This window comes from Zeus faber, assembly GCF_960531495.2.
Source record: "Zeus faber genome assembly, chromosome: 5".
Classification (NCBI taxonomy): Eukaryota; Metazoa; Chordata; class Actinopteri; order Zeiformes; family Zeidae; genus Zeus; species Zeus faber.
The window spans coordinates 8,698,692-8,840,836 of record NC_137192.1 but is presented as its reverse complement, the minus strand read 5'-3'; the positions used below and the strand labels follow the sequence as shown (position 1 = coordinate 8,840,836).

At 42.9% G+C, this 142,145-nt stretch overlaps 11 protein-coding genes across 19 annotated transcripts in view; 1 reads left to right on the top strand and 10 right to left on the bottom strand.

The window, feature by feature from the left end:
• mst1rb (macrophage stimulating 1 receptor b) overlaps positions 1-733 on the bottom strand; it is a gene marked incomplete at both ends in the record, with an annotated part of 18,918 nt that extends 18,185 nt beyond the window's left edge. The window contains one exon of the mRNA XM_080000108.1: positions 1-733. This exon is cut by the window's left edge and continues 476 nt beyond it. Coding sequence (XP_079856234.1) covers positions 1-733 — 733 coding nt within the window.
• Positions 734-4,126: 3,393 nt separating this feature from the next.
• On the bottom strand, positions 4,127-13,161 carry mon1a (MON1 secretory trafficking family member A). Its single transcript, XM_080000125.1, has 6 exons — positions 13,037-13,161; positions 11,046-11,203; positions 7,490-7,888; positions 6,644-7,409; positions 5,945-6,092; positions 4,127-5,194 (listed from the first exon to the last, which is right to left on the bottom strand). The coding sequence occupies exons 2-6, from the start codon at positions 11,173-11,175 to the stop codon at positions 5,054-5,056; spliced, it is 1,584 nt and encodes a 527-aa protein (XP_079856251.1). The 5' UTR covers positions 11,176-11,203; positions 13,037-13,161; the 3' UTR covers positions 4,127-5,053.
• Positions 13,162-13,592: 431 nt separating this feature from the next.
• Positions 13,593-21,775, top strand: traip (TRAF-interacting protein; the record flags this gene model as incomplete). The annotated part of the gene is made up of 16 exons (XM_080000134.1): positions 13,593-13,702; positions 14,324-14,436; positions 14,529-14,586; positions 14,739-14,825; positions 14,940-14,979; positions 15,059-15,186; positions 16,096-16,190; positions 16,689-16,802; positions 16,908-16,995; positions 17,205-17,294; positions 17,380-17,468; positions 18,573-18,737; positions 20,659-20,701; positions 20,792-20,899; positions 21,000-21,050; positions 21,668-21,775. Exons 2-16 carry the CDS (start codon positions 14,339-14,341, stop codon positions 21,773-21,775), a joined length of 1,362 nt encoding a protein of 453 aa, XP_079856260.1. The 5' UTR covers positions 13,593-13,702; positions 14,324-14,338.
• Positions 21,776-23,535: 1,760 nt separating this feature from the next.
• Positions 23,536-34,497, bottom strand: grm6b (glutamate receptor, metabotropic 6b; the record flags this gene model as incomplete). Its single annotated transcript, XM_080000440.1, has 10 exons — positions 23,536-23,772; positions 25,820-26,131; positions 26,497-27,120; positions 27,897-28,036; positions 28,909-29,109; positions 29,268-29,408; positions 29,878-30,032; positions 30,145-30,280; positions 30,369-30,585; positions 33,952-34,497. 10 exons carry the CDS (start codon positions 34,495-34,497, stop codon positions 23,536-23,538), a joined length of 2,709 nt encoding a protein of 902 aa, XP_079856566.1.
• Positions 34,498-36,807: 2,310 nt separating this feature from the next.
• Positions 36,808-41,591, bottom strand: comtb (catechol-O-methyltransferase b). 2 transcript variants are annotated; one of them, XM_080000131.1, is made up of 6 exons: positions 41,498-41,591; positions 39,723-39,894; positions 38,382-38,499; positions 38,088-38,281; positions 37,589-37,720; positions 36,808-37,484 (listed from the first exon to the last, which is right to left on the bottom strand). In XM_080000131.1, exons 2-6 carry the CDS (start codon positions 39,891-39,893, stop codon positions 37,305-37,307), a joined length of 795 nt encoding a protein of 264 aa, XP_079856257.1. In that variant the 5' UTR covers position 39,894; positions 41,498-41,591; the 3' UTR covers positions 36,808-37,304. The 2 variants fall into 2 exon arrangements, with proteins under 2 accessions (XP_079856257.1, XP_079856258.1); XM_080000132.1 differs by lacking the exon at positions 41,498-41,591 and adding an exon at positions 41,323-41,460.
• A 119-nt stretch (positions 41,592-41,710) lies between these two features.
• Positions 41,711-64,258, bottom strand: LOC307229973 (SRSF protein kinase 3-like). 4 transcript variants are annotated; one of them, XM_080000117.1, is made up of 15 exons: positions 64,135-64,258; positions 62,963-63,257; positions 62,748-62,856; positions 62,574-62,661; positions 49,402-49,489; positions 49,099-49,205; positions 48,817-48,985; positions 48,349-48,374; positions 47,917-47,973; positions 47,294-47,624; positions 46,957-47,063; positions 45,112-45,219; positions 44,807-44,876; positions 44,608-44,700; positions 41,711-42,888 (listed from the first exon to the last, which is right to left on the bottom strand). In XM_080000117.1, the coding sequence occupies exons 2-15, from the start codon at positions 63,201-63,203 to the stop codon at positions 42,704-42,706; spliced, it is 1,779 nt and encodes a 592-aa protein (XP_079856243.1). In that variant the 5' UTR covers positions 63,204-63,257; positions 64,135-64,258; the 3' UTR covers positions 41,711-42,703. The 4 variants fall into 4 exon arrangements, with proteins under 4 accessions (XP_079856243.1, XP_079856246.1, XP_079856245.1 ...); XM_080000120.1 differs by having other exon boundaries at positions 46,957-47,060; XM_080000119.1 differs by lacking the exon at positions 64,135-64,258 and adding an exon at positions 63,522-63,542.
• A 3,192-nt stretch (positions 64,259-67,450) lies between these two features.
• Positions 67,451-82,486, bottom strand: ccdc120b (coiled-coil domain containing 120b). Of its 2 annotated transcripts, none has more exons than XM_080000121.1 (10): positions 82,180-82,486; positions 76,493-76,646; positions 76,307-76,407; positions 75,250-75,380; positions 74,592-74,684; positions 74,388-74,508; positions 74,195-74,254; positions 71,606-71,762; positions 68,772-69,803; positions 67,451-68,269 (listed from the first exon to the last, which is right to left on the bottom strand). In XM_080000121.1, exons 3-10 carry the CDS (start codon positions 76,353-76,355, stop codon positions 68,173-68,175), a joined length of 1,740 nt encoding a protein of 579 aa, XP_079856247.1. In that variant the 5' UTR covers positions 76,356-76,407; positions 76,493-76,646; positions 82,180-82,486; the 3' UTR covers positions 67,451-68,172. The 2 variants fall into 2 exon arrangements, with proteins under 2 accessions (XP_079856247.1, XP_079856248.1); XM_080000122.1 differs by having other exon boundaries at positions 71,606-71,759.
• Positions 82,487-83,863: 1,377 nt separating this feature from the next.
• On the bottom strand, positions 83,864-91,912 carry LOC307229972 (uncharacterized protein). Of its 4 annotated transcripts, none has more exons than XM_080000114.1 (14): positions 91,804-91,912; positions 90,629-91,115; positions 90,045-90,179; positions 89,816-89,948; positions 89,493-89,707; positions 89,187-89,269; positions 89,030-89,070; positions 87,458-87,529; positions 87,239-87,325; positions 86,627-86,788; positions 86,231-86,407; positions 86,007-86,087; positions 85,729-85,860; positions 83,864-85,043 (listed from the first exon to the last, which is right to left on the bottom strand). In XM_080000114.1, exons 2-14 carry the CDS (start codon positions 90,997-90,999, stop codon positions 84,561-84,563), a joined length of 2,172 nt encoding a protein of 723 aa, XP_079856240.1. In that variant the 5' UTR covers positions 91,000-91,115; positions 91,804-91,912; the 3' UTR covers positions 83,864-84,560. The 4 variants fall into 4 exon arrangements, with proteins under 4 accessions (XP_079856240.1, XP_079856239.1, XP_079856241.1 ...); XM_080000113.1 differs by having other exon boundaries at positions 91,553-91,902; XM_080000115.1 differs by having other exon boundaries at positions 86,231-86,386; positions 91,553-91,902.
• Positions 91,913-100,036: 8,124 nt separating this feature from the next.
• Positions 100,037-109,125, bottom strand: cxxc1b (CXXC finger protein 1b). The gene is made up of 14 exons (XM_080000124.1): positions 109,025-109,125; positions 107,989-108,095; positions 107,801-107,901; positions 107,569-107,705; positions 105,229-105,384; positions 104,860-105,006; positions 104,674-104,781; positions 102,785-102,963; positions 102,010-102,217; positions 101,118-101,228; positions 100,975-101,024; positions 100,783-100,879; positions 100,539-100,691; positions 100,037-100,423 (listed from the first exon to the last, which is right to left on the bottom strand). Exons 1-14 carry the CDS (start codon positions 109,025-109,027, stop codon positions 100,277-100,279), a joined length of 1,704 nt encoding a protein of 567 aa, XP_079856250.1. The 5' UTR covers positions 109,028-109,125; the 3' UTR covers positions 100,037-100,276.
• Positions 109,126-111,518: 2,393 nt separating this feature from the next.
• gnl3l (G protein nucleolar 3 like) lies at positions 111,519-130,277 on the bottom strand. Its single transcript, XM_080000439.1, is given in 23 exon segments — positions 111,519-112,942; positions 115,224-115,371; positions 118,729-118,804; positions 119,041-119,097; positions 119,230-119,341; positions 120,541-120,636; positions 121,800-122,024; positions 122,123-122,348; positions 124,827-124,878; positions 125,037-125,211; positions 125,391-125,557; positions 126,832-126,968; positions 127,054-127,244; positions 127,247-127,463; positions 127,549-127,636; positions 127,811-127,955; positions 128,069-128,172; positions 128,298-128,433; positions 128,943-129,026; positions 129,154-129,270; positions 129,363-129,473; positions 130,088-130,131; positions 130,248-130,277. Coding segments are annotated over 23 exon segments (3,150 nt in total). The 5' UTR covers positions 130,261-130,277; the 3' UTR covers positions 111,519-112,513.
• Positions 130,278-131,723: 1,446 nt separating this feature from the next.
• Positions 131,724-135,485, bottom strand: opn1sw2 (opsin 1 (cone pigments), short-wave-sensitive 2; the record flags this gene model as incomplete). Its single annotated transcript, XM_080000130.1, has 5 exons — positions 131,724-131,831; positions 131,921-132,160; positions 132,620-132,785; positions 134,080-134,248; positions 135,107-135,485. The coding sequence occupies 5 exons, from the start codon at positions 135,483-135,485 to the stop codon at positions 131,724-131,726; spliced, it is 1,062 nt and encodes a 353-aa protein (XP_079856256.1).
• Positions 135,486-142,145: the final 6,660 nt, after the last annotated feature.

Genomic DNA, 142,145 nt, shown 5'->3' with positions numbered 1-142,145 from the left:
AAAAGCTGTAGACATACTCAATGCTGTAGGTCCTCCGCAGGGCCGGGAGGACGGTCAGGCTGCGCACGTCGCTGTAGAAGCCGTCCTCCGTCGCCAACGGCCGGCGAACCGATATGGACTTCCTGCCGTAGCGCTGCGTCACGCTGTCGTTGACAGTGGCCGCGACGAAGAAGTAGACGGTCTGGCCTTCCTCCACCATGGTGACTTTGGTGCCCAGGGGACTGGCAAGGCAGTCTGGGCAGTAGGCGGCAGAGTTTGATTCTTTTCTGAACAAGCATTTGGATGGAGAAGGTGGTTCGCCGTTGACGTTAATTTGGTGAAAATGGCACACCCCGTACTGAGAACTTCCACAGGAGTACAAATACATGAACAGCGTATCCAACAACAACACCTCATTGTCTGTGTTCTCTAAGAAGTTTGGATCCCCGTCAATGTTACACAAGTCGCATATCTTGCATTCGGGGCTCCCCACGGGTCCGGTGTGCAGCTCCCACACCTTCTCTAAGCTTCTGTTGACGGCTTCGATCACATTCTGAGAGGCCACGTACACCTCCTGGTATAGGGAGTTGTTGACAATGTTCTGGATGGGGCCGCGGGCCTGGAAGAAGGGCATGGTGTAAACCACTGAGAAGTTGACGGGGCTGGGGGCCATGGAGGGATAGTTGCCTGCGGCAACGGCCAGTAGAGTCTGGAGCCAGACACATGTCCCCCACCAAGAGGTCCAGTGGACCATCTCCACTTCCAGGCGCAGGGGGGCAGCAGGAAAAACTATGGTAGGTTACCTCCAGCTTTGGTAATGGGACAATAGCATCATTAAGATCAGCCACTAGCACCTGCAGAGAGGGAAATAAAAGTACGTAGATATCATTAAGTAGCAGAGTGGCTTTTTCCCTTGTTAAATATGATTCATCAGCTTCCAGATCTTTCCAATGTCGCCTTGAGCCTATGAAAGAAATATCGAGATAATTATTAAGATGGCGAGCTGACCAAAGATAGTGCGGGTAAAATCAATCTCATTCTGCTTAATCATGTTTGTCAGCGACAACGTTATTGAGTCTCATGGCATAATTGTCAGCAGTCACATCAGAGCACAGGTGGACACGAAGACCAAGAAGCATTGCGGTCGTAAAGTGGTGAACGTAAAAGCTTCTGTTGACTCACCAAGAAACATTTAGTGTGAATGTTTACATAATCATAGGGAAGGGAAGGCTGCTGTGGTGTTTGGCAGCGCAGTTTATTGTGAGTGGAACCTTGAGTGCATTGGTTGCCAACGTGGGGCCCGGGGACCACCTCGGGTCCTTCAAGAGCTTCCAGCGGGTCCCCAGGAAAACTATTAATAGTTCAACATCAAAGCTTCTTAATTTATGAGACAATAGTCTCATTGGAGAATGTACAACAATGACTGTTTTTATCCTAGCTTTTCCGTTATCTCTGTGACCATATTATAGACAGGTTGGACGATTGGACTCAATCATATCCAAAAACTAAATCTTTGGGGTCGCAAAGACAAAATCTTATCAAATGGGGTGTGTGGCCTAATACATATATCAAATTGAGGGTCCTGATATGATATGATATGAAACACGTTTCACGGTTCTACACATGCCATTCATAGTTCTGTCATCATGTTTGATTTGTTTTCTGTTTCAGCTTCCTATTGAGTCATGCCATTTTAATGTACACTGAGTGAACAAGCAACCAATTGTTGGCCATTGCGAGCTTTATTTTGAGATGGAAAACTCTATGATGTTTGTAAGATTTCCCATTTTCGAATATAAACCTTACGCAGCGTGCATTTTATGATCACCAGCCCGCGCTTGTCAGTCTGGCAGCTGGAGTCCGACCGAGGAGAAGACGGTGGAACCTCGGTAGGGACTGGTACTCGCACCCAACAGAAGCTGCCAAGTGGATCATTAATTCCACACGCCACAGTTCAGGTTTCCTTCAAAGGCTCGTGCCCCTCTACTTGGCATTCCTGTCACAGCCTTAACGTGCCTTGCAGGGGAAAACATGTGCACGCACTGGTGGTCATACAATGTGCATCTTATAGTCCCAGGTGAAGAGGGGACAGTTTGGAAACGTGCTAGAGAATTTCATTAGTTGTTTAATCCAGGCGGCGAGCGGACAGAAATAACCCAAATTCAATTTCGGGCGTTAAAAACGACAGAAATTCCCACTGTTAACCTCAGTGTCGTACCACAATGTTCAGTGACAAAAAAGCTCCCGTGGCCATACTTGCTGCATTAATAATTCATAGAGTGGCGGCAGATGAAGTGTTAAATTTTAACATTTGCTGCTCCTTGTGAAGCCGTTTTGAGGTTAGAGGTAACAAGGAAAGAAGGCAACAAGGACATGGGTATACATAGTAATGGCACTGATTTACTTCTGCATGCTCATGGTTAATAAAGCAAAGGGCTGAAATTGACTTTCCATTTCCATTTATTCCATTCTATCGTTTCCATTCATTATGCTATTTTACTATGGCAGGTGAGGCATCGGCTTTGATTGGGTCACGCAGCAATTCAGCACAGTGGAGTAAAAGGTAGTAGTGGCAGTGTTATAAAGTAGTAGGAATTAGATAAGCTCTAGTAGTAGCCTAATATAGGAGGTGTGACTAAAATAAAAGGAAATCAGTAGAGATTTCGGTTGTGTCTGTGGCACTGAAATAAATTGGTCAGATCCAATCTAATCAGTGTCTTTACAGTAATTCTGAATTATATATTTTTTTGTAATGGCAGCAAATTATATTCCACTATTTCCCCATATACAGCTGAGAAAATGTATATGTCGTCTTTTTACCATTGAAATCAAGTGCATTCATGTTGTGCAGTATTGTTATAGCCTATTGGTGTTTTTTTTTTTATTGTATTTTATTTTATTTGAATTGTTTATCAGATAAACAATTGGAAAAACATGTGTTTGTTGTTTATGCCTAAATATTCACTTTATCTATTTGTGAATAAACAACAAACACATGTTTTTTCAATCCATACTGAGCAAGGCACTGGTCCCCCGCCTGAGACGCCGGTGGACCAGTGCCTTGCTCAAGGGCACTGTGATGACTGTGTGGACGCTCCAGTTATATTTGCTTATTTGGTTCCGTAACAGATTACTAGGCTACATTGTGAGGCTGCACAGTGTAGTCTATTCATCTCTTACAATAGAATGCTGTTGCAAGATAAGAGCAACAGGCGAATATCAATCACACCTTTAATTCCAAATTCACAACCCAACCCTGATTGTAATAAAGTTGATAATAATATTATCAATACTAGACCCCATAATATTGCTGAAAAACGAATGCTCTCCAGATGAATATTAAATTAAAAGGATCTTACCTGTATGGGCCAGTCAACAGCTATGGTATGAATTTAAGAATATATATATATATCAATAGCTATAGTATATATATATATATATTCCACGCGGATGTTGGTTCTCGGTTGGAAAAAAAATGAAAAAATAGAAGACTTTCTCGGGGAAAGTGTACGTTTACTCAACAAATAGCCCGCGTATTTGGTGGAGTTTTTGTTGTTGTTTTATAAGAAAAATCACATATTACCGCCGGTAAAAAAAAAAAAACCCCAAACATAACAGGCGCTCAGTCCTGACGGGAAACGACTTGGATGTAACTTCATTCTGACTCCCGTGCTTGACGCTCCTCCTCCGGAGAAACACGCACACGTCGCTGGCTTCATCAGTTAGTTATGCAATATCTTTCTCTGTGGGCTTTAATGTGTATATTTAGACACATATTTTCATAAGTGAATACATATGAATTTATACTGAGTTTTAAAGCTGATGTACTTTATATTAATCTTTGTTATATTTGTATGTTTTGGTGATTCTTCTAAATATATTTATCCTATATTTTATTTTATCCATGACCATCATTTATTATTCAAAATGTATTTTGTCAAAGAAAATATATGAAAATATGTAAGACAATAATAATAATAATAATAATAATAATAATAATAATAATAATAAACGAATAATTTAGCTTAAATTCCTTTGACGACCCCTAGGGGGCAGTGGACCCAAATTTGGGAACCCCTGTGCTCAATCCAAAGAAATTACAGATAAAGATAAAAATCCCATGTGAAATCAAACCTGCAACAGAGTGTTAGCGTCACACTAGTCATTTATTATACATAATTGTACACAGTATTATCTCAATGTGGACTGTGAGTCATAAGGAGCATCAGTTAAGGCACAAGCCGAAAGCAGACCCACAACGCTGAAATCCAAAACTGAAGAAAACCTGGTTTCCTATGAAATACACAAAACCTTTGGTGCAAGAAAGGTTTTTTGTTTTTTTTAGTTCTTCCCCATTTTCAGCTAAAACAGAACAAACATTTGAAGGCAACGGGAAGGAGGAACATTGTCACCCCCATCTTCCTGGAAAAAAACCTTGTAAAGATGCAATGGAAAGTATATCTGCAGTAGCTCAGTAGTTTCACTTTAACATTTTCAGTTGACGCGGACCACACAAGCGTACATGTGCATAATATTTTAATGGGCCACCGCAAAACCAATGCGACCGAAATGTTCAAAGGACGCCGGGGTCACAGAGTAAAACGGTAGACGCCTGGAATGGGGTGAAACAGATCGACCATATCGCACATTTTTCAACACAGACATTCCGATTTTTTTTTGATCCTTCAAAATGTCTTATTGCTTTAAGAAAACAAACACAACAAAGGGGAATGTGATATTACGATCTATGACAGTGAAAGAATCATTACTGGGAAAGGAAAAAAAACCCATCAACAGCATCTTCATTCCAGGATATGTTAAAATATATATATTTTTTCTAATTCTAACGGGGCTTAAAACGAAGCGGCCATTTGCCCTCGTCAGTCACATGTCTGTGTATTAGATCAGGGGGATTCTAAAGTGTACGATTCATGATGGATAGACTCCATCATGAATCTTACACTTTAGAATCCCATTTGTACCACAGCAGCAGCTTTCAGTAGTTCATCGGGACTGGGCTCCGGGATGATGGGGATGGGGCCGGCGAAGCTTCTTTTTGCGGTGCAGTGAGGGCTCAGTAGGTGAGCGGGGTGAGGATGAAGAGCCGCTCTTCCTCTCTCCGGATCCACTTGAGCAGCTTGTTGACGGCGGACAGAGCGAGGGCCTTGGTGCCCAGCGGCGTGAAGCAGAGGTAGAGCTCGAAGCCGCTTGTCACCTGAGGGAACAGCACAGAGAGGGGTTCAGAACCACTCAAAGGTTACCAGCTCCCACCTCAGGTTGTTTGGCTTGAAGGGGACGTCACCATGTCAAGTGGCGTTCCACCCTGTAGGGGGCGACAAGGTCAAGTCGATTTAATTTGAGGTACAGGTGGAGCACCACCTCACTGAATTAAAAAATAAAAATAAAAGACATTTACACTAATTGCACAACTTTCATCATGTGAATTTGTTAATACTGTTGTGTATGATTACTGCTTATTTTTGTGGTTCATTTCCATTCTGTTTACTGTTAAATTTTAGGTCTGTTTTTTGTCCTTTTTTTTTTACTTATATTTATTTTTTTGTCAATGGGTTTGTTGTACATGAACAATTTTTTTCTCAGCTTTCTGGTTCACTGCTAGCTTTATTTTATCAGTTTATTTTACCCTTTTTTTTCTTATATTTTTCCACTTATATTTGAATTTGTTGTACATTTTTCATTGTTTTTTTTCTGTTATTTTTTAGGTTGTATATTTTATTGTTTATCATTAGGTTTGGTATATATTGTCATATTTTCAACACGGGGAATTCTGAATAGGGGCTACAATTTACTGGGCAGTGCACTGTGCAGGGTGTAGGGACTGTGTGCATTGGAACGCACCCGTCATCCTCCACGGTAACAGAGTTTTGGGACAGAGCCAGTGAGAGGACAGGGAAGTGGGAGTGACAAAAGAGTGACGCCCCAACAGATTGACCGCCAGGCTTACCCACGCTAGCAGGTTTTCGGTTTCACCGCAGTGATAGATGGAGCGCAGGGGTCTGGTGGGATGGTGCAGGCGGCTGTGGAGGTCCTGATACAACCCCATTAGCATCTCCTGCTCCTCCTCCCCCTGGTAAACCATGGGGAGCTCGGGGCTGGGGTCACAGCGAACGGAGGGAAAAATATTAAATTATTAATGAATGTGAATGCATCCAGGTTGCAGGTTCTACACTAAAAAATAAAAGGCAGCAGCTTAATTTATTTCAAAGCTTTTTAGAGGTTGAAATGTAAAGCATGTGAGAAATGATATTTTTTATCATGAAAATAAAATATCATAAGTGTTCAAGTTCAAGTTCAAGTTCAAGTTCAAGGAATGCAGTGAAATGTCATGACACCTGGTGATTACGCACAATAAGCTCTATAAGCTCTAAAAATACTAAAACATACCAAAATGTGCGTAATCGACACAAGGTGCTCACGCAGGCAGCCGCAAGGGGAGGCGCCACAATCGTGATTCTGGGTTCTATAAGTTGTATTGCAAGTTGAGAAGTTGAACTGTGTTTCAGCAATGACAATAAGTCAACTGAGAGTTTGTGAGCGGGGACTCACAAAAAATTCAATAAGCATCTTTTTTTTAAATTTTGGCATTTCTTTGCAGTCATTGTTGATATGAGGCCTAATTTCAAAGCCAGTAGTTTTGTCATACCTGGTGTACAGCCCAGAGCTCTTGGATTTGTACAGGAAGTGCCTGAGCTCCGGGATCCCAACCTGATCCACAGAGTAGCTGGGGCTCTTCAGCGCCTCCTTCAGAGCCTGGTAGGCACTGCGCTTGCTCAGCCTCTCCAGGAAGCGCTGCTTGCAATAGGAAAGATTAAAAAAGTCTTCCCGGTCGGTGGAGACCAGGATGAGGCACAGGTTGGACGCCGGCTCCAGGTAAGAGATGTGCGCGTGAAAGAAGCCCGCCATGTTGAACTTGGGCAGACAGATGGGTGTCCAGCCCTCACCCTCGCGGAAGGACGAGGACGAGCCCACCAGGTTGAAGACCAGGTGCAGGTCCATGTGGTGCAGGTACTGGTCCTTCTTCCGTACCAGCGTGACCAGGCGGTCCCCAACCAGCAGGATGGAGAACACCAGGCTCTCGGCCTTAGCGGCCTGTAGGCTCGAGGAGACGGCGTCCCGGGTGGAGCTGGCCATGGGGAGGCAGGTGACGGCACTGAGTAACAGGCCCGGGTCGCGGTCCAGCCGGCGCAGCAGGTTGTCGGTGAGGTGCTCGGAGCCGGCCAGCAGCCGGCGCAGGTCGTAGTTCTGCTTGTGCTGAAAGATGTGGTTGAGCTGCGTGAGGGTTAGCATGCTGACGATCTGGTAGTAGATGTACTGCAGGTCCCGCAGCAGTTCCTTGTCGGACTGGGAGGTACGTGACACACCCACCAGCACCAGGGGGCTCTTGCTGAGGAAGACCACCTTGTATCCATCTGGTGGGAAAAGCAACGGCAGAGTTACCAACATCTTAAAACCTCTCTGACTCTGAATTTAAACTGCGGTGTTCACCGACCTGCGTGGATGGAGCGGATGATGTTTTTTCCGGCCTCGACGAAGGAGACCAGAGCCATCATCACTCCCATGGTGCTGGAGAGCGCCTCCTCCGTGCCGTAGCGGGTGTAGATGGGCTTGCCGGCCTCGCTCAGCACAAAGATGTGCTTCCTATGGCTACGCCATGCCTCGCTGCAGACGTCCTCGTCTTTGGTCTTGCTCTCCGAACGGGGTTTCTCCTTCTGGGACACCTTCACCTCTGCGGTCTTGTCCTCCACCGGCGCCCCGAGTTCCTCCTCCGACTTGCTCTGCTCAGAATCCCCATCGCTCTGCAGCTCTGTCGGCGCCACGTCCTCAACCTGCGCAGTCAGGTCCTCAAAGGACTGGGAGTGGACGAACATGGCGCTCTTCTGGCCCGCGCCTGCGCACATTCACATCATGAAGCTTGGACTTGCACAGAATGAATGATTCAGCATGCAGTGTCAAGTATTTTCTTGAATAAATTGATGTACTTTGCAGAGCAGAGATAAAAAGGGGAATTTGTGAACCAGGATTCACTATTACTCAGTTATACACTCCTAGACTCCTCCGCATTCATTTCCAGATTTAGCAAAGTACACAGGCACAATGGAAACAGTTTCCACTCCCGGGAATTCCATTTAAATAATCGGCCTTGGAATGTATTATATTGTACACAACATAAGTTGGGACAGTCCGACATGCTTTGATTATGAGTGGGATCATGTCATGAGATGCATGATTAGGAACACCAACCTTATTTAGGGAATCTGTTTAAACAGATTAAGCAGAATAGCAGGTTCAGAAACACACAACACAGCTAAACATAAACATTACATTTCTTATTTCTTAAGTGTTAAAACGACGCATTGAGCTGGGCGCTTTAATTCCAGTTTTCAGAACAAGCTGTGAGGTCGTCGGGAAACCAAGAGACATGCGATTTCAAAATAGTCCAAAAAATGACCCTTTTGGACAATTTTAGGTTTTCATCTCACACTTTTATCTGATTCGTCCTTTGAGCCTTGAGCCTCATGGACAAAACGTCCAAGATGTCTTGTATCTGGGTCACTTGAAAATCCAATGAAAATCCAAAAAAGTCTTTTGCCAAGTCTTTTAAGGTCCAAAAAGTTATTTTCATCATCACAGAGAAGATGGAGGGTTTTATTTTAGCTAGTGGTGGCAATATTTTGATAACCTAAATTCGGTAATCATTAGGTAACTACATGTCCTCTGCTACCAAAAACAACCAATGGAAAAAGAAAAAGAAAACAGCAATAATTAAAACTTCATATCTGTAAAAGCAGTTAGTAAACACTGAGATTTCCCACTGCTTCTTGGACACAATAATTGTGTCGAAGCAGCCTGTGCACACACACACACACACAAACGTGGGCATACAAACACACGCACACGCGCACACAGACAGAGACACAGACACAGACACACACACACACACACACACACACACACACACACACACCATTGTCTATCCCAACCAGTTACATGGACAAAGCCTGGAAAACTTGTCACATGATTAAACTTTTGGCTTTGAAATTTGCTTTGAAATAGGAAAATATTAAGCATCCAAGTCAAGATAGAGAGTGCATTTTAGTTCATCCACAACATCGGAACAAATCAACAGGAAAAAGCATGAATACACAATGACAATGAGAACGCATTCTGCTGTTCCAAACATTTCATTGTCCGAACCCAGACCTCCATAAAATAGGATTTCTCACCATCTTCATCACTGCTAAGTCTGACACTGCATAAGTGTCTCTGGGGCGGTTTGGCAGACAGGGTTTAATCTAAATCACGATAAATCCAGAATTTAAAAAATCCTGGCCAGGTTTAATTTAAGCCTTCCCTTAGACCTAGATTAGCTCTAATCTTCCTTCCAGAAATCAGATTTTTTTAAAGGGCAAGTCTGAAGCCTGCTTCACATCGAATGCGTAATCATATCCGACAGTTGGATCCTCCACCCCTAGTGGCCGTCGGACGGACTGCGTCTGGGTTACGCATTTCAAAATAATGTACGTCATGGAAAATGGGAGAGCTTGTTTTTTCTAGCACAAAAGCAAGTAGTTTCTCAGCCGCGCGTTTACCATGTTCCATGAATGAGGACTCCTTTCATATAGTGTTGAGCATAAGTGCAAAAAACAAAACTACGAACAATTTACTTTTATAAAAATAGATTTCTTGATCGTGAAAATGGTGACATCCAACATGAAATACTGGCTCATTTACTTAGTTTTAAGTCCAGTTCCAATAAAAAACTTGACCGACGTCACTTCTGGTCGTACTGTCCAATTGAAAGTTGAAAAATTTTAACTCATCCCGGAGCCTCGTTCGGACACACCGAAATTCCGCACCACAACCCATGACAGCTTTTCGCGTGCAGAACTCTGAAATTATCTGGACTTTACCCGCATGAGCTGTAGGTGTAAACGCAAATGTCCAAAGTATTTGACCTGGACATTAGCTGGACTTTACCCAGCCAGCACCCTAGTACAAAGTCTGTATAACGTCCGATTGAGCGGTATGTGTGAACGGAGCAAGTAAATGTCCAGATCATTCACAGCGGGCGTCTGGACATGTCACATGATGATGACGTCTCTATCATGCGCCAGTTATTTACCTTTGTGCGGATCTTGGTGTACGGAGCGTAGCTGCTGCGTAGGCTTAGGCAGTTTTGCGATTAAATAGTCTACCTGAGATCGACTCCATCGGTTGCGATTGACATTGATGACAGACAATTTTTCAAACATCTTTTTTATCCGACAGGAAAAATCAGAGCATTGAAACGGTGTAAGTGCATTTTACCGTGTTCTGAAACTGGAACGGAGAGAGAGGAGGCTCTCGCCCTCTCCACTAAGTACTGTTCAGAGACTACTCCAGATCCCACTTCCCCCTCTACATTTCCATACAGAAACTTTAAAAAGGGGCAGGTGCTCAAAAAAATCAAAGAAAAGGCACATGGACCCCCAGCTCTAGTTCCGGTTACATCCAAAAACTGGATGTCTTTTACTTTTCTTGTAAATAATAAATCCTGCAGTTCTGCTTTCTTTATCATTCCTTTCCACTCTCTCGTTTATATTGCGGATACGTCCAAATACATGGAGTATCAACAGAAAAAAAGTGCAACTTCTGATTAGTCTGTAGCCTTGTCTGCCATATTGGGTGTGCTGTAAAGCTCAGCAGTGTCATTGCATCACGTCCTGCCTCCTGCACGCTCTACCCAGGCTCCGCCCCTCGGCTAAACCAAACTGATTATTTCCAGGTGGTGTAAACGCATCTGACACGGACATTCTCCGTTTTTTTGCTACATGTGTGAAAGGGCAACTCCAGACAATGTCTGGATAATCAGGTCCAGACATTGTCCAGACATTGTCCAGAGTGCATGTGTAAAAGCAGTTATCGTCTAAGATTTGGCCTAATCCGTGTCCACAACCCCCCCCGGTGTCTAACTCTGGATTTGTATTTGGTAAAAAGAAACGGCGACTGACAAATAATGATCACCCACCCAAAGTATCATTCTAGAAGGAGGAAGAGAACCTCACCTGGCTCGGTCCCCTCCACCAGGCCGGGCGTGGGGCTGTCCGCCCTCTCGATGCGAAGGCGGTCCATAGATGGAAGCGCGCCGTTTTGGACCTCCCATGATGCACTCGCCCTGTTGTCCCCTCCATCCATCACTGCTGCTCCAGACACCGACGCAGACCTGAAAGAGGCAGTATTTCCATGCGACAACATTACAAGTTTAAGCAAAACAAAGCTGCTAAAGGTGAATCTACTATCAATAGCCAGTGAAATAATGACCTTGTTGTTATTGCTTTGTATAAGGGATCATTTAAAGTTTGTCAGATCCATAGTTAACACTTCGTGGTATTTTAGTCTTTTAGTACAATCACCAGATTCCACAATAATCATGTTTCTGTCTTGTTTTAAATGGAATTTAAACTCATTCCATATAGCGCAATAAATAGAAAGTGAATCTGTTGGGTTGAGGAAAATGAACTGTCAATTTTATGTTTAAATGTTCAATGTCAAAAGATAGATCTTCTCTCAGATCTTCTGTAATAGGTAGACATGTATTTATATAATAATAATAATAATAATAATAATAATAATAATAATAATAATAACAAATATAGCTGTAGACTACATACACAGGGTACATTATGGACACCAATTACAAATTTTCGAGTTCCCATAGAACATCAGCTCGTCCTTGTTACTCCTCTTTACGTTAGCATTACGTGTAAAACAAGTTAAATTTTCCAAGTTTCCAATGAACGCAGAATCAACTAATGCAATTACGCGGTGAGTCCTGAGGACACGCAGAATTATTAATACAAGGATACAATTGTTTTGGTTATGACTGAATTCTCTGTGGGAGGAAATCACTCCTGTGGACGTTCCCAGCAACACGGTTCCATTCAACTTTAAAAACTGCATGTCCCTCAGAGGCATTATCAACTTTTCCATCTTTTGGGACTAAAATGAAACAGACACGAATCAGACTTGTTGCTCTGGAGCTGCAAGTGAACTCCAGTTGTGAGAACACAAACACGGAATATGTTTTTGACTGTTTTCGACTCTTTCAGTTTGTGTGTTACGACTGGCTCGAATGCCGATAAATTAACGAGGAACACGGCACCGGGTTGCGAACAAGATGCGAACAGAATGTTTGAATAATTACAAAAAGGGCAGAAGAATAAAATATCAAACGAAACGCTCCACCAATGTCAAACAAGTAATACAATACACACACACACACACACACAGTTTGCAATCACTACAGAGCGATGGATATTCCAGTGTGTTCGTAGCCACAACCTGCACATTTATAACAAATTGGATGATGATGTCACAAAGTGTCCTACTCCACAAACTCATCTCGCTCCACAACCCGAACCCGAAGTTTTAGAACCTTGGCGTGTCAGTGACGCACGAAAGTTTGGCTACTTCCGGTCAAATTGAATTGTGTTTTCACTCATTTCTGCTCCGTACGTGGATCCATGTGGATGAAACGTGCGCCGCGAGATGTCTGCGACCTCCCGGTTGTAACGACACCTCAACCATGTCCGTAGCGGCAGCGGCTGTATCGTTCTATACACTTTAAGCCCGAAAAATGCAAAGGAGAAGGAAAAATAATAATAATCTGAACAATAACAATGGAGTAATAATAATAATAATTTTATTATTAATAATTATAATAATAATCATCATCATCATCATCATCATAATAATACATGTATTATTACAGTCGGTGTAATAATTGAGTACCACAAGAACAACACAAGTACTCTCAACAAAGACTAAACTATGAAAAGGGAATACAACTAGTGAACACATTGTTAGAATGCCAACAAGCATGGGCCATAGAACGCTATCTTACATTTCATCTTTCTCTCCCTCACTTTTACGCGTTCCGCCATCAGAACCCAGAGGAGCAGACCACAGCAGGCTCTTACGGCGGCTAATCTTATCGGACAGCTGCTTATCTGACTTCCACTTTGCTTCAGCGCTACACCAGTGATTGGAGCCTCACCTCGCGCGTCCATATGTCGACGGGTTTGCCTTTCGGACGGAGTCGCTGGATCGCCGCGGCCGCCCGGCTCGTCCGCTTGAAGGGCGGTTAGGAAAACAGTCGCGCCTCGGTCTCGTCCACTGCCCCGCTGGAAAACACGGAAGTGGGAATTGTGGGACGTGGTGTGTTTCTTTTTTTTTTTTTTTTTTTTTTTTTTTTTTTTCTGTGGCAACTGTCACTGAACATCTGCGTGTCTCCGAACGAGCGAAACGAGGCGCGGAAAATTGAAAAGAATAAACGTATCCACTATTCAATCCACTATTATTGGTGAAGTGGCCCGTTTTAATGCGTCGGTGCTGCGTTTTTTTTTTTTTGAACACCCGTAAGGCGACAACAATTAGACGCCCCGCCTGTCTGACGAAAGAACTATTTCATGCACGTTGATATGGATGCACAAATGTAGGAGTTTACAGAGAGCTCTCGAACGCAGCACGGGGGCGGGGCGCAAGATTCGAAGGCGCAGCGCGGAAACCGCCGTGTGGACGGAGCGGCAGCCGCCGTTGCTGAGAAAGTCCGTCTGATGTATAAAGACGTGTCCGTGAAAATGTTTGACGGCGCCTGTTCTCGGTGATTTCAGATGACGCCATGATAATATTACTCAGGACTTTGCAGTTATTTTAACGCTGGGTAAGTGTTCGCCAGCCTTTACGTGCCATAACGCTTGGAGCTGGCCTATGCTAGTAGGCTAAGCTAACGATGGCAGCGAAGGCTGAGTTCTTTGACACAGTTAATTATCCATCGCAGATGCCGGGATTATCTTCGTCAGTTTTGACTTGTTGGTTAGTGGAGTTTGCCCTTTGCTTAACCATTGCGTCTTTTTTGTTTATTAAAGTGCAAATCGATTAACTCGTCTCTGTTGTTGGTGGATTACACTACAAGTCCCAGAGTTCAGTTGGTTTCCCCAACATCCGCGTCACTTTGGGGGTCTTGTTTAATGGATTGATTTTTTATTTTTTTTTTGGTCACTTGAGGTGGCGGGGATATTTTTCAACTGAAGCTGCTGTTTTTGATTGTGTTTATCCATATCGACAGTTTATCGACCACAACTATTCAAAAGAATTCACTTCGGCAGCCTTGCAATTATTGCACCACAGCAATGGAAACAGCATATAGAGGAGCACATACATAACCCACACAATGGAGTGGTTCCAGCTAAACAACATACAAAATACGGGATTTCTTAAAACAAAAGAATCTTCCAGATGAACATTTTAAGTACTTTATCTGCTCTTCTATCCCCGCTTGAAGGTGGTCCATGCAAAGATGCCCGTCCGAGCCTATTGCACCATTTGCTCTGACTTTTTTGACCACTCCAGGGATGTCGCCGCCATCCACTGCGGACATACGTTCCACTATGATTGGTAACTTCAAAAGCCATTATATCTTGGTTAAATGACACCACTCATGTTTATGACCCGTTTAATTATATGTTGCCCCTGCCTTCTTTTACCAGCCTCCATCAGTGGTTTCAGGCAGCGCCGAACAAAACCTGCCCGCAATGTAGAAAGCAGGTACGATTGCAATTTATATGATTTACAGGGAATTTACTCACTCCATAAGGAAGAATGTTCACACCATGCATTTGACTGAAACCACCCACACTACCTACACAGAGCGGCTTGATTGAGGGAGGTCTAAATTCTCTTAATTCTGCCAAGAACAGGTTAGCACCAGACACATTATTGCCAAGCTGTTCTTTGACGTTGGTGGAGAAGAGGATGGGGCACGAGTGGATCCGATGAGTTTAAGGGTACCTGAGCGCCCAAGCACGAACCATGAATGACACTCCACACCATTTGCTTGTAGAGCAGGATTCCTTCAAGCCTTTTATCCCAATTATGGATTATTTATATTTCTTCCTCAGAATGAACTCGATCGCATAAAAGTCCTGCTAAGTACAAAAGGTAAGGATTTTTATGAACACAGAACTTAGTGATGCCTGTAGAAGTGATCTTTGATCTCTATCTTGTGCTTGATTTGCAGTAAAAGAATCGACAGAAAAACAGAACAAGGTGGACAACTTGAAGAACACGGTGGACAGGCAGAGGAGAGACCTGGACAATGTGAAGAAAGAATATGCAGAGAAGGACATGCTCTGTTCTGCTCTCAAGGTAAGTTGTTTTAGCTTGGACATGTAAAACCCATGGTCCATTGTGGACTAGGGCCAAGTGGAAGGAATTTATTAGCACAATGATCATATAGAATGACTCAATATCTGCCTATACGGAACAAAAAAAACTACAAAGAAAGTTCATCCCATTGAACTACATGGAAATAACAGATGTGACATCAGACCAAAACTGTAGCTTTAAAAACAAAAACAATCCCTAGAATATCTCTAACCTCACATAATACATTTCAGGTGATATGTGCTCATTATTTTAAGCTATGAAATAATCAGTTACAACATTATACAGGGTTCTTACCAGGTCCTTGAGGTGCTTGACTTTCACTCTCAGAAATTTAAGTGCTGAAAATAGCCCCTTTTGTGCTGGAGTGCTGAAAGTCCTTGAAGAAAAGCTGATGATTGAAAACCTGTGATATTCCACCTGGTCATTCCGAAATCGCTTTTAAGACATAGATTATGCCCGGGAAATGTACATTTAATCCAGCATGTTTGGAAACAGACACTTAGATAGTGTCTACACACAATAGTAGATGACAATGGGATTAATAATATAACATAGCTATAATAGATATATTAATATAAATAATAGACAATGAGATTATTATTATATTTAAATAATATAGATCACATTGAAAATGTACTTGGAACCTGAAAAAAATTGTGTTTTAAAAAAACTGCTTAAAAGTCCTTGAATTTCATCTTTTAATGCCAGAATGAACCCTAATTATATGACAATTGATAAAATTATCCTACACAATGTTTTGAAAATATTGCTATAGTGGTTCTCAGCATATACTTCTCCCAGAGTATATGGAAACGCGCTTTTTTTTGTTTGTTTGTTTGTTTGTTTTTGTTTTTTTATCGTTATTGCTCATTTATGATGTGTTCACAGAAACAGATGACGTACCTGGAGACCCAACAGAGCGATGCACAGGCTGCCAAGGAGGAGGCCCGAAGACTGAAGACAAAAATGAAAACTTACGAAAGGTACCTGGATACATGCATCATTCCTCTGCTCACATCCTCTTATTTCTATTTTGTATTCCCATTCGGTATATTACCTTTTTACTCTTATTTTATTCAATTTACTAACTGAATTATGTTTCAGGAATCAGTTAGTTCAGTTAGTTTAGTTAGTTAGTTAATTACTTAGCAATTGTGTCCTTGTAGTTATTGTGCATAATCTCCGGGTGTATTGCAATTACATTTCACTACATGTATGTATGCTCGTATGTATATGTACTGTATTTGATAAATAAACATCTAGAACCTTGATTCATTTATAAAAGCTTTGGATAAGGATACATACAACACAATAAAATTTGTTTTTTATATTTTAAGAGGCTGAATTTCTTTCATCAGAGGACAGATCTTGGAGTGTCTTACTTAACATGGAATTCTATAATTAGTTTACGTATGTTATAACCTAGCGCTGTCCTAGTCCAGAAACACTGTAATGCCCTGATGTCACTGTGTTGGTCTCAGCTTGGACCGGTTGCTCCAGGGCCAGAGGGACGAGGTGGAGTCCATGATCACAGACATGGGGGTCGGCCACTCTGCCGTAGAGCAGCTCTCCATCTACTGCATCTCCCTCAAGAAGTAAGCTCCCCTAAATGCGTGGAACTCAGCAGCATTGGCTAACAGTGCACATGTTGGCCAATCATGCAGCACTACATAGCATGTTAATCATGTCTGTCTTTATAGGGAGTATGATAACATAAAAGGCAGCCTCAGGGCTTCAAACGACATGTGTGAAAAGCTGAAGAGAGAAGTCTTTGCGTCCAGCAATAAGGTACCAGACTAGTTTATTGAGAAAGATGTGTGAAGGATAAAGGGAATCAACGTGTGTGTGTGTGTGTGTGTGTGTGTGTGTGTGTGTGTGTGTGTGTGTGTGTGTGTGTGGGTGGGTGGGTGGGTGGGTGGGTGGGTGGGTGGGTGGGTGGGTGGGTGGGTGGGTGGGTGGGTGTGGGTGGGTGGGTGGGGGTGGGTGGGTGTGTGCAGTTGCAGAAAGCCACGGTGGAGATGAGTCGGACCAAGGAGGACATGAAGGCCGTTCAGAACGATCTAGCCAACGCAGACAAAGAGATCACTGTGAGTCGTCTGTAACCCCGTGTTTTGTATCGGTTCCGATCGAAATTCGTGGTTTGCCATGCGTTACTTTGTGCTTCCCCTAAAGAGTCTGAAGAAAAAGGTGGAGTTCCTCCAGAAGAGCCTCAGCACGCCGACACGGACTAATGAAGTTCTCAATCGGCTGGTGTTTGAAAGGTTTGTTCTAAGGCCTGGGGGACTGGGGCATCTCGCTTAGAAAGAAAATCAATATAAAGTAATCTAAATATGCTGACAGCTTCTCAATACATTAAGAAATTGGTTCCTGAAGCCCATTTTTAAGTTGTTAGTATGGCTGACATCTTAATTAACGATTAATTGCCAACTAAATTATTGCAATTAGCCTTTTAATTGTTTCACCGTGACAGTAGAAGTCTATAATAGTGTAAAAATACACATCCAACCTCTGATGAAGGGAAACATAAAAAAATGGTAATTCATTTTTCTCAACCTAACTGATAGAAACCAAACTCAAATTCTATTTTTTTTTTTCTAACATTTCCTTAAAATTCCCTTGACATTTGGATGGAAACATATTTTTCCTTTTTTACTAAATGATAGCGATAAGCTCAAATAATTGCGTTCAGGTGGCTAAGTTATAATTGTGCCAACTCTAGTTTATAATCACAAATGTTTTTCGTAACTCAGATTCTGGTGGGTCTGTAGTCGATTCGATTTCTATGTCCATTGGCTGAAACGGCGTACTAAACAAATTCTAACGGCTCTTTGAAAGTCTCCTATTTGAATGGAAGACATGAATGTTTTTTTGTCCATTTTTTAGACTTATATTTAATGTTTTGTCATTTGCTTTATTGTATATCTTAGGTTCAGTTTTGTGGTTCACTGCTAGCGTTATTTCTTTAGTTATTGTATATGACCAAATTTTTTCAATTAAATCTTTATTAATTTATTTTTTGAGGTCGCTTGTATTTAGAAATTGTATTTATTATTATTATTATTATTATTATTATTATTATTATTATTATTATTTATGTATTTAGTTACTATTGTGTTTCAGTTTTTTTTAGGGTATATATTTATCATTAGATTAAGTGTATATTTCCAAATTTTCCGTATTCCATATATTGCCATTTTCTTCTTTTATTTTTTTTTATTCCATTGTTTTGTTATTATTTTTTTTCCCCACATTTTTCATATAAGATGTTGCTAACACTGGAATTTCCCTCTCAGGATCTAATCTATATGACAAAACGCCTCCGGGTGTCACTCACCAACGTCTCCTCCTCTCATCCCGACACTCAGCCCCGCACCACTGGAGCTGAAGCATCCCCGGCTCCACCAGCCCATGGACAGCGAGGACATCGACCTCAACGTCACCTACGAGATCGCCACGCCCGACGAGGCCAGCAGGAGGCCCACGCATTTCCCGTCCAAGAAGATTCGTTTGGACCCCGATGCCAGTGAAATGTAAATTAAATCTAGCATCGTTGGAAAGAGACACATATAATAGTAGATGACAATGAGATAAATAATGGATGGATAATGGATATACAAAAATCAGCCACAACATCAAAACCACCTCCCTAATATTGTGTAGCTCCCCCTTGTGCCGCCAAACTAGCGCTGACCCATGGAGGCATGGACTCCACAAGACCTCTGAAGGTGTCCTGTGGTATCTGGCACCAAGACGTTGGCAGCAGATCCTTTAAGTCCTGTAAAACCGCTTTTACACCAAAAGGGTTTTCCTGTGTTTTGTAAACCCAGGTAATCTTGCCAATTTTAGGTGATTTAATTAATTAATTTTAGGGTTCTTTGCTGTGCTCCCCACAGAGCAATCCCCAAACTTACAACATTTCATGGTCCCCCATGCGGGAAAAAAAGTCAATAACTTCAGATTTTGGATTCTAAATGGGATATGGAATGATACGAGGATATTCCTGTCTATTTACGCACTAACATCCAGAACTTCCAAGAGCGTCGCATCACGCAGGTAAAGGGGTCAAAATTAGTTGGTCGACCTGGGTCTTCTTTATACATCAGAGCTGATCGGAGGTGGAGACTTGAACTTGATGCGAGCGGTTACCTGTAGCTGCTCGCATCAAGTTCAAGTCTCTTATGCTGGCCTACAGAGTGATTGCTGGGAATGCTCCCGCCTACTTAAATGCTCTTGTAAGAGCACATGTTGCCCCCCGGATGCTGCGCTCATCAAATGAGCGTCGCCTGGCTCTGCCGGCCGTACAGCCACGGCAATCCAGGCTATTCTCATTTGTAGTTCCACGTTGGTGGAACGAGCTGCCAAAAATGACCAGAGCAGGGACCTCCCTCTCTGTCTTTAAGAAGCACTTGAAGACCCAGCTCTTCAGAGAGTACCTCCTCTCCTGACATACAATAACTAAGCACTACCTAGCACCTACCTATTGTTACACTAATGTCTCTGTTGCAATGTAGCTTGAATGTTATTCTCCCTTGTAAGTCGCTTTGGATAAAAGCGTCTGCTAAATGACTAAATGTAAATGTAATGTGAATGTGGAGCAGTTTTGAACCTGTGTCTATTGCAGGGTCATTTGACCCGGGACTGAAACCCGGGTTTTTCACTTTCCCACTAATGACTTAATGCCAGATGTTAGCAGATGCTACAGGGTTTTTGGTGCAATGGGAAAGGGGTATAGGTTGCGAGGTGGGGCCCCCATGGATCGGGCTTGTTGTTCCAGCACATCCCACAGATGCTCAATCAGATTGAGATCTGGGGAATTTGGAGGCCAAGAGAACACCATCCTGAACATTTTTTTCAGTGTGGCAGGGCGCATTATCCTGCTGAAAGAGACCACTGCCATCAGGGAATACAGTTGCCATGAAGGGATGTACTTAGTCTGAAACAATGTTTAGGTATGTGGTACGTGTTAAAGTAACATCCACATGAATGCCAGGACCCAAGGTTTCCCAGCAGAACATTGCCCAGAGCATCACACTGCCTCTGCCAGCTTCCCTTCTTCCTGTAGTGCATCCTGGTGCCATCTCTTCCCCAGATAAACGACACACACGCACCCAGCCATTAACGTTAAAAAGAAAACGTGATTCATCAGACCAGGCCACCTTCTTCCATTGCTCCATGGTCCAGTTCTGACTCTCATGTGCCCATTGTAGGAGCTTTCGGTGGTGGACGGGGGTCCACATGGCGTCTGACCGATCTGCAACTATCCAGTAGAGATGCACTGTATAGCATAGAATAAGGCAAACATTTTATTATTGTATTTGTATTAAATCAGTATGCTCACTCAGTTAATTGTATTCAAAGCACTTGGTCTTGTGTTTACTTCACAAAGTTCTGTATGAATGAATGGTGCGATCTACACAAATAAAGTTCATTGTCAACTTTCTTCTTCACCAGTTCATCCGGAAGCCGACACAGAGAGAACAGCTCAGGAAGCAAGGTAGCTATGGAATATCAACTCATCTGTCAAGCGCATATTTATTTTGTATGTTTGTTTTGTTTTTAATCATCTGCCAACGTCACCCACTAGGCTCCAGGCAGTGAAGGCTCCACCGATCCCTTCTTTAGGAACTCCCTTCTGTTCAGAAAGAAGACGTTCGGCAGCATGCTGGAGCCTCAACGGGCCAAAGCCGGAGCTGTATGTCCACTTGGAACTCTGCTCCTGTTCACCTCAGTGTGACAAATTCTTCCGAGTCTGATTTGAATGGTTTTGATTGACCAATATGTCGTCGTTCCAGGTGAGAAGTGGCTATGACGGATTAGGAGGACGCACTAAATTCTTCCAACCTGTATCCTTCTGATTGTTACCGTGGGAAAGGGGTCTTAACAGCACTGCAGACCAGTGTGGCTTTCTGGGAACTTGCTTAAGTCATATGCATGCTTTAGCATGTCAAAAATGTTTGAAGGTATCATCTGTAGATATCTTGTTTTGTTTTTTTTTCTTTTCATATGCTTCTTGTGAGAAAAATATGGGTGGGGACTGAAAGGCAGGGTTCTTCCCAGGTGCTTGAAGTGCTTGAATTTTGACCTAAAAAAGTACAGAAATACCTTGAAAATAGCCCCTTTTGTGCTGAAGTGCTAGAAAATTCCTTGGGGGAAAAAACGCGATAATTTGAACCCTGTGATATTCCCCCTGGTCGTGTTATTCAAATTGTAACGTAATACAAATTTTCCAGAATTGCTTTTACGATGTAGATTATGCCAAGGAATTGTACATTTATTCCAGCATGGTCAGAAATAGACACATAAAAGTAGATGATACTTGGAAGTCCTTCAATTAAATTTTGTAATGCCAGAATGAACCCTGGAAAGGCATATCCAGATAAACGTGCTTGCATAGTTATTAATCCTTTAATTTGCCTATAGTGTGTTGTATGCTCGTTATTCCTTGACCAACCACCTCCAGTCTCCTTTGTCGGGGATTCGCCCTCTGGTGAAGGCTAAAAGGAAGAAGGTGTCCAGGCCTCCTCTCAAGCTTCCCACCTGTCTCACTTTGGACAACTTCCTGGAGTAAACCGCCAGCTCAGTAGAAGATATGTTCTCTTTATCTTTTCCACAAAGGAACCAGTTTTCCTGCTTTTTATAGCACCGGGACAGAAGTTCATCAAACTACATGAATAACCTTTATATTTATATCTGTTATTTGAATTTGCCATAGGTCTTATTTTTGCATGTCAGAAACCTGTGGATATGTATGTGGAAATGATAGATGAACCATTGACTGAGGTAGCGTCTGTGTTTGTGTGTTTGTGTGACAGAATTTGTAGTTTGACTGATGGGACACCAGTGACCCAGATTATGCACATGAGTAATTATTATTACTGCATTAGAAAAATGAGCAATTTATCATCTCTGACTAACTCAAACAGTAATCTTTCGCACCCATACCCCCACAGGGCTGTAGTGCTGCTGTATTCATTTTTTAAGTGTGAGTGAAATAAAATATTTTTATTTTTAAGATAATTATGTGTTGGATAGAGTCTGATTTAAGTCATAGATTGACACTAAGTAGTGATGTGCTGCAGAGGGCAGTGCAGGCAATGTTTTGCATGCAGCTTCAACTTGAGAGAAAAAGCTTTTTGCTTCACCCATTTGAAGGGAGTATCCTGTGATAGCACAGAAGGTATTCCTTTGTTTTATTCGAAACAATCCTTATTTTGTAAAAACCTGAGCTGAACGTACATTGTGATCAAGTAACAGAAAGTACACCGCAAATAACTCACTGGTGAACAATGATATTTTTAATTTATCCCATTCAACCCCCCTGGTTTTTAAGAATTATAAAACAAAAACTAATGTGTACAAAAATCAAATATTTGCAGTAGAGTGGGACCTGAACATTTATGGTACGAAATGGAAATTTAAACCGATGGCGTGAACATCTTGTGAATTGGCATTTTTATATGAAGCATGATTTTTTTTTGTGATACAAACTCCAGGAAAATACAAGAAAATGCACCTCTGTTTTTTCACTAAATGTCCCCATTCAATGACAGGAAATTTCACTTTTCAGTACCAGTTTTGTTGAGCATGGATTTACTGTTCGTACAGTCTGTTATATTTGTTGTATGATAGTTACAGTACATACTTAATGCTGTTATCAAATAACTGTCCGAATGATGGTGTTTAGAAACGTGTCTTCTCACTTGGTATTGACCTTTGTATTTAAATAACTGCAGGATGAAAGTTCCCAGTTCCTTCCACCAACGTGGGTAGAAAAGTCATTGCACCAAATAGCAACAATACAGTAGAAACATTCATGTACATACAAAACAATCCATGCAGTGTTGGACATTTTTAAACCACAAAACCTTATGATTTGCTACACATTCTTCTGAAAGGGGGGAAAAAAGGTTACCATTTCAAAAGTACTTGTTGCTATAAATTGTGCATTCTATGGATGAAATAAACTAACATTGTCTCCTCATTGAGATGTAAAACCCAAAGTTTGACATTTTTCAGGATGGCTCGAAATCCTTCATGTTTTTCAACCAGGGCCATCCTTTTTAGTTGTCCATCTCGGAAACAATACGTTGAGTTAGTGCAGTAATATAAGGGCATTTTTGCTCATTTTAGTGTTCCGTTACATATGTGACAACACGTGGGCAGAGCGTTGACCCTCAAGGAATTATTTTCACATTATTCAATTATACCATCAATGATCCAGAGCTTCACGTCACGGTGTTCTTCACCGGTTCCCTCCAGGTCTCATAGAGGGAAAGTAAACAACCTGAGACCAAAGCATACGGGCAATCCAGAGCCACGCAGTCGTGCTCACTGCGACCTGTCCGGCTCAATCTTGGACTCTCCGTTCTGCTTGTCGGACTTCTGCGACAGGTGGGTGGAAACGGTGGCCGCCTGCACCACGGCCTTGAAGCTGCGCTTGCGCTTCTGGACGTTCTGCTCCGGGTGGAAGATGATGACGTAGACCTTGGGGATATAGAGCATGCCCAGGGACACCGTGGCGCCAAGGCTCATGGACACCGTCAGGGTGGTGGTCTGAATGAACATCTGCAACAGACGGGGATGGGACAGAATTTTTGATCTATCTTAGCTTTTATTTTATTTTTTTTATCAAGTTCCATTGTAGTTATGAAAGAACTTCTGTCAGCATTGAAATTGCTCCATAAAGTTAATAAATAGTGTTTTGCCAATGGCATTCACCCATTACAAACTAGGCGTGTCTGCATGAGACAGAAGTCTACGAAAATACAGCTTTATGCATGAGTGTAGTCTTGGTAGACACCAAGGAAGGTGCAAGAGGGAGAGAGTGTGCTTTTTTTTTCCGCTGAGCCTAGATAAATGATTTATGGTTTTCGGTGTATGTGCGTGACAGTGGGACTCTATTTATGGCCTGCGACAGTGTCTACCCATCTTCTGCTCTTCCTCTGTTGTAAATGAAAAAAGTGAAAAACAATAATAATAATAATAATAATAATAGCTGACTCCTCCCAAGGTCTTCCTCTAATAAATTATGAAGTCATTAGATGAGCAAACTACATATTATGAATAAGTCAGGACAGATTTGTCATGAATAAGTGAAGGCATGCTTGTGTGCCATAAATAAACTATAAAACAATGTTCACCACCAAACAAGCAGCAGCGCATCCTAATGGCCCACAAACTAATGTGCAGATATGTATTTTCTTCCTCTTCATCAGCACCGTCATCGCTTTTATTGGTCCTTCTTAATGGCCTGTCCGTCCATGAAAGGAGATGCAGCAGTGCATGGCTGACCATGTGAGCGCCTTAAAAGCCACATGAATATGCCTGAGACCCCAGGCCGCTGAGGGGCGAGCTCATGTGGTTCAGATCAACAAATAACGGACTCCGTCGGATCTAAATGCAGCACGGGCTGCAGCGTGACTGAAAATTTTTTGTTAAAAATGATGGATTCATGGCTGCCACGTGTCGCAGCAGCAAATGTTAGCCACCTGGGTTGATCAGTCAGAACAAAAAAGAAAGTAAAAAGTCCCGCCATGTTTTTTCGTCACCCGTGCACCGGCTGATTTCTCAGTAGATGCACCTCTGGCTTCTGGCAAATTGGCAAATTCTGATGGTTGACTAAAAAAAACTGGGACGGAATTGCTTTAGTTTGCACTTACAGAAAACACAAGGCACATTTTAGGCTCGTTTTCAGCAGTAAAATGTTCTACCTGAAATAAAATTACAAATACAAATAATTATAAATATAATACTTATATTTATATTATATTAATATATTATATTTAATATATTATATGATATTAATTATATTATATTTATAATAGCATAATAATTACAAATTAAAATACAAAAAGCCGTCTTTTTGTATCCTTTTCCAAAATTTGAATCTATTTTTTTTTTTTTTACTTAACTCAAAACATGCCCGGAGCAATGCAAGACGCTGCAGCTAAGTTTGCCACCGTTGGAAGTTGTGCTTAATTGAATAGGAAAGCTAAGCTAAGTCTGGTCGCTTCCTCCCTTTCTACCGCCCCCTGAAGCTCATCCGACCAGCTCGCTGTCCTCCTTTCTTTAATACACTTCATTTCCATTTGCAGGAGGTGAAAAGGATTTGAAAGCACCTCGGGGTCTTGAAATGCTTCAGCCTGACCGGTTCTGAATCCTCCACTCAATTAGCACAAAACATTTCTCTATTGTTCAAGCAGCAGTCCCAATTGCTTTGTGATGGTGTAAAAAGAAACTAGCCCAGGAGCTAATTTAAGCTCCTTTATCCAGAACAGGGGTTGTTCACTGAGTGCAGAATGAAGCAAGTGTATAAAAGATAGTGGTGATATAGTATATCTTTAACACTCCAGAAACAGTTATACGCATTAATAGTGGAGCTGCTCTGACAATCAGAATTACATACGGGTCTTCAGAGTTATCAATGATATAACGTATGGAAAATATGGCAATATCGGCAACGGAACGCCTTCAAATATCTATCTTGTATATTTATCCACCAAAGATGGGAGGATGGCATCCACCTGCATCCAAACCCCATTTACCCCGAGCACACGTGGTATTATTCATTATTAGAACAGAAAACCAGTCAGAATCCCTTTTCTTTCCCCACCTTCTCAGTTGACTGCGCCGTGCCGAAGAAGATGGGCACAAATGCCAGCCAGATGATGCAGGTGGTGTACATGGTGAAGCCGATGGGCTTGGCCTCATTGAAGGTCTCGGGCACCCCCCTGCTCTTGATGGCGTACACAGTGCACGTGATCATCAGCACGATACTGTAGCTCAGACACAGGATGAGCGACTGGTCTGACATGTCGCACTTGAGGACGCCGCGGGCGAACTCCGGATTGGGCGGCTTCTGCTCCTCGTAGTCGATGATGGTGTGGGGCGGCACCACGCCGAACCAGATGAACACAGCCAGCAGCTGCAGCGACAGGAGGGTTAGGGTTGAAAACAGGAAGAAGATTTGTCAGGACTACAGGTTGTGACCACAGGGATGCACTAATGCTGGTATCTGATATCGGTCAAAGACATTAGACCAGGCTAAAATAGGGCTTCATATTGGAATACATCCCTGAAAATCTGATACCAAGAGCCATATCAAATATGTCAGATATCACATAGAAGCATGTGAACAGCTTAGAATGGAATGAAAGGTATTCTCTATCAATCAATACATCCGAAGGACCACAAACTACCTGTCCAAGTACGTACTGTTGAGTAAAAGAGACGTGAGAGACCTTAAGAATTGATCGAAGACTCAGTATTGACGTTAGGGTTAGCACTCACCTGCACGGAGATGAGTATGAAGGTGATGATCAGCTGCGAGGTGGGGCTGATGAACTTGGGCGGGGTGACCGACTTCTTGCCCTGCTCGAAGATGCGGTAGATGCGGTTGGTCTTGGTGAGCATGGCCGAGTAGCTGATGCACATGCCCAGGCCCAGCAGCAGGCGGCGGAAGGCACACACGGGCACGCTGGGCTCGGCGATCATGAGGAAGGTGATGAGGTAGATGAGGAAGATGCCAGTCAACAGCACGTAGCTGAGCTCCCGGCCGGAGGCGCGGACGATGGGCGTGTCGTTGAAGCGGATGAAGGTGACGATGACCCCGGTGGTGGCCAGGATGCCTAGGATGGCCAGGAAGACGGGGATGATGGCCCAGGGCGAGCTCCACTCCAGCTTGATGATGGGCGTGGTCCGGCAGCCCGTACGGTTCTTCAGCGGCCTCATGTCGAAGGGGCACATGTCACAGTTGAGCTCGTCCAACTGGTACTGGTAGCCGTCGCACAGCTCGCAGTGCCAGCAGCACGGCACGCCCTTCACCATCTTCTTCCTCTCACCGGGCTCGCAGGGGAAGCTGCACACCGAATCGGGGACCTTGTGGTCGCCGCCCGACCACTGCATCTCCTCCGACTGGGACAAACGCACAGAAAAACACGGACGTAAACGAAGAGTTCAAAGAGCTCAATCTATCTCAAGGGGTCCTGCAATCGAGACTAACTCCATGTTAGATTCCATTCCATTCCATTTTATTGACCCCTCTGGGGACTAATGTGAGGGAACTCCCTCATAAAGCAGGTGGCAGCCTTGTGCTTAAGTTTATTGTCAGATCCAGTCATTTGATATATTTCTTTGCTTTATTTAGGATTTTTTTGTCGTAGTATTTTAAGCATCCACTTCACTTGTTATACTCTACTACTCTCTAGTTTCTTAATTTGCTAATTATTGTTTACTCTTAGGTGCACATCCTGGCTGAGACCGTGCTCTCATGAACGAGCGCACATGAATGCTTCACCCTCTCCCAGGTGTTCCCAGTGGGGACTCCACCCCCCGCGGTGGGGGGTTGTTTTTTCTTTGTTCTTTTATTTCATTTTCTCCATCGGCCAATTTTCAGATTAGCTCTAGCCTGTTTTCGTAGAGTTGCTGTATATTGAGACTAATGAAGTAACTTACGTGGAAAAGCTGACTTTGAATATCACTTGCTGTTTTGTAGCACCCCTGCGTGTATTAGCTAGATAGTTTGGGCCGGGGTATATTTTAGGCTGCTTTTTCCACTTCTACTCGGTGGGCTGGTTTTGGGCTAGAGTGACCATTTTTTTGTTTGGTCTTGCACTATGTAACAGCCTGCATGTCTTGCGTGGCACAAAACGGTGCTTATGTATCACTGCTTGTTGGAAAAAAATATTTACACTGAGTCGGAGGTGGTTGGTCCACTGGCCGATGATCCTGTAGCCCGGGCTGCTCACGTTGGAGAGCTGGTACTGGAAGATGTCATATCGGCCGGGGGCGTCTCCGTTCTCATTGAACATCACTCCGGTACCTGCGCTACCTGGTTTTTTAGTTGTTTTTTTTTTTTTTACAAAGATACAAAGTTTGGACAACTTTTAGAAATGCACAGTCAAAAAAAAGTGACTCATTCGAAGGGACAAGACTGCACTTTAAGTGGAAAATGGTTTGCCCTCCTCCTCCGTCTTTCTCGGCGGTTTAGAGAGACGGTGGAAAAAAAAAAAAAAAACGAAATAAAAAAATAAACACCCACTCGCCATCCGACAGCTTGTGTTTTCTTTCCTCCCGGTATTATGCAACTAATGTCAGCGCTGAGTGCGGGATGCTCTATAGCGAGGAGGCCGCTGTCTGGTCTGTTGCCCTAACGTGATTGAATGTTCCTCCCAGGTCCCTTCAGGCATTCAATCAGAAAAGCTCCCATACAAGCCAAGGTTAGGCAGCGAGAGGTGGAAAGTAAATGGGAAAGCTTTCATAGAAGGGTTCTTTTCACTCCAAACGGTTGCTTCTTCTGAAGGACGATGAAAGGGTGTTGTGTATGTGGAAGGGCGGAGAGGCAGCCCTAGGGACCAGAAGTGTATTCAAGGGATGCGGCGTGCACTGTTGCTCGGTACATTAGCGGAGAGATTTGAAAGGCTCACTTGGAGTGCCGTCTTCAGACTGACCTAGCTACCTCTTAGAAACTTGTAATGTGACTGAAAACAGCAGTATAAAAGGGTGCAGCCCCACCCCTCCATCCCCAACACCTTACTTTCTGTCAACCATTGATTACACGCTCTTTCTCAAGTCCGACACAGCAACCAAAGTCGTGTTTTACCGTCTAAAGCCTCACAGAAGCTAACGGCGGAAAGAGGGAGGAATTCCAGAGGCGGGGAGGAAGCACACTCAAAGTTCTCAGTCAGCATTTTTCTGGCTCACCGTTAAAAGAGACCGAGCGGATGTACTGGAGGAGCATCCTCCCTTCCACGGGGTCCATCTTTTCGCAGACCCCCATGTAGCCGGGACACAGGTCAATGTGCATGCTGTGCAGGGCGTGGGCCATGGCGTACACAGCGTCGATCACAAACTGCACCTTGCCCTCCTGCTCGTAGTGGGACTCCCGGCTTATTCTCTCCTCGCCTGGAGAGAAGGGGATGGCAAGGTAACAATCCTAATCTTGTAACCGAGGAGGAGGAGGCGGAGGAGGAGGAGGAGGAGGAGGAGGAGGCGGAGGAGGCGGAGGAGGAGGAGGAGGAGGAGGAGGAGGACTGAGGATTGCCCGCCGCCACTGCACCCACCTGTGCATTTCCTTCTCCCGGCGTCATACTTCACGCCCGGCCGCGTCAGCTTGCACTTGAAGTCGTCCTCCCAGAACTCGGCAAACCAGATGTTCCTCCTGTTGTTCTCCAGAGATCTTGAAGTGAAGTACTGGTCGAACCCTTTAACAATTCAACCCACGCAATAATTCATGACACGTGGGCAAAATTTGTCTAGAAATCCTAGACTAAGGTAATTAAGGACTAGTCAGCTCCTGTCTATAACCACCATTCTGTCTGGTCTTGGTGCTGGTCCATATAATCCATTTTCTCTATTGTCAAGGTCGACCGGGAGGTCACATCCATTAATCCAAAAATAAACCTGCCTCTGGCCAGGTTTAATTTAAGCCTTCGATTAGCTCTAATCTTCCTCCCCGAATTCCGCAAGTCTGAGACTATTTTAAATGATGACTGAGAAGGTCCATTCCAATTAGTCCAGATTAAAAGTGTGATTCAGACTAAAATTAGACCTAATCTGTGTCAGGGAAACCGCCTCATAATGTATTATTCATTTGATTGCAGTCAAACATCGTCTATCCTGCTTTTCTCTCATTGCCTTCTTATTTGCTGTAATACCGCCGTCTTGTCATACCGTCAATGGAGGCTCTTTTGGGCAGGATGGTGACGGCGCCCTCAGCCACCTCCTCTTGGTCCAGAATGGGGGAGCTTTTAGCCCCCCAGCTGTCCGAGCCCACAAACAGGAAGTGGCCTGTTAAGTTGGCCTTTTTGGCTGCCTCCAGCACCCGCCTGGAAGGAGAGAAGTAAAAATGGTTCAATATCTTTCATAATTCAACAATACAAGCATTCAATATGGCCCGTCTAAAAGATATCATGTAATTTGGCTTTCATTTCCACTCACTTAATGTCATCCTCGTTTGCAAAGATGATCACCCCACGAGCATTGGAGGTCTCCATCAGCCTCTTAATGATCTTATCAAACTCTCCCGGTCTGGGTTCTCTGGGAATCTTTATGGACTGGGCAATACACAGCCCCCCTGCGGGACAAGCAGATATAGCTTTGATTGTCGCACTCCCATTTCAGTACGGTGACAGCGAACTATTGTTTGATTTTAGGAGGCAGACCGGCTTCTCTGGAGATCTGGGCGAAGGCGTCCACGCCGCTCTCGCCGTAGTTTCCCTCGGAGGCCAGGGTGGAGACGTAGTTCCAGCCCATGGCCTTGACGATGTCCACCATGGCCTGGGCCTGGTACGAGTCCGGGGGAACCACGCGGGAGAAGAACTCGTAGCGGCTGTTGTCGCTGAGCTCGGGGGCGGTGGAGGCGTAGCTGATCTGGGGGATCTGGGGGACGGAGATGGGTCGCTGCCAAGTGAGCGGTTACTCGGCCAACAAGATGAGCGCCAATGTCGGGTGTAAAATCAGACTGTTTGCTGGACCAATAAATGGACACAAAGGGAGAGTTTCATCACGGCACATGGGATTGCAAAGGCACAGGAACACAGGGAACTCACTCAGGCCACTGTCTAGACAAATAAAACTTAACAATATGTAAATAAAGGTTTTAATAGCTTGAGATGACAAGTTGCCGGATGTTAATTCACTAAAATTGCACTATCACAGAGAAGGCTCATCTCAGACGAGGCCAATGTTCCACATAATCCTCTGGGAACTTTGCAGAGTGATGCATCCGGAGCTGGTTTGTGCCGAGGATATAGCCAACATAATAGTGAAATACAGATGGTGCGGTGCGAGCCACTGCCGTAAAAGCATTTGTTTGGGGAAAAAAATGGATGAGAAGATTAATTTACTGGCGTACTATTTCCTTAATGACACAGTTTATGCCGACTGCACCAACCCTGACCCTGCAAATGCTGCACCGTGGGCTTAGGTTCTCTGGAGGGGCCACGAGAAAAAAAGGTAGACACAAGGGGTTGCGAAGGGAGAAGGAGAGAGGGCAAGAGAACCATTTCACAGATTATCTGGAAGGATTAAAGGGGTTTTAGTCAAATTATGTTAAGCACAGAGAGAGAGAGAGAGAGAGAGAGAGAGAGAGAGACAGAGATCAAGAGACTAGAAAAGGTTAGCATTTCTCAGATGTAAGCCATACAATATATTTAATTCTGGTCGCCACGTGCAGCTTAAGTTTGCAGCTCTGCGCTAACCCCGTCCTATCATGAGCAAATGTATGGCCCATCACATTATGGACCATATGATTGACCGGCAGTGGACACACTTAATATCAAAAGATCCTGGATTGTCATTACGTTGTGGTTCTTTTAGATTTCCAACCGTTTCCAACGGTGTCAATATCGGTGTCCAGAAATGTCTGGCTCCCAGTGCCACCGCCCTGTCTCAATATTTTCATACAAATTGCATTTGACAAGACCGCTCATAATCTCTGAATCAATCTTCCGGAAATCATCCACACTATTCCATTCTCAGCAAATCAATTAGATCATCATTAACAGGAGTCACCGACCTCACTGGAATTTGTATGCAACCATGTAACCAACCACTGGTGACATATCAAGCCATGTCATGACATGAAGCATGTTAAATACGTTTCTTAGATCCAATCAAAGTAAGAAATGACCCCTCGATCCTAAGCCTAAACCTAACTCTAACCCTCCCAACAATGAAATTCTACTAAACACAGTGTCACATACCTTATATTAAAGTGGTTTTCTGTAAAACTATTTTGTTAAAAATCCCATGTTTGATACTTTTTTTAGCCCGCACTTTTTAAGGAACAGCCATTCAATGTATTCACGTTGTGCATGTGTTCCTCTATATGCTGTTTCCATTGTTGATGGCAGGGTCCGCCTTTTCCGGCAAAAATACAAAACTTGCACGTGCAAGTAGTTAATAGCAGGTGAATTTGCTAAATCAACATAGCCAGTTGTGGTCAGTTAACTGTTGATATGGATATACGGATCGCTTAGATCAAGAAAGTGTGAACCCGGAATTTCGTAAAAAATAAAAAAAATGCAGTTTCGTATGGATTTCTGGGACTTGGAGTGTAGAACACAGGCAATATGACGGATTTCCACTTGAACTTACTAAATATTATGGGAATATTACTAAGTCGTCTTTCTCAATCGGTATGCCAAATTCCCAACAAAAGCTGACTCGAAATATGAACTCTGATTACGCATACACTTTTATTTGATCAATCTTTTTCTAATATTTCACCCCGCCCAGTTTTTTTATCTAAGTCCAGGCACTGTCGTGAAATTGTAGCACTTTCTTCCGAGAGCAGGTGTTGGGTAATCTACTTTTATAAGCTCTTTAATGTAGTTAAACTGCACAATACAATATTCATAAAGCCGCTGTCGTGGGTCTCTCCCGAAACAGCTTCGAGATTCGAGTCTTGACGACGGAACAGCCCCAATCTGTTCTATTCAGCCCTGTCACACACTAAGAGCTGGATGCACTCTTTGTACTCACTCCGCTGTTCATTTGGAACAGTGGAGTTTTATATCTTAGATTGTTGAGCCAGGGGAGGTTAAGTGCACGGCGTGGAGAGGCACATATGGACGGCAGAAAGATGCTCCCCATTTGGATAAATCTGCTCCGCACCGGCCCACAAGTTGCTGATATCCTGGCGCTGATGCCATCTCTTTGGCCTGATGCTCTATTTTCAGCCCTGCATCCTGAGCTGCTGAGAGGGGCTTAATGGAGGATGGATCTATAATTCTGTAGTTAACATCTGCCCCGCGTACAGGCGGACTCCTTGGCTCTCGACTAATATCCAACACTTTAAAGAATGGCACAACAAGTAGCGTCCGGGGAACAGGGAAATTACTGATATCACGGGGGGTTCTGTGTCAGTCCGCAGGGAAAGGGGGATAACTGATTTGACCTAGGAAGAACTGTTCATTTTTTCAACACAAATCTATCCAGATTAATAGCCAGCTATGTCACTCTGTGAGGGAGAAACGTGGCATAATGGGGGATTTGCGCGGACTCAGCATCCCATCTCCACGATGAGCTATGTAATCAATTACCGTGGGTCAACTGTCGATTGTGAAAAGACTCCATTGCCTATTTAAAAGGCCCAACAAATCATGGATTATTTTGCGGAGGGCACCGTGGGTAACTGACCCACAATGTCCACTTGAAGTGGATACTTGAAACAACCGACTGTGAAGTAATTCACTGATTAAAGTGTAGTTTACAACCTGTTTGAATTCTACAAACCAGCAACATTGTTTTGGAATTAAGAATATTAAATATTTTTAAATAATTAATATGAAATATTAAAAATGGTATCTACATACAAACATATATGTACTGTATACAAAGCATATAAAAATATTATAAATGATTATAAAATGATTAAATTGTATTTTTCTAAACCAGCAACATTACTATTCATCAGTGAAGATCATGAGTGAGCTTTTGATTTGAAAAGCTTAGATCACAAAGGATTGACCCTTTAAAAAAATCCTCTAAAAGATAGACCTCTTACATCAGGCATTGGTATCTATGCGCCTGGTTGGTGGAGTCTGATCGTAAGCAACAACACTGATCTTCTTTGCATGGAAAAGTTGAAGGACCAGAACTGCCCTTATCAGCTTCTCTTGATTTAACACCAACATAGTGTAAAACACTGTTCTCATTATTACAACGTTTATAGTCCATAACCTATGGTCCATGGTGTGTGTGCTACCACAAGCAGTGACTTAGAACATAAAGATCTCTCACCGCAAACAGCCGCAGGACGTTGGCCACCATGATGGAGACAGAGCTCCCCGACGCCCCGATCACCCCCACCACCCGCTCGGGCTTGGGAATGATGGGGGGCTCGCCGTTGGAGCAGCGCACATCCGAGTTGTCCTTCTGGATGAGGGCCTGCACGAAGGTGAGCGACTGCTCCAGGGCGTAGGTGTCCCGGGAGCAGGTGTCCAAGATCCGGGCCCCCAGCGTGATGTTGGGCAGCAGGTCGGGGTCGCTGTTGATCTGGTCCAGGGCGTAGAGCATGGCCTCCATGCGGTGGATCCCCTTCTCCTTCTTGATCTCCCCGCAGGGCACGCCGGCCGGGCCCCTGGAGTGCACCGGGAACAACCCGCCCAGGGTGATGTCGCCTTCGATTTTGATGGAGTGCGGCTGGGTTCCCTGCTGGGCCCACGTTGCCGGACCCAGCAGCCCCAGAAGCAGCACCCACAACAGCGGCGGCCATGCTTTCACGTGGAATCCGGACGGCGTGATGAGCTGCCAGCACAGCGGGAACGAGCGGACGTTTGATGTCATGATGATAATGGCTGCCAAAGGTACCAATAGCACCAGGCGTCTCCCTCTACCTTTGGCCCCTGTAGGTGTAGAGAAACAGGGAGTGTGGGGTCTTTAGTGGATGATGAATTCAATGAACTAGGGGAACAAAGTTTTCATATAAAGCAGAAAAGGTGACATTTCTCATCCCCCCTCTTGTGTTCAGAAGTTGGTGTCAGACCAGAGGTTTGAAACGACTTTGGGGTGTTACAACTAAACTTCCATTAACCTTTTATCAAACTAGCAAAATAGGAAACAAAGCATCAGAAATCAAAGATGAAGTGCATTGAAGTTGTGGGGGGAGATGCATTCACACACACACACACAGACACACACACACAGACACACACACACACACACACACACACACACACACACACACACAGAACTAAACTGTATATACAGTATATCTAGATATACAGGCATAGATATAGGATATTTATATCTATAGATAGATAAATAGATAGATAGATGGATGGATGGATGGATGGATGGATGGATGGTTGATTGGATAGATAGATAGATAGATAGATAGATAGATAGACAGACAGACAGACAGACAGACAGACAGATAGATAGATAGATAGATAGATAGATAGATAGATAGATAGATAGATAGATAGATAGATAGATAGATAGATAGATAGATAGATAGATAGATAGATAGATAGATAGATAGATAGATAGATAGATAGGTAGATACTTTCATTTGTTCTTCCTCACAAAGCTGAATTTCAATGCATAATTTATAATTTTCTTTTAAGAATACATATAAACAGTATATATGAATTGTGTATTACATATATGTGAACAGGTGGCAAAGTAGCATCATATCTCTATTTTTTGAGGATCATTTTTTTCAATACACCTGCAGTGATACTACAGAGTAAAAATAACATGATGGCTAAAACTGAAATGATTTCCTTTTTGTTTGCATATGTATCTGTTGAACTGAACATGAACATGAACTATTTTCAGTTCAAAGTTTAATTTATAATGCCAAAAAAAGAAAGAAAAAAAACGGATATAAAACTGAACTGAGTTTAACATCTTCACCCTCTCAATTTAGCGAAACAGTCAGTAGAATCAAAAAACAGGCATTGCATGCACATGGCATCCTGAATGGATCTTTCCAAAACTCACCCGTCCATCCCTCATTGAAGTGTCCTGGCTGCACCCATCATCACTGCAGAATCCCCCCAGAGCGCTTCCATGCCCGACCCCCAACAACACCTAGAGCCACCTCCTCTGGGGATCAAAAATACACACAAAAAAAACAACCAAAAAAAGCCTTTATCATCTCAGAAAAGGTCTTCTCCCAAAATAACTGCACTGATCAACCACCCCCCCCTCCCCCCACTCCCCCCCAAAAAATAAAAAATAAAACATGCAATTTGCATGAAACCAGGGGAGAGAGTTCTATAACCCCCAAATGAAAAGGCGGACTTTCCAGGCTTTAGGGCACAGCATCACAAGAAGGAGGAGGAGGAGGAGGAGGAGGAGAAAAAGCACAACATTATGCCAGTCAGATTCCACAAATCACTGTCAAATCCCTTAAAAGCTCTCTCTCCACCTCTCTCTCTCTCTCTCCACCTCTCTCTCTCTCTCTCCACCTCTCTCTCTCACTCTCACTCTCTCTCTCTATACCTCTATCTCTCTCTCTCTCTCCTGTGTGGGTTTTGCGTCTCTGTCCCAGGGCACACCCCCTCCATCTCCATCTCTTTTTCTCTCCCTGTGTGTGTGTGTGTGTGTGTGTGTGTGTGTGTGTGTGTGTGTGTGTGTGTGTGTGTTGGAACCTCCTCTTGCTCTCCCCCTCGGCGCACTAATGGCCACAGATTGGGATTATCATGTGAAGAAAGCTCTGCTGTAGGTGGACGCGCACAGAGCCCCCACCCATGATGGGACTGTCACTTTTAGAGATTAGATGCGGAGTGATTTGATTCAGACTGACACGTGCATGCACATTGATGCACACACACACACACACACACACACACACACACACACACACACACACACACACGCATGTGCCATGAGCTATACACACGTACACAAAACGTCCATGCACACCTGCTAATAACAAATATTCCTCAAGCGCCGAACAATGAAACATGGGATCATGCAAATCAATAATTGAAGTTTTTTTTTTTTAACGTTCGCTTCAACTCCAATTTGAATTGGAAGAGGGATTGTAAAGCGACACTACTGCCACCTAGTGTACCAATACAGAAATGCACCACGTATACTTCCAATACAAATAATAATAAACCAATGAAACAGGTACAAAATATATGGTTTTCAGGCAAGTCTTTTTATTAAAAAAAAAAAAAAAAAGGTTACAGATGTACAGAACCCATGTCTGAGACATTACACAATCTTTCACAGTCAAGTAAACATGTAATACAAGGCTATATTGGGACACACTTTTGTGGTAGTGAGTAGGGCTGGGTGTCGCTGAAATATTTTCTATCGCGCTTCTGACACCTTGACTTTAAGAGCGGCTCCCAAAATGATTATTTTTCCAATAGAAACGATATTTTTCTGTATGGTAAATAGTATATTAAAGGTCAGTTAGTGTTTCAAAATAATAAAAAAAAAATCTGCTTTGTTTATTTATTGAAATCCTTAAATGAAACACTTTTAGCTTCATTTTCAGGCTCACTACTGTACCTATGAAGACATTACTTACTTTAGTATCAAAATTTGGCATCAAACGCCAGAGATTTTCGATAAGCGCTGCTATCGTAATGTTGACCTATGGATATCCAGTCCAAGCAGCGCCCGTGGGTCTACCCTAGGAAGACGGACTTCTCCAAGCCGTCCTCTGCTTTGGTGTACTCCAGGTGGGATTTGAAGTAGTGGCTCTCGTAGCGCGGGCTGCCACGCACGTACTCCAAGTAGTCTGGTGTTCCAGGGCAGATCACGTTGTCGGCGACCAGGACACTGCCTTCCCTCAGGAGGCCGCAATCCTGGAGGAATAAGCAAAGCAACATCGCAAAAGTCATTTGGCAAATGGGGTCAAGCTGGGAAGCATGACAACCACGCGATAAGTTTGGGACCGTGTCAAGCTTGCCTCCATCAGTTTGGTGTCAGGCAGGTAGCGGTCCTTCCAGTGATCCAAGAACACCATATCAAATGTGGTCACCCCGAAATGCTCCTTCATTTTAGGGATCCAGTCCCCGGATGGCCCCTCGATTACCACAACCTTGAAACACAACAGGATCAGTAAGAGTATTAGTATTCAGACCTCGAAACAAAGCAAATCCCGAGACCACATTGGCATTCAAATGAAGCTGCACAGCTGGGTAGTTCTGGAAATCCCGAAAATACGCATTCCGCTGCACACATATGCACCCATTTTTCCCCAGAAGTCTTTTTTGAATGTTATTTCTACATCTTCTTCAGTCTCAGCCTTTGTCGCTTGTCAAAAACGAAACAAAAGCAAATTAAAGGATGACTCCGGTATGTATTTAGCTAAAAAATATATTTTTAAAATTTGGAAGAATCCATAGAGGCCCTGATGAATGACCTCCTTTTCATTGGTATTGGTTGCTTTTGTCGTCCACCTTTACCTTGTCCTCCACTCCCGCCCAGGCAATAACCTGCCGTGCGATGACAGCAAACTCTGGGTTGAACTCCAGGGTCAGAAGCCGGGCGTTGGCGGGGAGCAGGCTGGCGATGCGCACCGTGGAGTAGCCACAGTAGGTTCCCAGCTCCAGCACGGTGGCCGGCTTCAGCTCGCACACCACCGAGTCCAGGATGGCTCCTGTGAAAGACGACGCAGCGAGACAGGAAGCAGGTGAGGCCAAGGCAGTGAGAAACGCCGGAGCTCTGGACGCATGTTCGACGAATTTGTGAATCCCTGCCTTTCTCGTCGCCCACGTTCATGGCCCATTCTTTATATCTGCAGAAGTGGTCGATGGTGTCGATCACACTCCTTGGGTCTCCCCTCGTGGCGTTCTTCTGCACCGCGCTCAGGATACGCTGGAAGGGTGTGGAAAGAGTGAGGGCAATGTACGCTACATTGACAAAAGTATATGGACACTCACTGGTTTTGCTATTTCAGCCAGATGCATTACTAACAGGTGCATCACATCGACCATACAGCCGTGCAGCCTAATGAGACAAACATTTTCAGTAGAATGGTCAGAGCACAGTGACTTTCAACCTGGCACTGTCACCTCTCCACCAAATCGGTTCGTCCAATTTCTGCTCCGCCAGACCTGTCAACCTTTAATTCTGTTATTGTGAAACGGAAACGCCTCGGACCTCAACAAGGAAAGAGGTCGGCCACACGAGCTCGCAGAGCGAGGCGTGTGGTGGCGTGCTGCTCGTAAAAATGGTCTGTCCTCGGACCGCAACACTCGCTACCGAGCTCCAAACTGCCTCTGGTAGAAAAGTCAGCACAGGAACTGTTCCTCCTGAGCTTCATCAACCGGTTTTCTATGGCCCAGCAGCTGCACACAAGCCCAAGATCACCATGCGGAATGCCAAGCGTCGGCCATGCCGGTTCAAAATGTAAGACTTTCTAAGACATTTAAATGGCACAGTTTAACAAAATGTCAACGATTCAGTCCTGTGTTCCACAACGGAGGATGAAACTGCCGGTTAAAGTCGTACACCGGGGAAAGACAGTCTTTATGACTCAGTCGCAGAGCCCTGAAGCCCCGCTGTTCGCTGTTTATTGAAAGTTTATTAATATAAACGTGTCGCGCGTCCAGATTGCACCAAATTCGAACACTGCACGTCCTCGGGTCCCCAGTAATACACTGGCCAAGTGTGAAGTAGATCGGATGAAAGGTTGTCGAGACAATTGAAGGATATACATACAACATGCAGGCATACATACGGAGATTCCTACCTTTATAGCTAAAGATTATAGATGCTATTGTGAAAATGTAAATACAAACATTTAATAGGAGTCAATAAGACGACTCAATGACTTGAGCCAGGAGCTCCGTTGCAGCAAATGATGCAAAGAAGTATTTCATAGCATCATTTTAAAGAGAACATGTCACATGTTCCCAGTGCTGAAGACAACATTGATTGATGAAAGAGCCTTTTCTCCTGCTTATTCTCCAAAAGGAAGAGAAAGAAATGTACAGATGCGCTACCACCTTTGTCAATGTCAGCAAAAGTGATTTGGAAGTGACGCTCTTGGTGACACAGGGAACGTAACCCAACTACACGATCATCGGAGGCCGCACCTTGGGCCGCGTGGAGCCGGTCACGGCGTCCAGCAGCCTCTCCAAGATGACGTCGTGCCAGATGATGGACAGGCCGCCGTGGTACTGCACGAGGGAGGGGATCACCCAGCGGTAGAGGGAGTACAGAGTGGCTCCTCCCCCCGCACAGCCGCACAGGAGAGTGAGCCACATTCTGCAACACAGAGACACAGATGCAGACGGACAGAGAGAAAAGTAAATGTCATTTCAGGAGGACGAAGGGGACGCGGCATCGAGAGGAGCTGTTTAATTAAACCCAACAGAGACGGTGGCAGAAATGATGTATTACCATGCGGTGAATGGTTATGGAAATGAGCGTCCGTGCGCTCTCATCAGCACCACCACTCCCTCCCCATTATGCCTCGCTAATCAGATGGGTGCTCACTATGCAGCGTGCTATGACACTCATGCTGCGTTCGTTTTCATTGCATTCAAATATGTTTACTGACCCCCTCTGTGTGTGCGTGTGTCTGGGGGGTGAATTCAGCAATTCAGAGTTTCGCAATCCAGTCATCATCCATCTGCTGCTTGTCAGAACCCCCGCAACGCATCAGTGTCACATCCCATCAAACCAGCCGGAGTAAACCATTTAGAACATTTCCCTTGGCTGTAGGTTTGTGTGTGCTGTTCTCTATTGACTCAGATCCACAAGTGCGTTTAGCTGGCTTTTGAGTCCAGCGCAGGCTGCTTGGAGGAGGCAAAAATGGCTAAAAGGATGAAAAGGCCATGGCTGGAATCCTGGCTGACAGATTTTTTTCGGAGGAACAAAAAGAGCACGGCTGGAGACTCTTGTACCTTTCACTGATAATGCCACTGGGAAAGAGCAGGGGTGTCTAAGGTAATACCTCTCCAGTTGGACTAAAGAGTTGCATGGCAACCGGCTGAGGGTTAAAAAACGTGTGACAAAAACCACTGTGCGACTGGGAGCCCGGCCGTCTTTCTTCCTTCACCTGCTGTATACACGCACCTTAGAACGGGGATATTTTAGCTTCATGTCATAACAGGAATGTAATCCTCAGCATCATTTGAGGAGAGTAAGTCATACGGCCGCATCAAGGATCCCCTCCCCACGTACAGAATTGCATACATTGAGGCATGCCACCAAAAAAGGATTTCACAATAGGAAACCAGATAATGCCAGCACACTCTTGTCAACTCCAGTCAAACACTGAGAGGTCACAGTCCAGGAAGTACATGCACAGCAAACCTGGTGAAGTTCCACAAAATGACAGTGGTTCTTGCAAAAGAAAAGTTCTGTTTGTCAGAAAATTGGATTGGGGGGGAAATATTTCTCAGAAATATTTCCAATTCTCAGAAATACATCCAATTCTCAGAAATACTTCCAATTCGGTCAGTCATATTAAAACAACAACAACAACAACAACAGCAGCAACACACATGGCAATCTGTGGATGGATGTGGGTTTTTTTCCTTGTTATTCTCTGATCCAGAGTGCAGAACAATATGAAGAGTGCCATTCATTTTTTTAGTGCTGGTGGTCAGAGCAGGACTCTCAAATCCCCTAATCCGAGCATTGTTATCCACGGAGCTAAACAGAGGCGTGCCATACTCTGCTGCTTACCCAGCTTTACTCTGTAGCCACACAGGGCTACGAACGTCTGACAAGCATCAACAGAAAGAAACTGCTTAAAACAATGAGTTAAATAAAAACATCTCTCTCTCTCTCTCTCTCTCTCTCTCAGGTAGTGGATCTTCTGGTCGTGGAAAATGTTCTTGAACAAGAGAAAAGGGCTTACGTGTGCGTGTGTGTGGGCAAGGCGTTGTTCCCTGGTCCTCTTCGCACTGCTCTCGTTGCCACCGCTGCTAGAGTAAGAGTGCTTTCACACCGGTTTCTCACACACGCCCCCCCACCCACCCACCCACACACACACACACACACACACACACAAACACACAAACACACAAAATACCACACGCTCGAGCACACACACACGCAGAATGTTCAGGCTCGCACTGAATCTAAACTCCTCCCTCATCTGCCTTCCCTTCCCCCGCGCCGAGTTACTGCGAGCATGATATGAATGCTCAACACGGCCGCTGACCGGCACGGCTCCCCGGTCAGAGGCACACGGGCAACACACACACACAAACACACACAAACACACACACAGACACACGCGCACACACACGCACACACACACACACACACACACACACACAGACGTTTATCAAAAATAGCAGGAAGCGCAGGGGAGTTTTTGTTCTAACTTTGTCCTACATTTTTCATGTATTTAATTGTAGATTATGCCACTAAAGTGCTGCTAGCAGTGCACATTCTACATGTTGTTTAAGGCTTTTTGAAAAATAGCCTTTGAGTATATTATTCCATTTTATGTTTACACTACTTATTATATTATTATTGTTATTATTATTATTATTATTATTATTATTATAATAAATACAAGCAGTATATCTCCAGCATTCCACAATAAAGCCATGCCTCACACTTCAGACGTTTTTTTTTTCTTTCTTTTTAATCTTTCACAGTAGTGCAAGGAATAGGATTTTCTCAAAAGGTACAAATTGGAGTACCAATAAATAAACAAATAAATTAACATTATTATATGTTGGTTTATTGAGAACTCCAGATCGTATTACTCGCGTCCGAGTTGATGGCACAAATGACATTATGTGGCTTAATCTCAAACTTCCTTTAAAATACTTTTAAGAACAAACGACCTGAGTGAATCAAGAATTGACATTAAGCTCTTACATAAACCCGTTAGAAACGTAAAACCCCCTGCTCTTCAGCTATTATTCAGAGCTGTGGCAGTAAAAAAAAAAAAAAACTGGCCTCAGATTACCAAGCAATTGTCACTCCCCCGGTGAACGAGCCCTGATTAGGAATCAGAGACTATTATTGTAATCGGGGACGCCCCAGAGGCTGCTTAGCCTGGCGGTGACACGCCGGACGTGACGCAGTGGAAACACGGCTTGTCTGGCTAGGAAGTGATCCACGGGTGCTTCAGACACTGGGCAGCTGTGGCCCGTTTCTCTGGAAGGAGCTCCAGCATGGTGGAGAGGAAGGCGCTGAACTGGACGGCCTGCTCCCGCGGCCACTCGTACTTATCCTGCAGGATCTCACACAGGCTCCATGGCTTCAGCTTCGAGATGTGCCGCAGGTGTCCTGGAGGGGGGCGAGGGGCATCCGAATGGTGATGATAATGACACTGTAAAATCACGTTTAATAACGTTTTTTTTTTAAGGCTTTTAAAATGTGACCCACCGCAGAAAAAAGGTACTTTTTATGCCATTGCACTTTTTTTTCTTTTCACGTCATTTGAAAGTGGAGAATCAGAGCTTCAAAACAAGGTGTCACTTGTGTTAATCAAGCAAATATTTTTTAAAGCTATGGCTTGTTAATGACGGGGGTGCGGCAAACTGTGTTTCTGAGATAATCACCTTCAAAGTTTTCCAAGGGCTTCTCATCTTGTTTACAGAAGTGACGTCAGCTTTCTTATTTGCGTGTTACGCCGCTTACACAACATTGAATCCAGGTGTGTGTGTATAAAACACGTACAATTTAAAAGTTGAAGTCTACCAAAACAGTTTCACATTGTGACTTCACATCACATGGACTATGGAGGAATGATCTTCACCTGGACGGTCACTTTAAAGGAAACCATCGATCAGCGTTCGTGCTGTTCAGCGTCTCGGTAAGTGTTCCCCATTTAATCTAACCGGAATATTTAACGCCACGGTTTTACAATTATCTACTATTTATAAATCAAACTCGGCTTTGAAAATACGTTGAGAGATAAAAAAAAACCCACAGTAAAACACCACTGTCTGTTAATAATGAACACTGTCACTGGCAACCACTTTTTCCCCTAGATTCACATCCCTTGTATCACTCTACATACTGTACGTACATGTTCATGATAACATTAGCTAGCAGCGACATCTTGTGACGACACATACAAACTAAAATGGAAGACTTGAAGAGAAGAATGTCCAATTTCATATCAATCACAGTAAATATTTGTATGTAGGGCAAAGTTCTTTTTGTAGGGTGAATAGTTGGCTACGTTGCTGGAGTGTTAGTGGAAGCTCTTTAACTACGAATACCAGTTAAAAAATCTTTTCAAATGAATATTCTGCCTCAGTGTTTAAGATAATTTAGTAAGTAGCCGTGTAGTAGGTGTGATACTGTGCAGCCAAACGATTATTATGGCAAATAGCGGAACGGTCTTGTATCACTCTGAAGGGGATTATTTTGCGATAATGGTTATCTGACATTATCTCTCACTAACTCCTTACAAATGGAGTTATCAAGATTGTCTCACTATGTCTTTGAATCAGGGCAGGAGCGGGAAGGGGTTGTTTGATTAACATACACTGTCGTTTGAATTAAGATTAAATATAAAACTGTCACGATCAAAAAATTATAGTTATAGACAATTAATTGTCATATAAATAATTGTGATTTAATTGTCTTTTACGTCGATTTTGTCACCATCATAGTATAAGCTTTTAATACTGTTATAATGACATGTTGTCCTATTATAAACGCGCTATCTACTGATATTGAACATTACAACATAAAAAATCAGGTAGTAACTGATTTAAACTCACCAAATTCAAATGTCAACATCAACATCAGCTTAAAACGACCCTGAAGTTTGGTTTTACAAAACGATCGCAGTGAGCTCAAATAATTCCGGCGATTATGTAATAACTGTGGCAGCTCTGCTAAAAAATTAGAAACTGTATTAAATCCTGTTCATGGCGCCTTCTGAATTACTAAGAAGTTAAGAACATTTTCCTTTAAACAGATGACCACAATGGCATGATTGTTGGCGGGACATCATGAATGAATAACTATTATGTACATTATACTTGTTACCTTTAGGGTTGAAAAATCGCTTTGAGTTCCTCCCTGAGAGAGCAAACTTGGACGGAATGGGTCCCAGCAGCTCTATGATGTGAGCGATGTGATCTGATGGGACACATGAAGACATATTGCGCATTAAGCACATTAAGTATAAATAAAATGAACTGAACTGAAAACATGAGGAGCAGCGCACACAGCTGTCACATCCCACCTTCTGCCTGAGAGAACGTATCACCAGCTTGGGGCTCGAACAGATACTCCCCCGTGGCCATCTCAAATGCCTGCGGAAGACGGAACGAAAACAAAATTTGTGCGGAATAGCGATGTGATCCAGGACCGTAAAGTGAGTTGACGTGCGGCGGCTTGACGTGAAGTGACACAGTGTGAAGAACAGGGGCCAATCAAATAATGTGACGTGACATGAAATAAAGACAATGTGACGTGAAGGTGAGAAGACAAGCTGAATAAGCATGTCAGTGAATGCTCTGGTATTTGGATGGGGCCCGCTACACTCACCATGCAGGCAACGCTCCAGATGTCGGCAGGCGTGCCGTAGTCGGCGCCGAGCAGAACCTCGATGGAGCGGTACTGACATGTCTGGATGTCCTCGGTGAAATGCTTGTGCTATAAGGACAAGAAAGACAAAACATAGCCTTTACCAAAACCCACCTGCCAACCTTGGAAAAATATTGTGAGGACCACAACAGTGAAACAGGGAGTGTCCATGGCGGTGAAATTATTGCAGCTAAATGACTCCATCAGATTTTTCACACCGTAGCCGTCTAATAACGAGGATAATCACATTGTATGTGAGATACTACGGCTAACTACAGACAGTATACACAATGATATCATTAGAATATACACCTTGAAATGCATCATCTTGTAAAGTTATCCAACATGTTTACCAACTAGAGATGCACAGATTTTCTTGGCTGATTCCAATTTCAGATTTTCCAAAAGTCTGACCTGCAGATTCAAATTTCCGATCTGCTGGACGCCAATGACAAATACATCCCGTGATCTGATCACGCTCACGTGATTGGACAGCTGCACATACAGACTACTGCTGCAATTTTCAGTTATCACAATCGTGAGATTGCTGATTTTGACACTGTGTTTATTATTGTTCATTATTCACTATGGAACATTAAAAGAACATGAAACTGTCCCTGAGTTCCAATAAAATCGAATCCGGGATGGTCACCCAGTTTCAGTATAAAATTCCAAAATTCCTGCAGGTTGGCAAGTCTGCCATAGCAATGTGCTAATACCATGTATTTAACAAATTATCTCTTAAACTTGAACTTGAACTAATATTAGTAATGCTACTAATATTACCTTTTCCAGAGTATTACCACCCAGAAGACCATGTTTAATCATAAAATAGTTATTTATCATGAATAGTTGGTATCTGGTTGGTATCTCATATAAAAAAATCTGGGCTAATAATTAATTATAATTTTAATTACATTTATAATAAGATAATTAATAATGAATTATATTATTAAGGTGATAATAATAATAATAATAATAATAATAATAATAATAATAATAATAATAATAATAATAATCATAATAATCATAATAATAATCATAATAATAATCATAATAATAAAGGATAATTTTTACAAGTTTATATATATATATATATATATATTTGCCCTTTTTAATAAAGGCTTATCTGCAATGGACATCGATACACGAGGGAGTCATATTCCTCGATTCCTCTTGGTTCATAATAAACATGGTTGATGGATACAAGCTGTGACTCATTTTGCGTGGATAAGCAATATTAAAATATCTCATCCTTATTCAAAGACACAAAGGAGAATGTATTTATTTCCTCTCTTTTTTCCTCTAAATGAAAAAAAACACAATATTCTGTGAGCCAGCCAAGCTTCTATCTGTGTGCTCATCGCTGGTCTGACTGAAGATGGAAATAGACCATGAGGTGGACATTAAAGTGTTGTTTTTGTTGTCGGAGAACCTCCGGGAAAATCCTATTGGCTCCCCTACAGACTCCTTTCACACAGGTCACGTGGTTTATGAATTCCTGAGATTGCTAATTAACAGAAAATTCCCTGGCGAGAGGTGGACCTGTGAGGGGCCCAGAGGTGTGAGAAATGTGAAACGTTTTGAGGAAGTCTTTTTACTTTAGCTTTAAACTAGAAATGTTATTGAATTTCTGTGAAGAAATACTGTGAAAGTACGTCCAATGATATTCCATGGTATGCATTTTCTCACAGTACAATTTGACAAAAATGTTTACCAAAGTACTTTTGATATTTTACAAATGTCTGAAACTCTGGATTTAAACCACTTAGATGTGAATTATTCAGTGTCTGAGTGGTGACTCACCACCCAGCAGGCGTTCCCGAGGTCGGCGATCTTGATGAAGATTTTATCAGCGTTCTGCGCTTTCAGCAGGTTTACCAGCACCTCCGATTCAACAGGACCTCCACCTGCTACACCCAACACCATCATCACCACCACCACCACCACCAGATTACAGCGGGAATGTTTTCATCTAATCTATCCAACGATCTATCCGAAGCCGTTTCAACGAACAATTAATGGTGCAAAAATGTGCAGAGCTGGCAACCAATGAAATCCTGTAGATACTTCCATGCTGTTACATTACCAATAGGAGGGGATGTTAAAAAAACAACAACAAAAAACAAAATAACAGGCTGACCATGTGAAGGAGAAGGAGGCAACAACATCTGTCCGTTTCTTTCCGCGACTCCGTGTTTCGACGCCAGCACGGCTGAGGACACAGGAAAGTCGGGGGCATTTTGGCAGTGCCGTTCCTCCAGTGGGGTGGCGACCACTTCCTCCTCCTGTAGGAGGGTCTGCCGGCTGAAGGTGTTGCTTGGGCTGCCGGCTTTCGAGAGGCAGGGGCTCCTGGGGGAGGCAGGGGGAGCAGCAGCGTCTGAAAAGGACACGTGGCATTTCCCCCTCTCTCCCCGTCGCCTCTTCTGCTTCCCGGTCCGCCTGGTGCTCCGGCTCCTGGAGACCCTGCCGGTCTACAGGAGCAGATGGGGCCTGAAGTGAGCTTGGGGTGCGAGATGTCATGTTTCTCAGCTCTCAACATTCCTTAAAACCTGTCTTAATTATTATTATTGTATTAAATATGAAAAGCTCAGATTAGAGAATTTTGAGAAAATTGCATTTTAATTATAGATGGTGAGGGGTAATGTGTGTTAAATGTGTGTGTGGACTAGTAGAAGGGCTAAAACATGATGTGACACCATTACGGTCCTTTAAGGTCGGCAGAAGAGACAAAGGTTTGTAGGCAGAATGCGAGAGCCATCTTACCCACACCCCCAGTGTTTGGAAAGCCCCGGTCAACTTCCCCAGCAGACTGGAGAAACTCTGTGGAGGTCATCACAAGAGGGTCCAAGAGACACAAATCATTAGGTAACAGCACATTAAACACTGATAAATGAAAACAATACAAGGCAAAAAAACATTTTTGACAGGGACCATAAGTTGTGGCTCGGGCACAAAACTATTGAAGTCCCTGTAAAGTGAACTCAGTGATTTGTTTCTGAACACATTATACATGTTACAAAAGCAACAACTGCCTTGTATTTTTTACTTGGTAATCACTAATCGCAATTTTTTTTTGGCTGTGTAGTCAATAACATATTTTTCTGTGGTGTGACGAACTCAGAACACATTTATTTTTGTTTACAGGGACTTTAATTATACTTTGTCACAAGAAAACACATGTTTAAAGTTCCATACCTGTTTCTCTCCTGGGCTGCTATTCCCTGGAAAAGGTTGAGAAATCAAATGAAAATGTTACAGAGACATTTGCTGTCAGTATTGATTAGTGAGTAGTTAAAAGATGCAAATATCCAATCATTATTAGTGATGTAGGACTAGCAAAGACTCCATTTGTTTTCTTAGCGAACCATTCGTTCGTAGCAAACAAATCTTTTTAACAACTCAGGAGTCGGGAGTCACTTCAGCAAGAGTTGTTCATTCGTTTTGTTCGACTCTTCAGACTCTCGTCCATTGTTCACAGGAAGTCCTCCATCGCTTACCGTGCACCGAATAAAACGAACGAAGAGTCTGAAAATTTAACAAATCTTTTTACTGAGTGACTTACTGTGCAACTTTTTATTTACATTTTCTAACATTTGTTTGTATTAAACTGCAGAAATTGGACAGCTATAAATGCCACACAATTATATGGGCGGCTCCACTTACGTGGGGAGGCATGGAGAGCGTTGGGGGACACCGGAAGCTGCCAGAGCTTGGTGTCGGCTGCCAGCTCCCGAATGTAAACCTCATCCACTCTCAAAAGGATGTTCTCTGGTTTGATGTCTGTATGGATGATCTTGCACTTTGTGTGCAAGTAGTCCAAGCCCTGGAGAACCTGCAATACGGGATAGAAATATAGTCAAATTACACTGTCGTTCTGGTCACAAAATGATGAATACAATAAAGGTTTCAGTATTTTAATGTGTGGTGTTTCGGATGGGAGGGCACCTGTCGGAGGATGCTCTTGACGCAGGGCAGGGGGAGGCCGCTGTAGTTGGATTTTATGATCCACTTTAGCAGCTGGTGGCCCAGCACCTCCAGAACCATGCAAACGTCTGAGTCCACAGCCAAATCAAGGAAGCACTCTGATAATTACATTGAGCACACACTTCATCCCTCGTGCCAAACGAAAAGAGACGCAACGTACTAAAAACTAAGTAATAGCTTGAAAGCTGCGGCAAATACAACCAACTTGGGAATCGTGTTCACTTTGAGACAATACGGATGGATCTTTGAGAGTCCAAAGGATACGCTCTCCATTCTGTCCGGTGGTCCTAAAGTCATCGATGAGCTGGACGACTTTTTCCCGTTTGGAGTCTTTAGGGTCGCTGTCCCTCACCTGATGGGGGGGGAGAACACTGAACAAAGTATGCATCAACAAACAGTCATTGTTGTCTGTGTGGCAAGGAAAACTATAGTGCACAGAATTGCACATTGTGTCTTTTCTCTATATTCTCATATTTTGGCTATTTCCGTATATGTGCTTGGTTATTTCATTATTATTAGGGGAACAGCCCCTAGGGCTATAACCTTATTGTTTTTGCTCTGATTTTGTTCCACTATTTGCTATTGATATTGTACCGGAAAAATTCTGTGAATTTTTAAATCTAAAACTATCTGGAACACAACATCAGCAGACGCTACGAACACCCACCGCACGAACACACAAACTTGTGTGTCAGCAACCCCGTCTGTGTCTGTGCCGGAAGGCCCTGAAAATGCCACTCGGGTGGTGTGTGGCAGGCGAAACTGCCAGATGCCTTATGACAGATGCCTTATATCATCATGCAAGTTCAAGTTCTTAAGGTTATTTGTCATATTTTACTATAAATGTACAGATTCCTGTTTAGGATGTCCATTCGGACCGTGTCCAGTGTAGGGTGTAGACTCCATCGCTCTGTTGTGATTCGACGTTACCAACTATGGGTTTATGTATATACAGTATTTACTTTCTTAAGTACTTTCTTACCTGGTAGATGTCTGTAGATCTGTCTGATTGATATTTTATCTCTGTGGTCCACATAACTTTGCCGGAGTAATGAAAAATACACAAAAAAGTAATCCACAAAAACTCGTAACCACGTCAAGTCGAATCCACTGAAATGTGCGACTGAGTGATGTGTTCAAGATCCAGCGAGGTGTCAGAAAAATAGAAGCTGTGAAATAACTAATTGAAAATGTAATCCAAGTGTCAAACTCTTTGATTTTATTATTATTTCTCAAACATTGTTTTTCTTAGTTAATCAACTACATATAACATGTTTATAAACACTGCCTACTCTGACAATTTCATACAAGTTGTCTATTTTTCTTTTACTTAAGATTGCCATTTTAATAATATAGTCATTATTTGTTGCGTGATCATTACAAATACTGTGATATTTATTTGATTATTTTGTCCAGCTGTTTTGGACAACTGTTTAATAAAACAATTATCTATGGCGTAATGTCATGACATACATAATGTCATGACAGTTTGATTCGTGGAATTACATGAATGTCACTACATAATGTTTATAAGTTCAGTAAATTTTGATTAATTTCACAAAAAACAAAAAAATGTAACACATACCAAAAACGAAAAAACTGTACCCATGTATTGCTGCCTTCCCTATATTTATTATTAATGTTCTTGGCATTTTCGGGCTAAAAGTATCTGAAACACAGCAACCGCAGTATACAGTATACAACAACAGACTTGGTTGTGGTTTCATTGGAACCGGGGCGTTTCAGACATCTTGTGGTTCAAGTTTGATCAATGACGATGTACATTTCGAGCAGCAATTTGTATAAAACCGTTAAAAATTTACCGGAAGTTGAAGAATGTCGGTGTATCTTGAGTAGTTTAAGGAGCGTCTTGTGACATCATCATTTGATGTTATACACCGATCAGCCACAACATTAAAACCTCCACTAACAACCACAACCACGTTTCCACTGCAGGAACTTTCCCCAGGAACTAGGAACCTTTGGAGGAATGCGTTTCCACCGCAGGGACCAGAGTCTGAATTAAATTCAAAGTCCCAGAAACAAAAAAGTCCCTGCTCAGGGGGTAGTACTTTTCAAAAGTATAGGAACTTTTGGGGCGGGGCTTGCAGTGCTGAACATCTCTGGTTGGTTGAGTTGCAATGCTTTATCTGTCCACCAGGAGGTTCAAAGTTGTTGCGTTTGTTCAATGAAAAATGTACATGTTTTGGAACGGAACATATAAATCTCTGATTTTAAATCAACATTATTGGTTTATTCGTAGTTTATTTGACTTTGTACAAGGGAGCTGGCTGGGTAAAGTCTGGTTAATGTCCGGGTCAGCTGATTCGGACATTTGCGTTCACACATACAGCTCCTCCAGGTAATATCCAGATAATTTCTGGGCATGTGCGAAAGCAGCTTGAGAGACAGTAAAAAGGCATTGTTTACATTTTTTATTGACATTTACAATCAGCTACTACAAAAAAAACAAAGCACGGCCTCTCTGGGTCGACCTTGTGGGGGCTCTCATCGATCCCTCTCCTGATTTTGTACCAATGGTCCCTTGACAGTTCTGGTAACTGCTCTAACACCTAAGAGTGGACAATGTCCTACAAGTTCAGTGGCAGCTCCATTTTCCCCCCCAAAAAATGTCTCCAACAGCGCTGCGCCATGAGTGTACTTTATTTATTTATTTATTTTATTTTATTTTATGGAAATAATTTGAAGTATATTTTTAGTATCTGTCGATCCCCATTGCTCTTCCGAACGAAAACTAATGCACAGGTACACATTTTACTCCGCTCCCCACGCATGCACACAACACACAAATGTAATCTAACCATCTGTGCAATATGATTATTTATTGACAATTGATTGTATATGCACCTTCTTACTGCTTTTTATATTTATTGCTGCTATACTCTTTGCTTTTACACCTTTTATTGCTGTTATACTTTTTGCTTTTTATAATTATATGTAATGGAGCCTCCCGGCCTAAGAATTTCACACGAGTGTACTTGTACAACCGGTGTGACAATAAAAATCTTGAGTACTGAATCTCTAATGGATATAAACCACTTTTATAATTAGCACTTAATGGGTGTGTCATCCTCAGGTCTAGAAGCCTCCACACCTAATCCAAACATAGGCAAACTCAAACCAACTGACGAAAAATTCCACATTCCAATGGTGCAATCAACCCTACTAAGAGGTGAAAATTCCCATCCTGCCTATGGGGGGGTTCTCTATAGAGGAGGAAAACGATTTTCAGTTTACTCCTTTTATTTTACTCAATTTACTCTTAAACGGGCCAAACCTCTTCAAATGAGATGGAGTACGTCCAAACTTTCACGGATCACATCTCCTCGCCATGAACATGGAACTTACGTTGAAAGGGCCTCTTCACTACTGATGTTTGGTGAGTCTGATCCACTCTACTAACATTAATGACTGTCCTTTGCTTTACAAATTCCTGTAATTATAAACCATAGATCCAAAAACTTCCCTGTAACATACAGTATTCTAGACATTTTATTACCTGTTCGGACTTTAACTATCAGTGCCCCACAAAGCCACACACATAGAACAATAAAAATGGCTCTATCAGGTCGCTTACGAAGAAGTCATTTTTAGTTAATGACCTTATAAGTAACCATCACCTGGATTTCACTCTACTGACTGAGACCTGGCTGGACAGAAATGGCACAGTTGCACTCATTGAGACAGCACCTCCTAATTTCAAATTCATCCAAACCACTAGAGCTGATAAGAGAGGCGGTGGAATAGCTACTGTTTTCTCTGATAGTTATAGCTGCAAGGAAATCCCCCTCAGGGAATTCAGGTCTTTTGACCAACTTGCTATATCTATAAACTGCAGCGCTCCCATTTAAATCATTACTGTGAATCGGCCACCAAAATTTAAATGTGGCTTTCTTGATGAATTCTCTGAGCTCTTGTCCAAAGTCTCCACTTTTATGACTGTATAATTATCTCAGGTGATTTTAATATTCATGTTAACAATCAAACAGACACAGATGCTCAAAACTTCATGAGCCTATTGGAGGCATTTGACCTCACTCAGCATGTTTCTGGGCCCACCCACAATAAGGGGCATACGCTGGCCTTAGTCATATCAAAAGGACTTGATATCACTGTACCATGTGTCATGGATGTTGCTTTTTTAGATTACTGTTGCATATGTTTTGATGTGTCTGCTTTTTCTTTACAACAGGGACCTGAACAATTAAAAAAAACGCATCATTAACAATAATACCATTGAAACCTTTAAGTGAACTGTAAATTAGTTACAGTTGTTCATGGCATCACCAGCTGAGGATCCTGGGAACAACTTAAACTCAAAAATACAAAATATTATTTACAACATTGCACTTGTTAAAACTAAAAACACAGAAAAACAAAAAGCCCCCTGGAGAAACAGAGCTGTTGATAGGCAGCTGAAGAGTGTCGCCAGGCAGAATGAGAGTGGAGAAAGACAAAACTTCAGGTTCACCATGAAATTTACAGGGATAGACTCAATCAATACAACATAGAAATCAAACAGGCCAGACAGTCTTTCTTTTCTAAAATCATTAATTGAGTGCTTTTCTCCACTGCTGATCGACTTATTAATCCACCTTCTACAACAACATCAGAGATGCTCTCCACTGAAAAATGTGAAGAATTCACCTCATTTTTCAACAACAAAATTATAGCAATCAGACAGAATATTAGTGCCTCAACATCCAGAAATGAACCTACCCTCCAGTTCTCCAGTATTATGACTACTGCCATGTCTCACTTTGTCCCTTTAGACATAGAAAAACTAGACAATATTGTTGGTCAGCTCAGGTCCTCCACCTGCTGCTTGGACCCTCTCCCTATCACATTTTTTTTTACTGTTTTTAACTGCTTAGAAAATTAGGTATTAGAAATTACAGCTCTCTTCAACTTATCAAAGTTGTGAATGATCCACATATAACACTCATTCTCAAAAACTATCCGTTCTTCTGCTCCTGGATCGCAGTGCTGCCATTGTTGTTTCATCTCTATATGCTCCCACTTGCACATATTATAAAAAACCCACAAAATAAATTACTATAATAATGCAGATGATTCATAACTGTTTATATCCCTATCTTCTGATGATCTACACCCCTTACACTCCCTCACTCAGTGTATTAATGATATTGACGTACTTTTTACAACTGAACAAAGATAAAACAGATACTCATCTTTGGTGCAAAGGCTCAGAGACAGAAAATCTCCGTTCTCTGTCTTTAGAGAGCAAAAATGAAGCCAGAAATCTGGGTGAAATAATAGACGGCGATCTAAATTTTAAGAGACATATCAATTACATCACAAAATCAGCTTTCTACCATTAAAACATTACTACTATTAAAAAATATTTCAAAATTAAGAGGCTTCCTGTCAAAAGCAGACCCAAAATGCAGCTGCATGCGTTCTCACTGGGACTAAAAAGTTTGAACACATCACACCTGTTCTTAGATCTTTACATTGGCTCCGTTAAAACTAGAATTGATTTTAAGATACTGAGTCTGTGACAGGCTATATACACAAATGCATGGACGATGTGACCGTCATCAAAAACATCACTACAAGAGCCAATGACAAACCCTGGTTCACCAGGGAGGTACGTGCACTCCTGAGAACACGGAACGCTGCCTTCAAGTCCGGGGACAAGGACGCCCTCAGAGCTGCTAGGGTCAACTTGAACCGGGGCGTAAGAACAGCCAAGCGTGCCTATGGACAGAAAATCCAATCACACTTTACAGACACAAAAGACTCCAGTCGCTTGTGGCAAGGCATCCAGTCAGTCACAAGTTACAGGCCAACACCCCCACTGTGCGAGGACAACACAGACTTCCTCAACACACTTAACACATTCTCCAGCCGGTTTGAGGAAAACAACACCACCACACCAACAAAAGCCCGGACCTACCCGGACAATGTAACACTTCACCTGGACCGTGCTGATGTGCGGAAGACCCTACTCAAGGTGAACCCCAGAAAAGCTGCAGGTCCTGACAACATACCGGGGCGTGTGCTCAGAGACTGTGCTGACCAACTTACAGATGTTCTCACGGATATCTACAACAGCTTCATACCAACATGCTTCAAAGCCACCACCATCATACCGCTACCCAAGAAATCCCCAGCCTCAACACTGAACAACTACCGACCCATAGCACTCACGCCCATCATGATGAAGTGCCTTGAAAGATGGCCCACATAACATCCAGTCTCCTCACTACACTTGATCCATTCCAGTTTGCATACCGTCCCAATCGCTCCACTGATGATGCCATAGCAACAGCACTCCACCTATGCCTGGCTCATCTGGAAAACAAAAACAGTTACGTGCGGATACTGTTCATTGACTTCAGTTCCGCCTTCATCACAGTCATCCCCCAACACCTGGTGAATAAACTTAGCGAAATAGGCATCAGCACCCAACTCTGCAACTGGCTACTGACTTCCTTACTGATAGACCACAGACAGTAAGAGTTGGCAAAAACTCCTCAGAGACCATCACTGTGAACACTGGAGTCCCCCAAGGATGTGTGTTGTCCCCTCTGCTGTTCACACTGGCGACGCATGACTGTTGTGCCAGATACAACTCGAACCACTTCATTAAGTTTGCAGATGACACAACAGTTGTGGGCCTCATCAGTGACGACAACGACTCAGCCTACAGAGAGGAGGTACATCAACTCATCAACTGGTGTGACAACAATAATCTACACCTCAATGCAAACAAGACAAAAGCAATAACTGTGGACTTCAGAAAGAAACACCCACCACACATCCCACTCACCATCAATGGCAGTGCAGTGGAGTCTGTGAAGAGCACCAAGTTCCTGGGGGTGCACATCACAGACGACCTGACATAGTCAATCAACACCACCTCCCTAGTAAAGAAGGCACAGCAACGCCTCTACTTCCTTCGCCAGATGAGGAGAGCTGACCTCCCCCCTTCTGCCCTCACCACCTTCTACAGGGGTGCTATTGAGAGCATTCTTACCAGCAGCCTCTCGGTCTGGTATGGCAGCTGCTCTGCTGCTGACCAGAAAGCCCTACAAAGAGTGGTGAGGACAGCAGAGAAGATCACCAAAACAGCACAACCATCCATCCAGGACCTGTACCCGTCTCGCTGCAGCAAGAGAGCCACCAATATCATTAAGGACCACACCCACCCAGCACACAAACTGTTCACCCTCCTACCTTCTGGCAAGCGGTACCGCAGCATGCGGTGCAATACCACCAGATTCAGGAACAGCTTTTTTCCAAAGGCCATCAGACTACTAAACTCACCAAACACAACATGAAAACGAAACCCACAAAGACCAACTGACTGCACAATATTTACATTTTTACAATACATATGTATCCTCTTGCTGCTAGCTTTGTACTGCACCTTATTACCTAAATAACATACCTCATTTGACTTCTTGAGTATATTAAGACTATCCTTAGTCTTGTTGTGTTGTTGTGTCTATTGTAGTTGTCTTTTTGCACTTTCATGTTATATGTTGTGTGTTACAAATATTACTGCACATTTGTAGTATGGGGAAACGCAATTTTGATCCTCTGTGTAATTACGTGTTGCATGGTACGATTGACAATAAAGTACACTTTGAACTTTGATCTTTAAGATTCTGTATATTCTTGTATTCTTGTATATAAAGCTCTAAATGGCCTTGCACCTCAGTATATAAAATAGTATATGCTCATTATATACAAACCAGCAAGAGCTCAGGTCCATGGGCAGTGGTCTTTTAACCATCACTTGTACTAACTCTAAAGCAGGGGAGGCTGCTTTCTGTATCTATGCCTGAGAGAGGTGTGTGTGTGTGTGTGAGTGTGTGTGCGTGTGTGTGTGTTCTGTATGTTGTGAGATTTCTGTGTGTGTTCTGTATACTGGGAGATTTGTTTATTCTGCACGGACTGTTCTTATGGTTGCACAGACATTTCATATATTTTCTTTGGTTGTATTTCTCTGTAAAGCACATTGTGTTGCCCTGGTATGAAATGCGATTTATAAATAAAGTTTGACTTGACTTCTGTCCCAAGATTTCTTAAAAATGACTCAAAACAATGAATTGATTATCAAAATAGTTGGTGATTAATTTAAGAGTTGGCAATGAATCAATCAAAAGACTAATCAATAGAACTAAAAAAAAGCCAATTAAATTAATTTGTAAACAAAAACAAAAAAAATGAAGTAAAAACTGTGTTAACAGTAAAACAATCTTGAGTGTTCAGAAGGATCCATTCACTGGTTAGCCTAGTTTTTGGTTGTACAAATTATTATTATGTCCCTGGTGTTTATTTTATTCACTTTTATTTATTGATTTTTATTATTTTATAGTTTCATTGTTGTTAATTTTTTTTTTATCTGAATATCAGTTTGTTAACTCTGAGATAATAGCCACATTTAAGCAGGCGCTGCTGTGTGCCAGCAGGGAATATAATTAATATTGGGAAATATTCTTGCCAGTGGGGGCAAGAATTTCATTGAATATCCCTGTGCCATACTGTGCATTTGATAATAAAGCTCTTTGACTTCCTGGTGCCTATAATATAATGTGAACACAGTACACATTATATAAATGGGAATCATCTGAGACCTTATGATATGATATTATCGTGATATCGGGAGTTTTGCGATACATTAAGTATTGTGATTAAATTTGTTGTGATACTACACAATTATTTTAAGTCAAATAAAATTTGATAGATCAAAGACATTTATTTTGAAATCAAAAGACCAAAGGCCAAAGACTAGGTTCTATAAATCCACACACCCAATTGGCCACTTAAGAAAGAAGGAAAACGGCTGCTTACATCGTCTACCACTGTCATTTTAATGTATCAAGTATTTCATTGTCTTCCCTCTTCGTAGTACATTGCAGTGTTTGCCTTACAACACTGTGTCTATCTTACCATTAAGTATGACACTGTATTGCTGCAACCCACAACTATTTAAGATGTCCACTATCAAGCTGACTATCACTATTATTATTATTCACTATATGACTTTATCTTTCTTTTAGGTAAATACTTTTATATTATGTATGCTACACAACTTCTTTGCATTTTAGATTTTTTAAATACAGTTTTTTAATACAGTTTGAATACTGTTTAAATGTTGTTTTTAAATACCATTTAATTTTAATCACTACTATGGCCTTATTTTACTTATTATGTAAAGTTGAGTTGGCTCTGAGACTAAGAATCTCATAACTCGTAATGATTCTTGCATGGTATTATTAAGTATTTGACAATAAACTTGAAACTATAATTATATAGACCTAGTTTGAGTGACATGACAACAAAAGCTATAAAAAAGTAGAAGAATAGCTTTTATTTTTAAATTAAAAAGCTGTGGAACATGATTAGATCTCAGAAGCATATAGACCTGTTCTCATTCATATGACAAAAAAGGCTGAACTTTGGTCACTCCTGGTCAGGGTTCAAAGGTCAATATCTCAGGTCCACTGAAATCTCTCTCTTATTATGTGAATGTGTTTTTGTGTAGTTAGCGCCATCTCATGGTAGAGCAGCTCCCTGAAAGTTGACGAGTTGAAACATCAGTCGGAAACCTGTCAGTCGACTGCGATTCTTTAAGTCGAGCAGTCATGTTTTTGGGGTTTTTTTCCCAGTCAGTGTTGCAATAACAACAACAGGATAAAACAGATAGAAGCTTAAAACATGCACAGGGATAACATTTTTAATGAGGAATTATAAATAAGGGGAATCATAAATATATTTTTATGTGTGAATCGAAATCCACACCCGGACACGGCTCTCTGTGTGCCCTGATGGCGGAGAGCGACATGGAGAGCCGAGCCCCGTTCCTCCAAATAAAACAACTAAAAACAGTGTGGGGACGGGGCACGGAAGACCGGCACATGACTCGTAGACTCGTAAGGATTATTTTCTCCACATAACGCATGGGGGGGGGGGGGGGGTGATTGGGGAGAGAGTCACGGAGAAAGTCTCACCATTATGCACGGTTTCGTTCCTAAGGATGAGGAACCTTCATAAGGAGACGTGAAATAAAATAAGAACACACTGTTTTCGCGTCGGGTACAGCCCTATCTCATGGTGACACCCTGCAATTGAATGAATGGGCATGTTTACATTTGAAACTAAACACACCTGGCAGTCCACTGGGAACTGGCAGCCAGTTCGTGGTCTAAAAATGTTCAGTTTGGACGGAGCCTCTTCCAGAACACTGCGCCTTTGCTTTTTTTTTACCTTTTTTTAATTTAATGAGCGCCAAGCTGTCCCTGAGCACATGGAGCAGCGCTCCATGTATGTGGACGTATACGTGCAACAGTTAAAAAAAAAAAAAAAACGCATTTCTGCTCAAACACTGCATATTTCTGAATGTTAATTTTCATATTCTAAAAATTACAAGGCTTCAAGTTAAATCAATCAGTAAATATTCGACTGTGAGTGAAGGTTTTTCTTTTTACAATTAAATGGTTAAATAAATCATGCATAAATTCATCTCATTTCATCATAACACATAGGCCTGGCCTACAGGAAAAAGCAGTTTATATGTTGTTGTATCCAATTCTGTGTCTCCGAAACCTGTAATAGGTACCTAGCATGACTAAAATGGTCCCCGCATATTGCTGCCTACAGCTATATTTATTATTATGAATTATTATTATCAATAAATATTATTCTTTCTATTCGTCTGTTGGTTTCTTATGCTGATTGTCTGTAGAGAAATGCACCACTCCTCACCATGACAAATTAATGTATATAAAAATGTTTTTGGGGGGAACTCATTCTGATTTTGCTTCAGATTCATCAAATGTTCTGAAAACAATTAGATTATATTGTTCATCATATTATGCAACAACAATGAGACTCCCAGTATGTTTATCTGACAGATACACTGGACTCCTCGCCGAAATAAAGAGCTTTTAAAAAGATTAAGTACAGATGGAAATTATTATTACAACAGTAATTCCGACCCGAGGTGCCCGACCCCCAGAGTGGGTCAGCAGAGATGGCAGCAGGGACTGCGAGGCCTTGGGCGATTTGTGGACTATGTTTCCTAAATATTGGTTCAAAACTCCACATGAGGGTTAGTTGAGGGTTAGTTGTAAAATATGAATTGTAACAAAATCTATGTACAGTATTGTAGTATTGCAGTATTGCAGTATTGCAGTATTGTTATGATAAACCTTGTTATGATAAACCTTGTTATGATAAACCAGTATTGTTATGAGAACCTGGTTCTCCTACTGTTGTTTTTAGCACTGATCGGACAGTTCTTATGGGGCTATATTAAGAAATATATTAAGAATGTTCCAAACAAGGAAGCAAAACTGTGTCCAACTGCAGGGTAAGCTGTGGGTCACCAAATTAATCAAAGGAGAAACATCAACCATTTTACATAGGCACCTCTCTCACAAAATAATGGAGAGAAAATGCAAGGAGCAATAATTTAGGAACCGTGTGAGATGACTTGAAGGCAGGCCAAAAAAGGCGGAGAAAAAAAGTCAATGAGAATTGATGGTTTAAAGTGCGACGGGGACCGAGCTCCCCTCCCACTGAATCCTCCTCATTTAATTATTTTATCTGAAACTCGATGGGTCTACTTCCTTTGATGGGTGTAATGAAGTGATTATGGGCGTTAATGGCCGAGCCAGTATATTGTTTGACTGACAATGGGTTAAATATTTACTCTGCAAAAGCAAATCCATTAGCGGACCAGAGGCAGATAATATTTCAGACAAAGTTATATAGGCCATCATAGTGTGAGTGCCCGAGAGCAGGTCACCTAGGGAGCTGAATGTGGCCCCAAAGTCGCCATTTGAGAAGCCTACCTAAAAACTCTGAACTCTGATACTGATTTCACAATACACAATACGGCCACAGATTTTAGCAAACAAACTTTTACGTGACTTTAATCTCGATTCATTCTAATTTAGTTGGGTGGATTGCAGACTTTTTTTAAAACACAAAAACCCCCAGAAAGTGAGGATTAATGGCGTTTTATCTACGGAACGCTGCTCTTTTACACCGGCTCCCTGCGGAGCTAAATCCAGTCCCCTCTTTTGTACTTTTGTACATTCTTTTTCAGAGATGACTGTGGGAATCTGGGCCGAGATAGACCCGGTGATCACTGTTTCATCACAGGAACACTCCACCCAGTGTTTGAGGGCTTTGAACAGTGGTGTACGGCTGCTCATGAAACAAAATGCTTCTAATGTAGATGCCAATATGCGGACTCTGAATCTGTTTGAACCTTTGCACTTGATTTGGCAGTTTGAATGGCCGGGGCAAGACCCGACTCGATTCTATTGTGAAGGTGACAAGCTTCATTGTGGCTGTTGTCCACATAGCACTTATTGACATCTCTGTCCGACGGCCAAGGTCTATAAAAAGCAACAGAAGGAAGAACTCCTTCATAGGCTCATGGACCCATTGAACTATAGTACTTTGTTTTGACTTCAAGTTGGTGTCGGCAAACGTGTGTATTTTGTAGTTGTTGTATTGTTTTTCCTATGTTTTTTTCTTTTTTACTTTCCTATTGACATCCTTTGCACTGAGAGAAATTAATCAAGGTATAGGGTGGATTAGGTTATTTTATTCACTGTATTCCTTTGTATTTACCACAGGGTACGACCAAATCCTATTTATCAATTTTTTCTTGTTTTTATTTTTAGTAATCAATCTTTCGCTCCACCACTGTTGTCTGATTACTGTCATGTAATCTCATAATTTGTGGACTTCAGGAAGCGTAGCCGCTAATTGGGTATGTGGGTAGTAGCTAATGGGGATCCTTATGAAATAAATTAAACCTTCTAATTATACTTCTTTATATTGTCTTATTCTGGAGCAGCCAAAAGAAGAAGAGATTGTCTTATTCCAACCTTGAATTTTGGATGGTGTCCAATTCTGGACAAAATCAGTTTGAAACAAATAAGAGAGCTTCCTGAAAGAGCGATTGTAACCCTGTGAGGGAAGTCCAGTTGGTTATCGCACTTAAAGTTTATAGTTCAAAGTTAAAATTGTTTGTAGACAAAGCTGAAACTTTCTTACGTGTCCCATTAAATAAGGCAAGTTACAAAATGATGGTTAATGCTGATCACAAGTAAACTCAAGTCAAACAGACATTGGCTTAATACGTTAAGCCAGCAGTCGAAAACATAACTTTTTCATTTGCCAATATGAAACAGGCAGATTAAAATCAAATTTAACTTATTTTCCTTCTTCACCTCCACTAGATGCTTGTTTGGGCATTTGTCTTGATTAAGTTCCGATGCAATTACAGTGCTCAAGCTGCATGTTTGCTGTTGGCGATTTCTATGTCAATTTCAATATTGTGATAAAAGTTAAACAATATGAAATTGTGAAGTCATCAGCTGACTTGTGGCAGATAATAACAAGGAGAAGGGAACACTGACGCATTTCAGAAGCGTGATCTCGTCCAGAGCCGTCTCTGTGAAAACCGGGGCGCTCTTCACCACCTTCAGGGCCACGAAGCGTCCACTCCTGTACAAAAACCACCGCGGTGCAAAGCTGCTTTAAGAAAAGGTCGACAGTTACAGTAAAAAGGTTGGTGTTGTGGCTGTACTCACACCATATCCCAGCAAAGCCACACGGTGGAGAAGTGACCCCATCCCAACTTCTTAACCACCTGGTAACGATCAATGAAGATCTCCCCAATTTCCACGTAGCAATAGCCTCCTACAAACGCAACGCCCAGGCCCAAGTCAACTCGCTTTGGCTTCCACATGGGTGTTATTTATTTTAGCTTTATTGTGTTACTTTTTATTTAAAGGGAGCAGCTTACCTATGCAGTAATCCACTAAGTTTTCCTGTAGCTCATCATCAGGTCCCAAAGGTTCGGGTGAAGTAGTTGGGGGCGCTTTTGGAGGCCGCGGGGTAAGATGGAGTGCGGTCGCGCTGAGGACGGGTTTCAAACTCACCTCCGTGTCCGGAGCAGGAGGAGGCTCGGGTTCGGCCGGCGGACTGGAGGCACCGACCGGGCTGAGGGACAGCGCTGATATGGCAGCGGCGTAGGAGGAAGACATGTTGCGGAGTTCAGTCTGACACTGTCTGGGTGACCGTGTTTCTCACACGTGAACCTGCAACACAAGGGTATTCGGATCAAGGCCCACTTAAAGAATTGCAATTAAAGCGGTAATCCACTGCACAGTTATACTATCAGTCCCAGAATTTCATTCAAAACCTTCAGGTTTACCATTGTCTTTGCTCTAAGACGGCCACTTTCTTTTCTCAAAAGATTTGTTTGTTTTTCAGTGGATCGCTTAAGGTGATAGGGTTATTTCTCCATCTGTGTGTGCTGTTCCTTTCTGTAAATGTTAATATATATTGACCGATTGACTGACCACAACTAGCTACGCTTCTTTATCAAATTCCCTGTTGGTGCCTTTCACTTCTTGGTCTTCGGGGAAAGTGATCAGCTGTGTGGGAGGCAACACGTTCTCCATTTGCTAAATTAACCCAATAGAGCAGTGGTTTGAGTCTTGCCATTTCAAAGGGGCCAGTGTGTATTTATTTTTGGCCTGCGTGGTTCCGTTGAATGGCACGTCAACGTAAATAGCCCCTGAAAGTGTCCCAGCCGCAGCTCGCAGCCCATGACGGCGTGGAAACAGAACGCGGTCTGAAATCAAATGCTATGATATGAGTCTAATTCCTTTTCGACCTAATACAGGTTGACAGAGCCATCTTTAGCTAACACCGCGCACTCTAGATAGCCCGGTTAAGCCTATTTAACCCATTTAATTACACGTTAAGCTAATATATGTGCAATGTCCAGCGAACTAAAGTCACTGAGTCGCCAGTCGCATGGGTTTACACGTTTATAATAGGGTTTAAAAGTACGTTACATATTTGTCGGACTTCCCGGACTCACGGGAGGTATAAGCCTCGACACGTGCTGCGGGGGTGAAGGCTGTATTAGTCCCAAACACGTTATTACAGGCTCGTTATCCCACTTACCTCCGCGGACAGCACTTTAAATCCGTGTTTTCTCGAGGCTAAATGTGGTCGCGGTGTCGTCCCGGTTTGGGGGTTGTGTGCGAGCAGTGGAAACAACGTGGCGTGACACTGGAGCCCACTGGACCATAGCATATCAACACGCTTCTCCAGTGGGAAAGGCGGACCTTTTTATTTGTATTTATCAAGTCAGATAAATAGTTAGAAATATAGATAAATATTAACAATAATTATAGATCAATAATCTTTCTTAAAGTTGGCTCACGTCTTCAGACATCATTTTGATATTTTCTTCATTTGAAAGCAAATATTTATGCATTATATACAACTGATCTATATCTGTTTTATTTTGTGTTAAAATTAGCCTTTGATTGAGTGAAATTATGAAATCCATTCATTCAATTCATTATGAAATTATACATCACTAACATAAATATCATGTATTGTATTTATTTGAGTAATAAAATGAGTTTTAAACAATAGTGAAACACATTGTGAAATAATTGCACTTTTATTTTAAAATTGTTTTGCTATATTTACTTGAATTAAGGTATGAATCCCACATATACAAAGTCGGCCGAGCATGTAGCCTATTATTCAGAGGCCTGTTTATGAAAAAGCCAAAGATGATGAACCAAGTTGGAAGAAATATCTTAAAGTTAAAAAAAAAAAAAATTAAAAGAAGAATATCAATAAAAGTCATACAACTAAAAAAGAAAAAAAATGCTTTTAATGTTTATTGGCAACTCAGTGACAACAGAGCTAAATGGCTACAAAAATGGTACAGGTTCATAAATAGACAATACGTTTGAATAGGTTTGCTTTGCGAGCTAAATTGATGTTTTTTTTATTTTTCGTCTTTACGTAGCACATTATATGAAAAATACATTACGACCCCCAGTGCACAGCAGTTTGGTCATTGTTATCAGGTTTTACAGTTGCAAGAGCCAATCTCTCGAGGATACTGAATGGATATGAACACGACGCTACAGTTAGTATTTCAGTTGGAAAATAACAAGCATTTCAGACTTTCCACACACACAGATTTAAAAATAATAATAATAATAATAATAATACATTCAAATGAGTCCAACATGGCCAGGAAAAAAAAAAAAAAAAAAGTCCAATCGAGGAAATCACACAATCTAATAAACGTACGACCAAAAAAAAGTCGTGAAAATACCATTACATATTTTAACATTCAATACTCTGATCACGTGTCTACTGCGATAACAAATGGAACCGAGAAATGGAAAAATAAAAAATAAAATAAACAATCCAATGGATTTGAATGACATCTGATACAAATAACAGAACGAGAATGAACTTTCATACGCAACATTTTTTCAGTGGTTTGGCTGGAGGCCTGCTCCTGCCGCCACTCAAGCAGTCCTTTGCTACGTAAGCTTTCCATGGTTGTTGTTGTTGTTGTTTTTTTTAATCTAATCCAGTGGTCCTCACGCTGTCTTTGCCACCGTGAATGGGTAATTCATAAGTCGTTAGTTAAAATATTATATTGTTGTTAGTAGGGGAGTAGGTGCTTCGGATAAATCGATACAATCTATTTACAGGCTATAAAGAAGCGGACATCACGGCCCGGTTTTGGTCGGTCGGACCTTGAAAAGCACTCCCACACGCTGCGTTCTACCAGTTCAGGGTTTTGGACGTCACACTCCGTCCATCCCCTCACACGTCACCGTGTTCTCCGTTGGTGATTTCCCGGGGTATTAAGGCTTACGACGTTCATAAAGTGCTCCGTACGACACTCTCCAGTTCCACGTAGTTACATGTTGAAAACAAGGTGATCGAAACCCGGTGACCTCCCGGCCGGGTAACGAGCGACTGCCGCCCGGCGGATCTCAAAACCAGACCTCGGGGTATCACGGAGGAGGGGGTATACTACGAAGGGAGGCGACTATCGGATCGCTGCAGATCGCCACGGTAACAGGCGACGGCTGGGTTAACAGAAGTCACAGCAGGAGCCTGGGGCTGAGCCTGCTTCACACCTCAAAACGAGAAAACGAGCCGGAAGTCACGTTCGTTCCAGGGGCGTCGGATTCTGCCGGGGATCAGGGACACGTGGTCCGATTTCTCAACTCATGCGACAAGTTTCGGTAGAAACGAGGAAACGGAACGAACGCGAAGTAAATAAGCCACGGATTTCAAAAGAATGACGTTGTTAACGATAACGTAGGATGTCACCATATTCACCATCAATAAATCTCTCTTTATAGAAGTGAATTGTGTTTTTTGTTTTTTTGGGGGGGGGGGGTGTTGGTCGCACTTTACAAACACTATATAAAGAGAGAGCTTTAAACTCTCATTCATGGAACATGGTTAATGTCCAGCTCATCTTGAATCAAAACTACTCGCACTCCCATTTTCCCCGACATATTTTGACACGAAACTCAGACGCAGTTCATCCGACAGTCCAATTTGGTTAGGCATTTGACGTGAAGCCGGCTTTACCGCCCACCAATTCTTCAGAGAATGACACCGTTCGGATCGTTCGAAGACTGAAGGCACCGCGATAATACGCCACTTTAGATATTTTAATGCTTGGACTTTGATTTGCTGCCAACATCTCTTGAAACGGTAACAGTGAGTGGCCTCGAGCGACTTCAACAGAGAGCCGGAGGTTTGAATTCGGGTTTAAAAGACAGTGCACTGTTACATCTTCAAGCTGGGGGGAAAAAAAAAAAAAGAGAAAACAAAAATTAAAAAAACAAACATTTTTTCTCATTACTAATGTGTGTGGCAGTGTTACTACTTCACCCGTTATAGTTTATAAAGTTTTTAAAGCTATGCATTCTCAAGTTATTTTTCAAACCCCTGCCACTAGTAGAGGATACGTTCATATTTTCAGATTTGTTATCTGTTGAAGAGGCCACAGTCTCAAAAACCTGAGTCGACTTAGTTCACTGATAACCACCTTCCCGGTCCAGGTCGAGTTTGACTGCGGTTGCCAGATTGGTAAAGAAACCCTGAATGAATTAAGCTCCCCTGGTAGTATACCCCCTGTGGTCCGAGTGGTCAGTCCTGTCGGCACAGAGGCGGCGAGATGTACAAACCAAACCAAGAGTCGAAGCCAACAAAGGGGGGTGCGACAAATAATGACATCATTCCAAAACATCCTAATTTGCTGACATCGCGACCTACATTCGCTTTTTGATTGAAGACTAAGCTTAGAAAAGGCTTAATGCGAGCATAACAGATTATTAGAAAGCACTTTAATGTTTTTAACAAAAGGTTGGTGTCCCCCCCCCCCCCCCCCCCCACCCACCCCCCGGTTGATTAAAAACACATAGGCACTCCTGTCCTGTCCACTGCTTGAATAAACTACAGTGCATGGGCCCCTTCTTTTATCAAACGTGGAAAAGATGAATGAACTCATGGCGGATTAGGACTGAAACATGTACTTGCTGTCCATATAAGTTGTGTTTACGGTACAAACGCACATTCACTGGCATGTCTATATACTTTTCAAAGGACGTGAGTTCATAATATCACAAGACTAATGAGCAATAAATAACCTCTTTAATTTAACGGTTTATATTTATATTTCGTATGATACAAAATAGTCATTTAGAGATTTATATATTCTGTAAAAAAGTATACCTTGGTTAATTTGACAGAAACAGTGAGGACCTCGCCGCTTTTCGGGGACCGGGAGTACGATGCAGCACTATATATGAAGCACGACACGACTGGGTTTGTTAGAAAGATAAAGTGAGCTCGGGTGCAGAACCGTGTTGGATCTCTTGACTCGGGGTCTACGGGGGGTCAGGTTGGGGGTGGGGGTGGGGTGTTCGCCAAGGCTCTTGAGGCTTTACAGCTACATTTCGATGTTCTGGTGCGGTCTTTTCAACGCTGAGGTTTGCAAATGAGGTTTGCTTCGCTTTTGAGGTCACGTTTCAGATAGAATCAGTGTGTTGGCGTGTCAATATGAGTGTGTGTTACGCAAGCGACTATGTGTGTGTGTGTGTGTGTGTGTGTGTGTGTGTGTGTGTGTATGTTTGGGTTCGTGCGCGTTCCGCTGCTTCAGACGAGGGTGCCCGGGTCCGCGCTGGCCTCCTTTGGTGTCGCCTCTTGCATCTGTGGGTGTGGAGGTTCCTGATAGAGGGACAACTCCATCGTCCTGTTGCGACGACAAACCAGGTTAATACAGCGCTCCGCAAACAGCGGCAGTGCCATGGAGGGGGAAACCAAATTAGCTCTGTGTCTCCACGCTCATAAACACTCTGTCTTCAGGGCCTTGGCCAAATTAGCTTTAGCTGCAAATCCCGTAAGCGTTGCATCTCTTCCAAATTTAATGTGTAACAATATTTATCTTAGTCACCTCATTTAAATAAGGAAAAAATGAAGGGAAATAATACACATTTTGACAAATATATCACATTACAAGATGAAGGGTCAAGATTCCCCCTCTAGCTTCTTTTTCTTAAATTTTCATCACAGGCCAAAGCTCAAATTCTTTGAGCATTACATTGATGTTTTGAGAATATTTTGTGGATGACTATCTATGATTTCATAAGATATTAACATACAACAAATATGTTCGAAACAATCAGTAGATGTGGATATCATGACCAAGCACATGGAGGTGGATTATAACAGCTACAAACAGAAGAACTCCTCACCTTCCGTGTAGTGGGTGACCGTGGAAGCTGGCGGACTGGGGGATCTGAGACCTCTGGAGCCCCAGTGGCTCGCCTTGGCCAGACTGGCTTTGCTGCGCCAGCGGGTGGGGATGCGAGAGTCGAGAGATTCCTGCTTCGTGGCCCTTTGGGGCGGCAGTAGGATAGCCCAGGGCGTTCCTCAGGTACCAGTCCCTCAGTCCCTCCAGCGCCAGGGCTTTGTGCAGGCTGCGCGTTGAGTCTTCCGGCGTGGGAAGGGAGAACTGCGGGGGCCTTCGGTTGAAGGCAGGACCAGACAGATCTGTCTGGTAGGGGTGCAAGTTGGGAATAGAAGAAGTGGAGGCACCCGTAGCGGGATGGGGGGCCTCGTAAGGGGACACGAGGATGCCGTCCTGCTGGTGCTGCTGCAAGGGAATGAAGGGCCCGCAGGATTTGGTTCTGGTGACTTTGACCCGGCGTGTCTCGGCCTGCAACCCCCTGATCACCATCGGGCTGTAGGGGGGCGCCGCACTAGGGAGGTGCACCTGAGAATGGGAGAAGCCGTTGACGTGGGGCGGCACTGCCGCCGAGGAGGAGCGAGGGGAGGAGGCGTCCTGCCAGATCCTGCCGGTGGACTGGTACAGGTGGTGCTGCACCTGTATTCTCTGCTGCTTCCCCCAGATGTAATCCATCAGCAGTTCATTGTAACCGCCCCCCCTGCCACCCATGGACAGGCGCAGTTTGGCCTGCTCTACCGAGCCCTCCGCCTGCCTCTCAGGGCTGCCCAGGTGAATGTGCCGCAGCTTGCCGTCAGTCAAGGTCTCAGAACTCTTGTAGGGCCCTCCTCTGGAATGCATGCCGTTTCTAGCAGGGGGATCCTCTGGGAGGCTGGACCGGTCCAGCAGGGCCTCAGAGCTGTTGCTGCGCCGGGCGCGGGAGCTGTAGGGGCAGCTGCGGCGGTCCGAGGAGGAGCCCTCCTGGTTCAGAGGGATCACTTGTGGCACGTCGAGGCTGCCGGACCACTGCTTCAGAGCGTTACCACCGGCTGCGTCAGATCTGATGAGGAGACGGAGAACACATTGAGCCATTTCTGAGCACAGGAAGCAGGACAGCGGTAATTGCTCCTACAATATATTTAACAGCCTCAACAATAGCTTTAATTCAAACTGCACAGAAGAAAATCTATTTGAGAGTACATGGTCATCTCCCTAAGAAAGACATGAGTCACAGTACTCGCCGGTAGATAATGACAATAATCTGTGCTATCATGCACAATATCTGCCTCTATCCCAGCAAACACAGATGTTCCCTTAACATTAGCATAACCCTGTGAATGAGAATATACACCCATTGAGTTGGCTTCAAACCCATTATTTAACACAAAGAATAAGAAGGAATCAACAATCTGATAACTACAAAATCAAAGATACTGCTTCACTGTGTTGTGGGCATGTGAAGGACCTTCTAGTTTGTGTTCTCTACAAAAGAAGAAATTTAATTCTCCAATTCATAGTGTCAAAGAGACATTTGCATTCAAAAGATACGATTTTGAGAAGCCGTAAAATTCCTTAACTGGCACCCAAATTCAAGTTCACCAAAGTCACTGAACGAGACTGCTATGTAAAATGAAAACTGTGAGAAATGTTCTCCTAAGAAAGGAAACTTTCCTGAATTGAGGTGTTTTCTTAAATCTTAAAACAGAACCTTGAAAGATCGGTTCCCAGAATGTTATGAGAACCAAAGGCAGACGTTCCCATAACACTCCAGGGACAAATAAATTGTTATCTGGAGTGGACCCACTCAGCCTCCCAGTTAGGGCTGAAACAGTTAACCGACTTCAAATCGACATTGTAATTTAATGGGCTGGGATTTTAAAAAGAATAAAAATAAATAAAAATAATGTTACACAATCTTCCTAAAGGCAAGATAGGCCACCGCCTAGTGCACCATCCCGAGAGGGGGGACGCAACTGTCTTACTCGCCGACGGTACCGAAGATGCACGTCAGCGATGCGCGCGCCAGTGATGGGGAGCCCACGATCTGCGCGCCAGAACAGTGTTTTTATTTTACATCTCCTTATGGAACAAAACAAGTGGAATGAAAACTGTGTGTAATAGGGACACTTTTTAAGCGAACCTCCATGCTGCCCCCCGGTGAGACCCGGTGCTCTGGCCGCGGTGTCCTGTTTTTTTAAATGAGCATAACGCTGTCCCCGAGCACACCAATTATTAATTTTTTTTTTCTAAAAATAACTTTCTGCTGAATCACTGCATAATTTTCGAATGTTAATTTTCAGAATTCAAACTATTAAAAGGCTTGCAGTTAAATAAATCAGTCAGTGTTCTACTGTGATTGAAGGCTTTTCTTTTTATAATTTAGTAGTTAAAAAAAATGTTATTCATATCAATTCATACATCAATATTCATTTCATCATAACATGTAGGCCCGTCCTACAGGAAAGAGCAGTTTATATGTTGTTGTATCCAATGTTGTGTTGGTCATACTATAGAATGATTTATGCTTGTGTTTAGTGAATAATACAGAGGATAAAGAACTGGAAAAAAATAAAAATAAAAATAAAAGAACTTGATTCAAAATTCAATTATTTTCCCAAATCGTTCAGCCCTACTCTCAGTGTTCACAGCGGGTGGGTTCCATTGCTGTAGATGTTACGTGTTACCTGATATGGACACAAATGAGCGCCGTTCTGGCCAACATGGGAGTCGCTGGAACGCTCTGGCCTACGACGTTGGGCACACTCCTCGGCAAAGAGTGACTTGGGCTGTGTCCCCCCAGCTTGGGACTGGGATGGAGGGGGTTTTATCGCATGTTTATCGTTTACACCAGAGAGTTAGTACCTGACGGAACTTGTGACGGAGTTGCGGCGGGTCCTCATCTCGTAGTAGATCTCGACTGGAGACAGCTTTCTGCTGATCCGGTGGTCGGGGCTGCCCACGGTGAGTCGCGGCTGAGAGAGGGAACGCTGGTCGGCCACCACGCTGGGAGAAGACTCTTCTTGGAGCAGGAAAAGGAAAAACACCATAAACTTCTGATGCAGGCATAGTGGGGAAAAAAATGAAAGTCTCATTCGCTGCCTTATTTTCTTACATCCCCGACAGTAAAAAAAAAACAAAAAAAAACGATGAAACCGTCTGCCTCAGAAGTTGTTTCCATGGCGATAAAAGCTTGACAATTGATTTGTTTGGGGTAGTCTTCGTAATGTAAATCCAGAGGAAAAGAAAATATAACATGGCATGTGATTCCAATTCTATAATGGTTATAGTACATTGGAGGACCAGGGCAGAAGTTTGATGAATTGGACCACGTTCCTATGAGGGTCTATAACCACGAGCCTCTTATGTGGAAGTTTTAATAAGGAAGCATCTGTAGCGACAGCAACAAACACAATAATCATCCCCTTTTTCCATGGCCATTTAAAATAAAAAGTAAAAGACCATAAAAAGACACACACACACACACACACACACACACACACACACACACACACACACACACACACACACACACACACACACACACACACACACACACACACACACACACACACACACACACACACACACACACAAAGATGCTACAAATTCTTTAACAGCCAGACCTCATCTAACGTTCAGATCACAGAAACAGGTGGTAGTCCCATTGTGTTTTTCCTCATGGAAGTGAGACCTAGTGTGTGAACAATCTGATTTCCACTGTAGGGGAGCATGCATCTGGCTTTCAGTGAGGTGAACGCCGTAGCTCCGGGCTGAATGGTAAACCGGCTGGCATTGGTGGAATTTGGGCGTAAAGTCCTCAGAAGAAGAGAATAAAATGTGTTCAGAGATGAGCACGGTCAGAGCCCGTGACTTGCAGTGGTTTGGTTGTGATGGCACTTTGGCTCAATATTGGGGAACATTGTTGCTCGCCACACATTTGAATGATGCAAATGGTGGAATCGGACAAGGAAGTGTGTTGTGCAGAAGGAGGAGCTATGAAGGAATGATCTCATCTGATATTTACATATCCAGGCCCTGCTCCGTGCTGTACCTCATCCAGCGAGGGGGGATAAATGTTTTGAATTACAGCAGAGAGTTTAGATCCATATGCCCCTTGACATATGGATTTTCCCCCCGTAAATTGTGTATACTGTATAGAACTGTACAGAGCTATGATAAATGGCACTGGAAGTAACTAACAACAAGGAAGGTGTTGCTGTTTAATTGGAAAAAAAAAAAAAAAAAAAAAAAAAAATGCTGTTGTCTGTGGTGTTTAGACCGTGGTTCTAATAGACAGTTTAATGGTGCTGTTATCTCGAGGTCTGTGTCTATCCAAGTCTGGATCTAACAACGCTCCTAGGATTAGATGGTGCAAATTATGATCTGGAGATTTCGCCATAAAATGCGATTCTGTGGACGGCCTTGGATTCGGGCTTCGATTATTTGTGTTCTAAACAGCTTACCAGACATCACACTACCACATTTTGCTTGCATTTCCACACCTGTCCCCACGCCTGGAATTAAACTTCTGTTCAATCCACACCAACAAGCAAATAAAAAGGATAACTGACCTGCCAAAGAAACTGTAACACATCCACACTCACTTTGGGAGGCTCGCTGAAATAGTCTCCAGTAGTGAATCAAAAAAATATGAAATTATGAAAGAAGCTTTTCTGTCAACATCAGCCCAAATCTCTTAGTCAGTCAGTCAATGCGACGATTACATAGGTTCTAGAGCCAGTAGACATACTGTATACTACAGTATATTCCTTTGTCAATGAATTTCGTCTGGGTGTAGGTCTCAGGTTGCTCGGGAGTCGAGAAAGGTCTTCACAACATTAGTGAAGTTGATACAGAGCCGAGCCGAGTGGACCTCCTCCGTCGCTCCGAGCTGCTCTGGCTTCACAGGCAGTGTTGGCAGGATAAACAGAAATGGACACCCCCGTCCACTTTGTTCAGTTGTTTCTCTCTGTGTTGTTGAACAATCCTGGAAGCCAGGCAGATGCACTACGCTGGCCGGAGGCGACTCCCCCTGCTCGCACATGGGCTGGTGTTCTGTGGAATCTGTCCACTTTAGTGGGGCCTCGGGAGCCTGGAGCCTCTGGCACCCCCAATGTTCTAAGACTCTTTCTTCTGGATCTTGCTTCAAAGTCCTCAAATCTGTTCTGCAGAGACTTGGAGAGAGCAGCCAGACTCACCTCTGGCTGCAGAGCAGTAAAGTTTGTCTTAAGATGTTGGATGAGGTTGCGTCCCTTCTTGGTCGAGGGCTGAGGTCAGATTTCGCCCGACATATTTCAAATTGAAAGTGATTTGAGAACAAAATGGCATGCCAATGCATGTCAAAATCCATTGTCCCATTCAATGGAATTTAAATCTTCAGCAATCAGACAGTCTACCGTTTCATATTGTGGGGCATGTCTTTGTGGCTATTCATGCAATGCGTGGACTCACCATTGTCATGGGATGTTGAATCTGACATGGAGCTCGTACTTTCTGACATCACTGTGTCCTCTGGAGAAAAGAACAAACACAAGACTCATGCAGTTCACAGTAAATCAAAGGGCAGCATGTTTTTTTGTTTTTTTTTAACTGGAATAATGGTCTTAAAACATTTATTTCTTCAGAGTTTAATGCACACACTTACCTGTGTGGCAGCCCCGATGGACTGTCCTCTTGCTATTCGGGACATTTCGCTCAGACTCTCCGTGTCTGTACAGAGCACCGGTGAAGAGGGCTTTTATCTGCTTCCGCTGACCCGACTCATCCTGACGGGAGCGGTATGTCATTTCAAAACCTTAAAGCCGCCATGTAAAACTGTGTTTATTAAAAAATAAAAAAGTGCACATACCTCGGCCCCGGCATGGCCCGCTCGGCGCTGCACCAGTGGCACTTTCTCCCCCGAGTCCAGAGGAAAAGCCTGCGGCAGCTTCCCAGTCAACTCCTGCACGGAGACAAATGATAATAATAATTATTATCAGCTTACTAAAGCTTCATCCATCTGTCGGCGAAATACCCAATTTGTACCCAACCCTGCGGTAGAAACGGGTTAACGCGCAGCGGTGTTGATTTGAAACGTCATCCAAAGGAACGTCAACAAATGGTATATTTACTGTAGCTTCAAAGATCAAGAGCCTGAGATGGAAGCTTGGCCACGTCACAGCCAAATGCTGTGTGAAACAGCTGCCGCCGAAAAGCCGAGACAGCTGCGGCTTTGTTGGGGAACGCCGGCAACCAAGCAGCGCGTTGTGTACAAACGGAATCGGTTCGCAGTGAGGAAGCGGCATTGCTTTTCAACGAATCCCAAGATTTTTTTAATTCCTCTCGCAGGAAGCGGTTCAGATACAGGTTGTTTTTTGGGGTTTTTTTTTTTTCAAATGTTTCTTTTCTCTCTCTCGTATAAATAAACACAAATCTCAAAACAGTGTCAGTAAAAAAAATACAAAAAAACAGTTGGTGATGTGGGGTTACGGCCTGTACTGCGAGTGCATAAGTGGAGGGACACTGACCGCCTCCTGCAGACAGACTTGTTTCAGCTCGCCGATGCGACTGCTGAGCAGAGCCTCCAGCACCTGCTTCCTCTCCTGCAGAGCCGCCGCACGCTCCGCCTGCAGCTTGCTCTCCTGGCTGCCCTGAAGATCTGCAAGGAGCCACGTATCAATAAAAAAAAAAAAACATGTCTAATAAATTGTGACACATGACAGGCCAAGTCTGATCATTTTCCAAGTAATTACTGGATTGATATAATTTATTACATGTTGTTACTGTAAGTACATCCTAATCATTCAGGTCTACTCCTCCATAGTTATCCATGCCTGTGTTATTGTACACATACTTATTCAGCTGTACAGAAATATCCCATCTATATTTACACCTACAGCTACACGAGCAAGCACATTCACCATCATGGTCATTATAAACTACATTTAGGATATTTTACCATTTTTTTTCATATTTGTTTCTCTTCTTCCTGTTTGTAGACTGTAAATATTTGTGTGTACAGCAACGCACCAATCTGTTCCATGACAAATTCCTTGTATATGGCGTTGACTTCAGATGTACCAACAGATTATATATAAACACACACACACACACACACACACACACACACACACACACACACACACACACACACACACACACACACACACACACACACACACACACACACACACACACACACACACACACACACACACTAATGGTGTTGAGCTAGTAGTAGAATAGTTGTATAATGATACCTTCTGTTTCTTTATTTAACAGTACGGTGTGCGCTCACAGTCTCTCAGTGTTCTGATAAGAACCTCTGTCAGCTGTGGCCACACGGTACGTGTACAACAGCCCACTGTTCATGAAGTGGTTTTATGAGCATCTCCCACAGGAGAACACATTTGTTCTCTGCTCGGTTTAACTACCAGATCACACATGTTCGCTGCCTGGCCATTACAGGCTTGCCCAGGCAAAAAAACCACAACAAACAAACCCAACAACAACTGTCTTTTCCCAAGGGCTTCGGTGATCTCCATTAATTTCCATTAAGCGTCTAGTAGAAAAGTCGATACCGACCTGGAACTCCCAACCCCATGGATGTGATCAGGTGCCCTTTGACCTCCATGCGATGTTATTCCAGGGACGTTACAACTCGACACTTCCAGCCCGCCTTTCACCTGATGAAGTAGATATATTGGGGTTGAAAAGTGCAGCGGTGTTGTGGAAACACGGCGACGGCGGAGCGGTGCTTTTAACCCTTACCGTGCGCTACCAGCCATGTGCCCTGCTGAGGTTTAAACTCATTTGCGGCCGGTCAGCTGCGTGAGATGCACGGGCGTCTTCCAGCGCCGAGGATGATGCCAAATACCATGTGGGGGAGACAGCGGACCTCCTACCAAATGTCTATGGCTGAATCCTATAACGGAGGAAAAGAACAACGGGACCAAATGAGAATTAAAAACCCAATGAAATGTAATTCTGAGAAGCTAGGAGATTTAATCAAGTGTGTTTCAAGGATAACATTGATCACACAAAGCAGACGACACCAGCTAGAGCTTAAATATTCAACATTCAACATTCTTTGCCTGAAACCGCAATGGATATGCCTCAAATCAAGAAAAAGAGAGCGAGGAAAAATTGGTTTCATAGTAATAATAAAAATAATGTGTATTTATTTTTAGTATTATACACTTTCTATCATCTGCTTAAGTCAGCTCCTGAATATCAATCCAATTAATTAATCACAGCTCAGGTTTATCACTTTTTCATACCTACCTAGGTGTAGCGGAAGTGTTATGAACTCTAAAATTAGCATTCACTTTCAATTATAAATATCATCTCTACAATTCATTTGCGTGAATTGTTAAGATGTGAAGTTAAGAGAGAGAGGCAACATGAATAATGCATTCGAGAGAAACTGAAACCCTCAGTGAGTCACGTCTGAATTGCTCAAAGGCACGGGAACAAAAGTGAGAACGACTGGCAACTGAGGCATCTAATTCTGCACTGAGACGTTTGGGAACAGAAGTTTATCTTCCACCCTGATTCCTATCGGAGCTGGGCCGGGTGAGAGCGCTGTGCGCCAATGATATGTACAGCACCAGCTGTCGACTTGCATTCCTCCGGGATTGGGCCTAAGGAGAATTCCTTTGACAAAATTCAACCTTTTTTTTTAAATATTGAGAAGGCAGGTTTGTTATTTTGACCCGGGACCCCATTGAATTGACCGTCAACCCAAGCCAAATAAAGACAGAGAACAAAGGTTCCACTCTGTAATTGTCAAAATGTCTTTGAATCTTCTGTATCAGGTACTTTCTTCCACACCAATAAGTGATCATATCAAACAAACACCCGATTGAATATCGACTCCCAAAAGGAATAGTAATGTTTCCCGCCACAACATCTTACCCTCAACCCAAGGCACACTGCCGGGAATAAGCATCCTGGTTTATCCTGGATATCTAGAAATAACACTCGATCAAAACACTGATTCCAGATGGATGGTCTTTAGGGCCGAATCTTAATTAATATTAGAAAGTTTGCTGTTGGCAAGCAGAATATTTTTCAAAGTAAAATCACTCCCATCCTTAGGTTGGCGAAAATTAATACTGAGAAACTGGGGCGTTTATCTAAAAAGGTTCAATATGCAAAGAACGCACATTGAGGCTCTACTTACAGAGCTCTACTCTACACGTGGAAGTGTACGTGAAATACATTGCATTGGCTCTGGTCTTGGAACGCCAGAGCGGCGAGTGCTGGTGTTTGCTCCTGAGCGTGGAAACTCCCAGCACGTGTGACCTCTCGATGGAAGACAAGGAGAAGGCTTCCAAACAGCCAACCACCAGAATGACAATTCAATTCAGGCTGGACAGACAAAACACCGTCACATGGATCATGTTATAAGTCCAAGTGAATGGCTGCACCTCGCTGATTTAACTTAATCCAATATGCTGCATCCCCACAATGTTTTTCTCAACAGTATAAATAGGCGTTATGAAAATCAGCAGGCCCTGGCCGCTGAGAGTTCTGGGAAGTCACATTTGTTTGTGTCCATGACGGGGTGAGGGACAGCTGAAAGTTAGAGCCAAAAGGCTGCCATGTCACCTGGGAATGTTTTTTTTTTTTTTGTGTTGCTGGGAGCAATAACAACCCCATTTGCTTGGCAAAGCAGCGCTACATTTTTCACCCCCTTGCTTGACACCAGTGAGAGTAAGTGGAAGTGTCGGAAACAATGCATTGTGGGACAGGTCCTCTCTTGTCAGCTCTCGCTCGTTCGTACAAATAGCACACCTGAGAAAATCACCAGCCCCACTGGCTGTGTGTAATCGCTCAGACATCTGGTGTGCAGATGTGGCCAGAGATACAGGTGAGGCCACAAAGACCTGCACCGCATTCCCGAGAGAAGCTCCAGAGCAGCGAGGGAGACGTGACGGAGAGGAATCAGATTAGCCAAGACAGGAAAGGCAGCATCAAAGGGACGATCGGGATAATAAAAGGAGTTGTGAAGGCTACACGATGAAACACGTGTTGACATTGCACGTATAGGGGGAATGGGGGCCGGGCCGGGCCTAGATGGCGGATATAGATAGCGGCGTTGGGGGCCATGTTGATTAAAACATGAGCCGCGCAGCGAGAGCCCGTGCATCTCGCATCACACGAATGCAAATCAGCAAGTGGTTTAATATTCATGTCTGCCAGGCTGAACACCCAAGGCTGGAAGGTAGGTCCTCCTTTGCCATGTCCTCAGAAGGAACTGCAGTGCTCCCAATTCTGCTGGAAGAATAGGGCTCTATCACACTGCAACATTTATAGCAAAGGCAAACTGCCGAGAGCGAAGATTCCTTATCCCGTTTTCAAAGGAAGATATTCTCTCTCTCTCTCTCCCTCCCTCCCTCCCTCCCTCCCTCCCTCTCCCTCCCTCTCTCCCTCTCTCCCTCTCCCCATACGTTTCTTTCAACAGGGCGGAAGAAAGAGTGAATCGACTGCGCTGTATGAAGCAGCTGACACGTAAAGGAGCAGCTGTGGCCCCGAGAGAGGACAGGTGAGGCTCCAGCTCCACTGATAACTGTTGGTGTGGACACAGCTGCTACTGTTATGAAGACACACATGGTAAAGCAACCAGTGCCACGACCACTCACTTAGGCACTACGTCGGAGATGTAGGATGGTTCCACACAGCCATCTCAAATGGCGATGATATTTCACACCACCACATGCTTGCTTCTCGGCAGACCTTTGGCAGTGGGCAAAGCTCGTATTGCTATGAAACTGCCAACGGATTTCCAAGAAGTGTCCTGGCTTTGCCGTGCTTGTTGTCACTGAAATACACTGCCATCATGAGGACCTGACCTTTCCCTGGGCAATCTCCCTGTCATTCAGCATTAAAACGCCAAAGACTGTTCCACCTATGAATGGCAGTGAAGGCAAGAACCACAACCAGAAACTTTCAAATGTCTTTAAAGCCAAAAAGAAGACAAAGGTGAGGCCCAATAAAGGTCTCTGTATGAGGAGAAATGAGACAGGGTCAGGAAGTGAATAATATAGCGCAGAGGATTTACCACAGTCGTTCTTGCTCAACAATCTCCGCTGGCCCACCAACAGTAAAGAACTGAAGAAGGGCTTATCTGAGGTCGGGCGACCCCAGGCCGACTCCACCCGCCTCCAACAACGCGAATATGAGCTCTCCTCAATCTCTCTCCGGATCCATGAAATACTGATTTGCAACATGCTTATCTACGCGGAGCGAGGCAGCTTAGCTCAGACTGACTATTCGTGTGGCCAGAGTTTCCCTTCCGAATTTCCAACCAGTGCCTGCCCTTGGTGTTCACCTATGCCTGTCTGACATTACAAGCGTTGGTGAAACAAAGCAATCTGGGTGATTGCTATCCACCTGGATTCTGCTAAGCCGAACAGGGGGTGGGGTAATAAAGAATGGAATGTGGCTCCAAAGGGATTATTCCCATACTGGTTCCCTTTGCTTCACAACACCTGGGGGGATTTCTAGATTTATTCTGGAGATTTTTCCATGTCCCAGTTCTCACACGGTGGTTGTAATCCACTGACGATTTTGGAGAGGGTTCAACCCCCACAAAATGGGCGGCCACAGAAACATATGCATACAGGGCATGAAAAATAACTCACTTGCGCGGCCTGAGGCTACTTATTTTGACAGCGGGCAAGCGAGAAAAATCTGTGTGTGTACGACTTTTTCTGTCCATCCATGTCATTTCTGCACCGGCACAAGAAAACAAGATGGCAAGCCGATCTGATCCATGCTCGGCCAAGTTATAAATGTTCTGGTATAAAGCACCCTGGATGACACCAGCTGTAGATTGACGTTTGTTAAATGCCCAGGAGAGAGGCTCGCTCATAGGTTTTAGTTCGATGGACATGGGCACTAGGCAAAACCCCGGGGGAACCTGCAAGTGTCTGTCAGATAGGCTAATTCTTATTTTCCACAGTACAGAGCTTAACGCTTTAGTCATGTCAGTCCAGCTCTAAAGGGCATAATAAAAGGCACAATGTCACCTTGACCAAACAGAACACCATTGTGCATGTATCCATCTGGGCCAAGATCCAATTCCATGGTTTTAGGATTGAAATGCAACGCTCAGAGTACCATGAAAACCAGCGGGAATCACTGCGCAGCCTATACTTTATGAAGACCCAACAGGGGACAGAGGGAAGGGGGAGGACAAAACACTGTCAACACACAACTGACCAAAACCAAACTGGACAAGAGAGCTGGACTTGCTGTTCCGCGCCTCCTCTGGAATAAACGCTGATAAAGATGTTCTCCCGTGAATCCTCCATCCCCTCAAACAAAAGGGGGGAGCCAAACAGAAAGAGTGGCCGGCGCCGTCAAATAAAAAAAATAACGCATGGCAACAAAGTGGAAAATCCTCCTTGTGAAAACAGAGAGGTGTTTCCCAGACAGACTAAAGCTGCATTGGCAGCGAACCAGCCCCGAGGCACGGTCCAGGAGAAACATTGGGTGAAGTCCCTTAGATCCTGGCAGCTCTGAATACCCTTGTTCTAGAATGTGTCCATGGGAAGAGAAGTTACAGCAGGGAATGGCTCTGTGGGAATAGCTTAAGAAATAAAAAAAATATATAATAATAATAATAACAACACACCCACAATTATTAGGTAGAGAATTAAGATAACTAATAATTAAGATTATTAAAATAAAATTGCAGGAAAAAGATATAAGTAAATAATATTGTCTAAAAATGTACACTATATATATATATATATATATATATATATATATATATATATATATATATTAGTGCTGACATTGCCCGATTTGTTTCACAAGCAGCAGCATGAAGGTGTAACACAATTTTTTATGTATAATATATAATCTGCCTTAATCTCCGGTTTTTCATGAATGCCACACACATGCAATACATTGTCCGTCATACCAATTATACTGTAATATGGCCTGGCAGAGAAGGGAAAAACGTGCATCCTTTAGCAGCTTGAATCCTAGCCTGGCATTTAAACAGTGGGCGCAAAGCATGCGCGCCCACATTAAAAAAAAAACCCGACTCTCCAGTTCCGCAACAGGAGCATCTGCATAGATACTGCGGACGCCATCAACACGGGCTGACAACCAAACACCCAACTCATTGTTTACGTTGAGAATTGAGCCGCGCCACGTCGCAGGTGCTCCATAGGTCGCCACGCAAAACGCAAGCGTATTCTAAATGAAGACAATTCGAGGAAAAGGGTGAAAATTGCACGAGCGAGCAATTGCCATAAAAAAAAAAACCCCGTCTTGCACGCTGTATACGTGGGCCAAGCCAATTCTCCCCGTCGGAACACATGGTGCGATCGAGGCCGTTCAATTGAACAGCCACGGCCGTGCTCACACACCGTGCGTGAGAAGGACATCTTGGAACATACCCCCCCCCCCCTCCTCCTCCTCCTCCTCCCTCCTCTTACCACTGAGCGTGATCGCTGCCCACGGGGGTCTCCATGGTGTGCGTGGAGGAATATCGCCGCAGGACGCTGCCGGGAGACCCTTGTTGTCATCCAGACGCAACGCACCACCGCGCGGAGCTACGAGAGCGGACGCGTCATCCCCGGTGGGCACCGGCGCTCACTCGTCATTGCCGCTGCGGCGTCGCGCGCGCGTCTGCGCCGACGTCCCGCGCGCACCAGCGGCCGAGCCTTCACGAGGAGAACGCCCCCCGCGCGCCCCCCGCTCCAAGCGCCAACAGCTGGCATCTTCTTTTATATATATATATAAAAAAATAACAACAATATCGGTGAGTAACATCCACGCAGGAGTCACACCAGTGTCGATACTATACTACAGTGAAAAAAAAAAAAAAAAAATATATATATATATATATATATATATTTAAAATAAAAACAACGGACTAGCTGGTGTCGCGCGGGGACGGCCCGCCCACGGCACAAGCTACACCCAACGAATGTAAGGTCACTTAAGTATTAGTCCCATTTTCTAGCAGTTGACCCATTTCAAATCATTTAACGCCGCGCTTCATGCTGTTGAAGAAGAAAAAAAAAATAAAACGGATGTACTTTTGGCCGAATGTCGGGTACCGGATGAAAACGTGACCGCGAATTTACAATTGAAGTGCGTGTCCCGTGGAATGAAAGTAACCATTGTTACTCCTAATCCACGGTACATGTAACTGACATTAAGGTCTCGCAAGTTCAATGGATTTCGGGGCCTAATGGAGAGGAGCGTGAAGCCTACGTCACACGGCTGGAGCAAGACGCCATATTTGGACGTCACTCCCGGCCTGTTTGAGTTAAAAGATGCTTGGAAGTCGTGCCAGGTGAAAGAACTGCCGCTGAAAATCTTGCGACGATCTTGTGTGAAACCTCGACCCTTCTTTCTCGCCCTCCCTTCCTCCGTTTCTGCACTTTTCGTATATATTAGCTAATTCTCTATGCAACTGAATGGAAGCCATCCTCAAGTATGGCGACTGGCGTCCATAGCAACCATCCAACTTCACCTTCTCCATTTGGAAAACAGAATTTAGGACCCGCAAACACCATGTTTTATAAAGACTCCAACTCAGGGGGGAAAAAACCCTCATGTTTATGAAGCTGAATCAAAATAATCACAACAAAACCCATCTCACAGTTTGTTATTTCTGTAAAACTCATCCAAGCAACTTAATGCACATAATCCATGTTGAACTGAAAACAGTGTCTCCAAGACACCATCCCATTAGCCAGCATAATCTATTACAGAGCAAGTTAACTGCACTAATAACTAGAACGGTGCAGATCAGAGACCAGACATGATGGTAATTATATACTATGGCATTACAAATATATAATATCTTTCCCAGCTTATTGTGTCTGAAGTTGGCACGCATTTACACCGCTTAAAATTTTACAGAACAAAGAAATATGTTTCCCCTTAGTGTTATTCTATCGGACACATGTATATTTTTAAGGAAAACAAAAAACAAAAAAAGTCCCTTTGGGACAGCTGCTTTTCAAAACACGCTGAAATAGTATGTCTGTTTGCTCCCTGACCACCTTATTCACGTTCTAAAAATTATTTCTGTTCTCATATAATTAACCAACCACTGATAACATAAAAAAAAATAAAATAAAAAAAAATCTCACATTAAGTCCCAAACAGCCAGCACCCTATAATTTTAATAATCTTTTTAACTATACAAAAAAATGCATGTTGAACCAAGGAAGCCAGTTTTTTTTAAGGCTTGACACTGGCATGTGGTCAGTTACACCATTTTTGCATCTTATGAATTGGAAATGGTCTTATGTCAAATTAACCATGGAATGTTTTTGAAAGTTACTGCAAAACAATGAAATGGCTGCATGGCTACAGCATTAAAGGCGCAACATTTCAGATTCTGAACATAACCAAAGTTTGTGCAAAACTGGAGGTAAATAACAGCTCGAAGACTGTGCATGTAATTAGGTTAAGGTGAAGAGACTCCTTCTGGCACTCGTTAGCTTTAATCTGATGACTGACACAGGGGAGGGCACGGCCCCCTCAAACAGGCATGGATTGAACAGATTGATTGAACAGAAATAATCTTATTTACAGACACTTGGATTTTGAAGATATGACAACAATTCAGGAGGCCCAACCAAATATTTCATAAATAACTTGTTTCTGAAAAGCTTTTGGGTAGGATAATCTACCCATAGTATCCTTCTATATACTTGTCCTGAGGTAAGTATGTTCATTATAATCCCGTTTGTGCATCGCAGTGAAAAGCAAACTAATAGAAAAACCCATGACACCTCAGGACAATTTGCTTCTGTGGGGATTACGATTACTTCCTGTCCCTCTCACGCTGCTCTCCTCAATCTTCATAAAGTCCGCATAAAGCTCTGCAGTTCGCGCAGACCTCGGCATTCATCTCGACCAAGAAGTCACACGTGGACGCTCGTTCCATGATGACGAGCCCTTTGCTAGCCGGTGGCTGCGGCGAGGGTAGGCCGTGGCAGAGCCCGTAGTGCTCCAGGTCAGAGAGCAGGTTCACAACGTCGCTCACAGAGCTGAGGTGCGTTGGGTGTTCCTTGTACAGAGGGTGCGTCGGGAGCAGCGGCTGCTTTTGGAACGTGACCTGATAGCAGAAGCCGCCGTCGATGAGCACTGCGGTGTCGGCCATGTTGGATCGCTTGGCACACTGGACGAGCTGCAGCTGCGGGCCCTCCTTCAGGATGGCGAACCAGAGGACGGGCAGTTTGGACGCACGCAACGCCTCCATCAGTTTGAACAGCTGGCTGTCCACATCCACCTTCCTTCTAGGTGGCGATTCGGCCAGACTGAAGATCTGTGTGATCTGCGGTTAACAGCAACAGGAAATGAAATGAACACCCGCGCGGTCACCTGGCCTGATCTGTGCCTATCCAGAGAACTAGTAGGAACATGTGGGTGACACGGAAGACTTTGATAGTGAAAGTCATAGCCCATTTTAGTCAATAGACCGATCACAGTTCGACCAATTAAAGAGGTGCTGCACATTAGAACATGTTTCAGATGTAAACTGAAATATGACTCCTCTAAGGAAATATCAATCCTGGTCATAATATTGATGTTTCTTCACAAATGTGGTTAAATCGCTCAGCAAGGGCCCTAAGCTTGGCTTGCATTAGGCACCATGCTCGAGAGCGAGCGCATCATCAAATGTAAAAGCAGGCAAATTGGGGCTCCATTACATAAAAAGGTGCCTCCTTCAAAAATGTGCACAAAACTGTGGCATAGCCTCTCAATTAAGTGGTTGAATGATTTCAACCGGATTAAACATGCTGTATCCAAAAGCATTGATTTCTGTATGTAGTGGTTTGCTGTGTATTGCCGCATACATTGTTGCAGCCCAGTGCATGCTGCAGCATGTCAATGCATGAGTGGTAAAATATGCTGTGAGTTGCTCAAAATCGGATTTGAGTGCAATACAGAAGTAACACACTGAAGCCACTACCACATGCTAAACAAAACTATCCCTGGCATCGTCAGCCAGGCCTCACCATGGGCAGATCGTCCACGGGTGCGGCCCATGCATGCTTTGCAACATCCACAGCTATGTTTGCCCTCTCCACATCCCATCTGCCAAGCGGACCCTGGGCCGATAGGGACGAGGTCATGTGCGATGTACTGAGCTGTTGATGAGGAGAGAAAAAAGTGTAGTATTCATCGTAGTTCTATGAAATTGTATAGTGATCGTCACACTCAAACACAGTTTTTGCCTAACTGTTCAGGTCAAAGAGTTCACAAATACAGAGCTTGAAAGGACAGAGGAGCTTACCATTTGGGAGATTGTGTGGTTGCGGATGTTGGGGACTCTGTCAGGGAAACCGTTCCTCTGCCTGCTGCCCACTTGGTTTAGCTTTTGAAAGACAAAATTCAGTTAATAATGAAGAGGGCTTGTTGATTGTTATAGATTTTCCATGGCTGAATCTGTAGATGACTAATGGTTATGTAACTTTTTTGTCCAAAACAAGAACTTAAGTATTGGGGGGGGGAACTCACAGCTTCTGGGTGAACATAATCCTCCTCCTCGTCAGACAAATCGTCCGGCGCTCCTTTACGTCTCTTAAAGCTCTTCTTTCGACTGTACGTATAGTGAGGCTTAGGCCTGCCCAATTTCGCCATGCCCTCTCGGGTCCCAATCTCAGCTCGGCCCAACTGAAAGGGCAACAAGTGTCTCTGTCAAATACAAACATCCATATGTGAGTGGAACCGTAAGCGGTGTTGCTAGGTTGTTTGAAACCACCGTTGGGGGGGTCACGAGAGAAAGAGGGGAGGGCAAAAGAGGAAGGAGGAGGAGGAGGAGGAAGGAAAAAAACAAACAAAAAAAAAAAAAAAAAACTTGGACTTTATATAATATATCAAATGAGAAAAGCACCCCCCCATTCCGATCCCTACCATGGCCTGCCTCTGGCACTGACGCAGACGACACTTCTGTCTCTTCTTATTTCTGCCTCCAAACTTGGGCTTGTCTACACAGAAATCGCAAGTGCCGCAGTCTTTCCGGCAGAGACACGACTTGCATGTCCCACACGAGCGCCTCTTCCGCCTCTTGTGCCACTAGAAGACCGAATAATCAAAAGGCCAATTGCAAAACTGTCACTGTGCAACAAAACAAGTCAATCAGGTTTTCATGACGGTCTACTGTGATGAATTCATTACGTTCACAGGTGTCAACATAATAAATTTTGGCTTTACGCTTAAAGACCAAACTCTTCAGTCTCTTAATTTTCCCCCACTGTACAAACATTTGTTTTTATTTATTTATTTTTTTAAATCCATACAAATTGTAGATATATCAACTAAAAATGTCAAACAGCAGGAAACTTAGACTTAATTTGATGCATTTATTAATTCTGGCTTTGGTGAGCAACAGACAATCCTCCACCAACCTACTGAAAACCCTCTGCTGTTAAAACTCCACAGATAAAACACGACATCTGCGGGTCTCTACCGCTATTTGGCTGCCGCTGATTGGCCCGTTCGAAACACCCGGCGCGCAATGCTCACAAGGTCATCGTCGTCCGTGGAGACGTCCTCTTGGTCGTCATCATCCATGTTTACAGAGAGGTCCTCTGTATCGCTGTTATTTGGCTGCTGTGGGAACCAAATAACATTAAGCTGGTATCAGGGACTCCTCTGGATATATACACAAATAAACAGCGTTTGTTTTGCATTTCAGGGACTGTTGCATTAGCGTGAAGATGCTACAGAAATCAAGTTAATTACGGGGTGAGATTGTTCCGACGTCTCAGGACCATCATCAGGCTTCTGCTGGTCCGTGCTTGCACTTTCAGGATCCTATAAGGACAGCATACATCACTTTTGTATCAAGAATCACAACGTTTACATTTAAAATGAATTATTAATTACGTGTAATGTGATCCAATTTTTTTTAAGGGTGCTCCAATCGATAGTGATCGCCCCATAGTTGTTATTTGGTGATCTTACTGAATAGCCTACTTCCTCTTGCGAAAGACACGCAAAGTGAATGTGGTGCCATAGGCAGTGAAAACCTGACACATTTCAAATCATAACCTTTGATAAAAACACAATTGACAAAGGAATTAACAATCTGACTTTGCAGATTACAGTGAAAATTCAATGACAGAAATCTGTTTAGAATTACCCACAACCTAATTGATGGGTGGTGGGAGGAGACACGCCCCACTACCCATAGTATGTGATTACCACACTTATAGTAATAATGTGAAATAACTCAAAGAGATTGAGTTTGTTTTTTTTCCTCCTCAGTGTTGCACTGTACATGCAGTGATAGATGAATGCGTACGGTCTAGACAGCGGTGTGGACCGATTGATTTATTTTTGTTTGATTCCTACTTTAACTATTAATCCTACATTTCTGTAAGAGGGAACCTAAAGTGGCCAGATGTTGCCCAGACCACCTCCCAATGTGGTCTGAGGATGCATTGGGTGCATTTACACCTGGCATTAAAGCTGCCCATTGTGACCATCACCAAAGACGCACATTACTAATGCCAGCTGTAAATGGGTCTAAATCCAAAGCTTTGCCCCTCTTAAGAGAGAGAGTGGAGTATGTTGCACATGTCTGACAATAAACAGTTGTCAATTCATGATACCTCTTATAGTTAAATAAATAATGCCGCACGATAAATTGAGGCTTCAAATACACCCCATCATTGTCCGATACTGATTCCAGCAATTGGTAATTGGCCCCGAAAAACCTGATCAGAGCACCCTTACATTTTATTACTAAAAGCGTTTATATTGTATTTCAAACTGTTAATGAAATATTATTGATGATAAAATTTGGCTCACTAATCTATGACCCACACATTTTGTAATGTGAACTTATTTGGAATCCACTAACGCGTATTTGTATTGTACTATATCCTTGCAGTGGAAAAACGGCAGGATATGATATATATAAAATGGACGCGGAGGGGGCTAGAACGGGGTAATCGAGGATTTGGTAGGCAGTCCATTGTGTCCCTGCGCGCCTAACCTGCGGATCGGACAGGGCCATTTGCGTTTCCAGCAAACGCGATTTCAGAACAGTTATGCTGTGCGTATTTATAGTTGGCACACTGCTCACAGTCAACTGTGGCAGACATTTGGGAAAACAGTTGTCATTTAGAACTGAATTTAACACATTTCAGTTTTATGTTGTATTAGAGTTGTGGCCAATATAATCAATCTATTCCCATTATCTTCACTGCAAAAACATTGAGTTGTGATTAAAATGGAGAGTTCACTTTGAGGGTGTGGGAGAAATGTAGATTTTAAATGTATACAGTCGATTAAGAAATGCCATTTTACCTTTTTTAAATTAACAAACTGGTGACCCTTTCTCTTGAAGTCTGTTGGAAATGCAAAAAAGTCATTAAATAGAGTGACTGGGGATAACAGTAAAATTAACCTGCACAAAACAATTTCACTTCCGTGTTTTGGAAGACAGCTAAGGACCCAAACATACTCCGGCAGCGGGGGCAGCACGGCCTCTTCCTCTGTTTCTCGTACCACGTTCCGGCAAACAATGCACCACAGACGGCACATAGGCTGCAGAGAAAAGGAAGAAATGAGATCCAGGAGCCATGCAGACGATGATGATTAATAATACATTCTTGAGCTCTTTTACACCTTTGAAATGTCTCTGCCATCGTCAATTAACAACAAAATCTTCCACAGCACTGCTTCATAATATAGTCAGCGTTAAAAATAAATAAATAAAAGCAAAATGGGAAAATGTGTGAAAATGGGAATTTCCAAACAGTTGGCTTACAGGCTGTCCTTGAGTCCAGCGTGGCCATTGACCGAGGCGGGAGGTTTCAGCTTCACCTTGTGCTCCCTCAGGGGACCCTCTTCCTGGGGGCCTTTGTTTGGGATGCCCACGCCATCCAGGCTGTGGCCAGGCTTGTGATTGGAGTCGGGAGTGTCTGCGCCCTCCTCCCTCTCCATCCAGCTCGATTCTGAGGAGGAACGGTCCCGGATCTTCCTCTAACGGAGGAAAAGAGAAACAAACAATTGGTGAAAAGTTTTCGGGAATCAAACAAACAAACAAACAAGAAAATATGCGCAATCTTAAGCTGTTAATAGTGCTGATACCCTTCTCTTCCGGATGGGCGTCTTGTAACCATCATGGAACACCCCTGTCTTGAAATCAAACGATGTCAAGTCCATGATGCCTTCGAGCAGTGTGAACAATTCCACTCGACTTCTTGCTCGCTTTCCCCCTGGACTACAGTGGAGATTAAACATTAGGATGAAGGCCGAAGGATACATACATACGTCTCAGACAAGAGTGGGAAGAGATTGTGTAATGGTTGGTATTTACCCCAAGTAGTAAACATCCCGCTGGCCAATGCTGGAGCCCGAGCGACGAATAACTTCTCTGCGCTTCCACCCCTTTCCCAGTACAGGCCAGTCAATCCATCCCTCATCATACCGGTTGCGACGCCGAACATCAAACCTAAGGGGTGGGTGTAGTGGTGAGGGTTAAGGAGTATTTTATTCAAATGGTACCTAGATCTTGGGCTGCACCTGCCTTAGACAAAAAACTTGACATTGATTAGCTATTTTCATTTAATATACTCAGGTTGACTTGGATCAAATGGTTGAAAAAGTCCAATGATTAATACATCCAATCGCCACGTCCTTAAACCATGTGCCCCATCAAAGCTGTATTGGTCTGCAAACTGGTTATGAATCACTGTAAACGTCGCCATTTGACCTCGTATAAAGAAATAAAATGGAAAATGGGGACACTCCCTGACTTTCCTGACCGCAAAAATCACAACTTCACTTTGCCGTCCCTGTAACAGGACAAACACATCTTGGGAAAAGCCTATCTGCCCTCATGTGGCTGCCTATAAAATTGTTAAAAATAATAATAATAAAATAGGAATATTGTACACATACTTCCTTTTAAAGGTCTTCTCGCAGCTTGCCACACTCCCACTCATTTCACTCTCCCCTGCAAGACTCTCTTCTTCTGGATCCCTCCTGCTCGGCATGTCCCAGCTGTGGGCATCATCATCGTCCTCCAGGGGCTCAAACCAGTCCACAGGAGGCTCGTCAGCAGCCGCCTTGCCCTCATTGGTGGCTTCTTCCTCCTCAGGTCCTACAGGGTGGGAATTTCGGGGGGGCTTGGTCTCATCCAGGACGCCCGGCGGTGCCGAGGCCTCACTGGCGTTTTCAGATTTGTTATTTTTTTCCCCCGTGCTTTGTTCTGTAGATTGTTCCGCTGGTCCTTTCCCAGAAAATGGACTTTGAGGTTGCGCTTCATTCATTGTTCGACCTTCGCAAGAGACGGACAAAATAAACTAAGGTCCACGTTGCATTCTTTGGAAACTGGAGTGTGGACACTGTGACACACCGTGTTCACAGAACAGAACCATCACAGACCCTGGAAATAAAGAAGACGGTTCAGGGATAAAACAGTAACAGAAGAGCGAGATAGCTCATCTATTAATCCTCAGGGGGAGATTATGGTATCACAGCAGCTCACGTCAAAACAATAGGCAATAACAATAACGAGTAAGAAATAGAAAATATGGCAATGTACAATAAACAACTGAACATCAATCAATCAATCAATCAATATACCTAAAATGTAAGTTCCATAAAATTTAAAAAAAAGGGCTACACAGTAAAAGACAATAAATTAAAATAAACAATAGACCACTGGATGAACAATCCACTCTGTTAAGCATCAGTGATTAGTTCAACTGGCCCCAAATAAAAGTCAATCTCAGCTATAAACCGTATGGAGATGATAGGAATCCAGGTTCAAACTTTTAATCCGTATTTTGGGATCATTAGCGAAGACGGCGCTTGACCTACCGAGGAGGCTTTATTCCTTTCCAGCACTAATAATCTACTTTGCAATCCGTCGAGAAATCTTCCGATTTACGTGTCGATTTGTGGAAAACCATGAACTCCCACGGCTGCAGAACAACACATTGTCAGGAACAGGAACTAGCCGCGGCTAATGGTAAACACAAAGCTAATGGTAGCTACAAAGCTAACGGCTGGTTCAGCTGCGTGCCGTCGTGCAGAGCTTGGGCTCCGTGCAGTGCGCGGACGGGACGCACCGGGGTGTTTCCGCGGCTTTGGCGGAGCCTGGAAGCAGCGGATCCGTCGACTCCGTGGAGCGTTTTCCACCCGCCGAGCGGCACTCGTCCGCATCCACGCGGGGCCAAGCAGCCGCACGTTCCAAGCGGAGAGGCGGGCATACGAGCACCGCCCCTAGCGGCGCGGAGGGTGCGGGCTCGTCACGGTGCGGGCGGACGGCGTAGATTGCCGTTGACTGGTGACGTCAGAAGCTTGGAAGGCGAACGAAGCACCGGAAGAGGTGTCGCCTGGTCCGTATTGAACGTCATTCTTGTTATAAATATAGAAAACGAATAAATAAATAGATCGATAAATATGGAACATCATGAAACAAATCCTGAAATAAATACATTTGGCAATAAATATGTCATAAATGTAAATATTAATATTAAAATTAGTATCAAAATATATGAGTAAATATAGATTAATAAATATATTAAAAGATATTGAGAATAACGTTATTCAAAAGACTTTGTATTCATTTCAGGGGACTTATTTAATGTAATATATTTTACATTTCTGTCTGTTAAATGCAAATGAACGAGGCGTGGTTATCTCACAGATGCGTTCACACAAATATGCAGTGAAATGTCTTTGCAACGCACCCGGAGATGATGCACAATAGTTACTAAAGCGAACATAATAGCCAACCTAATTCCTACCTCACTAACTAACTAAATGTCAAGGCACACTTTATTTATAAAGTGCATTTCAATCTTGGGCAACACGATGTGCTTTACAAAGAAATCCAATCAAAGAAAGAACAGTTTGAAACGAACTGATTACCAAAAGGTGTAATGCGGTTAGTGTTAGGCGCTAGTGGCCTCCCAGCGTCACTAGAGGCCGCCCTTGCCCCATCTGCAGCTCCCGACTCGAGCCCGATCGCACACACCTGGGATCAATTACCTGCACAGTATTTAGCCCCAGCTTCCCAGTCACTCCTTGGCACACAGTCAACTAGCTTACCCCAGTTGTAGCGCTATTAGCTTCCTTCCAAGTTCCTAATTTATGTCTCGTTGTCTCGTCTTCCCCTTACCTGCTTGGCCCCTCTCGTCGACCCAGTCTGTCTCTCCGAATCCAGCCGGCCCGGTTTACCTGCCTCTCTCCGCTCGTCGGCCAAGGCTGCCCGTCCATCTCCATCCAGCCTGGTTCCCCGTCTCTCCACCCGGATCCTGGACCCCATCTCCTGGTCATCATCATCCCTGCCCTGCCCTGCCCTGCTCCATCCCTACCCGACCGGGTCCCCCCGGCCGGCTCCACCGTCCAGGCTAATAAACATCCTTTGCCTGCCTTCCGTCTCCCTGTGTCGTGCGTTTGGGTCTCTCCCAGTTCTGGTCGTGACAGTTGGTGAACTGAATAATACAAATAAAATAAGACTCAACAAGGAAATACAGAATGGGGGTACAAAATAGAAGTGAAGGAATATAGTTGTGCATATGGGATAGGCTATTTGTGTATACAGATATGTGGAGTAAAGTGCATGTGAATAAAGTGTGTATGGAGATATACAGTACAGTATAAAACAGTACCACACAGCAATACAGTAACACCGAACAGCAATACAGCGCAGTATGCAGTAACCCAGTACAGTGATACAGTATGCAGTACAGTATACTACCTACAGTATGCAGTAACCCAGTAGAGTGATACAGTATGCAGTACAGTATACTACCTACAGTATGCAGTAACCCAGTAGAGTGATACAGTAACCAGATTCAGAGCCGGTGTCGTGCCTTTGGTCCCCGACCAGCGATCGTTTGATAAAAAGTGTTTTCCGTCCAGCGCTGCCTGGCGCAGCTGCATCTCTCGTTTCTATCCGTCTACAGCTGCTTTTATCTGGATCAAGCCGTCATAACGTGTGAATACACAACTTTATATCCGTGGTGACAACAAAGGGATGTGTCTGTGAAACTTTAACGTCTCTTGGAACAGAATGATCACAATTGTGGCCAAGGAAGTGTTTGCACTTTATATGTAATGTGACATTTACGGGATTATAGACAATACTATATTATTGTTTCCGATGTTTATTTGTGTTTGGTATGTCTAATTTGTGGCACGGGCAAGTCAGCACTGCCAAGGATGCCTTTGTGACATGGGTAGGTCAGCACCCGGTCTTCCAGGTTGGGTGTGGGGTTAACAACCTGGGCTCGTCGCCGAATGTTCCAGAAGGAACGGGAGGAACTAACTAATTAACTATGTCTAATATCCTTGTTGAGGCCTCTATTTGGAAACTAGACTATATTTTACATGATTTACTGATGGGTTTCAATATAAAATAAAGACATTACTTATTTTGCAATTATTCTCATGCCTCTGCATTATTTGACCTGCTCTGTGCCCTAGATAAGAACCAATTCAGTGCTTTTTATCAGTTGAAATGCCTTTAAAGGACCAATACAACCAGTAACAATGCAGTTTTCCACTTGCCAAAAAGTGATTACAACTCCTGCCTTGTCACTGGAAGGTAAATTATACCCCCAAATGAGTTGGTTTCATTCATGAGGGTTATATTTGAAAGATTATAGTCCACCCAGTCATTTTTACCTGTTGAAATACCTTTAAAGGCCAGACAGCCAATAAAACACAGTTTTCCACTTGCCAAAAAGTGATTTCAGCCGTCACTGAAAGGTGAATTATGTCTCAAAATAACTTGATCTAATTTTGACCTTGTTATGGAATATTTGAAGCCATCAAACCAATTTACTTACGTCTGAACCATAAAGATGATAACACTTTATGTGTACTTTACTTTGTTTCAATGGACATAGGCACGGTATATCTCCCTAAAGGTACATATGTGGAAGTACTTATTTCTTGTGTCATGTACTATACAGACATATTATTCATACGTGCGACATAGGATATTTTAATAAACACAGTCAGAACAACATAATGATAAAAACTATATACATCGATACAATATACCAGTCCATAAAGTGTTATTATCTTTATGAGGAAGTTGGTGTGATGGCTGAAAATATTCATTAACAAGATATTGTCTTTAAAATGTAGACAGTCATTTTGAGGCATAAACAACCTTTTAGTCACAAGGTTGGAGCTGCAATCACTTTTTTGGAAGTGGAGATGTTATGTCAACAGGTAAAACTGACTGGATTGGCGGTAATCTTTAAAATATAACCCTCATGAATGAAACCAAGTCATTTTGAGGCGTAAGTCACCTTTTAGTGACAAGATAGCTGTGGCTAAGTGGCAAAGTATAGGTTTAGCAAAGAGGTGCAAGTTGGTAAATGACTGTACTCAAAGAGACTCCAACACCAGTTTTCAGCCAATGACTCTGCCTCTGTCTGGAAAGGCTTCAGACAGATCACGATCGTCAAACCAAAAACACCTCACTCTATGAACAACTCACGCCTGGCCAACGACCTGAACAACTTCTACTGTCGCTTCGAAAGACAATGGGACAGTCCTGACACCATCCCCCGTGACACCTTCCACCAGCCCCAGCCTACCAGCTCCAGAGACTGGACCTCTTCACAACTATTAACCTTAGAGGGCCCCCCTCCCCCACCACAGTGACGACTCTTTCAATCCTGGAGTTGGACGTCAACAGGCATTTCAAGAGGCAGAACCCCCGCAAAGAAACCGGACCCGACTCTGTCTCTTGATCCACCCTGAAGCACTGTGCTGATCAGCTGTCTCCTGTGTTCACAGACATTTTCACCACTTCACTGGAGACATGCCATGTACCAGCCTGCTTTAAATCCTCCACCATCATCCCAGTCCCAAAGAAGTCAAGGACCCCAGGACTTAATGATTACAGACCCGTCACCCTGACCTCTGTGGTGATGAAGTCTTTTGAACGCCTTGTGCATTCCCACCTCAAATCCATCACAGAACCTCTCCTGGACCCTCTGCAGTTTGCCTCCAGAGCCAACAGGTCTGTAGACAATGCAGTCAACTTGTTTACTGTTCAAACTGTCCTTTCTTTGATTGTAATTTGCGGAAGACACCACCCACATCGGTCTCATCTCTGGTGGGGATGAGTCCGCCTACGAGTGACTGGTCAAGAACTGGATCTCAAAAAAGAGAAATCTGGTGACTTGGTGCAGCCAGAACAACCTGGAGCTCAATGCTGTGAAGACAGTGGAGATCATTTTGGACTTCAAGAAGAACGCAGCCCCACTCACCCCCATCACCCTGTGTGACTCCCCAGTCGACTCTGTGGAGTCCTGCCGCTTCCTGGGAACCATCATCTCCCAGGACCTCAAGTGGGAGCTGAACATTAGCTCCATCGCTTGTACGCCTCCAGGACCCTGAGGCGTGCAGGTAAGATCGTGGCTGATCCCTTCGACCCAGACACAAACTGTTTGAAACACTTCCCTCTGGCAAGAGGCTGCGGTCCAACAAGGCCCAGACCTCTTGCCACAAGAACAGTTTCTTTCGCCTTTAACTGGCCTCATCAACAAGGCCCGGGGCCCCCACTCAAACGGACCCTCCCCGCCCCCCCCCATAGACACTATACGGTCCTGTACACCCTAAATTGAACAGGTATGTCATGCATTACATTAACGCACATTGCTCATTCTTCTGGACACTTACCTGGGAACATTGCACATATTGTTACACTTTAGAGGAAACATTTGCAAATTCCTGCACAAACTGTACAGCTTTAAAAAAAACCAGCCCAGACCATTTTACATATTCTTATATATTTTACTTATTGTTTTACATTTATGTTTCATGTATGCACCTTTCAGTGACAAGGTAGGAAATACTGTCTTTATTTTATATGGAACCCACCAGTAAATCATGTTCATTTTAGTCTAGTTTCCAATTTAGGCCTAAACGAGGATATTAGACATACCAAACACATATAAACAATGGAAACAATACTATAATATTGTCTATAATCACATAAATGTCACATTAAATATAAAGTGCAAACACTTCCTTGGCCACAATTGTAAACATTCTGTTCCAAGAGACGTTAAAGCTTCACAGACACATCCCTTTGTTGTCACCACGGATATAAAGTTGTGTATTGCATTGTTACCATGAAATTATGGGTTATTGAATACTTAAACAAAAGATGACAGCCGTGAGTTAGTTCTTGGCCACGGGTCGTTACAGAGGAGAGCTCCTAACAGTTAACTTCAGGACACGCACAAGCTTATAAAGTCATGGTTCACATTATGACATGGGAAGGGTTCATCATAATGTGACGAGCAATAGCGTGACTGGAACTGGTTCAAACGGGTTTAACAGGACTTTTCTACACGCAGCAGAGTGTAGCACAACTGCGTTTGATTATATGATCACACAATAATACAGTGCTGTAGCGAATATAATGTAACATTCCACCCCTTTGAGCATATAATAAAAAGGGGAACAAAAAAAAGATATGAAGCACATCACAAAAGAAAACCAACCAACAACCAACAACCAATCTCAAAACATAAACCAAAAGCTAAAAACAAAAATGAAAACAAGACAAAAAGAAACCTCAAACCAATCCAACTGAACTAACCGATTCCTAAAACGGAATGCAGCTGGTAATTTGAATAAAACAAAATACAATAAAATAAGGCTCAAAAGGTTATACTGAGTAGGGGTACAAAGTAGAAATAAAGGGAATAGACTTATGTATATGGAATAGGCTATTTGTATATACAGATATGTGCTGTAAAGTGGCATGTGAATAAATTGTGATTAAATAATTAAATGATGCATTATGATATAAAAATGTGATGAAATAAATACATGTGGCATTATGAACATTATCGACATGGAATTATGAAGTTGAAATGAAGTGCATGCCCGATCACGAGTGCATGCCTATTCAAAAGATGTCTGTTCAGAACTGGCTGCACTGCAGATATACATTTCAAGTTCAAGTTCAAGTTGAAGAGGTTATTTATCACATGTCTGTGTTGTATTAAATATACATGACCTCAGTTGCAGCGCCCTGAAGCCCCACCAGCTTCTACACAGAGCTGAGCGGCAGCTGACCATCTCGCTGTTAGCTTGTTGTTTATTAATATTTCGCGTGTCTAAATTACACCAGATTTGACATTTCATATCCTTGGGTCCCCAGCAATACACCCACCAAGTTTGAAGTAGATCAGAGGACCGGTTGTCGAGATAATCCAAGGATTTACAAATAGACAGTTATAACTGGATTTATCATGAGAAGATGTTACATTGACACGTACCACCGACCTAAACATTGTTGCAGACCAAGTACACCCCTATATAGTAATAGTATTCACGATGGCAGTGGGATAATGCAGGATAATGCACCTGCCACACCGCAAAAAATGTTTAGGGATGGATTGAGGAACATGAAAAAGAGCTGAGGGTATTGACTTGGCTTCCAAATTCCCCAGATCTCGATCCGATCGAGTGTCTGTGGGATGTGCTGGAACAACAAGCCCGATCCATAGAGACCCCACCCCACAACTTACAGGATTAAAGGATCTGCTGCTAACTTCTTGGTGCCAGATACCACAGGACACTTTCAGTGGTCTTATGGAGTCCATGTCTCGATGGGTCAGAGCTGTTTTGGTGGCACGAGGGCGAGCTACACAATATTAGGCAGCTGGTTTAATATTTTGGCTGATCGGTGTTCAACCCTTTTGTCCCATTATAACAGCACGATCCCCAAATCCCCTGTGATACATTGCTCCATTGTCATTGCCCCATTTCACATGTATTCATCAAGCACTGATGATCTACTTATTTTTTTGGCTGCTCCCGTTAGGGGTCGCCACAGTGGATCATCTGCCTCCAATACCTTCTGTTCTGCGCCTCTTCCTCCCTTACACCAACCGTCTGCATGTCCTCCCTCACCACATCCATAAACCTTCTCTTTGGCCTTTCTCTTTCCCTCTTGCCTGGCAGCTCCATCCTCAGAATCCTTCTCCCAATGTAACTCTCATCTCTCCTACACACGTGTCCAAACCGTCTCAATCTGGCCTCTCTCACTTTTACACCAAACTGTCCAACCTGAGCTGTCCCTCTAATGTACTCATTCTTAATCTGTCATCCTTGTCACTCCCAATGAAAATCTCAACATCCTCAACTCTGCCACCTCCAGTTCAGCCACCTGCCTTTTTGTCAGTGCCACCGCCTCTAAACCGTACAACATAGCTGGTCTCAATACCGTCCTGTAGCCCTGACCCTTCTCTATTGCTGGAAACCTTCTGTCACAGATCACTCCGGACACTCTCCTCCACCCACTCCACCCTGCCTGTACTCTCTTCTTCACCTCTCTCCCGCACTCTCTACTGCTTTGGATGGTCGACCCCAGGTCAAGCACTGATGATGAAGTGCTTTATTTTCTCCTTAGACAATTAGACATCTCTCCATCATATGAGTTACTTGGCACTTAAAGATACTTTGTTCGTTTCAGGAAAAAAGAAATGCAGGTGCAAGTCAAGAAAGAGATAAAGAAGAAATAAATAAATTGAAAAATAAAAGACAGGTAAATTGCAAGGGAGAAACAAGTATAAGGTCTACCCCGTAGAAGCTTCAGTATATTACGGCTTATACTGCCTTTATACTGTTTGATTTTATTGAAACAAATAACCCAACATGTAATCATTAGACAAGGAGTTGAAACCTTTAATTGAAGCATATAAACATGGATTATAAGATGAGCATGTATTTACTGTGCATTTATTTACGCAGCACTTTAACACGACTCTAAGCAGAACATACAGAAAACACCAGGGGTTCTTATAGCTTTTTATTGTGCACATATGGAAGCAAGGCGCCGTTGAGCCAGAGCTCCGTCTGCAGTCTCCACATCAGCGGCGGCTGTACCTGCTGCAGGCCTCCGGGTGTCGCTGCGTTCTGCTTCCAAAAGCCCCGAAGCGTCGCCTTTTTTTTGTTCGACAAAACCCGGAGAAAGACACAAAGCTTCACAGGGCCTCGCCCGCCGCCTATCACCATTTTGAACAGCAAACCCGAATCGATTACCCGCTGGGAAATACCTTAGTCCTAGTATCTATGTATCTGTAGAGAGATATATATTACACACACACCTTTTAAATAAAAATGATCCCACAGACACCCACCGATCTCCCGTGCTCCACTAAACATGGAACAAGTATAACTCTGCTTATTTCTGTGTCCTGTTCTCCAAACATATTTAGGAGACTTTCTGTAATGATGTGACATCGATGAAATTGTCTTGATGTCATATAGCAGAGCGTAGCCAAGAGAATTAAGGAACAAAACTGTGCAGGAGTTAGATGTTTATTTTTCATCAGAATAACAACAGTGTCCATTAAGGAATCACTCCTGTCACACAAAAAATATATCCATTTAAGCGAACACAATTCCAGTATTAGCAAAAAGGCTGTTAAAATAAAACTCCAGTTAGCAAAAATCTCTGAATAAGAATATTTCATAGGCTTTAATGTACGCTCTCAAATAGTTTTGTATGTACAGCGATCCAGTTGGTTGAAGAAGCGGGGAGTGGGAGGACTACCGATCCTTGTTGCTACGCAGATCCATCGTCACAGGGTCATGCTGAATTGTTTGGTGCAACATGAGGGCGAGCAGACCGGCCCTGTTGGTCATGGCTGTCCTGACGTTACGTTCCTGCTCAAAGAGCTCATCCAGTTTATACCACTGTGGGAAAAGAGGAGACAAACAATTAAGGGTAAATCAATACCTAGGCGCGCGCGCACACACACACACACACACACACACACGTACACGCACACACACACGCACACACACGCACCACCCTGACTCGCTCCAGGTCGACCTCGGCTCTGCGAAGCTTCTCCCAGTTGTAGTGCTTGTTGCATTTTCGCTTGGCCACCCTGCAGTAATCTCCCGTCAGTTCAAACACGTTACGAACTAGCGGGCAGCCGCACACCTCATCCACTGGGATCTAAACAAACAAATACAATAATATCAATCTGTCAAATCGCCGTCGCTGTTCTGGGGTTTGAGGTTTTTAGAGCTGGTGGAGCCAAGCCTACCTTGGGGTCTCTGGAATGCTCCGGACACAGAACCTGAAGTCTCTTGCAGTACGTTTTGCTCTGGGGATTGTAGACATCGCAAAAAAGTCTGGTAGCTCTGAGATTAAGAGACAAATAAAATAATGCCATTATTTTAAATCTCAGCGTAGTAATGAAATAAAAGCCACTTTAACATTTTTCTCCCCCTCTTACCCTTCAATCCTTGTTGGGTACATGGAACCAAAAGATGTCTGACTCTCATACTGTCAAAAAAAACAACAAAAACAAAAAAAAGAAAAAGTATTAGCCAGGAAAAAAATGTATAATCTCTCTCCCTCTCTCAAATAAATAGTCACCTTGGCGTAACATCGCTCCATGTGTCTTAGCGCCACCTTTGGGTTGACTGGGTGACTGCAGGAGACGCAGAAAATCTGCAGGTCTGTGTCTTCGCTTTCACTGTCATTAGCCTGGAAAAACAAATCAAGGACCTTGTTTTACCACAGCAGCACTGGAATCACAAACACATCACCTATTCCCGTATTTACTACATTTGAATTTAACCGTTATTGTACAGATCCAATGAGTCGGATAGTTTGTGTAAAATACAGTAAATATATTCACAGGGAAATTAATGAGGTGAGAGCAAAACATACTTTCCGTCCGCAAATGTGCGTTATCGATCAATTCATTCTGTGTAGAAAGGCACCACACATTTGTACCTTTCATCAACTGTGTTACTGCATTCTACACTTACATTAGTACGCTTTTTAAGACAAGTTTTCAACATTTATTACCACCCTCCCCCCCCTTCCAGTGAATGTAAAAACACACCTTGGAAAATGAATATTTTTGCCAGCTCAAACAGTGGGATAAAAACAAACAATACAAATCTTCAGCTTGAAGACGCTAGTAATGTGAAACATTCCTTGCCTATCAAACTATAGTCGGCTTACCTCTAATTGTCTGCCGCTTTTGATGAAAAAAATAAAACGGTCTTGTGCTTTTCTTTGGCAACTGCTGTGATGTGCTATGCTATGCAATTTGACTGGGAATGAAACGCAGGTACATATGAACAAATTCAGCGGAGCTGCGGTGAATCCCTGCGCGTGTGTGAAGCAAATTTATCATTTTACAGATGCTGAAGGCCTGACGCTGCGTTGCTTCAACTAATTCACTGGACGACATAAAGGTGGAGGAGTGACGCGTGCTTAAAGTAAGCTCTCCATACGCGTCGCGGTTGCGTCTCACCTCCTCGTCCTGCTGCACCACCTGCTGCTTGGCCTTGGCGATGATGCCCTCCAGCTCGTGGAAGCGGCGCTCCATCTCGGTGAGGCGCATGCGGGCGTTCTGCTGGTCGCGGCGAATGCGCTCCAGCTGCTTCTTGCCGTGCTCCTCGGCGATGCAGGGGCTCTGCTGCCACTGCTGGATGCGCTGCGGAAGGATCTCGTAGATCCGACTGGAGAGGCGGGGGGGGAGGCGACACAGGGACCGATCACAACCACATACAGAAGGCAGCGGTCATTCTGCCATAACCAAATTCAATTCAAGGACTTTCAAGTACTTTTTTAAAGCACTGTGTTTTTCCATTTAAGGACTCGACGCAAAACAAATGTCATCCGTTTTCAATGTGATATTAACTAAAATACAATGCCACTGTCTAATTATGAACCCTATTTATTTATCAATCTCATTATCGATATTCAATTTCGCTGGTATAATCTATGTTGTTTCCAGTTTACAGATCGTTAACATTCATACTTCGTGAGGAAGCAGACAGTGGCTACTACGAGGGGGGGGGGGGGTGGGATAGAACATAAAAAAACTCCGGAATTGTTTTAATTATATTACGATGTGAATCACAAAACCAGGGGGAATATCACAGGTTTTCAATGATGGCGTTTTTTTCGCCATCATTGAAGACAGTCACTTTTCAAGCACTTCAGCACAAGAGGGGCTTTTGAAGCACTTAAAACACCTGGAGAGAACCCTTATACGCTAGAAGATACAAGGCAGAGGTTCTTACTTGGCCGCCAGCTTCATGCCGCAGTCTTCCGAGCAGTATTTGGAGGTGGCGCGCGCTGCCGCCACGCAGCTGGGCCCCAGGCACTGGCGCTGCCCGGACATGTCACGCCCCTCGCCCCGCTCACTGTGACGGGTTTTGTCCTTGTGCTTTTGCTTTTGTTTGTGGCGCCGAGACTCCTTCTGCAAAGACGGGACGGAAAAGAGCGGCGTCGACATGTTGAACCGTTTCCTTCCGTTACTTTGTCATTTAGCAGAGGCTTTTGGCCAAAGCGACTTACAATGACTACATTTGTCACAGTATCAAACCAACTGTTTGACACGGTCACCATTAAACGGTCTCTAGAAACAAGAAGTACAAGTAGAGTTGAGTTTTTTTGGAATGAAAGTATGGGAGACAGTAAAGGGAAAAAAAAAAAGACGCTCGGGGTAGACAGGTCAATGCAAGTAGGGTCCAGGTGTCCGTCGGAAGAAACGGGTCTTCAAGATTCAAAATTCAAGCGGTTTATTCGTCTCATACATAAACATACTTTCATACATATATGCAGTGAAATGTAATGCAACGCACCCGGTGATAACACACAGTCTTTAGTCTGAGACTGAAGGTGTGGAAAGATTCAGCCATGGTTCCCGCATTAGGGCGCCAGGGATGAAAAGAGTCGCGATTGAATTGAACGACTCTTGAGACCACGTAGTTGTGGAGGGGTGAGGCAGCCGGCAAGGGTGGAGGTGGAGTGATGGAAGGAGGGGAGTGACGTGATGCGCTGTAGGTCTGATTGAACGGGCAGGTTATTCAGCCAGAAGAGCGTTGCAGTCGTCTAGACGGGAGATGACCAAGCACCTGAACCAGAACTTGTGTCACTTCCCTTTTAAGGTATGGCCGTATTCTGCGGATGTTGTACAACCCAAACCCGCAGGAGCGAGTTGTAGCAGCCGCGTGGGCGGAGCAGGAGAGCTGGCTCTCCAGAATTACCACAGGGCTCTTGGCAGTCTGGGAAGGAGATCATTTAGTGTTCTCGATTGTGATGGAGAAGTCTGTGTGAGGGCAGCCTTTCCCAGGGAGTGGAGCTCCGTCCTGTCAAGGCTGAATTTCAGGTGGTACCCAGAGATCCATGAATGAATGTCTTGAAGACATACAGAGATGCGCCTCTCAATATCCCGAACAGTGAAAGGAGAGGTGGAGTTGAGTGTAATCAGAAGAGCAGTGGTAGGAGAAGCCATATGTCACACCCCCAAGGGATTTTGTGTACAAGGTCTCTGCTAGGCCCCAAAAAGTGCTCTGCTTAAAGTGTAAATTGACAACTTTTGTTCTTTTACTTATCATTATGAAGTCAATGTTGATTGCACAGTGTAACGGCAATAGAATTATGACACCGTCAGCGTTTAGATTTGTTTCCCATCAGCCTCGATTTCACCATGAAATTCGGACTGCTACCGGATACGAACTCCCGGGAAAATTAAGGACCGATAAGCGGCACAAGGGAAACGCACCAAGGAAGCGAGAGAGTGACCGATAAAGTGTCCACGTGCACTTGTGTCCCAATAAATACATCTACGATAGAAACTCACAAAAAACAACGTTATTATTGGTTTTGTTTGTAGAAACGGGAAACGGGGACACACAGCGAATTGCGCAGCGGAGCTGGAATCACGGTCTTACGGGCCAGGCAGGGGCACCGTGCCTGTTGTCTGTGCGTGTTTTTCTTTCCTCACCAGTGGAGACGTAAAAGCAGAGATCTGCATTTTCTTTTTTCTTTTTTTTTTTAAAGGTTAAAATTCTGGGAAAATAAAAATCCGAGAGGACAGCGGGAAAGACAATGTAACAATGCAAAACACAGCAGCAACACCGCAGACAATACATGTACGTTCCTACACAAAGTCCTACGTCTTTACCTTCTTGTCGAACTTCTTTTCGCGCCTCTTGACATGTTTCACCTTCACAGCTTTCTTCCGCATGACCGGGCTGAACGGCGGCTCCTCGTCTTCGTCGCTGAGCCACGGCTGCGAGGCGGAACGGAGAGATGAAACATTCACAAACAGGAAAAGAAAAGAAAGGTGGTTTCATCCGGGATCACCCACCATGCTGTCGTCGTATCCGGCGGCTTTGTACTGGTGGTAGAGCTCGGCCTCGCTGTCGTAGTCGTCCGAGTAGCATCTCCGCCGGTAGCGGGAATTCTCCCGCCTTTCCCGCAATGACATCTCCTCCTCCTTCACGCGCAGCATTTTCTGAAAACATAGAAGGTGACACCGAGTAACTTCAATGTGTGATTTGCACAAGGATGGCAATAGCAAGATTTTGGGGGACAAAAAAAAAAAAAGAAAGTTCATTAGGATCTGTGCGCTAATGACAACTTCAAAATGGGGAAACTAAAGAGTACAAGCAATATCACTGAACATGTTAAGTGGAAAGCGGTCATGGGGGGGGGGGGGGGGGGGGAGGGGTCTCACCCTGGCGCGAACCTCGCACTGCCTGAATCTGCATTTCTGTCTGATTTTGTTGGGGCCACCGAACTTCTTCATGTCCTTGCAGAAGTCGCATTGTGCGCAGTCCTCCGTCCGCCTGCAGGGCTCACATTCCCCGCACATACGAACCGAGCGCTTCACCTGCACGGAAACCACACATCGGACAGAGACGGCACGTGAAGTTCGGAACATCAGACAAGGCACCGCTTTTCATCCCCGGAAGGACATTCAGGAAACTAACAGCAACAGTGCAACAATACCAGCTACAAATCGCTGAAATCGTTGAATAACTTTTTCTACCCCCCCCCCATTGTATTATCTAAGATTGAACTCCTTGCCTGGGTCTTTTTGGCAGCAGCCATATTGATGTGTACAGATGGTTGAATGCAGCTGAAGTTAATAACCTTAACTGTGGCTCTGTTTCCCGGGGCTGCTACTGTTACGCGCCTCAAGCACACCCATTAACAATATTGGCTTCAGCTGTATTTGCGCTGCCATGGCAACCAAAAATGGGCGCCGTGAAAAAGGTCTCGAGCCTCGCAAGGCCACTAAAAAGGGTTTTTAACTCACCCTTGGTGAAAACTCCTTGAGTTTTGAGGACTTCTCTTTATGAATTTCCATCGATGGCAATGTCTGATTTGATTTCCCTTTTCTTGTGCTTATCAATATCTTTGGCATTCTATACCCAAGTTGTGAATGGATAGACAGGGTTCACTGGATTAAATGTACATTTCCCTGGCATCATCTCCGTCCTAAAAATGGTTCTGGAAAATATCACAGGCTTTCCACGGCCGCGTTTTTTAAAGCACTTTGTCACTTCAGCGCAAAAAGGGCTGTTTTCAAGGTATTCAAGCACTTAAAAATCTGATGGTGAAATTCAAGCACTTTAAGGAGCTGGTAGGAACCCTGGATAGACATTTTAGCTTGGTTGCACGCTAACATGGAAATTTGCAAATGAACATTGTAAAAAGGTACGCAAGGAAAAGATAATTACTACAATTCACAAATTGTGCATTAAGATTTTTGAATCAAAAAAAGAGAACAGAAACAAATCTTTCTCCAGCCACAAATAAGGTATGAGTCGTGTTGTGTGAAGCATTTTACAAATAAATGTAACATCATATATATGTAATGCAATGTATTTCAATATATTATTATCCCTTACAACTTTCATTAATCTTCTTTTTGGAGTTGTCTTCTTGCCGTCGGTCGGATCTCAATGCTTCTACTATGAACACTTTGAAAGTGTCCATTCCCACGGGGGGTTGGAGTGAACGCAGAGACTGGATCCCGGAGCGGACTCTCGCTGTTAGAAACTAAATGACTAAAGACTAACGGTAACCTTAAGAAATATCCTGGCATCGCAACAAAACTAAAGATAAAATAAACCCTCAAAACATTATCTCCATAATGGTGTAAAAACTCGCTGAGGGCACGTTAAAACATTCCAGTCGCCACCATGTCCACTCTCCTCCACCCCCGACCCCCCGCCCTCCATGCCCTCCTTATGTGATGTGTTGTGTGTGTCACAATTTACAAATGTGACACACGTGAATCAACACAATACATTTTTGAGTTGTGAAGGTTAACAGATTTGTGGACCGTAGTATTTACTATTTTTTTCCTATTTGTTTTATGACACATTTGTGAATTGTGACAGAATCTCTTCCATAAAAATGCACAGGCGCAAAGTAAGTTCCCTTTTACATTTTTTTGTCAGAATGTGAATTGTTGATTCGGATGATTATTGTATTTTGCCATTTTTTTAAATATTATTACTTTTACCGCAATTGCACTCCGGGGGTGAAGAAACTATAAATTTATATTTTTATTTGTGTTATTATTCTGAGTATTTTTATTTGGACTACCATTTTATTATTTTTTATAGCTGTATATTTTTTATTGTGTCAGGTCTTAGGCCATATCTCCCCGTGGGGACCTGTGTGCCCTTAATTGTGTAATAGTAATAAATCTAGTTTATACCCATAACAATAATGTATCCTGTGCATAATATTGCATTGTGTATACTCTGTATATTTTTATATTATGACTATTTCATTTTTGTATTTTTTGGTTTTGTATATTAACAATTATTTTTTTCACCTTTACTGGACTTTTTATTCTATTTTATTTAATTATTCTCTAATTAAAGTTTTTTTAATGCTAATTGTTTGTAGTAAAATACACCAGAACAAACCCCTAGTATCTGTAAATGTACACGACGGAACAAACTGATTGTGATCTGGATATCTAAGCTGAACTGTAGAACAAGAAACCATTAAAAGGCCTCCACATCGGAGGAAGCCGTTCTGACACGCCTCGTACCTTGGACCCGCGCCGCCGGTCGCTCCTGTACTCCGGGGTGCTGGCGTTGCTGTACTGGCTCTCCGGGTACTCTGGCTCCACTTCCTTCTCCCTGTTCTTCTTTGAACGATACTTTATTTCCAACGTGGAGTTTTTCCCTGGAGAAGTGGAGTATCGGTGTTTAGTTTCCTGGAAGGATTCATGTACGTAATGTGATGGAAATGCTTGGATGAGGCGTCAAAGTTCCTGTCACCTCTGCAGCGCATGCAGTACCACTCCCTGATGGCCTTGGCCATCTTCTCGGTGACATTGATGCAGTGGCCGTGGAACCACTCGTTGCAGTTATCACACCCACTGGCGGAGGGAAACACACATGTGAGTGTAAGAACATCCGTACGAATCCACACAAACACCCAAGACATTGCGTTGCGGTGAACTCACATCATGAAACAGTTGATGTCGGGTTTCCTGCAGATACAGTAGAGCGGCGAGTTCTCCTCCATCCCACCAGGCCCCAGCATGGTGTCCCCATCAGATATTTCACTGTCCTGAAAACAGAAGAAACAAGCCCAAAATCATGACGTTCATGTTAACGACGTTGATCAGGAAGTTGCTACTCCTTATAGACCTCTTGGAACAAGATGTCTCTGTGTGCGTTAATGTCTTATTCATCACATTCAAGTTCACTTCACTCGGTTTTTTTGTTGCCTCCATTGCTTTGAAATTGTAGGAAAATCCAACTGTGCTACAGCCAACAGGGACAATAAGAATAGGTTTGGGAAGACAAGCTCCATAGAAAGTCTCTTCTAATTCCGCCATGAGCCGAAATCATTTAGAAGCGTCATGAAACACATAACATTTAAGCGGTGGAGGACAGTAACAAAGTACAAGTACATTGAAATTCAGACTTTCGACTTTTGCTCTACTACATTTCAAAGCAAATGTATGTCTTTTATTACTCAATACGTCTGTACTTTTACTCGAGCGAAAGGTCTGAATACTTACCCAGATCATTCAGATAGATCAGAATTATAAAGGAACCCGGCACAAATTTAGCAAATTGGATCATCACGTATTCAACTATTTTACTTCTAGCTCCAACGTGTTACCAATTTATTACACATTAATCCTCACAATAACCCAGAATGCATATGATCGCAGAGATGTTAACTTGGTTGCTGTTTATTTACGTTTGTGCAGCTTGTTAAGCTAGCAATAGCCGGTTAGCACTCAGCTAACTACTTGGCTAGTTTACGCCAGATGGCCAGTGTGACTCAAATATGTTCCATATGGCTGTAAAAAAGAACTATAAGGCTCTCCCACGTGTTGATAAGTAAATCTAGGGATGTAAAATAGGTCTTAGCGATGCATTACTAAGTTAGACACGTAAACAAGGCTAATGCTACGCTATGCTATGTACCGAGATGGGCTGAGGAGGATGGGACTTGGCTATTTGAATGTTTTGTTTTGAAATTACCATTATCTGAAGTGTGTACGGTCCGAGATTGTACTTCAGAGACGAAAAACAGCGTAATAACTCCTAAGAATGAGTATTTAGAAGATTTGTTGTAATTCTCCTGTAAGTCCAGTAGCTAGCTCGGCTAACGACGGAGACGAATCCCCCTCGGCGGCTTCGGGTTCAACCAGTCGGAGAAGTCGGTACTCTTCGGTACTATTCGGCTCTACTCGGTACTACTCGGTTCTACTTGGGACTACTCGTTTGAAATCGGCACATGCTGGCTCATTTAAATAATATTTTCATGATCATTTTGACAGTCGTCATTGGTTACCATGACTTAAGTACACTGAGAATAATCATTAGATTGTAGTTACTGGATCAACTTAAAAAAAAAAAAGCTTCAGTTTGTTAAACTTACCATTTTTAGGTTTTCTGAACGAAAAAAAAACAAATCAATGAAAACATTCAAAATGTAAGTTTTACCTTTTTTTTTTTTTTTTAATTGATACGACTCCATTTTCTCAGTGTGGTTCCACATACAAATATTGTTTCAATTTCTTCAACTTCTGTTTTAATCAACTTCAACATTTCTCAATTCTAAATTGAAGAAAGCTAAAAAAGCGGCACATTTTCAAGTCTTCTTGTCGTGTCCACAAAACAGTCAGTTGCAGGGCTTGGCTAGATGTGGTTCAGCCACAGCTGAACACATTGCTGTCCCTTCTCATTAAACTCTGCTCAGTCCGATGGTGTGCAGGGCTGTTCCAGCAGCGGACATATCAGGAGGTGCTCCATGGTCTGTGGTCCAGTTCCACAGTCACACACAGCGTCCCCGTCATTCAGGTGTCCCCATTTGGCAAGAGTGGCTTTTGCACGTCCAACACCAGATCTTAGTCTGTTAAGGCATTTCCACACTGCGTAGTTGGTGTCTGCTCCAGGGGGCAGTGCCTCGCTCGCCTTTTCCAAGTGGCCCCCAATGATCAGTGTCCATTGTTGTTGACCAAGGGCAATGTTATCTTACTTTCATTGATGCTTTCCACCGCTGATCTTCGTTGTGTTTATTCAGTGTGTGTTTTGGACCGTTCATTAGCTGAGCAGTAGCGTGGGCATGGACATCTCTCAAAGGCCCCTCACAAGCTCGCTTCACACTGAAAACGACAAACCGCAAGAACAAACCGGAAGTCCATTCATTGCGATGGAAAGTCTGATTCCACACATGACGAGGTACGAGGCCCTGCAGTGCAGTTTTTCCGATCGAGGCGATGTGTTCTACATTTCCAACTCATGCGACAAGTTTGGATCCGACAGCACGATCGAAAGTGACATCGGTCAAGTTTGACATTATTAACGTTAAATGTCACCATAGTCACTATCAATACATTTTAATATAATCAGTGAATTGTGTATATTTTTCGGGTTTTTTTTCCACTCTTTGCAAACACTATATAGAGGGAGTTTTAACGTCATTCACGGAACATGGTAAATGTTCAGCTGAGCAAACTACTGGCTGTTGTACTGGGAAAAAACAACTCTCCCATTTTCCCTGACATATTTCGGGGTGTGAAAGCCAGACGCAGTTCATCCGCAGGCCACTAGGGAGAGGATCCGAATGTTGGATCCGATTACGGACTAGGTATGAAGCCGGTCGAAGTGGTCCACTCCATCTCAAAACAAATACATATATCCTGCGTGGGAAATCCCTCAAAGTCTGGACTTCAAAAAAACTTAAGCGAACACGTCAATTCGAGCATGCAAAGATGCTAAGCATTTATTTTGTGGAATTCTCTAGAGGCTGTGTCATATACGTACAGCGGAAAATTAAACCAAATAAAGTTGTCAAACAGATCGTGTGTCGTCACCCGGTAAGTGAATAAACAGATGTGTCGGCCAAGAGATGGTTAATAAATATGAAAAGCAATTGAATGAGAGAAAAAAAAAAATCAGAAAGTAGAAAATAAATGTTATGGGATCAAGAGCAACACAATTAGCAGCACTGTTCCACCTCATGGTTTGTTGGATAAGTCGCAGCATAAATCTACCTTCATAAAGCAGTACTGGGTCAGTAAACAAAATCACTGTTTCATGCGACCTTGAACCATTTGTGATTTGCATTAGGAAATAGCAAATCTAACATGGTGTAGTTAGTATGTAAAAATAGACAAAGTCAGGCACTGTTTAAAACACAAATTCATTAAAGCACAGGTACATAATGTGTTGCGCATTCCAACAAATCCAATACCTTCCAAACAAGTTTGTGGCGATCACATATAGATCAATAATTGCATTGTCGAAATTTCAAACAACAAACAGTTTAAAATATTAAGGAAGTGAGGATAGCGGTTGCTGATCAAATCATACTCAAAAACATCATACTTAAAAACAAGCAATTATCCCTTCTGGGTGCTGCACTCGCCATTTCGTCAAGGATAAAAATAAAAATAAAAATCACAATATTTGTAAGATGTGCCCCCCCCCCCACCCAAAAAAACAAAAGAAAAAACAAAACAAATCCCCTGCTGATACCTAGACTACGGGTTTAACAACAACGCGTTAGTTGGGAGGATCTATTCATTGAACCAAATTACTTTTGTATAAAAAAAATATATATAATAACCTAATGCGCTACAGTACTACTGTCAAATAATTAACCTGCATCTCTGACACTTTGCTGTAAAGTCTATTGACTATTTCACATAGAAAAATAAAATGCTGCTTTGTGGAGCTGTGATGAGTTGTGCTGTGTCTCACGTGCTACCTGTGTGTCAGCCGTGTCCTCCCGGTGCACGGTAACAGATGACAGTTTGGAGAGAATGCATAGACTGCTGTCAAATAAGGTGCAACTAAAATGCTTAAAAGTAAAACGTTCTCATGTACAACATGCAGTAGATGTTTGACGATGTCCCGATATCCACGGTATGGATTTCCCTTTGGTGATTGTTAGTCAAGACAGACCCGACAAGAATGAGCCTGTACTCGCTGCCTGCAACCCTGATTCCAGTCAGTTGAGAATAGAAATCAAATGTAAAAAAAAAAAAAATCAAACCACAAGATAATAATGGCATTGCCTAATTTGTCATGCAAAGTAATTGCCGCACAAAGGAAACCTTCACAGCTTTCTTCCAAGGGTCTTAGTGCAGAATATATATATTATTTATATATATATATATATATATATCCACACTAGATTTATACTCTTGATAAATCTCTAAAGGAATAGATTAATCTAATTAAAAACGTATTCATTTATTATTGCTGAGCCCATTTCCCTACTATACAACATTCTGTTTCGACAAGACTGAGCTTCGGATCCTAGACGATGGTTATTGAAGCCGGAAGTCAAGCAGAAAACTTGAAGCTGAATAGATATTTTTGCTGATTCTACTCATGGGGGGTCGGTAATAGATTTGATCTTATTGCTGGCTACTAGTTTGTCTTAGTTCAGTTCCCGTGACCACGCTTGACGTTCCCCCGCGGACGGCGCTTTCCCTGGACGCCTTTAGCAGCCGCTCGTCACAAGTCCTCGTCCATGTCGAGGCTGCTCCTACGACTGCTGCTTCTGGAGGCGCCGGGCGACAGCGGGGAAAACAGGGGGTTGGCTGCCTGCTCCGGAGACAGGGCGCACTCCTCGTCCATGAGAATGTCTCCGAGGCCCACGTCAGAGTACAGCGCAGAGGCAGAGGCGTCGTCCAGCTCGGCGAAGCTCAGGCTGCCCAGGTCAAGGGGGCTGCTGATGGTGACGCCCGCTGGGGAGTCTGAGGAGGGCGGCGACAGGAAGGAGGCGGGGACGGGCTGTCCCATGGCCGCCACCCCCAGGGCCAGGAGGCTATGTGCCGGCAGCGCCTGGCCACTCTGCTGCTGCTGGAGCTGCGAGGGCTCAGAGCCCAGGCCGGGCGACACGCTGGGGGAAAGGCCGTGCAGTCGCGCCTGCATCTCCAGCTCCTAAAAAAGAACAGTGACAAAAAACAATGTTTTCTAACGTAGCGGTTGTGAGGAGACCCAATTTACCCAAATATCCAACTGAAATCAAAAGGACTTTGACTTTTGTCTCCAGAGGAAAATGTCAACTTTCTCATTTGAATGACTCGTCGGTCTTCTTGGCAAAGCAAGCTTACGTGCCCCATCGCTACCGACGGAATATAGGGCTTGTATCTCCACTGCTTTGCCATTCGCTTAGCGCCTCCCTTTGCCCCCACACAGCCTCAATTCAATTGTGGTCCATGTTGACATGATCAGATCATTCCCGCAGATTTGTGAGCTGCACATTCATGCTGTGAATCTCCCGTTCTATCACATCCCAAAGGTGTTCTCCTGGATTCAGATCCGGTGACTGGGGAGGCCACAGAAGAACATTGAACTCATCGTCATGTTCATGAGACCAGTTTGAGACGACTTTTGCTGTGTGACATGGTGCATTGTCATGCTGGAAGTAGCCGTTAGAATATGGGTCAGTTGTGGCCATCAAGGGATGAACGTGGCCAGTAACAATACTCAAATAGGCTGTGGCATTCAAGCCATGATTGATTGGTATTACCGGGACCAAAGTGTACCAAGAAAAAATACCCACACCATTATACACCACCGCCACTAGCCTGGACTGTGGCGGTAGATGGATTCATGCTGTTGCTGCCAAATTCTGACCCAACCATCTGTGTGCCTCAGGAGAAATTGAGATTCATCAGACCAGGCTACGTTTTTCCAGTCTCCAACTGTCCAGTTTTGGTGAACCTGTGCCCACTGCAGCCTCAGCTGTCTGTTGTTGGCTGACAGAAGTGGAACCCGACGTGGTCGTCTGCTGTTTCAGCCCATCTGCCTCAAGGTTTGACGCGTTGTGCATTCTGAGATGTTTTTCTGCTCACTGCAATTGTACAGAGTGGTTATCTGGGTTACCGTAGTCTTTCTGTCTGCTCAAGACTGTTGTGTGTGAAAATCCCAGGAGTTCAGCAGTTACAGAAATACTCAAACCAGCCCGTCTGGCACCAACAATCATGCCACGGTCGAAAACACCAAGATGACATTTTTTACCCCATACTGATGGTTGATGTCAACATTAACTGAAGCTGCTGACCTGTATCTGCATGATTTTATGCATTGCACTGCTGCTACACAATTGGCTGATTAGAAAATTGGATGAATAAGTAGGTGTTCAGGTGTTCTTGTGGGGTGTTTCCAGGTATGCACTGGTTATTACCTACCTATCGGTGAACCAACTCCCGGATTATGGGCGCCCAAGGCTTATTGATGCATGTAAGGAACGAAGTCTAGACTGTCTGGTTCGATCCCACAGAAAAGCTACTGTCGCAAAATTGTTGAAAAAGTTAATGCTGCTATGATAGAAATGCTGCTATGTCAGAACACACAGTGCATCGCAGCTTGTTGCATTTGGGTCTGTGTAGCCACAGACCGGTGAGATTGACCATGGTGATCCTTGTCCACCACCGAAAGCGCCTTCAATGGGCATGTGAGCATACAAACTGGACCATGGAGCAATGGAAGAAGGTGGTCTGGTCTGATAAATCACATTTTGGTCTACATCATGTGGATGCCCGGGGTTAGGTTCCGATCCAATCGGGCATCTGTGGGATGTGCTGGAACAACAAGCCCGATCCATGGGGGCCCCTCCTCGCAACTTACAGGACTTAAAGGATCTACTGCTAACATCTTGGTGAAAGATACCACAGGACACCTTCAGAGGTCTTATGGAGTCCATGCCTCGACGGGTCAGAGCTGTTTTGGCAGCACTAGGGGGAGCTACACAATATTATTAGTGGTGGTTTTAGTGTTGTGGCTGATCGGTGGAAAATTGATCTTAGTCATCTATGATTATAAGTGTCCCTGGCATGATCTGTCATAATAGCCATTCTGGGGGAAAAAACCCCCCGGGGAATGTCAATAATTGGGTTTCTCTCAAGGACTTTTCCAGCACTTCAGCACAAAAGGGGCTATTTTCAAGGTATTCCAGTACTAACATTTCTGAGGACGAAATTTAAGCACCAAAATGACTTCATAAGAACCCTGAATATAAGATAAAATAGTACTTTATGTATATTTATGAATGTCATAAAACTTGATGTCAAACACAACAGAAGAACATTAGGAGCATACCCATCACTAACCCTAACATTCATATTAGTGTGACAGAGAATTATCTGAGGTACCATAAAACGTTTTTTTGTTTTTTATCCCAGTGCAAGTAACTATCCGTTCCTTTACTGACACCCACCTGGATGCGCAGCATGAGGCTATGGTTGGCATGCTCCAGCTTCTTCTGACGAGTCTCTACCTCCTTGGCTCGCTGCTGCTCCTTCTGTAGCTTCCTGATGTAGTCCACTGAGGCCTTCAGGATGGTGCCCTTGTTCCAACGCATCTCGCTGTTGCCGTGGGAACATTTTGGACGACATGGGTATGAACAAAGTAGTTTGCCAACTGTCATTTTCTCTATAATATATATGTGTGTGTGTGTGTGTGTGTGTGTGTGTGTGTGTGTGTGTGTGACCCACCGCAGAAAAACCCGATTTGTCGCGCATTTCTAAGACGCCAAACAACTTAAAAAGAGTTTGATTTATAAATAGTAGATAAATGTTAAACCATTGAGTTAAATATTCCCCTTAGATTACATGGGGAAACACAGTTCACTTACTGAGACGCTAAGCGCCGATCGATCGTCCCCTTTAAAGTGACCGTCCAGGTGAAGATCATTCCTCTATATTCCATGTGATGTGAAGTCACAATATGAAACTGTTTTGATAGAGTTCAACCTTTAAATCGTACGTGTTTTATACACACAACTAGATACGTTGTGTAGGCGGCGTAACACGCAAAGAAGAAAAGCTGACATCACCTCCATAAAGAAAACGAGGAACCTTCGGTTTCACTTGTCTATTAAAGTTTCATCTCTGTGTTGTTATGGATTACTAGAAGCGGGATGCGGAGGCTCTAAATCATATTGGAGACCTTAATGTGACCAGTCCGATAGATCCAAGTCAGTGTAGCAGCTCGTACTGGGAACGCGATGATAGTCAGTTCTGCGACAGCGATCCTGAATCTGGTTAACCCATTATCTAGGACTTGGAGAACATTTCAAACAGAGGATTTCAACCTGAATGTGATGATCACACTGAATATTTTCAAGAGCCACCAGAGGAGACCGACGACACGCCCGTTGTTGTTACAACTGAAGAAGTTGATGACGTGATGAAGTCTGTTGAGTTTGGCGATGCAGATTATGAACAAGTAGCAATGGAGAAGATTCTTAAATTTACCTGCAAATGCAGCCAGGGGCGAAGAGAAAATGAAAAGACACAGCCCCAAACAGGCTCTCAGAGTGTAGCTGGGGTAGGGTTGGGGTTAGCCCACATAATAACTCCCAAGACCTTTGAAGATCTTTGGCATACGCATATTTATATTAAATGACACACTGAGGTTGATATACAAAGACTAATATTATTGACAGACAGCACATTTTGTTGTGTTGTCCGCACTTTTAAACACCTAAATAATTCCACTTTAAAAAAACATGTATATTCTTAATGTAAAAACTTTTTTTAAAACAAAATATGTTGTATGTCGATGACGCTGTTCAACATTCCCTCAAAACAAAAAGGATTGCAGAGATTGCCCCATTCAGCAGGGTCACCATTCAGCAGGGTGTCAAGTAGCCATGTGGCAAGTAGCGATATGGCTTTGTTGGTCAAGATTCAAGAGGTTTATGGTCCTCCACTCATTTGCATTCTGGGATTCTGCCGAGTGTGGGGAAAACTTTGAAGGTGATTATCTCAGAAACACAGTTTGCCACACCCTCGTCATTAACAAGTTATAGCTTTAAAAATATGCTTGATTCGCACAAGTCACACCTTGTTTCGAAGCGCTCATTCTCCACTTTCAAATGATGTGAAAACAGTGAGAAGTGAAACTGCACCAAAAGTACCTAAAATCTGCGGTGGGACACACACACACACACACACACACACACACACACACACACACACACACACACACACACACACACACACACACACACACACACACACACACACACACACCCGGAAAGTATTCACACCCCTTCACTTTCCCCACATTTTGTTATGTTACAGCCTTATTCCAAAATGGATTACATTCCTTTTTCCCCCTCATCAATCTACACACAATACCCCATAATGACAAAGCGAAAAAGGTTTTTTAGAAATTTTTGCAAATTTATTAATAAAAAAAACAAAATGTCGCATGTACATATTGTGTGAAGGGTGTGAATACATCGTATTCACACCCTTTACTCAGTACTTTGTTGAAGCACCTTTGGCAGCGATGACAGCCTCCAGCGTCTTCTCTGGAATGATGCTACAAGCTTGGCACACCTGTATTTGGGGTATTTCTCCCATTCTTCTCTGCAGATCCTCTCAAGCTCTGTCAGGTTAGATGGGGAACGTCGTTACATTGCTATTTTCAGGTCTTTCCAGAGATGTACAATCGGGTTCAAGGACATTCACAGACTTGTCCTGAAGCCACTTCTTCATTGTCTTGGCTGTGTGCTTAGGGTTGTTGTCCTGTTGGAAGGTAAACCTTCGTCCCAGTCTGAGGTCCTGAGTGCTCTGGAGCAGGTTTTCATCAAGGATCTCTCTGTACTTTGCTCCGTTCATCTTTCCCTCGATTCTGACTAGTCTCCCAGTTCCTGCCGCTGAAAAACATCCCCACCGCATGATGCTGCCACCACCATGCTTCACTGTAGGGATGGTATTAGCCAGGTGATGAGAGGTGCCTGGTTTCCTCCAGACGTGACGCTTGGCATTCAGGCCAAAGAGCTCAATCTTGGTTTCACCAGACCAGAGAATCTTGTTTCTCATGGTCTGAGAGCCCTTTAGGTGCCTTCTGGCAAACTCCAAGCTGGCTGTCATGTGCCTTTTACTGAGTAGAGGCTTCCGTCCGGCCACGCTACCATAAAGGCTTGATTGGTGGAGTGCTGCAGAGATGGTTGTCCTTCTGGAAGGTTCTGCCATCTCCACAGAGGAATGCTGGAGCTCTGTCAGAATGACCATCGGGTTCTTGGTCACCTCCTTGACCAAGGCCCTTCTCCTCCGATTGCTCAGTTTGGCTGGGCAGCCAGCTCCAGGCTCTTCCATTTACGAATGATAGAGACGGACCACTGTGCTCTTCGGGACCTTCAATGCGGCAGAATTTTTTTTGTACCCTTCCCCAGATCTGTGCCTCAATACAATCCTGTCTCCGAGGTCTACAGACAATTCCTTTGATTTCATGGCTTGCTTTCTGCTCTGAAATGCACTGGCAACAGTGGGACCTTTTCGAGAGGTGTGTGCCTTTCCAAATCATGTCCAATCTATTGAATTAACTATCGGTGGACTCCAATCAAGTTGTAGAAACGTCTCAAGGATGATCAGTGGAAACAGGATGCACCTGAGCTCAATTTTGAGTGTCATAGCAAAGGGTGTGAATACATATGTACATTGTTTTTTTATTTTTAATAACTTTGCAAAAATTTCTAAAAAAAACTTTTTTGCTTTGTCAATATGGGGTATTGTGTGTTGATTGATGAGGGGGAAAAAAAGGAATTTAATGCATTTTGGAATAAGGCTGTAACATAACAAAATGTGGGGAAAGTGAAGGGGTGTGAATACTTTCCGGATGCACTGTGTATATATATATATATATATATATATATATATATATATATATATATATATATATATATATATATATATATAAAAGCAACTTACGGGTCACTAGACTTGGGTATCAGAGCACCCAGCTCCTTTATGCGATCGTTGATGTTGAATCTCCGCCTCCTCTCGACTGGAGACATGGGTGGAGAGAGGGTGAAAAAGAAAAGATAACATGGGATTTTTTTCTTTTTGTAAATTAAAGTAACAGTGTCATCGACCACCAGTGTTTCGCAAAAGGAGGAAGTGGAACAAAGAGCTTGTAGAGCCTTTAGAGTTGGTCTGAATTTTTTTCTGTCATCCTTTCTTCAAAAGAAAGCTCAAATAAATAGATTCTAAGAAGGTGGAATGCACTCGAACCCTACTTACTGAGGTTGTGGTTGTCCTTTTTCTGCCTCTCCTTCATAAGTACTTTGACATCTGTGTCTGAAAGAGAAAATCTTGTATTAGATCTCTTCTTGGTCATGTTCCAAAACACACAAACAACACTCATCTCGCTCTTAAAAAGTTCTAAGAGGAAAATGCAGGTACTAGTTAGTAGCACAGATTGTACAGTACCAGTGATTTCCCTTTTAATGTTTGGAAGCTCGGCAGGACAAGAGTTGCTGACAGTGAGAGCGGGGGCAGCCATTCCAGGACTATGGTACACGTCCAACAGGTTCCCAGGGAGCTGTGAGACACAATGAACCATCAGCAACGGAATATGAGACAACTGGAATTTGGATTACGCCTCGATTAAAAGTAAAAAATAAATGAAAAGGATGTGGCTTCTACTTTGCAGTTTCCTTTTGTGAAGAGGACAGGCAGACACTTCCTCAAATTTGAACCAAAAGAAAAAGTCCATGTCGAAGATGGCGGGGTAAAGCACGGAATAACAAAGGCAAATTTTACTCGAGGAACAATCTATCAAATATTTTTCTTTCTCTGTAGGGAATAAAATGTCTTCGCCATGTGTGATGAACATTCAATATAAGGCAGAGTTATTATATTTCTAAAAGGATTACACATTTCCATTACTAACATGTTGAAAATAGCCAAAAACATTTACCTCACGTGGTTTCTTTTTCTTTTCATCCAGCAGCATAACCATAATCCTCATTTTCTGTGATACGGCGCTATTTCGGCAAGCTCTCTCTTGGACCGACTTAACTACTGGCGTCAATGAGGGGTTTAAAGCGGACGTTTTAGAAATCCTTTTCTGCTTCGTGCCCCGCCAACACACTTCTTACCCTGCTGCCTTCTCTGATGGCCACACATCCCTGACAAATGGTAACTGGGTGCCAAAAGCATTTATTTACTCCTACGACAACGCTAAATTCCCAATTCAATTTAGAATACAGCTAGTCTAGGATAACCTCCTTTTTTCTGGGTTCATTATGGCGTTACCAATTGAAAGTCAAGGACTTTTGAGTACTTTTTTAAGCACTATTTTTTTTCATTTTCAAGGACTCCACACAAAAAAATATAATACATTTTCAATGTGATCTTAATAATTTAAATTTCATATCATCTTAATCTCGTTGTCTTTTATTTATATAGGTATATCTTTTATATATCTATTATAAATCTTCTATTATACAATAAGTGTCTATTTCCAACCATGCTGGATTAAATTTCTCTGGCATCGTCAACATCATAAAATTGATTCTAGAAATGTTTTATAACGTTACAATTTTCTTTTGCAATTTTTTCAAATAACTTTTCAAGAAATCCACCACAAAAGGGGCAGTTTTCAAGGTATTCTGATACTAACATTTCAGATGACAAAATTCAAGCATTTCAAGCACCTCTAGAACCCTGATATAAGGAGAAACCCAGTAGGATAATGATAACGGCACATTTACAGAGGACTCTCTATGTATGTCTCACCGTGCTCGGCAACTGCAGACCTGAGTCGATTAGCGTCATGATGTCGTCATTAAAACTTGATTCCAGGCTGATGATGTCATCAATCACATCCTCAATCTGGAGAAGAAAAAAAACAACCACTTTTTAAACAAACAGGTGAATAAACATGGAGCAAATCAGTATATTCATCTATATTTATATTTTATACCCATAACATTACTAGCAATCATACTGCCACTTAGCTCCAGCTGATTTTTGACTAGTGGGTAGTTTTGTATTTTATTTGGCTATTTTCTTTGTTTATTGTCTATTTTTACAGACTTAAATTCTTTATGGCAATTCTCTGTATAACAATGCATCAAAATTTACCACAACAAATTCCTCATGGATGAAAATGTACAGATGAAAATTGGACTAATAAACTCAGTCTTGAGTTATATTTGTCAAAACATTGCATTTCTAAGCCTAGAACATAGTTGAGATAGTCTGAGGGGATTAGATGTTTCTGGGTAGCTTAGAGGCGCACACGCCACTGATATGCGGTTATCATTAAGCGTTGAGTGCAGTATTTCCCATCTTATTGTGACACGGGGCAAAAAGGGCAAGATCACAACACAAGGCATGCGCCACCGCAGAGAGAGTGAGGGGCGTGTTGTTATAGTACAACTAAGAGGCCATTAAGTTCCAAGCCAAAAACATGGAGCTAATTTAACTACTAATAACAATGACAAAAATACTAATACCTTAACAGAAAGAGGCGTGCAAGACTGATATATTTTTTAAACAAATGTTAACTAAATGCAAGAGGTAAGTATTGGGTAAAAACAGTGTAGGCTATGAACTAATAATTCCCTTTTGGTCAGATATAGAAAGATAAGTGATCTGGTACGGGACCGGGACCAGGTACAAGATCACGAACCAGTGCTTTCCCACAGAATTTCGGATGGGTAAGAACAGGGGTTTTCTTTCTCTCTGCAGCTAAGTATAAAGTGAGCTGGCTTTATCTAGAACAGCTAGGTATAGCAAGTAAGTATGAAGGTATGAAAGTATTAGGTTTGGTGGTAGACTTAGGGTTTCATAACCCATCAGCATTTCTGTTGTTGGGTGACTTACGTTGAAAGTCAGACCTCATAAATTCAAATTTAAGACCATGTAATGAGTTTTCAGGACAAATATTTGTAAAACTGAATTTAAGATATTTTAAGATGTTTTTAAGGTAATGCAGACACACTGAAATAAATTAAATATATAGAAATAAACGTTTGTTTTGTGTCCCATACTTCCTCCTTGTTGGAGCCCAGGTTAAGAAGGGCCATGGGGCTGTTGGGAGCGCTGTTTGCCGTCAGGGCCATCTCCGGGGCCGAACTGGACTGTGGCACGGGGGAAATCCCCAGGGTCTGGGTTGCCGCCTTATTGCCCAGCGTGGTGGAGAGGTACTGCTTGACCTGCTGCCTCTGAGCCTGCTGGATGTGGTATTTTGTGGGGTTCTCCAGGTGGCTCTGCACCTGAACATTCAAATGGACAATTTAAGGCATATTTCCTGGGACAGCGGTGCAATGAAGAGTATTGACAGGGCGATCCACACTAACTGAAAATGACTTACTTTCAACACTTCCACTGGCACCTGTGCTGGGGAGGGCCGGGCTGTATTTGGGGGCAGCGTGACGGAGATGGCTGGGGTAGAGTCAGAGGGCCTGAGCTGGGAGACGCAGGCCCGTTGCTGGGCCTCACGTCGCTCCTGCTCCTGGGCTTGCTCTCGCATCAGCTGCTGCCTCAGCAGCACACGGGACGACATGGCTGAGGGAGGAGGTCGGGTTCTAGGGATGGAGCTGAGAAGGACAAGTGCCAAAAAAAGAAGCATTCCAGATGAATGATAATGTTTTCAACGTCACCAACACATTCACACTCTCGTACTCATAACACTCAATGAACTGTATGACAGGCAAATAGTGCCTAGATTCTCTATACTTTAAATAGAAAATAGTAAAAAAATAAAATACAATAAAAAGTCAAAATTGTAAGAAAACTCGAATTCAAAAAGAAAATGGCAAAAAGTCAAAACTACAGCAACAAAGCTGCAGGCGGCTTTGTTGCCACAACAAGAGGAAAACAGCGTTAAAAGCCTAATGCAAAAGCTTCAACAACCAGGGCTCCAATGGAGACTTGATTGACAACAAATACGAGAGTAACAGTCAAAAGCTTCCTTACACCTCTGATACTAAGAATCTGATATCTTCAGCTCCCGTCTCTGAACCCAACTACCACCTCTGTTCATTAACGTATGGTCAGTACCAGTTTATTCTGTACCAGTCTTTAATCACATCCATATATACCAGGGTCAAATTTGTATTGGAACAACAGTTGCAACTACCATACGTGGTGAAGTGCATTACCATTATGGAGTGGTACATGTTGTAACTATACAATGAGTTAGTCCCAATATCATGTCATGACATTTCCTCTCTGTGAAAGAAGAAAAGACCAATTCATTCAACATCATTTCACTTCGAGGCCTACAATAACCTTATTTTGTCTGGTGTGACCTGGCTGATCTATGTCAAAACATATTCATCTTTTGCAATACATTGTATAGTAGTGTTATAACCGTTTTGTTTTCCACCCTGCTAAACACAGGATATGTACAGATTTTATTTAACATAGCGTATGCAAGTAAACTTTTTCACAATTTTCGACAGAATGTGAAATGTTGATAGAGGTTTATTGCACATTGACACGGTTCCTTTTTTTAGTTATTGTCTTAGGTTTATAGCATATTGACAACACTTATCTGTCTATCAATCTAATCAGACAGTAACACTAACTGGCAAAAAAAAAAAAAAGACATTATTGGGTCTGGGATCTGGGACAAGATATATTTGATATCTTATCATCTCTATGCTATGTTGTTTTTTGTTTTTTTTTTAATATTTGTTTCTAGCTTTTCAAAAAAAATTCTAGACTTTAATTCCTCTTTGCTTTTATATATGTTTTACGCTTTATGGTAAGCACTTTGAATTACTTCGTGTATGAAATGTGCTATATAAGTGAACTTGCCTGGACCAAAATGCCGCTGACAGGGCGCCTGGCTGCACAATATCAGGTTGACGCTAGCGGTGGCAGCGCAGCTAGCTAGCTGATCATCTTCGACAGTCAGTTATGTAGTTAGTTATCGTCACATGACTTCACTAAGATTACCCGGCAGAAAGCAGCTGGCTTACACGCAACACCGTTTCATAAGCACCGGCGATGCTAGTCATTTCCAGTTGGCTATCCTCGACTGAAAGGGGAACTCGCTTTGAGTTAGCCTAGTCGGTTTGATTAGCGTTTGTCAAATATTTCAGCTGCGCGGCGACTGCGACGAGTAAAGCCGGCAACATACTGTCGTGGTGATGGAGGTGTTTCTTAATCACAGGCGAAATTCCCGTAACCCTCCGTTCTCGCTGCCATCCCGTCAACTCCGCTCGGCCCGTTAGCCGCTCTGATGTTGTTTACTACTGAGGTCCGAGGTCAATCTGTCACTTGACCCGGAAGCCGACGGCAGATGCAGCTCGGCTGTCAACGTAAAAGTCCCTTCATAACGCGAATTCCCTTTTTTTTTTTTCCCATTTCATTCAACATGGACGCGCCTGCTCGTGAAATTAAAATAAAATAAGATCAATAAAAGAAGATTAAAAAAATAAGATAAGACTCAATTGATCTCCGGGGGGGACAGCAGCAACACAGTTAAGTAAGACATTTAAAAAAAATTCAAATGATTAAAAAAAAAAAAGAACACAAGTACACAACATATATTTGTAATCTCACTTTACTCGTTTTATTTTTATTTTTTAATTGTATAAGAGCTATGTTAATTATCTGTGCGACAATAAAATGAGCAAGTTATGAACTAATATCATATGATAAATAGTGTATAATATGAACCAGTGGAGTTATAATGTCTTCAAAATGTACATTGGCATTTGCGAAGCGTGGCTGACCTCCAGGCTGCATGTGTGGGGCCAATTTAAAGTTTGTGGTGATAATTTAAACAAACCCATAGTGAATGGAAAGCCAATACCGGGATGAAAAAAAGGTTTATCTCAAATATTCACAGCATTTTCTTCAGTGTTTCTGAACCTATGATTGAAAAGCAATGAATTTTTAACTGTACAGTACTGGAACAACCAAGTCCACAGCCTGAAATATGAGGTAATGCAGTATCCACACATATTTGTTTGGTGAACTTGCAAATAAGAAAGAGAACAAATCGCAAACGTTTTATCTTCATCTTTTTTTTTTTTATTATTATTATTTTGACCGTCTATCAAAAAAAGTTCATTGCAGATGTTAAGGTGTCCGAGAGTTTGGTGGCAAGTTTGTCTGGAAAGAAAGAATGGACATTTCAATGAATTAAAATCAACCAAATCCTAATCAAACAATCAAAGAGCAAATAAATACCTCCAGTAATGGAGGCATTGCGGCATATGTTCACTAAACAATTTCACGTGAAAAAAATGACACCTGTGTTTATCCCTTACCTGCTCTTTTCTGTCTTTTCTTCCTTTTCTTGCTGGCGGCCATAAGAGCCTGGCCCTGGTGCAGAGGATCAACGCTAACAACGTCCTTCAGGTCCATGGCCTTAGTTGCGGCGTTGTCTGCGCTTGCGCTCGACTTCGACGCCCGACGTTTGATCTCCACGGTCATAGGCCCAAACTTTTGTGTGTGTGTGTGTGTGTGTGTGTGTGTGTGTGTGTGTGTGTGTGTGTGTGTGTGTGTGTGTGTGTGTGGAGGATGGAGCAGGAGAGATGGAGAGGGACAACAGGTCAACAAAAGAAACATTTTCAATTGCACTGTTTAGATACCTCCTCATATTTTCCAGAGGACGGCTCTACCTCGGAGTCCTGGCCGCCTTCCATCGACTCAGCTTCATCTTTCAGTTCTTGGTTGTCCACGGAGTCCATATGCATTTCGGGGTCACATGGCGCCCCTGCTTGACCGCCGTGAGTCATCCCCGCCGTTTCAATGCAGAATCCCGTTTGCATGTCCGGACAGGAGGATTCTGAAAAGGACCGGTGGTGTCTTCAAGAACAAAAGTACATGGAGAACAACAATCTTGACAATCATCTGTAGCTTCCAGAACGTTTCTTGTTTTGTCGATGCAGTTTTGCGTCATCGGATTTCAGTGGTGGAAAGTAACTAAGTATCTGTGCTTACTTAAGAATATTCAGTTTGGGAGACTTGACTTTTACTCTACATTTCAAAGAAAATATCTAGAATTTTTTTACTTTACAGCATTTCTGACATGTTACTTTAGCCTAAAAATGATAATGTGGATTTATATTTCTACATATTAAAATCAGGGGCTGGATCTATCAAAGTTCTGATTTAGGATTGCAGATGTTTTTCCATCAGGTCCATATGTTGGATGTTATTATGACTCCACCTGTATGTAATTGTATGGTAAATTGGTACAGTAGCACAGTGGTACACTACAGTAGAACTGTTTCCCAAACTTTTTAACAATTAAATAATCCCACGGCACATCACTATCCCATTAACAACTAAAAAACGAACAAACATGAATAACTGTGCTTATTTATATCATGGCCAACTAATAGTTCTGACTTTCGATGAGCTTGTTTTTATGAACACAAAGCTGGCTGAAATTGTTGAATTAGTAGAGCCTTGCAATTTTGATCTTGCGACGCAGGCTCATTTTAAGCGGCAGAAAAACACTGGTAGCACTTCATGCCATTAAATCAGGGCACTGGATATGAAAAGTACTTTTACTTGTAAAACTTTGAGTATATTTAAAAGCGAGAACTTAAATACTTTTACCTAAGAATGAACGTCAAGGTGGCACTTTCACTTTAATTAGAATCATTTTGCATTAGGGTATTTGTACTTTTACTGAACTAAAATGTCTGATTACTTCTTCCACCACTGTCAAATGTTCCTCCAGAAGAGCTGCATGAATAAGTGACATGTCACGTTACTTATGCAGTATTAGTTTTCGTGAAAAGTGCTTTACATTCCACACAGTTCAAAGTTCCAATGAGTTCAAACCACCCCCCACCTGCTGGTGGAAAAAGCATTTCTTGGGGAAATGCAGCGCAGCTACATATGGTTGTCATAGTATTGGTGTGAGAACTAGAACCCACAACAACAAACACACTAGAAGGCAACCCGTTAGAGCGGTAGCGGTTAAGCTGCCTCATCTCAAAATAACCTTTGACAGAAAATCTGAAGTGACAAGATGTCATGGCTCGCACGGTTTCCCCCTAAATCTTCACAAAAAAACCTGCTACTTCACTGGAGAAAGCGTTTACCCACCTGCGAGAACCTCCTGATTCCCCTTCTCCAGCTCATCCCAGTCAAAGGCTTTGCCCATCTCAGTCACAATCTCAGCGCTCACATGGGCGGGCAGCGTGTGCGTCTCCGGAGGATGTGTAAAGTAGCTGATTCGTCCTCTGTGAGACAAAGTTGGAGTCAAATCCATGAGACTGTGACAGAGGCAGAAGCGATGGATCGTTTTGTCAAATTTGGTCCACGTACCCTGTCCAGTCCATCAAGACGCTCTTTGCTGCTTTGTCTGAATCTGGCAGTCCTCCCTTCCTCAGCTTGCCTTGGCGCCGAGCAAGTAGTGCCAAGAACTCCAGAGCCGTGTGGAAGTCGGGAACTCCATAATGCTCCATAATCTGTAGATGGGGCAAAGCAATCATGTCAATCAGTGGATTATCAATCAATCAATCAACCCATCTACAAATAGAAATAGGACCATGCGTACCTGTGCCTTATTGCAGCGACGGAGAATGGCTTCCACAGGGGAAACGGGATCCACGAGCTGCTCGATCTTCACGCAGTTGCGGAGAATCATGGCAGCGTCGGTTGTTGACGTTGCCATGACAATGCCGGGGCAATCAAGAAGCTTTATGTGTTTATCCAAATGTACTTCTTGAAGGCACCTGTTACCGGTCAGAAAGGTTAGTGGTACATGGAGACGTCACAGGGGCAGCCCCGAAGAAGAAACTTGCAACAGCTTATACTTACTTTGTAACACCCGGCATGGCTCCGACACTACAGGCACGCGCTCGTTTCAGACTGTTGATCAAGCTGCTCTTTCCCACGTTAGGAAAACCTGGAAAACATGCGGAGGCCAGTCATTCTATCAGATAAGGAACTACATGCTTTCTACCGGGTTGCGACCACTTTTGTCTGCAGCAGCCACTGATCTTACAGAACATCCAAAAAATCTGGTAGTACGTCTAACAAAGATCAGCAATAAAGCATTTTGCTATAACAATGTGCTCACCTACAACACCAACCGTGATGGTTGTCTTTATGTCCACGTTGCGACAGTAGTTGCCCAGTAGTTTCATCAAGCAGTCGGCTCCAACACAAGCGCTACTGCTGAGGAGCTCTGTGGTGGCTTGAGTCACTGGCACGTTGCTGCGCTTCTGCTCAGAGAGGGACACAAACACTTGCACATTTGACAAATATTACAACACTACAGCTTTTAATATCGGCCACTCAAATGGTTACTTAACTGATCAAATGATTCATTACGTACCAGGTTCTTATTCTGTAGCTGTGTAGAGGCTTTAAAAGCCACAGTGGGAAACTCGTTACGCAGATACTTAATCCACTTTTCCACTATTTCTTTTGACACCAGATCTAAATATTAAGTGAAATGGGAAAGAATTCACACGAGACAATGAAACGGATAAATTGCTACCCGGAAAAAAGCCAGGGTGAACCAGAAAATGCATAGTATTTTGTAATATGTCAGATTATCCTACCAATTTTATTAAGCACAAGGACTATTTTCTTGTTGGTTCCACTCTGGATGACCGCCTGCTCCACCTGAGGACATCTACAGCCGAGGGGATCACGTGCATCCAGAACCTCCAATATCACGTCAGCGGCCTCCACCACCTTCAACAAAGCGAATGTTCAAATGCATATTCCAACTAGCCCAATTCAGTCAGGTTTAATATTAAAAAGAAATATTCAGAGACCATTGTAAAAGAAAAAGATGAAGCATATTATATTATGTCATTTTGTGATTCAGTCATGAAACACGACACCTATTGAACGTCAATTATAGGTTTAACACTCACCTGTTTTATTTTTTATTTGTAATTCAAATACATTTTCCGACATCTTAAAGAAAATTCTATGTTAATAATGTATTATATTATTATTAGTCATAAACATAATACTCCAAATATAATCAATTTCATGAAAAAAAAAAAATCGCCTTTTCACATTTAATTTTCGTATTCCTTTACCATGGCAGTAGCTAGTATAAGAACCTACCAGTAGTATATGTATTATGATACTGACATCAGCAGGAAATTACATTTACACGCATCTTACTTTAGTGGTTTGGGTTTAGGGTTATGGTTTAGAGGCTAATGCAAAAAGTAAATGCATTTACATACCTTTTTGAATTCCCTATAATAAGCCTTTCTTGAGTTCTCAGTTTCAAAATTGACATGCTTCTCCAAACTCTGCATCTCTGCTTCCTGAAATCAAAAAATAAACATTTAATACATACAACATAGAACAATAAACTTACACCAACATTAAGATAAAGGTTAACCATACATTTTGTATTTTAAGCCCATTTCTATTGCAGAGGCCCTTCTGTACCTTAATCTCAAAATCCCTCTGTCGTTGCTGGATGTCATTCTGAAAGCTGTGCAGGTTCCGCCTCCTCATCAGCTCTTGCTCTCGCGAGATTCTCTGCTTTTCTTGGAGGTCCTGAAGCTGATTATGAATAGTTTACATCAAAACATCAGTTTAACGGAAGGAAACGTAAGGACTTTCAAATCGGCCTCTGAACAGCTCTTATCACTCACCCTTTGCCTCCTGACTTCTTCTGGCTTCCTGTGGTCTTTGACATGTCGCAGCAATGCTTTTTCTGTCTGCTTTAGCCGTCCTAAACCGTCATTTTTCTGCCCAGCTTTGTCCTTCGGATGAGGACAGTTCGGAGAATGTGATTAAATATACTTCATTAGGGACATTTTGGAATAAAACATTCAGTTAAAGGGAGTCAAACAAGCCTCAGCGTTTTCTACAATTTACAGCCAGGGTCTTGGGTGAGATTCAAGCAGATCTGTCATTTAATAGGTACATTTATATACAACCAACTGGGGCTCAAATATAGCAAACCACATCAGAATATACCAGAATATAGATTATATTACATATATTATATATATTACATTTCGTTTTATTTTGCCAGGCAATCCACGCCATGACAATTCTCTTAGTACCTCGAAACAAGACATATTTTTATACTAGAGTTTCAAGGGTGAAGTTTGGATTTTGCTCAAAATCTCTATCGTGAGTCAAGTGAAGTATGGGCGGCATAGACAGAATGCTAATTATTATAAAAGCTGTGCAACATATAACCTGTATAAAGGAGACAAATGATCGGACATCAGATCGGAACATAGATAAATGCCACAGGCGCCATGGTAGCTTGGTGTGAACAACAACATCCAGTCCAGGTTCTTTCTAGACTGGACACGTGTTGTTGTGTAGCAGCTGGGTTAGCGCTAGCATTGACGTCAGCCTTTACCTTAGTTTTTCCACGGACGGCGAGGCGCTTCGCCCGTTTCTGTTCTGGAAAACGCAACGAAAAACATTACACATTATTCACCAACACAATCGACACATAAATGCATGTGACCTGGTTCAATTTCACAAGATATAATCAATGTGAAAGCCCAATAACCCACTGGCTTTTGACATCAGTACAGCAGAAGGACCACGTGGGCTGGAAGTTAGCGGACACGTGCACCGGAAGACCCGATCCACAACATCCGGTTCAACGTCAAAGTTATTGTAGATAAAATTTGCATTAGGGTGTTATTTTGATATACTTTTACTATAGAGAAACAGAATCGCAGCACCAAACCCTATTTTTTATTGATTGATTTTGTCCATTTTGTATTTGTACATTATGTCTGTATATGATACATTTCTACTTTTCTATTCAGCATCTTCAAGAGGATGACAATCAGGAATGAGGGGCCATTGTGCAAATGTACCTTCTCACCGGCTGCTTTCACTCCTAACACTCTTAATTCATCTATCTATCTATCTATCTATCGATCTATCTATCGATCTATCTATCTGTCTATCTATCTATCTATCTATCTATCCATCGATCTATCTATCTGTCTATCTATCTATCTATCTATCGATCTATCTATCTGTCTATCTGTCTATCTATCTATCTATCTATCCATCTGGCATTTAGGAAGATTTAAATGTTTATTTAATACAACACGGACCATTCATTCTATTATAGATTTATAGAACCCAGAATCGCAATTGTGGCACCGCCCCTTGCAGCCATTGCAGTCGATTGCGCACATTTTAGTATTTTTTGTATTTTGAGAGCTCCTAGAGCTTATTGTGTGTAATCACCGGGTGTTATGACATCTAACCATGTATGTATGTATGTATGTATGTATGTATCTATCTATCAATCTATCTACCTATCTATCCATCTATCCGTCTATCTATCTATCTGTATCTGTCGTTCATCTATCTATCTATCTATCTATCTATCATCTATCTATCTATCTATCTATATATCTTTATGTCTATCATCGAACGTCTATCTTTCTATCTATAAAGTACTATGTCATTATCAGTCAATCTATCCATAGCTATCTATAAATAAACAGGCCAATAAATAAATATATTCATTTATTTGTATAACCATGTAGTATGGTCAATGCTCATTCATCAAATGTCACTTCCAGGTGAAGTTAAACATTGTCTTTATGTATTGGCTTAATGTGGTTAATATCTAACATAACTATAACTGATATAGCTATCTAATATATCTTATTCTTTAGATTTCCCTTAGCATGTAATGTATTTATTTTAAATGTGTTCTTTAAGCACACTTTGACATGTAGAAAAGATAAAAGTAACGGCTCCAAATGTACTGTGGTAAATAATAGTGCTTAAAACTCTGTAGGTTGTGTCATGATTTGTGACACAGACAAACTCTCCATTCCTCCATTTTGACAGCATTATTTATTCTCCTTTTTTTTCCTTTTTAACTTTGCACTTTTTTTTAATATCTTTAAAAAGTGTAATTGCATAAGCGTATCGTCTGTACATTCAGTGTTATTTGCAGTTCATAAAAGTCACCTACAGTAAGCAGCAGTAACAATAAAACATGGGTGTCACAGGGTCTAAGCAGGTCCAACTTTGGAGACTTCGGTCACTGAAGATTGACTTGTTGAGGATTCTTCATCTTCGCCAGAACCCATCCCTGTCATCTTCAACATACATGAGCGGAACTGGAAAATGACCATGAGAGAATTCCGATTAGTTCTCCATCACTATAATCATACTTTTTGCCTGCAAAGGGCGAACAAAGTAAACAAACCTGTTTATTGAGGAGGATGTAGATGACAGGGTTGTAGACTGTAGAGGCCTTGGAGAAGCAGGCTGGTATGGTGGCCAATCTTAGGTCAAAGGTCTGCCCGCGGTTGTTCACGACCCAAAGGGCGAATGAAGCGTAGGGAAGCCAGCAGACCAGGAAGCCAAACACCATCACCACCACCATCCTGGTCACCTCCCGCTCTGCCTTCTGGGTGGAGACCGATTCAGCCTGGGCCTTCGCTGCCTTTGAATGGATGGAGAAGTGAGCAGTGATACAGAAATCTTTATGAATTTTTTCCACATATATGATTTTTGTATATGAAAGAGGTCAATAAGTCAATATTCCAAAGGGAAGGACACACGATTGCAGTGGCGTACACAGGTCGACCGCCTCCCCCCGATGCCCCTTTGATGTAAATAACACTACAAAACTGCTCTCTAGTTGCCCCTATGAGAGAGAAAAAAGTGTGAGGTGCCTTCTAAAGTGCCCCATGCGATAGACAAAATGGTTTAAAGGGCCCTCTAAAGTGCCCGTAGGACAGAGAAAAGATTAGAAGGGTTTTTTTGCTGGTCTTGATTTCCTGTGATTTTCATTTATCTTTATTTGCATTTCATCTCTGTGTCCAGAGATAAAATGCATTAAGTATAAAACATGCTACAGGCTGTCAATTTTTCATGGTCACATTTTCTGATTCTTGCTCACCATTTTCATAGTGAAGAGCAGCTGGGTGTAGCAGAAGACGATGGTGCCAAAGGGGATGGCAAAGCAAAAGCAGAAAAGGAACATGACGTAGGATTCATTGTTGTATTTGTTGTTCGTGGTGTACCAGTCTGGTCCACAAGAGCATTGCATTCCCTCTGGGATATACCTGTAGGGTACAAATCATATATACACCGATCAGCCATATCAAATAAACAAGCTGCCTAATATTGTTTCGGTCCCCTCGTGCTGCCAAAACAGCTCTGACCCATTGAGGCATGGGCTACACAGGACCTCTGAAGGTGTCCTGTGGTATCTGGCACCAAGACGTGAGCAGCAGATCCTTTAAGTCATGTAAGCTGTGAGGTGGGGGCCCCCATGGATTGGGCTTGTTGTTCCAGCACATCCCATAGATGCTCGATCGGATTGAGATCTGGGGAATTTGGAGGCCAAGTCAACACCTTGAACTCTTTGTCATGTTCCTCAATCCATTCCTGAACATTTTTTGCATGACACGGCGTATTATCCTGCTGAAATAGATCACTGCCATCAGGGAATACCATTGCCATGAACGGGTGTACTTGGCCTGCAACAATGTTTAGATAGGTGGTATGTGTCAAAGTAACATCCGCATGAATACCAGGACGCAAGGTTTCTTAGCACAACATTGCCCAGGGCGTCACGCAGCCCCATACGTCTCAAGCGGCGATGTACTGTGTGTTCTGACACCTTTCTATCACAGCAGCATTCACTTTTTTTTAGCAATTTTTTCTCCAGTAGCTCTTCTGTGGGATCGGACCAGACAGGCTAGACTTCGCTCCCCACGTGTATCAATGAGCCTTGGGTGCCGATGACCCTGTCACCCGGTTCAACGGTTGTCCTTCCTCAGACCACTTTTGGTAGGTACTTACCACTACATACCACACCCCACAAGATCCCAAAGTTGCTCAGATTCTTCAGCTTTCCCATTTTTACTGCTATAAAAATAAAGGACTGTTAACTCTCTGCCTAATTTATCCAACCCCTTGACAGGTGCCATTGGAACGAGAAGATCAATGTTATTCACTTCACCTGTCGGTGGTTTTAATGTTGTGGCCGATCGATGTTTATCATATATTATATCTATATACTGTGTATATATACAGTATATAAAATGTCATATATCAGATCATATCATACAGCATTACATATACCTGTATAATAAACATTTACATGCAATGTCACAAAGGTATTTTTCCCTTTCTAGACTACAAAAGTTATGATACACACTCTAATGTCTGTAGGTAATTATGGCAGCAGCCTTTGATGATTATGATGATGTCTGAGTTTATTATTCGTAACAGCTATGAATCATGTCATATATTTATAATATATCAATAAGCACAGAAGGGTGTTAAATTCAAAGTTAAGGTCCAGATTCTGGTCCTGTAAATAATCACTGTGATAAAACATGAAATACTGACCTACTCCATCCAAACAGTGGGGGAAGTGAAGCAGCCAAAGCAAAGAACCAAGTCAGCGCGCAGCCACCGATGGCGTGGTGATTCTTGAAGGAGAAGTTTCCGAGAGGTTTACAGATGACCAACCATCTCTCAAAGGCTATGACCGCCAGAGACCAGAGGCTCACCATACCTGCGGAGAGCCGGCAGAAATCAATCACAACCCCTCCAATAGACTGCCAGGAGTCGATTTTAATGAACTGAGGAGGGAAAAAATCATTGAATCAGAGTCACTGGATCAATTTAAGGACAAAAAAGCTGTTCTCAACTTGAAATTGAGAAATTCCGATTGCACAATTTAGGAGAAATCTTAGAAAAACCTAGGTTTAACAAAGTAAAGTTGATCTCGTGTTAACAAAACATTATAATCACAACTTTGTCACCACAAGTTTCTCTTCTTTCTTCTTACATTGGAAATCCAGAGTGTGTGTTCTAACTTGTTGCACTTTTTGAAAGGTACTGTAGTGTGCAGGAGTTGGTTAATAGCAGCACCTCCATGGTTACATTTTATTCTTGTATTTTGAAAAGATAAAACACGTACTCTGTTCTTTTGTCTCTTTGCATGGTTTTATTTTTTGGTCGTGGGTCTTCCCAACTGTTGATTTATTTGACTGTGGGCCTGTGTGTGTGTGTGTGTGTGTGTGTGTGTGTGTGTATAAACCACAGATTCTTGAGCGAATGTAAAGTTGAGTACTTGAAAAATATGAGCATCACCAATTTCTAAAGTTAAATGCTGCAAATTTCAGCTCCAATTGATTTTAGTTAGTTAGTTTTAGTTAAAAGTCAGTTAAATAAATAACTTTTTTGTGGTGCAAAAAAAAGAGCAAGGATATCCATGCGGGCGCAAAATGTCCAAAATTGAAAAACAATAGGAAACCAGTAAGATGCCAAGGGCCTTCAAGGTTTCCTTAAGGCTTTAAAAAAGAAATTCAATTAGATATCATAGTGAACTCCATTAAAACGTGTGGTTATTTTTTCTGTTGCTCCTTACCGCCGAGAGTAGATACAAATCCTTCAATCTTGCAGCCCAGTGGACCGACGAACATGTATCGGAAGGAAAAGCAGCAGAAGCACGGGAATGAGCCCACGCAGGCGACTAGAAGGTTGGCGATGGCTAAGTTCACCAGGATGTAGTTGAGGTGGGACCGCAGCTTCTTGTACTGGATGGTACATGCCACCGTGAGGAAATTGATGATGGCGCCCACCACAAACAGAAAGAACATGAACGCTGACAAGCCGTAAAAGAGGCCCTTGCTCCCCAGGTGGTCCTGGGGGACCAGGAAAGGGCTCAGTGTCGTGATGTTGTTGGTGTCCAGAGGGATAGGAATCCAGAAATCCTCGGGGAACTCCACAGGACGATTCATCCTCATATTGTTTCTGCTTTTGTTTGTGCCAAAAGAATAAAGCTCCTGCGAAAACTTTGTGGTTAATGTTTTTATTTCTTCCTTAGTCTACAGACAAAGAGCACCCTGGGTTCCTGTGTCTGCTCATTCAGACCTGAACTTTCTTAATCCCCGCTGGAGTGCCTTTATAGGGTTGCTGAATATCACTTGGCCTGATCCTGATTAATCCCAGACAAGGGATTGCAGGGCATTTATATTACACACAAAGACACAAACAGGCTCCTATACAAACAAATGCTTACGCGCAAGCACACACACAAACGTCACGCAGCCCCATAAAAACCTGCACCATCTTTCAGGTTATCTCGGCTCTCGACGCTGGAGTTGGCAGATGATCTCATTTGCAAGAAGAAAATCCCATATAATCTGTTCGTCGCTACTGCTAAGGCTGCTAATCGCAAGTATTTAGGCTTTGGTGGACCACTGTCTTTAACCCAAGCTTTGTGTTATCTGTCTTGGGTTTTTTCAAAAGAAATAAAAGGCAAATTTTATGACCTTTTTCATGAGACCTTGGATGTCTTTATTCACATTCACTGTATAACATTATGGGACTTTCAGACTTCTGTTTGGCAGCTCAAATTGTCCTGTCACTGTCTAATTATTTTGTATTTGTTTTTTTTTCTGTTCACACCAACAACTTCAACTATTTCTATCGGCTTTGTAAATGAACATATTCAAAAATAAGCCAAGTCTTCAGAGGAAACACATTAGACCAGCTGACATGACATTCATTTCAAGAGACAACAGGGTTTCTTGCAATATATTTGTTTATTACCTCCAGTGAAGACAAACCTGTTTATTGAGGAGGATGTAAGTGACAGAGTTGCAGACTGTGGAGGCCTTGGAGAGGCAGGACGGTATAGGGGCCAGTCTTAGGTCAAAGGTCTGTCTGTTCAGGGAAAAGGAGGTGTTGGGAAGCCAGTAGCCCAGGAAGCCAAACACCATCACCACCACCACCATCTGGTCACCGCCCGCTCTGCCTTCTGGGTAGAGGCAGATTCGGCCTGCACCTTTGCTGCCTGTGGATGGAGGGTGGAGGGTGGTTGATTATGTACAGTACATGTACAGTTTAATCCTAAACGGTAATAACCACAGCAATATGAACAACTATACTGATTCTGACCACACAAAACTGTAGAAAGTTGTTCTCTCCTTACAAGCTTTATTTGAGCTTATTGGTAAATATGTTGTATCCCTATACTAGAACTCCATTATACTAGACCTCTCCAGACTATCTCTGAGGAACTTCACCTTATTAAAAAAAAAATTAAAAAAAATGAAACGTTGCTTTCCTTGGCTCTACTATTAATTTCTACATGTTTTCAGTTGGTGCCAGCATTCAGAAGATAATTTTTGCATGATGCAGACAACACAACTGTAACTCTATGTCATTCATCCTAAGATATTGGTTGTGTAGACTCAGATTTAAGATTTAAAAAAAACCTGTCACAAAACGGTAAATATTTTTCTTTATAAACTATTTCTGATCAGTGACCTTTTTCCTTGTATTGATTAATTTAGCATTTTTGGCTGGTCTTGATTTTCTTTTATTGTTATTAGAATCTCATGTAAAGCACTTTCAGTCTTCCATGTGTATGACATGTATTATATGTACATAGACTAAATGCATAAAGTATAAAACATGATACAGACTATCAATTGGTCATGGTCACATTTATTTATTGTTGCTCAATATTTTCACTGTGTTCAGCAGCTGGAAGTAGCAGAAGAGAATTGTGCTGAAGGGGATGGAAAAGCAGAAGCAGAAGAGGAACATCACGTAGAATTCATTGTTGTATTTGTTTATTGTGGTGTACCAGTCTCATCCACAGGTGCACTGCATTACCTCTGGGATATTCCTTTACCGGTCAGACAAGTAAGGGGAAAATAAAGTGCAAATACTTCCCTTTTAAAACATAGATAGATAGATCTATAGATTGAGAGATCGATAGATTAATAGATAGATAGATAGATAGATAGATAGATAGATAGATAGATAGATAGATAGATAGATATGACCTACTCCATCCAACAGTAAGGGACCTGAAGCAACAAAAGCAATAAACCAAGTAAAAGCGCATTAAGCTATTGCATGGTCTGGCTTGAAGACAAAGTTCCCAAGTGGTTCGCTGATGAAAAGGCATGTTTCAAAGGCTACCACTGCATGAGACCAGAGGCTCACCACACCTGTGAAGACAGGGACCAAAAATAAATTTGGTTTAACAATTAAAACCACGTACAGTTCATTGACTTTACTTGTGATATAAGTTGTTGCTGCCAAGAGTAGCCAAAGATCCCTCAATTTTGTACCCAAGAGTTCCAAACACAAAATATTACTATGAAAAGGAACCAAAGACGGTGAAGGAACCCACAGTGGCCACAAGCAGGTTTTCAACAGCCAAGTTCACCAGGATGTAGTTGAGATGGGACCACAACTTTTTGTACCGGACGGTACATGCAATGGTGAGGACATTGGTGAAGGTGCCTGCCACAAATAGGAATAAAATAAATCCTGCCATTTCATTAAAATTGCCCTGGTTCCCCAGGTGGTCTTGGGGAACCAGGTAAGGGCTCAGCGATGTGATGTTCTTGGTGTCCAGAGGGATGGGGATCCAGAAGTCCTCTGGCAGTTCCATTGAACGCTGTGTCCGAATTTGCTCTTCTTGTATTTTGTGCCAATCAAAACTTTCGTAGTTTGAAAAAATATTTTTGTTGTGTTTAAATCTGTATCCTGTTTCTACTGGATCGACCTAAACTTCATATATATCAAACTCAGTAGACAGATAACAAGTGTCTGAAGTTGTCTTCTTTTGGCCAAGCTTCAAGGTCTAGCATTATGGAGGAGGGCGATTTTTATAGGGCCTAGGATAGCACTTATCCTGGTTATCTAGTTTATTGATTAATTTAGTTCATTATTCAATGGTTTTATTAATTTATTAATCCTGTATCCTGAATCCATGAATTTTTTCCACCTCACTTTCCTCCTCACCTTTTCTTACTTACTCACAGTGTCCTATAGAAGTGTAACTGAATTTGGATTACTTTTTTCTTTTAAAATTGCTTAAATAAATGTGGAAGAATTTGTTACGGTGAGTGATCAATGGCGGAATATTCTAAATCCTCCCTATGCCATGACTCCTAGAATGACCAGATCATGGGATAGTTTGAAACCACTGCTGTAACTTTAATGCACATAAGAATCAGTCGCCACACTCAGCCGGAAGGCCTGACAAGGTGCTTAGACCACGCAAGCCCTCGCATGAACCACACATATCCATATATTCATGCATGCTTATGAGCCTGCACACCAGCACGCACAAGGAATTCTCCTGACACCTGTTCTCCAGATTAGCACTGCGTAATCCAATTTCCTTAAGAAAGACAGGAGCAGCTCTTTCCACACTAATCTGGCATCCAGTACCATTAAAGTAGCTAATCCCATGGGTTTAGGAGCATTATAATCCTATCTGATGGAGTAAATCAGGCTTTAGTTTATGGTCCTTGGAAAGTTTCCCCCTTTCCTGTGTGCTAAACGTGTGCTTAGGATGTTAAGAATTCCGTTCCTTTCCTGCAAACATTGCCCTACATAAGCATGTCGTGGCAGGAGGTTGCAAAAGATATTTTTGAGTATTTTAAGAACGAGTCCTTTCTCATATGTAGCGGACCAATGGTTGAACCACAAATAAATCTTAAGCATGACCTCTGTGTGCATATAAACTGTTGAAGAACTGCAGCAAACAGCTAAGATCTGGATTCAGAAAAGACTCTACATCATATGTAGCATTCTGCTTGTCAATAATAAAACCTATGTGGATGAAGATATAACTGCAAAAAAGGAGAATTGAGAATGTTTAAAAAAACATTATTAGGAATCCAGCCCGAAGGGTGGGAACCCTATTGTTTTTGTGAATCTTCCTTGTCATTATCACATGTCAAAGTATCTTGCACTCAGAAACCATGGAACCCACGGACATGAATGATAGATAGATAGATACTGTAGATAGATAGCTAGATAGATAGCTAGATAGATATAGTGTTCGAGGCAGTCCACACACGCCATGGTCCAAGTTTGATACACATCAGTCGATATTTGGAGGAGAAGTTAGTAAAAAACAGTGTTTTTGACATAGTACCTGTTAGCGGTAACCAAAGGTCATGTGAGAAGACTGCAGACGACTGATTGGTCACGGAGAAACGTCACTCTGTCACTGCGTCATCATTGGGACACGGGACATCATGTAGAAACCTGCCATTTGTAAATAGCCAAGCTCTATAGCAGCCACAATTTTTCTATTCAATGGACTATTCGATTGGACTTTAACTAAGGGAATTTAAGATACGAACTCGGACAGACTGTTCAGATACAGATACAGATACAGAGATAGATACCGATCCGGGAGATCTCTGATGGCCCTACTAACACACAAACTGTGAAATAAGACAACTCGATTAGTTTTTTGTGAGCTGTCTATTTCAGAAAACATGAAATGAAATACGCCGTTCAGATTTGCAGCCCTTATCTATGTCATTTAGGGCTTCAGTAGAATTAGAAGCGCCCTCCATCTGAGAGTCCATCCATGGCTGGAGAAGGACAAGCCCCACTGGGGAGACCAGCACAAACCTTTTAAAAGAAAGAGGAATTAATAGCAACTGTCTGTGAAGAAACTACAGACGATGGAATTTTATTTATGTAACCTACCACAGACTTAAGGTATATTTGGTGGCTTTTGACTTGCAGGCTCACATGATTTGAAAGTGAAGAATCAGAGCTTCAAAACAAGGTGTCACTTGTGCAAATCAAGCAAATATTTTTAAAGCTATGACTTGTTAATGACAAGGGTGTGGCTAACTGTGTCTGAGATAATCACCCTCAAAGTTTTCCCCCACACTTGGCTTCCTTCAGCCAGCTCCCAGAATGCACATTGGTTGGAGGACCAACGCTACTTGGCTACTTGTCACATGACCACTTGACACCCTGCTGAATGGGGCAATCTCTGCATTGATCTGAGGGAATGTTGTTTTGAGGAACAGCGTCATCAACACACAACATCTTTGGTTTTTAAAAATACTTATTTAACAGTAAGAATATACATGTTTTATTAAAGTGGAATTATTTAGGAGTTTAAAAGTGCAGAAAACACAAAAAAATGTAGAGTCTATCAATAATGAGTCTCTGTATATCAGCATCGGTGTGTCATTTAATACATTAATGTGCGTATGCCCAATTTCTTCAACGTTCTTGGAGTTATTATGTGAGCTAACCTCAACCCTACCCTAGCTACACTCTGTTTGGGTCTGCCTCTTTTCATTCTCTCTTCCGCTATTTTCTAATCCGCTGTTTGAAATGTTCTCCAAGTCCAGGATAACGCCGGTATCAGATTCAGCATCACTGTCGGAGAACTGACTACCATCGCGGAAAATGAAGTCTAGTATGAGCTGCTTACACTGACTTGGAGCTATCGCACTGATCCGATTAAGGTCCGCGATATGATTTAGATCAGCCACCCGCTTCTCGTAATCCATAACAACACGGAGATGAAAGTTTTCACAGACAAGTGAAACCAAAGGATCCTCGTCTTGTTTACGCAGGTGACGTCAGTATTACCTCTTCATTGCTATACGCCCCCTACATAATAATGTCTGTGTGTGTGTGTGTTAAAGTGGTAGGATTTAAAGGTTGAACACTATCAAAACGGTTTCACATTCAGACTTCAAATCACATGAAATATGGAGGAATGATCTTCACCTGGATGGTCGCTTTAAAGAAAACCATCGATCGCCATTGTTCAGCGCTATTCAGCGTCTCGGTAAGTGAACTGTGTTTCCCCATGTAATCTAACGGGAATATTTAACTCAACGGTTTAACATTTTTCTACTATTTATAAATCAAATTTGGGTTTGAAAATACGTTGAGAGTAAAAAAAATAAAAAAACAAAGGAACACGAATCTGGAAGAATCACACTTTCCTTCTAGGTTTTTTTAAACTTATTTGGCTGCTCCTCACGCTTTTAGAAATGCGCAACAATGCGGGTTTTGCTACAGTGGGTCACATAAAAAATAATACTGCTGTGTTTTATTTTCTAAAACATTTCAATTTCTTTTCTCTTATTTTTTCGACATTTACATGAAACAAAAAAATACCCACGCACGGTGTCCAGGTGCGTCGCAGTGTGTCCGTGTCTCCCACAAGCTTGGAGCACAACAACGAAAGTCTTTTAAATGAGGCGAGAACAGTAGGTTATTATCTTGAGTGGTATCTTCAGCAAAAAACTTCATTTTTCAAAAAACATTTTTTTTCAGAGACCTATATTAACTTGTTAAAAAAAGCATAAAAGGTCCCCTTTCAAAGAATTTGGTTAAAGTATTGTCTCGTGTAATATAACTGTCCTTTAAACAAAGCTCTGTGCATCAGTAACAAAACCATTGTGATGTTAAGTAGCCAAACGTTTTTTAGGAACTCGTACTATGTAACACCTAAAGGTAATGTCACTCCCATAGCCTCCGAGCCCCACTAGGAGCAGTCTATGTCTGTTTGTCATTTATCATGGACAGTTCGCCAGGCATTAACCCCTTCCTGGTCCCCTCTGCCACTCCTTTCTCCTGCGCCATCCCACACACCTGAGGTC

What these genes read in the sequence shown, in the direction of transcription:
- mon1a (XM_080000125.1), bottom strand. Translation starts at nt 11,175, where the DNA reads ATGGATGGAGGGGACAACAGGGCGAGTGCATCATGGGAGGTCCAAAAC. An exon ending in GGTGGAGGGGACCGAGCCAG is followed by an intron (nt 7,889 to 11,045) that starts GTGAGGTTCTCT and finishes GAATGTGCGCAG; the next exon opens with GCGCGGGCCAGAAGAGCGCC. An exon ending in CATCCGCTCCATCCACGCAG is followed by an intron (nt 7,410 to 7,489) that starts GTCGGTGAACAC and finishes TTTTCCCACCAG; the next exon opens with ATGGATACAAGGTGGTCTTC.
- comtb (XM_080000131.1), bottom strand. Translation starts at nt 39,893, where the DNA reads ATGTGGCTCACTCTCCTGTGCGGCTGTGCGGGGGGAGGAGCCACTCTG. An exon ending in CCGGCTCCACGCGGCCCAAG is followed by an intron (nt 38,500 to 39,722) that starts GTGCGGCCTCCG and finishes ACACCCTTCCAG; the next exon opens with CGTATCCTGAGCGCGGTGCA. An exon ending in GAACGTGGGCGACGAGAAAG is followed by an intron (nt 38,282 to 38,381) that starts GCAGGGATTCAC and finishes CGTCTTTCACAG; the next exon opens with GAGCCATCCTGGACTCGGTG.
- LOC307229973 (XM_080000117.1), bottom strand. Translation starts at nt 63,203, where the DNA reads ATGTCTTCCTCCTACGCCGCTGCCATATCAGCGCTGTCCCTCAGCCCG. An exon ending in CACCGGACAGAATGGAGAGC is followed by an intron (nt 49,206 to 49,401) that starts GTATCCTTTGGA and finishes CTGTGGACTCAG; the next exon opens with ACGTTTGCATGGTTCTGGAG. An exon ending in TACGTTCTCTCAGGCAGAAG is followed by an intron (nt 44,701 to 44,806) that starts GTGGGATGTGAC and finishes GTGTCCCATCAG; the next exon opens with ATCACATCGCTCACATCATA.
- ccdc120b (XM_080000121.1), bottom strand. Translation starts at nt 76,355, where the DNA reads ATGGAGGTCAAAGGGCACCTGATCACATCCATGGGGTTGGGAGTTCCA. An exon ending in TTCAACATCCCATGACAATG is followed by an intron (nt 71,763 to 74,194) that starts GTGAGTCCACGC and finishes TCCTGCTCCAAG; the next exon opens with AAGAGTCTTCTCCCAGCGTG. An exon ending in GGTCACCCACTACACGGAAG is followed by an intron (nt 68,270 to 68,771) that starts GTGAGGAGTTCT and finishes TCGTCGCAACAG; the next exon opens with GACGATGGAGTTGTCCCTCT.
- LOC307229972 (XM_080000114.1), bottom strand. Translation starts at nt 90,999, where the DNA reads ATGAATGAAGCGCAACCTCAAAGTCCATTTTCTGGGAAAGGACCAGCG. An exon ending in GCTGGACTCAAGGACAGCCT is followed by an intron (nt 89,270 to 89,492) that starts GTAAGCCAACTG and finishes TTTTCTCTGCAG; the next exon opens with CCTATGTGCCGTCTGTGGTG. An exon ending in GTGCTGCCCCCGCTGCCGGA is followed by an intron (nt 89,071 to 89,186) that starts GTATGTTTGGGT and finishes CATTTCCAACAG; the next exon opens with ACTTCAAGAGAAAGGGTCAC.
- cxxc1b (XM_080000124.1), bottom strand. An exon ending in CCGGATACGACGACAGCATG is followed by an intron (nt 104,782 to 104,859) that starts GTGGGTGATCCC and finishes TCCGCCTCGCAG; the next exon opens with CCGTGGCTCAGCGACGAAGA. An exon ending in AGCATTCCAGAGACCCCAAG is followed by an intron (nt 100,692 to 100,782) that starts GTAGGCTTGGCT and finishes TTGTTTGTTTAG; the next exon opens with ATCCCAGTGGATGAGGTGTG.